This window comes from Schistocerca nitens, chromosome 1 (assembly GCF_023898315.1).
Source record: "Schistocerca nitens isolate TAMUIC-IGC-003100 chromosome 1, iqSchNite1.1, whole genome shotgun sequence".
NCBI lineage: Eukaryota > Metazoa > Arthropoda > Insecta > Orthoptera > Acrididae > Schistocerca > Schistocerca nitens.
In genome coordinates, this window is record NC_064614.1 from 1,234,018,701 (window position 1) to 1,234,162,879 (window position 144,179).

The 144,179-nt window shown below is 46.1% G+C and overlaps 1 protein-coding gene across 2 annotated transcripts; it reads right to left on the reverse strand.

The window, feature by feature from the left end:
• Window positions 1–12,307: 12,307 nt before the first annotated feature.
• LOC126239719 (uncharacterized) lies at window positions 12,308–103,059 on the reverse strand. 2 transcript variants are annotated; one of them, XM_049947879.1, is made up of 5 exons: window positions 102,924–103,059; window positions 68,334–68,459; window positions 18,343–18,623; window positions 14,601–14,783; window positions 12,308–12,736 (listed from the first exon to the last, which is right to left on the reverse strand). In XM_049947879.1, the coding sequence occupies exons 1-5, from the start codon at window positions 102,987–102,989 to the stop codon at window positions 12,691–12,693; spliced, it is 702 nt and encodes a 233-aa protein (XP_049803836.1). In that variant the 5' UTR covers window positions 102,990–103,059; the 3' UTR covers window positions 12,308–12,690. The 2 variants fall into 2 exon arrangements, with proteins under 2 accessions (XP_049803836.1, XP_049803838.1); XM_049947881.1 differs by lacking the exon at window positions 14,601–14,783.
• Between the last annotated feature and the right edge of the window lie 41,120 nt (window positions 103,060–144,179).

Sequence of the window (144,179 nt, forward strand, 5' to 3'; positions counted from 1 at the left end):
TCACGACCGTTCGCCGATCTGCGGGGGAGGAATGTGGTGTCACAGCCAGACACCACACGTGCTAGGTGGTAGCTTAAATCGGCCGCGGTCCCGTAGTACATGTCGGACCCGCGTGTCGCCACTGTGTGATCGCAAACCTAGCGCCACCACAAGGCAGGTCTCGAGAGACTGACTCGAACTCAGCCCAGTTGTACGGACGACAGAGCTAGCGACTAGACGTACGAAGCCTTTCTCTCTCATTAGCCGAGAGACAGTTAGAATAGCCTTCAGCTAAGTTAATGGCTACGACTTAGCAAGGCGCCATTAGCCGTACAGTGATTGTAATTAGAGTATCACTTGTGTTCACCATAGAGATGTACAAGAAGAAATTAAAGATAAGTATATGAGAAACTCCGTTCTTTTCTTCATAGCATTAATTACGTATCCTGTTCCAGTACTTCACGCCCGTCTGCGTTAGTCTAGCGTGCATTAAGCCACCTCTATCTACAAGGTGTTGGCCCAGCTGCCGACACATCAATGTCCACCAACATAGTGGGAAATGATCATCACGATAAAATAAGAGACATCAAAGCCCTTTCGGAACGACTCGAGAGTCCATTTTTCCCGCCGACTGTTAAGAGTGTAGCCGCAATGTAATAGTCTGAAGGTGCTTCGATGAACCCTGTGCCACACACTTAAGTAAGAATTGTAGAGTAGTCATATAGATGTAGATTCAGAGGTGTAACGGTACAAATGTTTCAAAAAAGCCGCTAAACAATATCGAACTGCATGTCTGTTATTATATGACAACTAATAACCTTGTGAAAATTTTAAATCTGAGTGTTTGAAAACGTTTGTTTTTAAAGTTTTGACTTCAGTTTATGGAATGACTCGCTAAATTACGTGCCTTTTTAGGTGTTTAGTTTTCTTTTTGAGATTTTCTTTGAACTCGCTTTTTTCAGTCAGATTGGCTTCTTGCAACATTGCAACAATGGCACATATAAGGTCTTTCTCTTCTGTTTTGTGCCAAAGGTGGAGGATGGGTATCGTTTTTCCAATCGTCCTACAACGACTTCTAGTCGTGGTTCACTACACCCAAAACACGTTGAAGAATACACGAAGTTCAAGGGGTATGTGATACTTTCTGACTCGCTTTTTATCTGTGGTGTCACTAACGAGGTTACAAGCTTCTTCAAAAGGTAAAAATGTTCACCTGACTATTGCATTTGTAGGAATTGTGAAGGACAAAGATATTAAACCCACTTACTCCAGCATGCGGAAAGATAATACCTTTGGCCATCGTTGAAAGGGGATTCAACGAGCAGCTATATTAGTTTCGGCCGAAACCCCTTACTACATATTCAGTCTCCATACTTCTGTATTCATCTCTTTGATCGTTTGTTTAATTCAAAGAATTCATAGGTGGCAAAATAATTTCGCCTTCTTGTACTGTACCATAATCACTTTCAATTTCGTTGTCACTATCTGGTACAACATTATTTCCTAAACTGTCCTCCAACCATTTTCAAACAGTATCCCCGAAATCAGGGTCCGTTAAACATGAACAGTAGACACTGATGTATACCTGGCTACTAAATCCATAACGCAAAGTCCCAGCGGAGGTCTCAGAGACCGCTAGTACGAAAGAAGCAGTTATGTACAGGCCCACGTCATATTTAAGCGGCTACTGACAAATGAAACTACGGTAGATTCGGGAAATAGCAACTACACAACGCTGTAATCTTCCTCACCATTATGCATTAACAGACAGAAAATATGATTTTGCTGATCTATTTAGTTTGTAAGATGTGTCTGTACATTGAAATAAAGTATATACTTATTTTGTTGGTCTATTTAGTTTGTACGATGTGTGGTGTCACTGCCAGACACCACACTTGCTAGGTGGTAGCTTAAATCGGCCGCGGTCCATTAGTACATGTCGGACCCGCGTGTCGCCACTGTGTGATCGCAGACCGAGCGCCACCACACGGCAGATCTCGAGAGACGTACGAGAACTCGCCCCAGTTGTACGACGACGTTGCTAGCGACTATACGGACGAAGCCATTTCTCTCATTTGCCGAGAGACAGAATAGCCTTCAGCTAAGTTAATGGCTACGACTTAGCAAGGCGCCATTAGCCTTAAATAGCTTGTATATAAAGAGTCACTTGTATCGCCACAATCTCCAGATGTCTCATCAAGAACGATGTATACAAGGATGTATTAAAAGTTAAGTATATTCCAAAGATACGTATTTTCTTTATCACATTCATTAAGTCTCCTGTTTCAGACCTCACTCCATCCTTCGTGAGTTAGCGCGTGCATCTTGGCCGCCTCTTTCAATTAGTGTGCGTAGTGTTGGCAAGTCTGCCGACACTACACGATGTTTCCATACATTAAAATAAAGTGTACAGTTTTTATCATGGTAGATTAAAAACTTTTGGCCGACACCGTACATAGTTAGACTCTTGGTGCACACTGAAATACTCCCGCCGTAGTACCGTGGTACGCCTGTAGATGAGCCAAAAGAAAATAGCGCAAACCACTGATAAGTGAAATAATGCTCCTGTCTAGAGCCTGTGTAGCGGGAGAATGACCCATTCGTGCACAGTGACAGATGGTCTGAAGCGGGTTGAGTCGAGTACGTAGTTGTAATCTTCATCTGCTAGAGGGCAGTAGTGCACAGAGACATTCAAGAAACAGGTCAAGAGAATGTTTTTCTGAATTGTTCTGTTCATTTCTTGAAGGATTTTTTGTTTATTTATGTTTGTACAGTTCCGTACATGCTTTTAGTAGTGCGAATGATGCGTGAATGTGACCTAAAGTAAATACAGGGTGTTTCAAAAATGACCGGTATATTTGAAACGGCAATAAAAACTAAACGAGCAGCGATAGAAATACACCGTCTGTTGCAATATGTTTGGGACAACAGTACATTTTCAGGCGGACAAACTTTCGAAATTACAGTAGTTACAATTTTCAACAACAGATGGCGCTGCAAGTGATGTGAAAGATATACACTCCTGGAAATGGAAAAAAGAACACATTGCCACCGGTGTGTCAGACCCACCATACTTGCTCCGGACACTGCGAGAGGGCTGTACAAGCAATGATCACACGCACGGCACAGCGGACACACCAGGACCCGCGGTGTTGGCCGTCGAATGGCGCTAGCTGCGCAGCATTTGAGCACCGCCGCCGTCAGTGTCAGCCAGTTTGCCGTGGCATACGGAGCTCCATCGCAGGCTTTAACACTGGTAGCATGCCGCGACAGCGTGGACGTGAACCGTATGTGCAGTTGACGGACTTTGAGCGAGGGCGTATAGTGGGCATGCGGGAGGCCGGGTGGACGTACCGCCGAATTGCTCAACACGTGGGGCGTGAGGTCTCCACAGTACATCGATGTTGTCGCCAGTGGTCGGCGGAAGGTGCACGTGCCCGTCGACCTGGGACCGGACCGCAGCGACGCACGGATGCACGCCAAGACCGTAGGATCCTACGCAGTGCCGTAGGGGACCGCACCGCCACTTCCCAGCAAATTAGGGACACTGTTGCTCCCGGGGTATCGGCGAGGACCATTCGCAACCGTCTCCATGAAGCTGGGCTACGGTCCCGCACACCGTTAGGCCGTCTTCCGCTCACGCCCCAACATCGTGCAGCCCGCCTCCAGTGGTGTCGCGATAGGCGTGAATGGAGGGACGAATGGAGACGTGTCGTCTTCAGCGATGAGAGTCGCTTCTGCCTTGGTGCCAATGATGGTCGTATGCGTGTTTGGCGCCGTGCAGGTGAGCGCCACAATCAGGACTGCATACGACCGAGGCACACAGGGCCAACACCCGGCATCATGGTGTGGGGAGCGATCTCCTACACTGGCCGTACACCACTGGTGATCGTTGAGGGGACACTGAATAGTGCACGGCACATCCAAACCGTCATCGAACCCATCGTTCTACCATTCCTAGACCGGCAAGGGAACTTGCTGTTCCAACAGGACAATGCACGTCCGCATGTATCCCGTGCCACCCAACGTGCTCTAGAAGGTGTAAGTCAACTACCCTGGCCAGCAAGATCTCCGGATCAGTCCCCCATTGAGCATGTTTGGGACTGGATGAAGCGTCGTCTCACGCGGTCTCCACGTCCAGCACGAACGCTGGTCCAACTGAGGCGCCAGGTGGAAATGGCATGGCAAGCCGTTCCACAGGACTACATCCAGCATCTCTACGATCGTCTCCATGGGAGAATAGCAGCCTGCATTGCTGCGAAAGGTGGATATACACTGTACTAGTGCCGACATTGTGCATGCTCTGTTGCCTGTGTCTATGTGCCTGTGGTTCTGTCAGTGTGATCATGTGATGTATCTGACCCCAGGAATGTGTCAATAAAGTTTCCCCTTCCTGGGACAATGAATTCACGGTGTTCTTATTTCAATTTCCAGGAGTGTAGAAGACAACGCAGTCTGTGGGTGCGCCATTCTGTACGTCGTCTTTCTGCTGTAAGCGTGTGCTGTTCACAACGTGCAAGTGTGCTGTAGACAACATGGTTTATTCCTTAGAACAGAGGATTTTTCTGGTGTTGGAATTCCACCGCCTAGAACACAGTGTTGTTGCAACAAGACGAAGTTTTCAACGGAGGTTTAATGTAACCAAAGGACCGAAAAGCGATACAATAAAGGATCTGTTTGAAAAATTTCAACGGACTGGGAACGTGACGGATGAACGTGCTGGAAAGGTAGGGCGACCGCGTATGGCAACCACAGAGGGCAGTGCGCAGCTAGTGCAGCAGGTGATCCAACAGCGGCCTCGGGTTTCCGTTCGCCGTGTTGCAGCTGCGGTCCAAATGACGCCAACGTCCACGTATCGTCTCATGCGCCAGAGTTTACACCTCTATCCATACAAACATCAAACGCGGCAATCCCTCAGCGCCGCTATCATTGCTGCACGAGAGACATTCGCTAACGATATAGTGCACAGGATTGATGACGGCGATATGCATGTGGGCAGCATTTGGTTTACTGACGAAGCTTATTTTTACCTGGACGGCTTCGTCAATAAACAGAACTGGCGCATATGGGGAACCGAAAAGCCCCATGTTGCAGTCCCATCGTCCCTGCATCCTCAAAAAGTACTGGTCCGGGCCGCCATTTCTTCCAAAGGAATCATTGGCCCATTTTTCAGATCCGAAACGATTACTGCATCACGCTATCTGGACATTCTTCGTGAATTTGTGGCGGTACAAACTGCCTTAGACGACACTGCGAACACCTCGTGGTTTATGCAAGATGGTGCCCGGCCACATCGCGCGGCCGACGTCTTTAATTTCCTGAATGAATATTTCGACGATCGTGTGATTGCTTTGGGCTATCCGAAACATACAGGAGGCGGCGTGGATTGGCCTCCCTATTCGCCAGACATGAACCCCTGTGACTTCTTTCTGTGGGGACACTTGAAAGACCAGGTGTACCGCCAGAATCCAGAAACAATTGAACCGCTGAAGCAGTACATCTCATCTGCATGTGAAGCCATTCCGCCAGACACGTTGTCAAAGGTTTCGGGTAATTTCATTCAGAGACTACGCCATATTATTGCTACGCATGGTGGATATGTGGAAAATATCGTACTATAGAGTTTCCCAGACCACAGCGCCATCTGTTGTTGAAAATTGTAACTACTGTAATTTCGAAAGTTTGTCTGCCTGAAAATGTACTGTTGTCCCAAGCACATTGCAACAAACGGTGTATTTCTATCGCTGCTCGTTTAGTTTTTATTGCCGTTTCAAATATACCGGTCATTTTTGAAACACCCTGTATGTAGATCATTGTTCTACTGATGAACGCTGTACGAACTAGTGTGAGAAAGCTTTAAGACAGTGTGAATGAAGACGAAAGGGAATTTTGTGTCATAATATGTTAAGTAAGTTTATGACCAAAGGGAAAGCTAATTCGAGTGCAAATGAAAATATTTAATTAAGTAAAGTATAAACAAAACATCACAATGTTAAATATTTATTTCGGGAACTATTACGGTTCGAAAGTGTTATTTGTTGATTGGTTAGTCATGAAAAGCGCGGACTAACGCGGGAGACTGTTTTTCTATTGGCCGTAAAGAAAGCAGACCAGTCAGAACGGAGTATTCTTCGCACGTTGTTTCTTTTGGAGATACAGAATGCTTACAGCATTCTTAAGAGTCGGAGCCCAGTTCTTCAATAGTACGGTCATGTTAGTATCAGCTCCGAATGAAGTTATAATTTGCCTGTTTTAGTTATCCTTCATGTTTCAAACGTGTTTTAAAGTGAAGGCATATTTTTTTCCGGTGCATTTATTTAGAAAATACGGACTTTTTAAGTTATTGTGTGTGTTAGAAAAGACGCAACTCCGCGTGGCATCTTGAGCAGATCGGTGACTAAAAACTTGAGTGCACTAGACACCGGTAAACTATATAGTACGGCGAGCATTTTCATTTAAGAACAATCCGTACTTAGTAGCTGTTGCGATTTCGGGAAATACGTTACCATAAACTTGCTAACATGAATCAAATGTTTTGTGCACGACTGTGTTAACATTTGCACTGGCTTGGCAGTGTGCCATTAATTCCATCTTTCATTCAAAATTCATTTCCCGATTCTTGGAACAGTTACGTTGTTTGTAGCCTGGTGCGAGTTGCAGTACGGTAGGTTTCTGCTCGGCTTTCGTAACGGCGATCTGCTGCAACGAGTTCACAGGTAGGAGCAGGTAATCCATGAACGGAACCGCGCCACCCGCAGAATGGTAATTTGTTTTCTGGATTTGAAGGAGAGCAACGCTGCAACAATCCATGCTGAGGCAGTGGAAGTACAAGACAACAGTCCATCAGCGTATGACACAGTGATAACGTGGCACCGAAGTTTACAGCGCTATCAAACAAGTGTGAATGGTGAAGAACAGATGGTCAGATCATTTCTCTTCGAAGAACCGGGAATCTCAAAAGAGTTGTAAAACGAACGGATCACAGTCGAAGAGATAGCAGAAAAAAAAAATCAATCACTGATCAATATTCAGTATCTTGCACGGCATTTTCAGCATGACTGAGGCTGCCCCAGTTGCTGGTTTCCACGACTGTTCACACCAACCAGAAAAAAAAAAGTACGGGCCGAGGTAGGAGCCGCAAAGTTGCAGTTGTGTCGGTCCAGTCCAGGTGACGTCTTCAGCCGCCTAATCACGATGCACGACTGCTAGGTGTATCACTACGACTCTGAGACCACAGAAGTAAGTAGGTCTGTAAACACGTGGATTCGTTATTGGCGGGAAATCCAGTAATTATTGTGACGTAAGTTTTTCATATTTGTGTATGCGTGAATTTGCTGAACCGACGTCGTTGTCGCTTGGCATGCAGTATACCGGCGTTGAATCATCATTCTGAGTGCAATGCTGTTTCATGTGTTGTTCAAAAAACAGATACACCGTACGACAGAATTAGAGGACCACTTTTTCGAAATCCCATAATCTCCACCCACTGCAACGGTTAAATTCGAAATTGGGTTCGATGGTGCGTACAACTTTCAGTTAAAACTTCCGGCCTGAGAGGTCGTGACCGGTACATCAAACTGTTGCCCTACTTTTCATCTCTCGCTCCCGTAAACATTATCGGAGGCGAAGCGGCAGTTGGAACAAGGACTCGAGGAGTCCCCGCATTTATAGCGCTGTATACAAGGTACCTCCATTCTTCACGTGAAAAGACTGCGTCAGTAAATTAAACTAACTTTCAGTTATATTCAACTTACGATGGAGAAGCAGCTGAATTTTTTGTGTATAACTGTTATAAAATGAATATTTTTAACATTTCGTGGCCCTGTCAGCAACTGTATAAATATTAATTTTAATTTTAATAACAAGCAGCCTCATTTGCACCGTTTACGTAGAATTTACCTAGGTTTCAGTCGGGATGATCCACTACGTACAAACGGTAGTTACTTTTATTCTGAAGAAGGTTGTATTATCCCGACTGAAACCTAGGTAAATTCTAGGTAAACGGTGCAACTGACACTGTTGGTTATTAAAATTAAATTAAGTTATAAAATGGGTGGATGCGATTTTGTGGTAGGAGAACAACGGTTCAAGCTCTCCGTGATTCACCAGATCGCTCAAGGCAAATGCCGGGACGCTTCCTTTGAAAAGGCAATATCCATTTGCTAGCCTGTCACTCTTGTTTCATATGAGATTTTGTTCCGTTTCTAGTGACCTCGTCGACGATGGGAGGGTACATCTTAATTTCCCTTCCTTCCTTGTTCTTTTTCCTGTCTTCGCGAGGTAGACGTGTTAATATGGATGTGATAATGTTAGTGGTTGAGGATGAGCGTGTGATAACGGATTCGAAATGTTTGCGGATCCTGTAACTGGAGCGGGACGTGGATACAAGCCCGGTATTCATCTATTCGGATGTGGCAAATCGTCTGAAGTTCACATCCAGGCTGGCTGGTAAACTGATCCTCGTACTAATCCACATGGCCGATCCGGGGCTGGCGCGCCAGAAGCGGCGAATCAACGTGCGAGGCTATGCGGACGGGTCCACACCGATCGATACCCCCATAATGACGCCAATCAACACTCAATACAAAAAATAATGTTATTAAAGCCATGTTAGAGAGAGCTGATAAAACAAAAAACATATTGGAAATTTGCGGTGAGGTCTTATGGGACCAAACTGCTGAGGTCATCGGTCCCTAAGCTTACACACTACTTAATATGGCTGAAGCTAACTTACGCCAAGAACCACCCACACCCATGCCGGAGGGAGGATTCGAACCTCCGACGAGGGAAACCGCACGGACCGTGACAAGACGCCTCAGACCGCTCAGCTACAACCGCGCGGCTCAAGAAACATATATTCGGCTTTTTAGGAACTGCCAACAAAGTACGTGACATGTGGTTCCCTTTCGTGGATGATACGTCTGTGTTGTGGAAGCATCGCGGAAAGGAACTAGGTAGGTTTCATGAACATTTCAATGAGTTTATCCGAAGATTCAGTTCAATATGTAGGAGGGTACTGGTGAAAGTTTACATTTCCTTGCTGTGATAGTCTTCAAGAAAGATTGGGACACACAGTATGCCGAAGTCCCCCGCTCAGAGACCGTTACCTACATCGGTTTCAAATCACCATCCACAACAAAACCACGGTGTTATAAGAACGTTAATGGATAGAGTGAAGAATGTATGCTAACCGGAGCTGCGCGATGCGGAACTGGAACATCTCGCCAGTGTGTTGCTGAAGGATGGATATTCGACCGCTGAGATAAAAAGAACATTAAGGCAGTCACGAAATGGTCATAGCGATGCACAGGGGCTGCGAAATCCAAAATTTTTCGTGCTGTATATTAAAGGCGTTACTGAACGCATAGAAAAGATCTCGACTTGAAATATCGCTGTAATCTATAAACCCAGTCAAAAGATATAGGAAACCCTATATATTCGGTCAAGGATGCTCGCAAACCGCTGGAAAAAGCGTAAGTTTACAGAGTGCCGTATAGTAGTGGGGACGTGTACGTACGTGCTACTAACAACGGAAAATCCACATTGCACTCACCCTCAGATTTAGTAGTGAAATGGTGCCTTGAATAGCCGTCAAAAATTGGAAACAGATCAGGCATGAAAACAGGTTGAAGAATTACTGATCTGGCGAAAAAGAAGCAAAATAAAAATAGTGGAAGGTTCAAATTTCAGATGTGCAACGTCGAGTGAACTTGAATACCCACATCCGCGGCGTCGTGGTTATGTGGTCACTGTATTGGACTGCTAAGGGGGGAGATCTGCGTTTTTTTGTTTTGTTTTCACAAAATTATGAACTGTCCGTCCAGCAACTGCCGTGTTTGTTTGCTGTATTCAAATTTGTTTGTGTCGTGGAGTAACGTCCGGTTGCAACAGGGAGGCGTAAGCGGGGACCTCCAGGCGTACGTACATCGTATTTGTTCTGTACAAATAGGACATGTTATGACTCTTGCATTTCGTTTTGGAAGTTTTGACTCTTGAATTTCTTTGTTGTAAGATAGTGCTCAACCTTTTATTTGTTGGTTTGATTGCTGTGAGAGGTCTCTGCGGCATCTTGCCTGTTCTCACTCTTTTTTACTTTTACTTTCGACGGTAATATATTGTTACCCCCTGACTCATATTTTATAACCAATGTATAGTACGACAATTGCCAAGGAGAACATACACATCAATGATCGGACGGAACGTTCACAATTTTGCGAAAGAAATGGGGCACGAGGGAGATTTGAACGCGTATGTCCTCCCTGTAATCCGGCATCGTTAACACACAGCCATGACTCCGTGGTTCTTGCAGTTCACTCGATGTTACACGTCTTAAGCTTGGACCGTTCACTGTTTCTGTTTTGCTTCTTTTTTAACACTCCAGAACACCTTCCTCATCTTTTCATCCTTGATCTGTGTTCAGTTTTTGATAGGCTGTCCACTGTCCAGTTTTACCACTAAATCTGAGGAGGGTGCGATGGGGAGTTTCCCTTGGAATAACGCTCGGAAAACAATAAGGAGAATTCAAGTGCAGCTGTAGAAGGAGAGAATCAGCAAGATCTACTGTTCAGGAATTTTTTTGCGACCAGCAGATGAACGGGTTTGATTCGATAACGCTCAGCTACTAGCTGCCAGAAGTGGGTCCTAAGAAATTGCTATACAAAAAGTCCGTAGAAATGTCTAAACACCGCAATAATTTTAATTGGTAGGAGGAGGACAAGAAACTGAATGGTATCTGGACTCCAGTGCTGAAGAAGGTGCATTGTCTCCCACAACAGGGTGACAACAACAGCTAACTAACAACGGCCAACTGTGCTTTAGTTTTTAAAACATTTGAAGTCACGCCTCTGCGTGGGAACACATGGTAACAGAATTTAACATCAGTTAGTAGCGAGCCAGTGCGTGCATTTCACATTCGAATAAGTTATCTCTCTTGATGATGTCCTCCACAGACGGCAACGATACGTTGGGTTGCACCAAGACATTCATCTGACCACAGCATAATACGAGGTGCGGCTAGAAAAAAACCGGACTGATGCTGGAAAAAACATTTATTTACAATTATTTACAATTTCATGTTATCTCCTTCAATGTACTCTCCTCCTCGGTCTCTACACCGCTCCATACGAATTTTCCACTGTTCATAGCAATGCTGCAGATCATTTTCGTTAAGTCCGCTAATGTAGTAATGCTGATTCACTGTTTGTCCCTCTGGTACCCAATCAATGTGCACAATCCCTTTGATGTCAAAAAAAAAAAAAAACAATCATCATTGCCTTGAATTTCGATTTTGACATTCGTGCTTTTTTTTGTCGTGGAGAACCAGGAGTTTTCCAATGCATCGATTGGCTTTTAGTTTCGGGATCGTAAGTAAAAAACCACGATTCGTCGCAAGTAATAACATTTTGTAAGAAGGTGGGATCACTTTCAATGTTTTCCAGGATGTCAGAACAAATCATTCTTCGGCCTTCCTTCTGTTCAATTGTGAGACACTTTGCAACCATTTTTGAACACACTTTGTTCATGTTGAAACTTTCATGAAGAATCTGCCTAACACTTTCCTTGTCAACTCCTGTTAACTCAGACACTGCTCTGATTGTTAAACGGCGATCTTGTCGAACAAGTTTACCGATTTTTTCAATGTTTGCATCAGTTTTTGCTGACAATGGTCTGCCAGTGCGAGTGTCATCACTGGTGTCTTCGCGGCCATCTTTAAATCGTTTAAACCACTCAAACACTTGTGTTCGCGATAAACAATCATCGCCGTACACTTGTTGTAACATTACAAACGTTTCACTTGCAGATTTTCCTAGTCTGAAACAAAATTTGATGTTAACACGCTGTTCTTTCTGTACACTCAACATTTTCCGACGCACAGACAAAACGTCAACTACTTAAAACAGACGCCACGGGCAGACTGAATGCAGGAGGCAGATGAAACTCGAGCAGTAGGCGGAGCGAGAGTCACGTGACAGGCCACGCGACTTTCAGCCTTATTGCATTCGTTTTATTGTTTCACCAGTACTAGTCCGGTTTTTTTCTAGCCACACCTCGTAGCCCGGAATATTTTAATGAAACATTACCATATTTATGGAGGAAGCGAGCACCAGTGACGTCACAGCGATCAGCGCGGCTATAAGACGGCGAAGCCACGGCGGCACGGCAGTGATTTACCACTTGACAGTGGACGAGGAGAGCTCAGTCGAAAGATCGTGGTACTTTAACGACCTTACGCGGCTGGAAGCCCGGGAAAAGTTTATTAATTTTATTAAGAACAGCATTGTTTCTAGACTTTTGGGATAGAAGGTGTCTTGTGTATGAAAATTGTAAACAGGTTTTACAGAGCATTTATTAGCGACAACAGTGTTAATTGTGAAGAAGTATACAGGACTTGTGTGGCTATACAATTAACGTGAGTGAAGTGCAAGTTAGCGGGAGGATCTGCTGATGCAGTCTGCACCAGCCGAGGTTGTAGATGGTGTGGAAGTGGAAGGCAAAGGCGCAGGCGACGTGTAGTTGTGCCTGACCCCGCGGTAGTGCGTGCACTCCAGTAAGTCGGCGTGCAGCCACGTGTAGTTGTGGCTGACCCCGAGGTAGTGCGTGCGCTCCAGTGGGTCGCCGACCACCAGCAACCTTCTGACGTGGGGTGGGAGCGTCACTGTGCTGCCGGGACTGCGGTCGTGTCGTGGTCGTTGTCGGGGTCGTGCTCCTTGTCTAGGCCCTCGTAACTGGCGTGGTAGTAGATGTGGAGTCGACGCACCTGAAATGAGATACACACAGTTCTACTAACAGCACTGAGGACCGGCTCGCATAGCTTGACAACCACCGCGATAGCTTGTGTTAACGAGATGAGTGAGCCAGACACGGATCGAAGCCACGGTGTGGGTTAACGACCGCTGGCCTGGTACACCGGTAAGCCAGAGTGTTGTCTTCCAAGCTCGTTTAAGCTACTGCAAGGCTGGTTCGCAATGTACACCACAGGAAATGAAAATATGATCACGCGCGGATAAAATACAGTATCTGATCAAACGGACATTAAAGCTACGTGTGTCCATTCGTCGCCTTTATAACAGCCTGAACTGTGATTGCGTTTTCATTGACATTCCTCGTAATAAAACAACGAGCTAAATACAGTCATACGCTTTAAAAGATAATGCTGAAAAGCTGAATGAACTGCAACACTAGAGATACTTATATTTAACGAACGTTTATGTTCATGCATCTTCTGGAACATGTTGATTAGTTTTTTCCACTATAATTACAGAAATAAATTAGTTCTCTTGGTTTAGTGTTTTCCATATAAAGATAGCTGCCATGTTGGATTACACTTCACCTTTAATTTTCTCGAAAGGTCTTATTTAATTAATTGTTTTTTCGACAACTTTAATGCCACCCGCCATATGGTGGATAATATTTACTTCTCAGCATAGCTCAATAGTCTCCATCATATACATCGAAAAAGTTCAAATAAAGGCAGCACATTTTGTATTATCGCGTAATATGTGAGAGAGTGTCAGAAATGATACAGTATTTGGGCTGGAAACCATTAAAAGAAAGGCGTTTTTCATTGCGACGGAATCTTCTCACGAAGTTACAATCACCAACTTTCTGCTCCGAATGCGAAAATATTTTGTTGACACCGACCAGGAACGATCACCACGACAAAATAAGGGAAATCAGAGCTCGTACGGAAAGATATAGGTGTTCATTCTTTCCACGCGCTATACGAGATTGGAATAATACAGAATTGTGCAGGTGGTTCGATGAACCCTCTGCCAGGCACTTAAATATAATTTGCAGAGTATCCTTGTAGATGTAGATATATTACAATGTATGTCAGCTAGCATTAATTTCCGTACCAAAGCCACATTAATTATATCAGGACGCCCTAGCGTGTTCCACTAACCCGTTCTCTCTCCTGGTAAGGCCTTCCTATAGATTTCTTTCCTTTTCTTTACAGCACCTCTTAACTGCGAATGTAACCTGATAGTTTTCTTCCATACAACTAATTTACCAGTGTCTACCAATATGTACAGTTTTAGGAATTCTACCAGCATTACATCTCCTCATTCATCGTCAGCCGAACGCTTTTGTCGAAAAAAGTTTCCTTAGGTTTAACTAACTTGCTTCTGACGTTATATTCGCTTAGGATATCCCGCTTCCTCGGTAAGAGAACTCTTTACTTTTTCCAGTACTGTATCTCCCCAAGTTTTGGTGATCAACAAACCGATGAACTTTTTCCGATTTTCATCTTAGCTCTATTTATCTTAGATTTTGTGATAATTAGGCTGCTTATTCGAATGAAATGAATGCTAACTGTACATCGTCAGTAATATTGATAATAATAATAATAATAATAATAATGGCGATAGTCTCTGGGATATGTTAGACTCCCTTTGGGGAAAGTCGAAGATGGTAATAACCTTCTAAAGGTGGAGTTTCTACTCAAGTGTGACAAAAATTCAAGACCGAGATAATTTTATACATGAACGCTGCGAAAGAAAACTTCATTGCCAATTTTTCTCCTGACTTGCGTTGCTGAGTAACAACTAAACCGAAATTTCGTCAGCGACATTTTCTCGTCTTCGCATTGGCTCTTGTATGCCGTTCGACTGGTAACTTACGTATTCGTTCCGGGGTCGTATACCAGTCCGTTGTCACACTTGTAGAGATCTGGAACCAGTATGTTATCGTTGTTTGTGCAGACGTAGTAGATGTTGGGATTGGTGGCCACGGCTCCAGACTGGCCCTCACGGATGCAGGGTGGCGTGGGACCGTCCGTGCAGACAGAGTCCGTCGTCCGATAGCTGTAACAGAATGCGCACCAGCTTGTGGAGAATGCCGCCCAGGCGCACTTGTGACGTAGCGATACCTGGTCATTAAGTGGGAGGCTGTGTCGATCGCAGAAAAATACACTAGCGGAAAAAAAATCGCAGCACCAAGAAGGATTTGTGCGACATATACGAAAGTTGGTAATCGTGTTTCTACACTATGTGACATCCCCCCAAAACATACGTATTTCATATTAGGCGCATTGTGCTACCACCTACTGCCAGGTACTCCATATCAGCGACCTCAGTAGTCATTAGAGATCGTGAGAGAGCAGAATGGGGCGCTCCACGGAACTCAGCGACTTCGAACGTGGTCAGGTGATTGGGTGTCACTTGTGTCATACATCTGTACGCGAGATTTCCACACTCCTAAACATCCCTAGGTGCACTGTTTCCTATGTGATAGTGAAGAGGAAACGTGAAGGGACACATACAGTTGACTGACAGAGACCGCCGACAGTTTAAGATGGTCATAATGTGTAATAGGCAGACATCTATCCAGACCATCACACAGGAATTCCAAACTGAATCAGGATCCACTGCAAGTGCTATGACAGTTAGGCGGGAGGTGAGAAAACTTGGATTTCATGGTCGAGCGACTGCTCATAGGCCATACATCACGCCGGTAAGTGCCAAACGACGCCTCACTTGGTGTAAGGAAGATTGGACAACTGAACAGTGGAAAAACGTTGTGTGGAGTGACGAGTCACGGTACACAATGTGGCAATCCGATGGCAGGGCGTGGGTATGGCGAATGCCCGGTGAACGTCATCTGTCAGCGTGTGTAGTGCCAACAGTAAAATTCGGAGGCGGTGGTGCTATGGTGTGGTCGTGTTTCTCGTGGAGGGGGCTTGCACCCATTGTTGTTTTGCGTCGCACTATCACAGCACAGGCCTACTTTGATGTTTTAAGCACCTTCTTGCTTCCCGCTGTTGAAGAGCAATTCGGGGATGACGATTGCATCTTTCAACACGCTCGAGCACCTGTTCATAACGCACGGCCTGTGGTGGAGTGGTTACACGACAGTAACATCCCTGTAATGGACTGGCCTGCACAGAGTCCTGACCTGAATCCTATAGAACACCTTTGGAATGTTTTGGAACGCCGACTTCGTGCCAGGTCTCAGCGACCGACATCGATACCTCTCCTCAGCGCAGCAAACCGCGAAGAATGGGCTGCCACTCCCCAAGAAACGTTCCAGCACCTGATTGAACGCATGCTTGCGAGAGTGAAAGATGTCATCAATGATAAGGGTGGGCCAACACCATGCTGAATTCCGACAATACTGATGGAGGGCGCCACGAAATTGCAAGTCATTTTCATCCAGGTGTTCGGATACTTTTGATCAAATAGAGTACATCTGAAAGATGACGTATGTTCAGATTTCGTACCAGTCGCATACGAGTGGCGTTAGTAGCGTCACTATGAGGATGCAAATCAAGTTTGCTCTAAATACCCGCTGTGACGGTCGTGAGCGTTAGTTACCTTTGAGATTTGACGTTGTGAGTTTACGTTAGTCATGAAAGCCTGAAGGCGACAAAGACGCCATTTAAACACTTCACTGAGTTTGATTGAGGTCGTGTAATAGGGCTACGAAAAGTTGGATGTCCCTTCTAAGATACTGCAGAAAGACTTGGCAGGAATGTAGCCACTGTACATGATTGCTGGTAGCGGTGGTCACGAGACTGTGCGGTTGCAAGAAGACCGGGCTCCAGACGGCCACGTGGTACTAGCGAGAGGGAAGACCACAGTGTTCGGCGTATGGCTGTGGCGCATGGTACTTCATCTGCAGCAGCAGTCTGAGCAGCAGTTGCACCACAGTGACACAACGAACTTTTACAAATAGGTTACCTTAAGGACAGCTCCGAGCCAGACACCATGTAGCGTGCATTCCACTGACCCCAAACAACCACCATTTGCGACTTTGGTGGTATCAAAAGAGAGCTCACTGGATGGCAGAGTGGAGATTTGTTGCGCTTTCTGATGTAACCTTGTTCTGCCTCGGTGCCAGTGATGGCCATGTGTTGGTTAGGAGAAGGCCAGTTGAAAGCCTGTAACCAACCTGTCTGCGTGCTAGACACACTGCACCTACACCTCGAATTATGGTCTGGGCTGCAATTACGTCTGACAGCAGGAGCGCTGCCGTGGTTATCTCACGCACCCTGACTGCAAATTTGTACGTCAGTCTGGTAATTCGACCTCTTATGCTGCCATTCATGAACAGCATTCCGTGGAGTGGGGGAGATGGGAAGATGGAAGGTGTTTTCCAGCAGGATAACGCCCACCTACATACCGCTGTTGTAACCCAGAATGATCTACCAAGTGTCGATATGTTGCCTTGGCCTGATCATTCATCAGGTCTGTCTCCAATCGAGACCACAATATGGGAGATTATTGGACGACAACTCCAGCGTCATCCACAAACAACATTAACAGTCCCTGTATTGACCGACCAAGTGCAACAAGCATGGAACTCCGCCCCACAAACTGACATCCGGCACCTGTAAAATAAATTGTATGCACATTTGCGTACTTGCATTCATCGTTCTGGGCGTTACACCGGTTATTAATATACAAGCGTTTCACATGTTCGATGTCTTACTTCGTGTTTACATTTACCTTTGACCTTGCGATGTTAATCACTTGGATATGTTACGTAGGCAAATGCATTCCGAAAATTCATTACTCTGCATTAACTGATTTTTTTGGTGTTTTAATTTTTTTCCTGTCACTGTGTGCTGCGCGAGGATGTAGACAAAGGGTTATGCCCCCAAGCTATGTGCGCGCCATATGGCATGTGGATGTGCGATCGCTTATAGAGTCGCTAAACGTACCGACTTGTAGATAAAAGACGAAATTTAGTTTACTGTTGTGTATTTTATTACTACTGTGAACTTGTGCTTAGTATTAGCGCTTAAGCATTTCGTTTACTTTTAAGCTTGCTAAAGAGAATTTCATTTTTGAGGGAGGGGTATCTTGTTAATAGTTGGCTGTTTAATCAAGTTAAATCCTGTGTTTGGTCATTAATGTTACATGATTAACCGATTAATCTTTGTTTTAATCATGCAGTCATTGCAGGCTGTGGTGGCCTAGCGGTTCTAGCCGCTGCAGTCATGAACCGCGTGACTGCTACGGCCGCAGGTTCGAATCCTGCCTCGGGCATGGATGTGTGTGATGTGCTTAGTTAGGTTTAAGTAGTTCTATGGGACTGATGACCTCAGATGTTAAGTCGCATAGTGCTCAGTGCCATTTGAACCATTCTCACTTCGGTACACAGCTTGAAACGCTGTGCTGCCTGTTTACTACGCGTAGACGAGGATTATTCGTTGCAGTAAACTGGACGCATGAGACTCGTCTGTGTGAGTACTCTGTCTGTTTATGTATGCGCTGGCAGATCAAGTTTCGTTGGATGGATCGATACTTTCTCCTACCTCATTCACGTCATTATTTCAGAATACCTCAAGGCTAGCTGGTCATGTGCTGTGTTTTCGTTAAACAGTGGATTGTGACTGGTCCAGTAACACCCGAAACTTACCTGCAGTCGCTAGTGAGAGCATTATAGGCGTAGCCGGGGTCGCACACTCCCGGAGTCGAGACGGCGCCCTCCTCGGAACAGTCGTGGTAGACGCTGCAGTTGAGGGGGTCCGGGAAGCGGCCGGCGCTGTGGCAGGCAATACCACTCTCCGTGCTGGCGCCGCAAGCCGTGGGACGGTCCGCGCACCTGTGTAGTTCGGCGCTGCACCGGGTGCCCGCGGAGCACATCTCCAGCGTAACCTCCTCGAAACCTCCCTCGTCGTTCGGCTGGCACATGGCCAGCTATCCACAAAAGGAGGTACAAAAAATCGTCTTAGCTGAAGAAATCTACTGCCGCTGAGCATTGCTCTAGAAGATAACGAAGGAAGGGAGGCAGGCTACCTCCAATCCATGGATTGGTTAAGAAAAAAGGGGCGAGCCCTTATGGTTAATGTTACGTCTGCCACAGACGGCCCCTGCCAGGCAGACTACACTCATGACACTCCTGTGTACCATATAACATACACAAGCACTCGCAGGCGCAACCAAGTGGAAAACAACTCTTCAAAACAAACAGAACTTGCTAGAGACTAATGCGAACCTTTTTCTGCAGAAGTCGCCTCACAGATACAGGGAAAATTGGAGTATTCCGCCGGCTTTATAAGGCCAGCGCAGCAGCAGTACAGCCAGTTCCTCACCGAGCTAGGACCAGCTCCGACGGACCTCACCAACACTCTTGATGAATGATCGTCTATAAATTTGTTTTTGTGTGTATATAGTGACTGTTCGAGAAGTGTAGTTCAGTTTCAATAAACGACATTATACTGAGTGTTCTACAATACTGAGTATTCTTCAGTTACAGCAACTGAGACGCAATTATTATCTATGTGATTATTTACTAATTTCGCATACTGATCTTACAATAATGTCATAAGGGGTCATCAAAAAGTTAACATTTCAGTGCTTGCTGCAGCGTAATGCGACACTGATGCGGGTATACAAGCACCGACATGTAGGCGAGGAATTAGTGTGGCATTCGTGTCTTTCCGATGCGTACGGGGTAAAAACTGAAACATGCATCCAAACGGGATTAATGTGTTGCACTTCTATTGGTTGGCGAAAGACCTACACTGGTAGACATCCAATAGAGAATGAAGAACGTGTATGGGACAGCAGCCGGCTGTTGTGACCGTGCGGTTCTAGGCGCTTCAGTCTGGAACTGCGCGACCGCTACGGTCGCAGGTTCGGATCCTGCCTCGGGCATGGATGTGTCTGATGTCCTTAGGCTAGTTAGGTTTAAGTAGTTCTAAGTTCTAGGGGACTGATGACCACAGATATTCCCTTAGTGCTCAGAACCATTTCAACCATTTTTTTTATGGGGCAGCATGTCCGTCTATAACCACAGGTGTGGGTTGATGCCCCAAGGGATGCTGCCGATTCATGATAACACACGTTGTAACATTTCAGGCTTTGTAGCTAGAAGCTCTTAGAACAGTTGAAAAGGCAGCAGTTGGAAGATGACGTAAGCAGTTGGAAGATGTAATGTAGTGTGAGGTACCGATGACAGATGGTTTGTTCGGTATGGGTATCATGAGAAATACCGTCTAAATTGTGGTCATTCTCCGCTATTGGCTGTTGCGTTTCGAAGTTGCGGGCCCAAATGATAGTCTTCTGTTACTAATATTAGAAAAACTAAACAGTGTATGTACTTGCATCTCTGAATAGCAGGCTGTCACGCCATTATTTCAAAAGTGCTCCTTACTAGCAGAATAGTAAACAGTTGCTAAACTAAACGGCATACAAAGCACTTCGGAGATTTTCGGATCTTCCCTTACTCGGATGGCAGACGAAGTGGTTCGGCTGTAAGATCAGAACTGGTTCGGCAGTCTCGGAAAACAGACATATTGTCTGCTGCGGTCGGTATTGGTTAAGAACTTAATTAGCAATCTCTGGTTATGTGGATATGTAATTGAGAACCATATGATAGTAACTACGCAGATAGACTGTTCATTAACTTATTTTCTGTGGAAATGTGAAGAGTGGAGGTTATTTGTGATTCATAAAGTGGATTATAATTATGCCGTTTCTCGCGTTCTACTAACAAAAAAAGCGAGAGGCGTCTCGTATATACAAACTAATTTATGTAACATCAGTTCCTCGCTAAGAGTTTATTATAGCCTCAAGGTAACGAGTTGACGGCCTGAGTGCTGTTTTCTGCGCAGGGGACAACCGCTATAGGAGACTGCAGGTTGGTGAACATTAATTAGAACTTACGCATTCCACTCACGGCGGTGGAAGCAAATAGTCACCTCACGTATACTGCAATCTTAGTACAAATGACATTAGTGACAGAGGAGGTATGAAGGAGAGAAATGTTGGTGGCTAGAGGTTTATTATACGCACACAAATCTCTCTCATTGTAATTATCTCTTTTTCAGCTTGCAGTGCACTCTCCATGCTATTATCACGCGTTGAGTGCCTTAAAAAAGGCCTTGAAGGGTCGACGATTCCTGTCGGATGAAGAACGGCAGTTCGAACGGAAACTTTCCCATCACCCCTTGTATTTATGATACCTGACATATGAAAATTTTATATATGTGAATATTTTGTTCAAAAATGGTTCAAATGGCTCTGAGTACTATGAGACTTCTGAGGTCATCAGTCCCCTAGAACTTAGAACTACTTAAACCTAACTAACCTAAGGACATCAGGCACATCCATGTCCGAAGCAGGGTTCGAACCTGCGACCGTAGCCATCACGCGGTTCCCGACTATAGCGCCTAGAACCGCTTTGCCACCACGGCCGGCGAATATTTTGTACATGTTATTTTTATGTAATATGAATGCTATGGCCAGTGGAATTCAGAGGAACAAGGAGATGACGACAGGTGAAACGTGGCTGCGTCGAGAGAGTCTCTTATTGCATGGATTGATGGCAGGGTGCACCACAGGCATGAAGAGGTACAGTAGAAGACATTAAGGCTTAATTATGGGTTTGACTGTTGGAGGTTGCAAACCCCGCACTTTTACCAAATCTCCAGAAATATCTCAGTTTAGCCAGTCAATCCATAGAGGATGGTATAAGAGGCGAACCTGTCGCGTTTTTCCATTCGAGTTTTGCAGAGATAAAAAAAATCAGTCCAAGGACTGTCGTGTAAGATTCTTTCTATCTGTGTCGCCGAAAAGCTCTCGAAGTTTGTCACTCGCAGAAGCAGTGTCAGCCCCATCTCTGTAAGGTGGAATTCTGCTTCCTATGATTCTAACTGATGAAGCGGGAAGCTATATTATTCGGAATAACGTTCAGAATGGATTCCATTACAATTATTTACTAAATACCGTAAACTGAGTGTATAGACACAATAATGATTAACTGAAAAGTAGCAATTTCTGAGAGCATGGTCTAACGACAGAACTAGATCAGAAGGCATCCTATCGACGACTGGCGACTAAGGCGAGCAGCCTGTTCCTCGTACTTAAACTCGGTATACTTCTTAGCCATCCGTACATTTTCATTGGTTTAAACATTAATCATTTATTTATTAAGATGATCGATTTCTGACGTTGTATTACTGTTGTAAGAAAGTACCTATGACCCGTAGGCTTCTCCTAGTATCTAAATTGGAAAAAGCGACTTTTTTAGTGAATATGTATTAAACAAGATTACTTGCATCTCTCAAGAATAACTCTGCTTCCTCTGCGTACTTTGCAGCTGAGGTAACGGAGGTTCTCGTGTCTACCCTCTGCGCCTTACAGTACCGTCCACTGGCAACGCCATCTTGTCCACCGGCTCATCTAGCTAGCAAGGGAACTGAAATCTTATTCCGACTGTGTGCGTTCTGCAACACCACTTTACTCAGTGAATGCTACGTGACATCTGCAGATGCGATACAAAATTGTAAATCTTGTAAATTGTGAAATAAATTGTTACTTGAATGGGAGTACATTACAAGATGGGGTGATAATGTTTACAAGCGAACGTTATAACGTGTGTGTGTGTGTGTGTGTGTTATTCACAATTACGATTTGGATGGACTGCTATACAGTTAGTGCTGTCGAAGGAAATATATACCCACTGGTAAGGCATAACATAGTACCACCTCCTGAACTACAACTGCCATTTCACGATCGGATGTAGTAAGATAGTATTTCATTCACAAAACAGGTTTCGCATCCTATCTGCTTTTCAAATGTACTTTATGGAGCTAGTCTTCATGTGACTATGCTGGGGACGACACAGGCCCCATGTATCTTTAATTGCTTTTGTCCTGCGCAAAGTCTTTGTATTCCCGAGAACAAATAATAATAATCACAAGCTTAAATGAAACATCATACCTTTACTTCAAATTGATTCCTTTCAGAAATTTCGTTCAAATTCTTTCAAGATGCCATGAACGCTTACACCAATGCTTCATGCTGAAGTAATTAAATAAATATTCTCATCCTTTAATTCAATCGATAGTTTAGTCAGAACCACTTTTGCTCTTGGTGATTATTCAGATAACTAGCTTGCTCTTTGCGGTAGTAACCTTTTCCTGATTACAGAAGCTAAGTTTGCATGGAGATCTTTAGGAAAGCTAATACTTCACCATTCTGTTACTATACTTTGTAAAAGCGTGCGTTTACCAAGTGACAACAATGAACTATGGTAAGTATGTGAATGAATGTTGTTTCTAGGATTCAAACTAGGGTCCAGTAAAGAGAAAATTAATTAATGACAAATAGTAAAACATTCTTGTTGTCAAAAAGTATTCCGTTTTCGTTTAGGTATGTGTGTCTGTGACGAACCGTACCTCAGAACAACCAGGCTGCACAATATTATGTTCTTTAGGGTTTATTCATTTTGCATAAAATGCATCATTAATGTGGTATTTAGTGACCACTGGGAGTAACAGCGCAAGTAGACATCACAAATATTTTACAGACACCCTCCAGTTATATCTGATTTCCGAAAACTGCTATATTACAGTGACCCATCACTCATCTAGTACTAGTATCATTAATTATTTCGATGACGAGTGCCGTGACATTCTGGAAGGAATCTCCACACTGGACATAGGGCAGTGACAGCAAGATCAGGTCTCTGTACTCCTCGCCACCCATCTACATGATCATGTGGGAGCAGCTTCCACGTGAACATATTTACTCACCAAAATATCGACAGTTAATGAAGTGTTTGACAAAATAAACTGAGTAATGCATCAATTCAGATTGTACCAACCTGTCGAAATTCGAGCCATCATGCAGTATAAAGATTTCTTCGTTTGTAGTTCTTTAGATGCATTTCCGCAGGTGAAATTACGCGAGCATGTGTTAGATTTACGTGGTCGCTTAGGAACATGAGTGTGAGTGAGCATTTATGTGTGACAATCAAAAATCGTTGACAATTATTGAGAAGAAAGAATGGTATTGATCCATAAAATTTCGGGCTTGCAGCCGCATAAATGCGACTTCTTCTTATAATATTTCGGCTGAATACCGTCCAGCCATCTTCAGAGTGAGCCGATTCGACTGGCGTTCCAGCTTGTTTTTTTTTCTTTATTGTTATTTTGAAACCTGTTTACAGGCAGGCATGCAGCAGCATACTACGCCGCTCTTTGGCCGCAGAGAAACACAAAGCTACAAATGAAGACAATTAGAGAAAAAAAGATGGTGGACATATAAACGGAGACAAACACTTTTTGAAAATACAAGGTGCCGTTCACGGGCGTAGAGTCCAAGATAAAATTGTTCAGACACTTGGACACAGACAGAGACGAAAATTGTCACACGTGAACGGAGGTGCACAAAACGAATAACACTGAAGCACTTAAGCACAAAACGACGGCACACACAGAACACGAGGCGTTGATCTCCGGCGCGCGAAAGTTCACTAACCGTGTATGAGTCCGGGGATCTGCCAAGAGAGGAGGAGGGGGGGTGGGAGAGGGAGAGGGGAGAGCAGATGCCATGGACAGGGGAGATAGGGGGAAGGGAGGAAGGGGGAGGGGAAGCCCGAGGGAAGAGGGGTAGAGGGAGTGGCCGGGGAAAAGAGAAGGGAGGGAGTGTGCTTAAAGGAAAGGACACAGGAAGTGGAGGGGGGGAGGATCAAAGTTGATAGGAGGGGTAGATGGAGGGGAGGAGGACATCATCAGGGAGGGGGAGCTGGCGGAAGCCACCTTGGGAGAGGGTATGGAGGGTGGAGAGATGGAGACCGGGTGGGACGTGAGAATACAGGCGCGGCAGCGGGCGGGGGTGGGAGAGGACGGGTGAGATAACCGGATGAGGAGGATCGAGTTTGCGGGAGGTGTACAGGATCCGTATCCTTTCAAGGAAAAGGAGGAGGTGGGGGAAGGGGATGAGATCGTACAGGATCCACGTGGGGGAGGGGAGACGGATGCGATAGGCGAGGCGGAGAGCATGGCGTTCAAGGATTTGGAGGGATTTATAAAAGGTAGGGGGGGCGGAGATCCAGGCCGGATGGGCGTAACAAAGGATAGGGCGGATGAGGGATTTATAGGTGTGGAGGATGGTGGAGGGGTCCAGACCCCACATACGGCCGGAAAGGAGCTTGAGGAGACGGAGTCGGGAGCATGCCTTGGCTTGGATTGTCCGGAGATGGGGAGTCCAGGAGAGGCGACGGTCGAGGGTGACGCCAAGGTACGTAAGGGTGGGAGTGAGGGCGATAGGACGGCCATAAATGGTGAGTTGGGAAGGAAAACATAGGTACAAAGAAGGTAGCTGCGAAGAAACCATGGGTAACAGAAGAAATACTTCAGTTGATTGATGAAAGGAAGAAGTACAAACATGTTCCGGGAAAATCAGGAATACAGAAATACAAGTCGCTGAGGAATGAAATAAATAGGAAGTGCACGGAAGCTAAGACGAAATGGCTGCAGGAAAAATGTGAAGACATCGAAAAAGATATGATTGTCGGAAGGACAGACTCGGCATACAGGAAAGTCAAAACAACGTTTGGTGACATTAAAAGCAACGCTGGTAACATTAAGACTGCAACAGGAATTCCACTTTTAAATGCAGAGGAGAGAGCAGATAGGTGGAAAGAATACATTGAAAGCCTCCATGAGGGTGAAGATTTGTCTGATGTGATAGAAGAAGAAACAGGAGTCGATTTAGAAGAGATAGGCGATCCAGTATTAGAATCGGAATTTAAAAGAGCTTTGGAGGACTTACGGTCAAATAAGGCAGAAGGGATAGATAAAATTCCATCAGAATTTCTAAAATCATTGGGGGAAGTGGCAACAAATCGTTACGGCTAATAATGGAAGCAAGGCTAAAGAAAAATCAAGACACTTTCATAGGATTTGTCGACCTGGAAAAAGCGTTCGACAATATAAAATGGTGGGTAAGCTATAGGGAGAGACGGGTCATATACAATATGTACAACAACCAAGGGGGAATAACAAGAGTGGAATATCAAGAACGAAGTGCTCGTATTAAGAAGGGTGTAAGACAAGGCTGTAGTCTTTCGCCCCTACTCTTCAATCTGTACATCGAGGAAGCAATGATGGAAATAAAAGAAAGGTTCAGGAGTGGAATTAAAATACAAGGTGAAAGGATATCAATGATACGATTCGCTGATGACAGTGCTATCCTGAGTGAAAGTGAAGAAGAATTAAATGATCTGCTGAACGGAATGACCAGTCTAATGAGTACACAGTATGGTTTGAGTGTAAATCGGAGAAAGACGAAGGTAATGAGAAGTAGTAGAAATGAGAACAGCGAGAAACTTAACATCAGGATTGATGGTCACGAAGTCGATGAAGTTAAGGAATTCTGCTACCTAGGCAGTAAAATAACCGATGACGGACGGAGCAAGGAGGACATCAAAAGCAGACTCGCTATGGCAAAAAAGGCATTTCTGGCCAAGAGAAGTCTACTAATATCAAATACCGGCCTTAATTTGAGGAAGAAATTTCTGAGGATGTACGTCTGGAGTACAGCATTGTATGGTAGTGAAACATGGACTGTGGGAAAACCGGAACAGAAGAGAATCGAAGCATTTGAGATGTGGTGCTATAGACGAATGTTGAACATTAGGTGGACTGATAAGGTAAGGAATGAGGAGGTTCTACGCAGAATCGGAGAGGAAAGGAATATGTGGAAAACACTGATAAGGAGAAGGGACAGGATGATAGGACATCTGCTAAGACATGAGGGAATGACTACCATGGTACTAGAGGGAGCTGTAGAGGGCAAAAACTGTAGAGGAAGACAGAGATTGGAATACGTCAAGCAAATATTTGAGGACGTAGGTTGCAAGTGCTACTCTGAGATGAAGAGGTTAGCACAGGAAAGTAATTCGTGGCGGGCCGCATCAAACCAGTGACTGATGAAAAAAAAAAAAAAAATAAAAAAAAAATAAAAAAATGGTGAGATAGAAATCAAGGACGCGGAAGGAAGGGTTGGTTTTGCCTACAATGATCGCCTGGGCGTTCCAGCACTTGCTCCCTTCTTTTAAACCCGTGGACCGCACTACTGCGCATGCGGCCACAGATACACAAGGCGCCAGAGACGTTGACGGCGGCATAGAGGTATGGCATATGCATGGAAATAGATCTATGGCTGCGCAGTCGATACACACGGTGATATCGATGTATCACTGCGAGCTGCACCGTCGCGGTGTCTTTGTGATTTTATTACAGAAATTTGCGGATTCCACGATTTTTCCAAGTTGAAGCCGTTATCTCTATTAGTTAAATACAGAATTTGAACTGCTTCCTTCACTACTGAGTCCCAAAAAGATGAAGTCGAGGCTATAATTTCGACGTTATCGTACACCATAGAGTGCCTAGTATCAATACAGTGCTCTGACACCGCAGATTTATTAGGCTGTAAGAGCCGGGTGTACCTGTGGTGCTCTGTGCACTTCTCCTGGACAGTACGTGCCGTCTGTCCTATGTATGAACGGCCGCATTCACAGGGGGTCTTGTAAACCCCAGACTTCCGAAGCACCAAATCATCTTTAGCGGAACCCAGGAGTGGAGGGCGAGGAATCATTTTCACTTAATGGTTACTGAGGATTCGTCCTATTTTTGACGATAGGCTTCCCATGTATGGCAAAAAAGCCATCGATTTAAAACTTTCCTTGTCTTCTTCTGCTTTTCTTATACCCATAGTTGGTTTCATTTGTAGCGCCTTACGTATCTACTGCGGAGAGTACCCGTTGGCTTCAAAAACTCTTCTCAGGTCTAGAAGCTCGTCCTCAAGACTCTGTCATAAGCAATGTCATGTGATCGGTGTGCTAGAGTTCTCAGTACACTCATCGTCTGTGAAGGATGGTGTCAGCTATTTGCGCGTAAATATAAATCCGTACGGCTCGGTTTTTCATATACTGCGAGTCCCAAAGTGCCATCATCTTTGCGCCGTACCAACACATCCAAAAACGGAATGCATCCATCTTCTCCGATTTCTATCGTGAACTGAATTTGTCTGTGGATGGAATTCAGATGATCTACAAATTCTTTTAGCTTGTCATGACCATGGGGCCACACTAGAAACGTGTTGTCAACATACTTCCAAAACACTGTCTGCCTCAAGCTAGCAGATTCCAGCGCCTTCTGTTCATAATATTCGTTATTGAATAAAAAATATGTCGAGGTCAAAACATGTTCAAACAAAGTTGAAATCTCTGTCTGAAAACTTTTACCAATGAGAAACCATGATTCCAAAAGAGGAACCTTTGTGAACAACGGCACTACAGCGAAACTGACTAACATCAGAATTGATCAGTTTTAGTGATTTCAGTTTGCCGAAGAAGTCCACAGAGTTACGTATATGATAAGCGCATTTTCCAACCAGAGGCCTTAATAACGATGCTAAGTGTTTGACATAGTCATAGGTTGGAGAGCCGATATTACTCCCTATCGGACTCAGAGGAACGCCATTTTTGTGGGTCTTTGGAAGTCCATAAAGCCTTGGACGCACCGGAGCACTTGGTTTCAATCTTCGCACAACTTCCGGTGGAAGGAAAGGGGGAAGGCGTTCAGAAGCGAAGCAGTCTTCTTTATCAACTGATTGGTGGGGTCTTTACTGACCTTCTGGTATGCGCTGTCACTCAGTAATCTGTTCATTTTATCGTGATAATCATCTCTGGCGCCTTGTGTATCTGTGGCCGCATGCGCAGTGGTGCGGTCCACGGGGGTTTATATGGACGGAGCAAGCGCTGGCTGGACGGTATTCAGCCGAAATAGTAGAAGAAGAAGTCGAATTTCTGCGGCTGCACGCCCGAAATTTTATGCATCAGAGTTTGCGCCTCGAAAATATGAAGATGCACATCAAGAATGGTATTAACTGTTTGTGAATACTTACACAGTAAACTTCGTTACTGGGGAACCAAATAACAAACACAATATCAACATGCTACATAATTATTCTGATTAAAAAATAATTATTCTGTGTTATAATACAACTAATTAGCCTTGGCTGTTCCCTACTATGTAAATGCTACATGCATCAGTGGTATATATTTGAATGAATGTCAGAGAGTATGTGAGATGTTACTTCAGATCTGCTACCAAACTGAAAAATAGCAACTGGAAGACAGTAAGAAACGAAGAAAAATACAGTTATGGAACTATCATGCAATTTCAGAATCGGCACCGTATTGTATGTGAGTAGTTTTCCCTTCTTCTGCTTACTATTTCTTTGCAAATGGACTAGCTGGAATGTTTGAGGTCTACATCATAGGTGATATTTTCAGGCAAATCCCACCGACCTGTACAGACGACGAAACACGGCTGCTAGCCTCGTACCGTAACAACAGGACAGTCATTTCGACAGCGCCGCTACTGACGTGTAGCAAGCGCGGAATAGCCGATTCTCGCTTTCCTTGCGCTACGGTTTTTGAGCCGACACACAGACAGGCTATGGTTGTGTTTTCTTTGCGTCCGCTGAGTGTAGCGGGGCCCGTGAATGTAGGAGCTATGTTAGAGCTGGCAGTGCAGTATGTGGAGACGATGCATGCAGACCTCGTCTCCCTGTTTGCAGTTTTCTTAGATCAGATGTAGCCATGTATAGTATGTGAAATCGGTTGTAGGAACTAATTTTACTATTGTTTTTCCAGTGACTTTCCGTATCGTTTTCACGCACGATTCCGAAGTTATATGTCTTAAGGGGCTCCGGAAAGGCTCAAAATCATGAAAAGTTCAATTTTTACTTTTTTGCGTTTTCTGAATCTGCAGACTATTACCTTTTAATAGATATATAATTTATTCAATTCCGAAGACTACAACTATTTTTAAATTTTTTTTGAAATGTGTTCTACATGGGCGTGACCCACTGTGGCGCTGTTAAACTGCTGTCAAATGGTGTTATTATTAACGTCCGTGTTCATCAGGTACATTTTAGTGATGTGAGATAAAGTATGTGTTGTGGCTAACCTGTGATGGTTCAATATATATCGCTGGTGTGATTGTCGATTGTTTCATGTTTATTTACTCTGTCGTTATCTCGAAAATATTCGTAATTAATTCTGTTTCTTGAGTCTCTGTTTTGTTGAAGTATAATAATGAGTAAAAGTAAAGTTATTAGAAATCCTCTGAAGGCTTTTAAGAAAAGGAGAAATGTTGGAAAGCCAAAGGTATTTAGAAATATGGGAATGAAGATAGGTTCTAACATGGTACGAGCGATGCTTGTTTTAGACAAAGAACGCCTTCGGGCTGCAGACAGGGCTGTAAAGAGTCTAGAAATACAAGCAAGAGTAAACAGGAGGAGGAAAAAGAGGAAGCTGGAGGAGGAGTTTGCAGAGGATGAAGATAATCCATCCTATGGACCTGGAATGCACTAAAAAGTTAATCCAATCTTTGTCGCTCGATTCCCAAAACTTTTATTTTCTCATACTAATTACATGTTTTCTAAGGATCTTCCAAACATATTTGTTTCAAACTTTCAGTAAATGTTACACAGTACCTTTTGCCTTTTTCCAAAAAACTGTATATTTTTGAATATATAAATAAAAAATTGCAAAAAAATGTTGTGAATTTTCATTACAATTGAAAAAATCATCTTTAATAAATGAACTAAAATTTTGTAAAATCCCTGTGTTAAGTTGTAGCCCATATTCCAATAAATAATCTGTAAAAAGTTCAACTTCCCACCTCAAATACTTTGTGAGGAAAGATGTAATTTATAAGCGTTATTTTAACATTGCAAGTATAGGGCGTTCCGGAGCCCCTTAAGGATATAAAAATTCTATGAGTGGTTTTTCAGAAGGCATCCACATGAATCACTGTATTCTTTCGGTACTTGTCCATCAGCATTTGTATCTAGTCTGACTAGCCTCGTTCGAATCGGAAAGAGCAACCTCTTGGTTGCAGACGATGTTTTGTTAGGATAATTGTGCGTCTTTCTGTCAGCATGTTCGGCGAAATTCCTTTGTTCAGTACAGTCGGGAACAACCCGTATTCTCGATCTGTTTCATGTTGCATAGCATCCATTATGTTCGCCTAGAAGTGTTAATCGACATACACTGTCCAGATACGTTAATGTGACCATATATGAGAGGTGTCAGTAACCACCTTTTTCAGTGCGAGACGTGCAGGAAGAGAGCCATTGAGGTGTTGGAAGGTACCGACAACGAGATGGAGCTATGGCGACTCCAGTGCCGCGGCTTGCGCGCATTAGGTTTCACGGTTGAGGATGCACGACGCGAACAGATCGATCGAGGTGGTCCCACAGGTTCTAGACTCGGTTTAAATCCAGGCAGTTTGGCGGCCAGGGGCGTACGTTAAACTCATCCTGGTGCTCTCTGAACCACGCACTTACGCTGTAAGTGTGTGACACATTGTATCGTACTGCTGGTAGATGCCATCATGCTGAGGAAAACCAAATACGTGCAGGGATGGACATGGTCCCCGTGGGTAGGCGGATACTTGGGTTGATCCATAGTGCCGTCCAGAATGACGAGATCATCCACGGAAAGCCACGGAAACAACTCAGACTATAGAACTCTCTCGTCCGGCCTGGCCGCTTCCGATGATTGTTGCATGGTGTTTGCTTTCAGACATTTCACGGCATACACGCCAACGGCTACCTGTTATCGAAAAAGGCAGCTGCGGTATTGGCGTGCAAATTCCAGCCTCCGTCGCCAGTGAGCTGCAGTCAGTATGGATGCATTCAAATGGTTCAAATGGCTCTGAGCACTATGGGACTTAACATGGTCATCAGTCCCCTAGAACTTAGAACTACTTAAACTTAACTAACCTAAGGACATTACACACATCCACGCCCGAGGCAGGATTCGAACCTGCGACGTAGCAGTCGCGCGGTTCCGGACTGAGCGCCTAGAACCGCTAGACCACTGCGGCCGGCATGGATGCATTAACCAAGCTCATAGGCAGCAATGTTTGCTAAATAGCCGTTCACGAGAGACTGCTGGTAGCCTCTTGGTTCACGTGACAGTCAGTAACTCAACACCTGTATGTGTATTCTCTTGTACACATCTCCACAGCCATCATTGACCCCTGTCATCTATGGCCCATGCTCCACCACAGTTGCCTCAGCACTGGTTTTGACTAACGCCATGTTGCCATGTATGGTATACCTTAACCGTGACGACACGCGAACTGTTTACAAACTTAGCCGTTACGCAAACAGTTCCACCAAGGCCCGAAAGCCGATGATCAAGCCCTTTTCGACGTCAGATAAACAGCTCCATTTCTGCGTCACGACAATGACTGCATTGTTTTCCGTGCCCCCCCCCCCTCCCCCCGCACAGCTTATACCCTCCACTGCTAGTGGTTCCACCTACCGTCTGTGACCCGTTATTGCATGTTAGCATGGAACACAGATGGTGGTCATATTAGTGTGGCTGGACAGTGTGTATCTTGAAGGGAGATTGTCTCACTGTTTTTCTTTTATAGTTTATGTGAGAGATTAAATTTTTGTAGAATGACTTTTCTTATCAGTGGACTTATGTGTAATTAACGATTACCTTTTCTGTTTGGTGAATGATATCATTGCTTTTATCTGTAGCTACTGATTAAATAAAGAGTTATGTAAAATTTATTTTGGTTACGTGGATGATTTTTCAGGAATCATGGTAATACAGGGTGTTACAAAAAGGTACGGCCAAACTTTCAGGAAACATTCCTCACACACAAATAAAGAAAAGATGTTATGGGACTTGTGTCCAGAAAAGCTTAATTTCCATATTAGAGCTCATTTTAGTTTAGTCAGTATGTACTGTACTTCCTCGATTCACCGCCAGTTCGCTCAAGTGAAGGAAGGTAATGTTGACCTCGGTGCTTGTGTTGACATGCGACTCATTGCTCTACAGTACTAGCATCAAGCACATCAGTACGTAGCATCAGCAGGTTAGTGTTCATCACGAACGTGGTTTTGCAGTCAGTGTAATGTTTACAAATGCGGAGTTGACACTTACCCATTTGATGTATGGATTAGCACGGGGCAATAGCCGTGGCGCGGTACGTTTGCATCGAGACAGATTTCCAGAACGAAGGTGTCCCGACAGGAAGACGTTCGAAGCAATTGATCGGCGTCTTAGGGAGCACGGAACATTCCAGCCTATGACTCGCGACTGGGGAAGACCTAGAACGACGAGGACACCTGCAATTGACGAGGCAATTCTTCGTGCAGTTGACGATAACCCTAATGTCAGGATCAGAGAAGTTGCTGCACTGTATGGAGAGTGCTACGGGAGAACCAGTAGTTTCCGTACCATGTACAGCGTGTGCAGGCAGTATCAGCAGCTGATTGGCCTCCACGGGTACACTTCTGCGAATGGTTCATCCAACAATGTGTCAATCCTCATTTCAGTGCAAATGTTCTCTTTACGGATGAGGCTTCATTCCAACGTGATAAAATTGTAAATTTTCACAATCAATATGTGTGGGCTGACGAGAATCCGCACGCAATTGTGCAATCACGTCATCAACACAGATTTTCTGTGACCGTTTGGGCAGGCATTGTTGGTGATGTCTTGATTGGGCCCCATGTTCTTCCACCTACGCTCAATGGAGCACGTTATCATGATTTCATACGGGATACTCTACCTGCGCTGCTAGAACATGTGCCTTTACAAGTACGACACAACATGTGGTTCATGCACGATGGAGCTCCTGCACATTTCAGTCGAAGTGTTCGTACGCTTCTCAACAACAGATTCGGTGACCGATGGATTGGTAGAGGCGGACCAATTCCATGGCTCTCCTGACCTCAACCCTCTTGACTTTCATTTATGGGGGCATTTGAAAGCTCTTGTCTACGTAACCCCGGTACCAAATGTAGAGACTCTTCGCGCTCGTATTGTGGACGGCTGTGATACAATAGGCCATTCTCCAGGGCTGCATCAGCGCATCAGGGATTCCATGCGACGGAGGGTGGATGCATGTATCCTCGCTAACGGAGGACATTTTGAACATTTCCTGTAACAAAGTGTTTGAAGTCACGCTGGTACGTTGTGTTGCTGTTTGTTTCCATTCCATGATTAATGTGATTTGAAGAGAAGTAATGAAATGAGCTCTAACATGGAAAGTAAGCGTTTCCGGAAACATGTCCACATAACATATTTTCTTTCTTTGTGTGTGAGGAATGTTTCCTGAAAGTTTGGCCGTAACTTTTTGTAACACCCTGTATATCCTCAGGATCCACTGTTAGTAACCATCGTAATCATATGCCATGCATTGATCATTCTTTAATTGATTTATTTAATTTTTAATGGAATCCTCCTTATATTACAACCTTCCACAACAGCAGTAATGTCTGTGATTTTCTGCTTTATCAGAGTAACTTCAGTGAGTTGTGATCACGTGGAGTACACTTACTTTGCGTGAGTCAGATGCGGAACTCAGTTTAGGCCTGTAAAGACAATTACAAGTACACCCACGCTTCTACTTTTCTTTGAGCGTATAGACGAATCAATGGAGACTTTGGTATTGTAGTCAGATGCGTAGAATTTTCCCTTTTACGAAGATTGTAATCATTTCTGTGGGTCTCAAGACTGATCAGTGGAATACCTTTCCATAGTCATGTGCATGTGCATGTATGCTTTGTTAATGATTCCTTTGTGTAGTTATTGATGTAATACTGACAGCGCAAACATATACCTTGCACGGGTTGTCCTCACAAGGAATAAATTATCTGCAATAAAACATAATGTAGCAATGGTTATTTCCAAGACTTAACCTTATTTAATTAATACTTCAACTAGCAAGTTTTTACACATTACTTTCACTTGGCAACAACTGTCAGGATTGTTCAATCAACAACACGATCTGTAAGTGTATACGGATAAGTTTCGTTTGGTAACTCCCGCGAGGATTAATTCAGTTGCCAACTTGTCATATTATTTTATATATATAAGTTTAAATGTTCACTCAATAGTAAATCAACTGCTCAAAGTAACCTTTAATCTACCACCATGATTTGTGTTTTTCATTACTGTAAATCTTTTTCTCCATTCTCTTTTGGTCTCCTAAACTTGCCACGTACAGCAACCTCATAAATATTAATTTAAGCTTATCCATTATGGATGTTCTAGAAGATGTGACTGTGTTGGAAGCAAATACAGAAATCTGCAATCACTGTTTTGCAATACTTGTTTATTCCCATGAACTAGTTTTCGAACTCTTTCAGCGTTATCTTCAGATGAGCCACATGGAAATCACATGCTTAGTTGCACAGCACGATGCTGCTTGCTGGCTGTGTGGTAAGAAGATAGTAAAAAGACTTCACTGTATCGCCATGAGGAGTGGTTATAATGCGAGCTGTACTGAAAAACTAGTTCTATTACTTACACAACATGGACAGCTTTGTGGTTATGCTCACCTGGCAGCTCTCATCGCGACTGTCAATTGACCACAGATAACTCACTTTACACAATAAATATGAATGTGTACTGACTGACACGATAAAGCTGCCAGCGTTTAGCATGTACTGTACACACAGTGCTTGATACAAAGATCTTCACTCAAAGATATCACATATTCCGACCATTATATTGTTTTTGGTGAATATAATATAATCGATGTGTAGGCATAGAGAACTAAATCCGCAGCTGAGCTACTGCTCTACTTCCATTCTTATACGGCAGCTAACATGAGTACTAAGCACATTTTTTTAACAACATAAAGCTTAATTATTTAGCTACATAGCACCAAAATTATTCTGATGCAAATGAAGCCAAGAAGTCAGCGAGGCTGGGGCAAAGGGAAGAGGGATTGGCTGTTTAGCTGTTCCGAGCCAGAGAGTCTGGGAAACTCAGTAGGAAACATTCGTTCCTCAGTTGAGCCGGGCGATGTGGCATTTTCAGGGTAATTTCAGGCGGGTTCGAGGGAAATCAGTTGGGACTTTCACTGTTCTGTGTATGGTCTTAATAATCTCAGACCTACTGCAGATGTTGCAGTTACCTGTAATGAAGTACTGAAACTTCCTGGCAGATTAAAACTGTGTGTCGGACCGAGACTCGAACTCGGGACCTTTCCCTTTCGCGGGCAAGTGCTCCACCAACTGAGCTACCTAAGCACGACTCACGCCCCATCCTCACAGCTATAATTCCGCCAGTACCTCGTCTCCTACCTTCCAAACTTCACAGAAGCTCTCCTGCGAAACCTTGCAGAACTAGCACTCCTGGAAGAAAGGATATTGCGGAGACATGGCTTAGTCACAGCCTGGGGGATGTTTCTAGTAATGAAGTACTGTCTGAAAAATGCTGCACAAATAGTCAATCCGAACTTCATAAGATTACAGACTGATGGAAAAACTGAAACCTTTCTTTAAACGTCCAGAAATATGAACTGTGCACTTCACAGTTCGAAAGTTTATAGCATCCTATGTCTACACTAACATGAGTCGATTAGAAATAGTCATCTGAACAAATTCGGAGGCATAATAGTTAGTGGGCGTATGAAGTGGAATGATCACGTAAGATTAGTCGTAGATAAAGAAGGCGATAGAGTTCAGTTCATTGGTAGGATACTGCGAAACATCAGGTCAGTCTAGAAACGATTGCTGTTATTTTTGCTGCATTCCGTACACAAAAACAACAGTAATAAATCTTAGTAAGTGGTAGAACGGTGCAATGGGAAACAGCCTTTATGACCGCAGGCAGTTACCTGTGAACAGAGAGTGAACATTGTGATATTTTCGGACCTGATTTGCACAAACTAAACTCTGGGTCCTGCTCTTAACCTTCCTAACGCCTCTGTTCCTGTCCATCTAATTGCCCTTCACTCTGATCTCGATATTTTAAAATAACTTTTCCCTAAAAATAGAGTAGACCTTTTAGTAATGACCCATTCACAGTGAGGGACTTGTCAGCCAAATTTCGTACTAGGGAAACATGGCGCTGAAGCTATAAACCCTGGAAAAAATGGTTCAAATGGCTCTAAGCACTATGGGACTTAACATATGAGGTCATCAGTCCCATAGACTTGGAACTACTTAAAACTAACTCACCTAAGGACATCACACACATCCATGCCCGAGGCAGGATTCGAACCTGCAACCGTAGCAACAGTGCCGTTCCAGACTGAAGCGCCTACAACCGCTCGGCCACAGCGGCCGGCTATAAACCCTGGACTATGGAGAAATAAGAGAATGTCATTTAGTGGGATGAGTCTTGTTTCACACTGTTTCCAACATCTGGCCGAGTTTACCTCACAAGACTGATAAACTTGGGCAGGCCTAGCGTGGTATTCCATGGGCCAAATGGTTATTCTGCAAGGTCGCATTTTCGCCTATGATTGTTTGACCATTTTGGTTGCTCCTCTATGGTGGTGGTCTGTTTCAAGGTGACAGGGCCTGTCTTGACACAGTTCACACCATCCAGGACTGGTTTTGTGAGCACGAGGACGAATTTTCTCATCTAACCTGGCCACGACAGTCACCAGATCACAGCATTATTGAGCTTTTGTGGTCTACTTCTAAAAGAAGGCTGATCCCTATCTACCTCTATCATCGTTATCTGAACTTCTCATATTTTCGCGAAAGAGGCATATAAAGTGTTATTGAAAATCATACAGGACCTGTACTTGTCCATTCCGAGCGTACTAGCAGTTGTTTGGAATACCGACGGTTTCCCTAAATCGTACTGGGCAGGATAATATGTTGCAGTTTGGTCTTTCCATATTTTTATCGACCCTGTATATCTGTTGGTAAGACGTGTTGATTTGACACAGTTCTTTCATCTGCGTCATAACTCGGTCCCTGACTGCAAAGCCCGCGTTAAATTGATATTTGTGACTCTGAATAGATCATCCATACAATATTATAGGTCTGTCTCTCCTATTGTCTCAATCACCACTTCTTCTCATCTCCTGTAGAGCAGTGACATGATCTGTGAAAGGTAACTGAAAATGATTGTAAACGTAATTGTAAACGGTAGCACAAGATTGAATGTGTACGCACGTAAAATGTAGGGGCTGGTCACAAAACCGGTCCTGGACGATACGCGTTGCTGGACAGGGGCTCTGTCGTCCTGGAATACAGCATCGCCATTGGGGAACAAACATTGTACCTTCTGCAAAATGATCACGCAATCCTTAGCTGTAATGTGACTTTACAGATTAAACATTTAGCCCGTGGAATACCATGATGCGGCTGCACAAATCGTCACCGAGTGCCCGGGCAGAAGACGGAAACAGTGTGAAAGAACACTGATGCCACCAGGTTTTATGGCTTCGGCACAACGTTTTACTGTTACGGGAATTTGCATCAGTGATGAGTCGTTTTGGAATACCAGCTGGCCATGCAAATTCCTGTTTATGGAGCTCCTCCACCTTTATTGTTTTGGTACTGATAATTCACTTCTGCCGTGTCTTTTGCAGCTGTCGCCCTCTTATTTGTCGTAATTGTTTGTCGCGATGACTCAACACACACTTTCGTCCGTTTTGTGACATGATGTTTTTCCGCTTTCTCTGTACATGGGAAAGATTTTGGATGATGTGCCTTTTGAAAGACCGAACACGAAGAATTTGCCCACGTTCGAATTCACCTGGCTCCGATATAATGCACTCTGAACTACAAAGAACACTGTTCTGCCCACGACTGACAATTGCAACGTATAGAGGACGCTGCACAGATGCTGTTCCGTGGTCAAATACAGCAGCGCAACTTGCAAGCTTGGAGAGTACGAGCATCTGCATTTAAGTTCGAGCATGCGTGTCTCGCGATGTTTCCATGTTTTTGTCCAACACCTGTATAAAGGGGATTCCCGTAAGACCGTGCAAAAAGTTAACAACGTGTAGAGGGTGCTCCAGTGAAAAATTTGAGGTGGGGGACCTGTGGTCGGAGAAGTCAGCTTAAGGAGATATGGAAGTAAACTTGTCTATCGCTTTGTCTAGCATACTGTTTTCCAGCTTATTTACAACTAACATGCGTGCAAGTTTACATGTACTGTTTATTTATATTTACATTATTTATTTCCTGCAGGGAAACAAGGAGGACGAGCCTGATTACTAGGAAGTCATGATGCAGGTTTTGTTTACTTTACTTGTACTCTGTTGCATTTACATTGTACGATGATGCAACATACAGGGTGATTCAAAAAGAATACAACAACTTTAGGAATTTAAAACTCTGCAACGACAAAAGGCAGAGCTAAGCACTATCTGTCGGCGAATTAAGGGAGCTATAAAGTTTCATTTAGTTGTACATTTGTTCGCTTGAGGCGCTGTTGACTAGGCGTCAGCGTCAGTTGATGCTAAGATGGCGACCGCTCAACAGAAAGCTTTTTGTGTTATTGAGTACGGCAGAAGTGAATCGACGACAGTTGTTCAGCGTGCATTTCGAACGAAGTATGGTGTTAAACCTCCTGATAGGTGGTGTATTAAACGTTGGTATAAACAGTTTACAGAGAATGGGTGTTTGTGCAAAGGGAAAAGTTCTGGACGGCCGAGAACGAGAGATGAAAATGTAGCACGATGTTAGAGAATTGGCTGTTCCCTCAGCTCGAACAAGAAGCACAACAATTCATATTTCAGCAGGATGGAGCGCCACCACATTGGCACTTATCTGTCCATAACTACCTGAACGTCAACTACCCGAGGCGATGGATCGGCCGCCAGGCAGCCCGTGACAGAGCACTTCATCACTGGCCTCCAAGAAGCCCTGATCTTACCCCCTGCGATTTTTTCTTATGGCGGTATGTTAAGGATATGGTGTTTCGGCCACCTCTCCCAGCCACCATTGATGATTTGAAACGAGAAATAACAGCAGCTATCCAAACTGTTACACCTGATATGCTACAGAGAGTGTGGAACGAGTTGAGTATCGGGTTGATATTGCTCGTGTGTCTGGAGGGGGCCATATTGAACATCTCTGAACTTGTTTTTGAGTGAAAAAAACCTTTTTACTCTTTGTAATGATGTATAACAGAAGGTTATATTATGTTTCTTTCATTAAATACACATTTTTAATGTTGTGGTATTCTTTTTGAATCACCCTGTACTATGAACCAACGACAGACCCATTCATTACTCGTTGCTATTCAGAGACTTACAGTACAGTATGATGGAGCAGTATCGGTACAGGTTCGTAGAACTCACTGACATGCACCTTATGTATGGAGAAGTACATTGCAATGCTCTCGCTGCTGAAAGAGTTCTACCTGAATTGTTGGAGAATGTACACTTGGCTGTTCGTGACACGATGTCGATAGAACAGAACGGTGCACCGCCTCACTTCAGTGTAGATGTTAGCAACCACCTCAGTGCTGTATTTCCTGATCACTGGATTGGTAGAGGAGGTTCTATTCCATGGCTTGCGAAGTCACCTGAGCTGAATCCCCTTGATTATTTCCTACGGGTGTATCTAAAGTCACGTGTGTGTGAGACCCCAGTAGATACAGAGGTGGAATTAGTTGCTAGAATTGTAGCTACCTTTGATGTGGTTCGAAACACCCCAGGGATATTTGTCAGGGCGAGCCAGAGTCTTCTTCGCCGATTTCATGCTTGCATTCAGGATGATGGCCGTCAATTTCAGGACATTTTGTAAGGTTGAGAGATTGCAGAGCACTCTCACTTCTGATTCGGTGTAGGGAATACGATCTACAGCGATTTGACTTCATACATTGTGATGAAATGGTGGGCAGCAGTTTATGGTCTTGTTTGCGTGCTCTAGGGAAGGAAATACGATAAGCTTTACCTGCGTTCAAAGGTACAGGATGCCGACTTACACGACTCCAGTAAAAGCACGGCGTTGGGGGGGTGACAAAGTGCGTTTTTTATGGAGAACGATGAAGAGACATTTCCAGACGGCCCCGTGCCGCAGTCGTATTGTGCAGAAACACATTAAGCTTGGCGCCTAGGACAGGGGCAGACGTCCAGGTATACGGCCTAGCGCCGAAAAGTCGCTGAAAGAGCATTGTAGGCCTTGTTAGCGAGCAAGCCACCAAAAGAAACGTAAACCTTCTGCAAATGTCCGTGGGACAGGAAAACTGGCGATCAGACGTGCAGACCCTGTTTCAAAACATCTTTTGTCAATGCGAGTTCATGGCCGTTCTTTGCAAAGTTTGAAATGGACGCAACAGGGGAGATAACAAGCTGTTTATGGATGGCTGTGCTTCCACCCTGTATTGTGTTACCAAAAGACACGGCAAACGTGTGGGAAAGAGGCTGCGAAGCTGAATTTTTTTCGTTTTCTGACAATTAACTTTAAAGTCTCTGATTGGTCGAATCAGTTTGCAGTGCAAAGACCATCCTCCGAGCTTAGAATGGTGGGCTCCAGCTCTTGATTCGCTAGTGCGAAATTGGGGGAAGTCAAAAAAGAGAAATGTGCTTTTGAAACCGAGCTGAGGAGAAAACACAGAAAAAGCGAGATCGTCACTCGGGTACAAGTCTCTTGTACTGGCGCTTCGCTAGTAAAGAACTGCAGGTCTCTACCTAAACGGTGGGACTTGTGTCCTTTGCTAGGGCATGACATAGAGCCTGTGCCAGTCACCTTCTGAACCATTAGAGGTACTGCTTGTATCATCATGCTCACAACGAGTGACGCGTGGGTGTACTTATTTGTCTTGAGTCGGCCGTCTAAACATTTGACGTATCCGACACACACAGTCGTGGCACGGAGTCAAATTGGTTTGGCAGACCGGCAAACGGGTCCACCTGCACACTGGAATCCATCGGGGTTTCAGAGGCTCTTAGGGAAGTACCTGCATTCTGAATTAACAGAACGCGAGACCGAGCACTGGCATTTTTCGGGAACGCGCATTTAATAACAGATTTCCGCCGTCGATGACTTCAGTCGCCGAACGAAACGTAATGTGCCGCCTTGACCAGCAGGATGGTAAAGTATTCGCTGCTGCGACGTAGGGCTATAATGTATATTTCTCAGCACCCTGTTCTTTCGAACCATATTTTTCCTTCTTTTTTTTGTATGGTAGAATATAGATGCTTGGTGGTGGCGTAGTTTGATGCCATAACCTGGATTCACGTGTATGAAGTGAGATAGAGCGAGTAGTGTTCTGGTTAGTGACGTGTGTCGATCCCCAGAAGATCGCTTTGTCCACCATAGATCCCATTTTAGTAAGGCTTTTGTTAAATAAATATTTTTTGTATAATGTTTCTTTAATAATTTTGTTGTCTTGTCTTGTTTAAGATCAATAAATCGATTGTGAATTAGACTATAACTTCTCCCTGAGTTCTGATTAACAGTTCCTTCGCATTTTTATGGCAGTCTATATCAGAGACATAAGGAGTAGCTTTTTTCATTTGGTGTCCACTGCTTCATTTGGTGTCCACTGCGTGGATCTTTTACTTCATTAACCGTAATCTTCTTTCTAGGTACCGTACAGATGGTACGTTCATTGTGTCAATGATTCTATTTGCAGTTAACTGTAACTTATGTAAATAAAAAAGTACATCAGTGTGAGTTTATTGCTATTATCTCTTGAAGCTGGCTTCTCCAACGCCAGGTTCCCTGCTTCAAATTGTTCAGAGGAGCATTCTCTACGTCCGGAAAATTTTCACACGCTCTTACGGTACCACCCTGTATATTGTCCGCCCCTGTTAGCTGAGTGGTCAGCGCGACGGAATGTCATGCCTAACGGCACGGGTTCGATTCCCGGCTGTGTCGGAGATTTTTCTCCGCTCAGGGACTGGGTGTTGTGTTGTCCTTATCGTTTGATCCCCATCGACACGCAAGTCGCTGAAGTGGCGTCAACTCGAAAGACTTGCACCATACGAACGGTCTGCCCGACTGGAGGCCATAGACACATGGCATTTCCATTTACCCTGAATATTCTTGTAAAATTTGATGCTTCGTTGGGAAAAGGAACCTGTAAATTTTAAATTACGCACAGGACTGCAAATTTATCTTCATTCACGTAGACATGTAAGCTTGTGAGACAGAATGAATCCTTTTGAATCACCCTGAGATGGACACAGGCTGTCTGTGGACTACTGCAGGAAACTATTCAGGTGACCGTTTGATGCAATCAGTACATGAATGAAGAGGACCACTCACCTCTGTAGCCTCTGTGTGTACTCCTGAGGCAAGCGGAAGCCTAGAAAAGCGAGTTTCGACCTGGAAGCTTGTACTGCAAGCAGCAGTATGATTATATGATAGCGGAACAAACACTGGTAGCAGTTACTTCTGTAAAATATCTGGGAGTATGCGTGCGGAACGATTTGAAGTGGAATGATCATATAAAATTAATTGTTGGTAAGGCGGGTACCAGGTTGAGATTCATTGGGAGAGTGCTTAGAAAATGTAGTCCATCAACAAAGGAGGTGGCTTACAAAACACTCGTTCGACCTATACTTGAGTATTGCTCATCAGTGTGGGATCCGTACCAGATCGGCTTGACGGAGGAGACAGAGAAGATCCAAAGAAGAGCGGCGCGTTTCGTCACAGGGTTATTTGGTAACCGTGATAGCGTTACGGAGATGTTTAATAAACTCAAGTGGCAGACTCTGCAAGAGAGGCGCTCTGCATCGCGGTGTAGCTTGCTCGCCAGGATTCGAGAGGGTGCGTTTCTGGATGAGGTATCGAATATATTGCTTCCCCCTACTCATACCTCCCGAGAAGATCACGAATGTAAAATTAGAGAGATTAGAGCGCGCACGGAGGCTTTCAGACAGTCGTTCTTCCCGCGAACCATACGCGACTGGAACAGGAAAGGGAGGTAATGACAGTGGCACGTAAAGTGCCCTCCGCCACCCACCGTTGGGTGGCTTGCGGAGTATAAATGTAGATGTAGATGTAGCACACGTTGAGCTCACTGGCGCCCTACCTGGTCGCAGGCCCGGTTGCAGACGATCTGGCCCGACTGCGCGCACGCTCGCCAGGTTTCGAGAGGGTGCGTTTCTGGATGAGGTATCGAATATATTGCTTCCCCCTACTCATACCTCCCGAGGAGATCACGAATGTAAAATTAGAGAGATTAGAGCGCGCACGGAGGCTTTCAGACAGTCGTTCTTCCCGCGAACCATACGCGACTGGAACAGGAAAGGGAGGTAATGACAGTGGCACGTAAAGTGCCCTCCGCCACCCACCGTTGGGTGGCTTGCGGAGTATAAATGTAGATGTAGATGTAGCACACGTTGAGCTCACTGGCGCCCTACCTGGTCGCAGGCCCGGTTGCAGACGATCTGGCCCGACTGCGCGCACGCTCGCCAGGTTTCGAGAGGGTGCGTTTCTGGATGAGGTATCGAATATATTGCTTCCCCCTACTCATACCTCCCGAGGAGATCACGAATGTAAAATTAGAGAGATTAGAGCGCGCACGGAGGCTTTCAGACAGTCGTTCTTCCCGCGAACCATACGCGACTGGAACAGGAAAGGGAGGTAATGACAGTGGCACGTAAAGTGCCCTCCGCCACCCACCGTTGGGTGGCTTGCGGAGTATAAATGTAGATGTAGATGTAGCACACGTTGAGCTCACTGGCGCCCTACCTGGTCGCAGGCCCGGTTGCAGACGATCTGGCCCGACTGCGCGCACGCTCGCCAGGTTTCGAGAGGGTGCGTTTCTGGATGAGGTATCGAATATATTGCTTCCCCCTACTCATACCTCCCGAGGAGATCACGAATGTAAAATTAGAGAGATTAGAGCGCGCACGGAGGCTTTCAGACAGTCGTTCTTCCCGCGAACCATACGCGACTGGAACAGGAAAGGGAGGTAATGACAGTGGCACGTAAAGTGCCCTCCGCCACCCACCGTTGGGTGGCTTGCGGAGTATAAATGTAGATGTAGATGTAGCACACGTTGAGCTCACTGGCGCCCTACCTGGTCGCAGGCCCGGTTGCAGACGATCTGGCCCGACTGCGCGCACGCTCGCCAGGTTTCGAGAGGGTGCGTTTCTGGATGAGGTATCGAATATATTGCTTCCCCCTACTCATACCTCCCGAGGAGATCACGAATGTAAAATTAGAGAGATTAGAGCGCGCACGGAGGCTTTCAGACAGTCGTTCTTCCCGCGAACCATACGCGACTGGAACAGGAAAGGGAGGTAATGACAGTGGCACGTAAAGTGCCCTCCGCCACCCACCGTTGGGTGGCTTGCGGAGTATAAATGTAGATGTAGATGTAGCACACGTTGAGCTCACTGGCGCCCTACCTGGTCGCAGGCCCGGTTGCAGACGATCTGGCCCGACTGCGCGCACGCTCGCCAGGTTTCGAGAGGGTGCGTTTCTGGATGAGGTATCGAATATATTGCTTCCCCCTACTCATACCTCCCGAGGAGATCACGAATGTAAAATTAGAGAGATTAGAGCGCGCACGGAGGCTTTCAGACAGTCGTTCTTCCCGCGAACCTTACGCGACTGGAACAGGAAAGGGAGGTAATGACAGTGGCACGTAAAGTGCCCTCCGCCACCCACCGTTGGGTGGCTTGCGGAGTATAAATGTAGATGTAGATGTAGCACACGTTGAGCTCACTGGCGCCCTACCTGGTCGCAGGCCCGGTTGCAGACGATCTGGCCCGACTGCGCGCACGCTCGCCAGGTTTCGAGAGGGTGCGTTTCTGGATGAGGTATCGAATATATTGCTTCCCCCTACTCATACCTCCCGAGGAGATCACGAATGTAAAATTAGAGAGATTAGAGCGCGCACGGAGGCTTTCAGACAGTCGTTCTTCCCGCGAACCATACGCGACTGGAACAGGAAAGGGAGGTAATGACAGTGGCACGTAAAGTGCCCTCCGCCACCCACCGTTGGGTGGCTTGCGGAGTATAAATGTAGATGTAGATGTAGCACACGTTGAGCTCACTGGCGCCCTACCTGGTCGCAGGCCCGGTTGCAGACGATCTGGCCCGACTGCGCGCACGCTCGCCAGGTTTCGAGAGGGTGCGTTTCTGGATGAGGTATCGAATATATTGCTTCCCCCTACTCATACCTCCCGAGGAGATCACGAATGTAAAATTAGAGAGATTAGAGCGCGCACGGAGGCTTTCAGACAGTCGTTCTTCCCGCGAACCATACGCGACTGGAACAGGAAAGGGAGGTAATGACAGTGGCACGTAAAGTGCCCTCCGCCACCCACCGTTGGGTGGCTTGCGGAGTATAAATGTAGATGTAGATGTAGCACACGTTGAGCTCACTGGCGCCCTACCTGGTCGCAGGCCCGGTTGCAGACGATCTGGCCCGACTGCGCGCACGCTCGCCAGGTTTCGAGAGGGTGCGTTTCTGGATGAGGTATCGAATATATTGCTTCCCCCTACTCATACCTCCCGAGGAGATCACGAATGTAAAATTAGAGAGATTAGAGCGCGCACGGAGGCTTTCAGACAGTCGTTCTTCCCGCGAACCATACGCGACTGGAACAGGAAAGGGAGGTAATGACAGTGGCACGTAAAGTGCCCTCCGCCACCCACCGTTGGGTGGCTTGCGGAGTATAAATGTAGATGTAGATGTAGCACACGTTGAGCTCACTGGCGCCCTACCTGGTCGCAGGCCCGGTTGCAGACGATCTGGCCCGACTGCGCGCACGCTCGCCAGGTTTCGAGAGGGTGCGTTTCTGGATGAGGTATCGAATATATTGCTTCCCCCTACTCATACCTCCCGAGGAGATCACGAATGTAAAATTAGAGAGATTAGAGCGCGCACGGAGGCTTTCAGACAGTCGTTCTTCCCGCGAACCATACGCGACTGGAACAGGAAAGGGAGGTAATGACAGTGGCACGTAAAGTGCCCTCCGCCACCCACCGTTGGGTGGCTTGCGGAGTATAAATGTAGATGTAGATGTAGCACACGTTGAGCTCACTGGCGCCCTACCTGGTCGCAGGCCCGGTTGCAGACGATCTGGCCCGACTGCGCGCACGCTCGCCAGGTTTCGAGAGGGTGCGTTTCTGGATGAGGTATCGAATATATTGCTTCCCCCTACTCATACCTCCCGAGGAGATCACGAATGTAAAATTAGAGAGATTAGAGCGCGCACGGAGGCTTTCAGACAGTCGTTCTTCCCGCGAACCATACGCGACTGGAACAGGAAAGGGAGGTAATGACAGTGGCACGTAAAGTGCCCTCCGCCACCCACCGTTGGGTGGCTTGCGGAGTATAAATGTAGATGTAGATGTAGCACACGTTGAGCTCACTGGCGCCCTACCTGGTCGCAGGCCCGGTTGCAGACGATCTGGCCCGACTGCGCGCACGCTCGCCAGGTTTCGAGAGGGTGCGTTTCTGGATGAGGTATCGAATATATTGCTTCCCCCTACTCATACCTCCCGAGGAGATCACGAATGTAAAATTAGAGAGATTAGAGCGCGGACGGAGGCTTTCAGACAGTCGTTCTTCCCGCGAACCATACGCGACTGGAACAGGAAAGGGAGGTAATGACAGTGGCACGTAAAGTGCCCTCCGCCACCCACCGTTGGGTGGCTTGCGGAGTATAAATGTAGATGTAGATGTAGCACACGTTGAGCTCACTGGCGCCCTACCTGGTCGCAGGCCCGGTTGCAGACGATCTGGCCCGACTGCGCGCACGCTCGCCAGGTTTCGAGAGGGTGCGTTTCTGGATGAGGTATCGAATATATTGCTTCCCCCTACTCATACCTCCCGAGGAGATCACGAATGTAAAATTAGAGAGATTAGAGCGCGCACGGAGGCTTTCAGACAGTCGTTCTTCCCGCGAACCATACGCGACTGGAACAGGAAAGGGAGGTAATGACAGTGGCACGTAAAGTGCCCTCCGCCACCCACCGTTGGGTGGCTTGCGGAGTATAAATGTAGATGTAGATGTAGCACACGTTGAGCTCACTGGCGCCCTACCTGGTCGCAGGCCCGGTTGCAGACGATCTGGCCCGACTGCGCGCACGCTCGCCAGGTTTCGAGAGGGTGCGTTTCTGGATGAGGTATCGAATATATTGCTTCCCCCTACTCATACCTCCCGAGGAGATCACGAATGTAAAATTAGAGAGATTAGAGCGCGCACGGAGGCTTTCAGACAGTCGTTCTTCCCGCGAACCATACGCGACTGGAACAGGAAAGGGAGGTAATGACAGTGGCACGTAAAGTGCCCTCCGCCACCCACCGTTGGGTGGCTTGCGGAGTATAAATGTAGATGTAGATGTAGCACACGTTGAGCTCACTGGCGCCCTACCTGGTCGCAGGCCCGGTTGCAGACGATCTGGCCCGACTGCGCGCACGCTCGCCAGGTTTCGAGAGGGTGCGTTTCTGGATGAGGTATCGAATATATTGCTTCCCCCTACTCATACCTCCCGAGGAGATCACGAATGTAAAATTAGAGAGATTAGAGCGCGGACGGAGGCTTTCAGACAGTCGTTCTTCCCGCGAACCATACGCGACTGGAACAGGAAAGGGAGGTAATGACAGTGGCACGTAAAGTGCCCTCCGCCACCCACCGTTGGGTGGCTTGCGGAGTATAAATGTAGATGTAGATGTAGCACACGTTGAGCTCACTGGCGCCCTACCTGGTCGCAGGCCCGGTTGCAGACGATCTGGCCCGACTGCGCGCACGCTCGCCAGGTTTCGAGAGGGTGCGTTTCTGGATGAGGTATCGAATATATTGCTTCCCCCTACTCATACCTCCCGAGGAGATCACGAATGTAAAATTAGAGAGATTAGAGCGCGCACGGAGGCTTTCAGACAGTCGTTCTTCCCGCGAACCATACGCGACTGGAACAGGAAAAGGAGGTAATGACAGTGGCACGTAAAGTGCCCTCCGCCACCCACCGTTGGGTGGCTTGCGGAGTATAAATGTAGATGTAGATGTAGCACACGTTGAGCTCACTGGCGCCCTACCTGGTCGCAGGCCCGGTTGCAGACGATCTGGCCCGACTGCGCGCACGCTCGCCAGGTTTCGAGAGGGTGCGTTTCTGGATGAGGTATCGAATATATTGCTTCCCCCTACTCATACCTCCCGAGGAGATCACGAATGTAAAATTAGAGAGATTAGAGCGCGCACGGAGGCTTTCAGACAGTCGTTCTTCCCGCGAACCATACGCGACTGGAACAGGAAAGGGAGGTAATGACAGTGGCACGTAAAGTGCCCTCCGCCACCCACCGTTGGGTGGCTTGCGGAGTATAAATGTAGATGTAGATGTAGCACACGTTGAGCTCACTGGCGCCCTACCTGGTCGCAGGCCCGGTTGCAGACGATCTGGCCCGACTGCGCGCACGCTCGCCAGGTTTCGAGAGGGTGCGTTTCTGGATGAGGTATCGAATATATTGCTTCCCCCTACTCATACCTCCCGAGGAGATCACGAATGTAAAATTAGAGAGATTAGAGCGCGCACGGAGGCTTTCAGACAGTCGTTCTTCCCGCGAACCATACGCGACTGGAACAGGAAAGGGAGGTAATGACAGTGGCACGTAAAGTGCCCTCCGCCACCCACCGTTGGGTGGCTTGCGGAGTATAAATGTAGATGTAGATGTAGCACACGTTGGGCTCACTGGCGCCCTACTTGGTCGCAGGCCCGGTTGCAGACGATCTGGCCCGACTGCGCGCACGCTCGCCAGGTTTCGAGAGGGTGCGTTTCTGGATGAGGTATCGAATATATTGCTTCCCCCTACTCATACCTCCCGAAGAGATCACGAATGTAAAATTAGAGAGATTAGAGCGCGCACGGAGGCTTTCAGACAGTCGTTCTTCCCGCGAACCATACGCGACTGGAACAGGAAAGGGAGGTAATGACAGTGGCACGTAAAGTGCCCTCCGCCACCCACCGTTGAGTGGCTTGCGGAGTATAAATGTAGATGTAGATGTAGCACACGTTGAGCTCACTGGCGCCCTACCTGGTCGCAGGCCCGGTTGCAGACGATCTGGCCCGACTGCGCGCACGCTCGCCAGGTTTCGAGAGGGTGCGTTTCTGGATGAGGTATCGAATATATTGCTTCCCCCTACTCATACCTCCCGAGGAGATCACGAATGTAAAATTAGAGAGATTAGAGCGCGCACGGAGGCTTTCAGACAGACGTTCTTCCCGCGAACCATACGCGACTGGAACAGGAAAGGGAGGTAATGACAGTGGCACGTAAAGTGCCCTCCGCCACCCACCGTTGGGTGGCTTGCGGAGTATAAATGTAGATGTAGATGTAGCACACGTTGGGCTCACTGGCGCCCTACCTGGTCGCAGGCCCGGTTGCAGACGATCTGGCCCGACTGCGCGCACGCTCGCCAGGTTTCGAGAGGGTGCGTTTCTGGATGAGGTATCGAATATATTGCTTCCCCCTACTCATACCTCCCGAGGAGATCACGAATGTAAAATTAGAGAGATTAGAGCGCGCACGGAGGCTTTCAGACAGTCGTTCTTCCCGCGAACCATACGCGACTGGAACAGGAAAGGGAGGTAATGACAGTGGCACGTAAAGTGCCCTCCGCCACCCACCGTTGGGTGGCTTGCGGAGTATAAATGTAGATGTAGATGTAGCACACGTTGAGCTCACTGGCGCCCTACCTGGTCGCAGGCCCGGTTGCAGACGATCTGGCCCGACTGCGCGCACGCTCGCCAGGTTTCGAGAGGGTGCGTTTCTGGATGAGGTATCGAATATATTGCTTCCCCCTACTCATACCTCCCGAGGAGATCACGAATGTAAAATTAGAGAGATTAGAGCGCGCACGGAGGCTTTCAGACAGTCGTTCTTCCCGCGAACCATACGCGACTGGAACAGGAAAGGGAGGTAATGACAGTGGCACGTAAAGTGCCCTCCGCCACCCACCGTTGGGTGGCTTGCGGAGTATAAATGTGGATGTAGATGTAGCACACGTTGAGCTCACTGGCGCCCTACCTGGTCGCAGGCCCGGTTGCAGACGATCTGGCCCGACTGCGCGCACGCTCGCCAGGTTTCGAGAGGGTGCGTTTCTGGATGAGGTATCGAATATATTGCTTCCCCCTACTCATACCTCCCGAGGAGATCACGAATGTAAAATTAGAGAGATTAGAGCGCGCACGGAGGCTTTCAGACAGTCGTTCTTCCCGCGAACCATACGCGACTGGAACAGGAAAGGGAGGTAATGACAGTGGCATGTAAAGTGCCCTCCGCCACCCACCGTTGGGTGGCTTGCGGAGTATAAATGTAGATGTAGATGTAGCACACGTTGAGCTCACTGGCGCCCTACCTGGTCGCAGGCCCGGTTGCAGACAATCTGGCCCGACTGCGCGCACGCTCGCCAGGTTTCGAGAGGGTGCGTTTCTGGATGAGGTATCGAATATATTGCTTCCCCCTACTCATACCTCCCGAGGAGATCACGAATGTAAAATTAGAGAGATTAGAGCGCGCACGGAGGCTTTCAGACAGTCGTTCTTCCCGCGAACCATACGCGACTGGAACAGGAAAGGGAGGTAATGACAGTGGCACGTAAAGTGCCCTCCGCCACCCACCGTTGGGTGGCTTGCGGAGTATAAATGTAGATGTAGATGTAGCACACGTTGAGCACACTGGCGCCCTACCTGGTCGCAGGCCCGGTTGCAGACGATCTGGCCCGACTGCGCGCACGCTCGCCAGGTTTCGAGAGGGTGCGTTTCTGGATGAGGTATCGAATATATTGCTTCCCCCTACTCATACCTCCCGAGGAGATCACGAATGTAAAATTAGAGAGATTAGAGCGCGCACGGAGGCTTTCAGACAGTCGTTCTTCCCGCGAACCATACGCGACTGGAACAGGAAAGGGAGGTAATGACAGTGGCACGTAAAGTGCCCTCCGCCACCCACCGTTGGGTGGCTTGCGGAGTATAAATGTAGATGTAGATGTAGCACACGTTGAGCTCACTGGCGCCCTACCTGGTCGCAGGCCCGGTTGCAGACGATCTGGCCCGACTGCGCGCACGCTCGCCAGGTTTCGAGAGGGTGCGTTTCTGGATGAGGTATCGAATATATTGCTTCCCCCTACTCATACCTCCCGAGGAGATCACGAATGTAAAATTAGAGAGATTAGAGCGCGCACGGAGGCTTTCAGACAGTCGTTCTTCCCGCGAACCATACGCGACTGGAACAGGAAAGGGAGGTAATGACAGTGGCACGTAAAGTGCCCTCCGCCACCCACCGTTGGGTGGCTTGCGGAGTATAAATGTAGATGTAGATGTAGCACACGTTGAGCTCACTGGCGCCCTACCTGGTCGCAGGCCTGGTTGCAGACGATCTGGCCCGACTGCGTGCACGCTCGCCAGGTTTCGAGAGGGTGCGTTTCTGGATGAGGTATCGAGTATATTGCTTCCCCCTACTTATACCTCCCGAGGAGATCACGAATGTAAAATTAGAGAGATTAGAGCGCGCACGGAGGCTTTCAGACAGTCGTTCTTCCCGCGAACCATACGCGACTGGAACAGGAAAGGGAGGTAATGACAGTGGCACGTAAAGTGCCCTCCGCCACCCACCGTTGGGTGGCTTGCGGAGTATAAATGTAGATGTAGATGTAGCACACGTTGAGCTCACTGGCGCCCTACCTGGTCGCAGGCCCGGTTGCAGACGATCTGGCCCGACTGCGCGCACGCTCGCCAGGTTTCGAGAGGGTGCGTTTCTGGATGAGGTATCGAATATATTGCTTGCCCCTACTCATACCTCCCGAGGAGATCACGAATGTAAAATTAGAGAGATTAGAGCGCGCACGGAGGCTTTCAGACAGTCGTTCTTCCCGCGAACCATACGCGACTGGAACAGGAAAGGGAGGTAATGACAGTGGCACGTAAAGTGCCCTCCGCCACCCACCGTTGGGTGGCTTGCGGAGTATAAATGTAGATGTAGATGTAGCACACGTTGAGCTCACTGGCGCCCTACCTGGTCGCAGGCCCGGTTGCAGACGATCTGGCCCGACTGCGCGCACGCTCGCCAGGTTTCGAGAGGGTGCGTTTCTGGATGAGGTATCGAGTATATTGCTTCCCCCTACTTATACCTCCCGAGGAGATCACGAATGTAAAATTAGAGAGATTAGAGCGCGCACGGAGGCTTTCAGACAGTCGTTCTTCCCGCGAACCATACGCAAATGGAACAGGAAAGGGAGGTAATGACAGTGGCACGTAAAGTGCCCTCCGCCACCCACCGTTGGGTGGCTTGCGGAGTATAAATGTAGATGTAGATGTAGCACACGTTGAGCTAACTGGCGCCCTACCTGGTCGCAGGCCCGGTTGCAGACGATCTGGCCCGACTGCGCGCACGCTCGCCAGGTTTCGAGAGGGTGCGTTTCTGGATGAGGTATCGAGTATATTGCTTCCCCCTACTTATACCTCCCGAGGAGATCACGAATGTAAAATTAGAGAGATTAGAGCGCGCACGGAGGCTTTCAGACAGTCGTTCTTCCCGCGAACCATACGCGACTGGAACAGGAAAGGGAGGTAATGACAGTGGCACGTAAAGTGCCCTCCGCCACCCACCGTTGGGTGGCTTGCGGAGTATAAATGTAGATGTAGATGTAGCACACGTTGAGCTCACTGGCGCCCTACCTGGTCGCAGGCCCGGTTGCAGACGATCTGGCCCGACTGCGCGCACGCTCGCCAGGTTTCGAGAGGGTGCGTTTCTGGATGAGGTATCGAGTATATTGCTTCCCCCAACTTATACCTCCCGAGGAGATCACGAATGTAAAATTAGAGAGATTAGAGCGCGCACGGAGGCTTTCAGACAGTCGTTCTTCCCGCGAACCATACGCGACTGGAACAGGAAAGGGAGGTAATGACAGTGGCACGTAAAGTGCCCTCCGCCACCCACCGTTGGGTGGCTTGCGGAGTATAAATGTAGATGTAGATGTAGCACACGTTGAGCTCACTGGCGCCCTACCTGGTCGCAGGCCCGGTTGCAGACGATCTGGCCCGACTGCGCGCACGCTCGCCAGGTTTCGAGAGGGTGCGTTTCTGGATGAGGTATCGAATATATTGCTTCCCCCTACTCATACCTCCCGAGGAGATCACGAATGTAAAATTAGAGAGATTAGAGCGCGCACGGAGGCTTTCAGACAGTCGTTCTTCCCGCGAACCATACGCGACTGGAACAGGAAAGGGAGGTAATGACAGTGGCACGTAAAGTGCCCTCCGCCACCCACCGTTGGGTGGCTTGCGGAGTATAAATGTGGATGTAGATGTAGCACACGTTGAGCTCACTGGCGCCCTACCTGGTCGCAGGCCCGGTTGCAGACGATCTGGCCCGACTGCGCGCACGCTCGCCAGGTTTCGAGAGGGTGCGTTTCTGGATGAGGTATCGAATATATTGCTTCCCCCTACTCATACCTCCCGAGGAGATCACGAATGTAAAATTAGAGAGATTAGAGCGCGCACGGAGGCTTTCAGACAGTCGTTCTTCCCGCGAACCATACGCGACTGGAACAGGAAAGGTAGGTAATGACAGTGGCATGTAAAGTGCCCTCCGCCACCCACCGTTGGGTGGCTTGCGGAGTATAAATGTAGATGTAGATGTAGCACACGTTGAGCTCACTGGCGCCCTACCTGGTCGCAGGCCCGGTTGCAGACAATCTGGCCCGACTGCGCGCACGCTCGCCAGGTTTCGAGAGGGTGCGTTTCTGGATGAGGTATCGAATATATTGCTTCCCCCTACTCATACCTCCCGAGGAGATCACGAATGTAAAATTAGAGAGATTAGAGCGCGCACGGAGGCTTTCAGACAGTCGTTCTTCCCGCGAACCATACGCGACTGGAACAGGAAAGGGAGGTAATGACAGTGGCACGTAAAGTGCCCTCCGCCACCCACCGTTGGGTGGCTTGCGGAGTATAAATGTAGATGTAGATGTAGCACACGTTGAGCACACTGGCGCCCTACCTGGTCGCAGGCCCGGTTGCAGACGATCTGGCCCGACTGCGCGCACGCTCGCCAGGTTTCGAGAGGGTGCGTTTCTGGATGAGGTATCGAATATATTGCTTCCCCCTACTCATACCTCCCGAGGAGATCACGAATGTAAAATTAGAGAGATTAGAGCGCGCACGGAGGCTTTCAGACAGTCGTTCTTCCCGCGAACCATACGCGACTGGAACAGGAAAGGGAGGTAATGACAGTGGCACGTAAAGTGCCCTCCGCCACCCACCGTTGGGTGGCTTGCGGAGTATAAATGTAGATGTAGATGTAGCACACGTTGAGCTCACTGGCGCCCTACCTGGTCGCAGGCCCGGTTGCAGACGATCTGGCCCGACTGCGTGCACGCTCGCCAGGTTTCGAGAGGGTGCGTTTCTGGATGAGGTATCGAGTATATTGCTTCCCCCTACTTATACCTCCCGAGGAGATCACGAATGTAAAATTAGAGAGATTAGAGCGCGCACGGAGGCTTTCAGACAGTCGTTCTTCCCGCGAACCATACGCGACTGGAACAGGAAAGGGAGGTAATGACAGTGGCACGTAAAGTGCCCTCCGCCACCCACCGTTGGGTGGCTTGCGGAGTATAAATGTAGATGTAGATGTAGCACACGTTGAGCTCACTGGCGCCCTACCTGGTCGCAGGCCCGGTTGCAGACGATCTGGCCCGACTGCGCGCACGCTCGCCAGGTTTCGAGAGGGTGCGTTTCTGGATGAGGTATCGAATATATTGCTTCCCCCTACTCATACCTCCCGAGGAGATCACGAATGTAAAATTAGAGAGATTAGAGCGCGCACGGAGGCTTTCAGACAGTCGTTCTTCCCGCGAACCATACGCGACTGGAACAGGAAAGGGAGGTAATGACAGTGGCACGTAAAGTGCCCTCCGCCACCCACCGTTGGGTGGCTTGCGGAGTATAAATGTAGATGTAGATGTAGCACACGTTGAGCTCACTGGCGCCCTACCTGGTCGCAGGCCCGGTTGCAGACGATCTGGCCCGACTGCGCGCACGCTCGCCAGGTTTCGAGAGGGTGCGTTTCTGGATGAGGTATCGAGTATATTGCTTCCCCCTACTTATACCTCCCGAGGAGATCACGAATGTAAAATTAGAGAGATTAGAGCGCGCACGGAGGCTTTCAGACAGTCGTTCTTCCCGCGAACCATACGCAAATGGAACAGGAAAGGGAGGTAATGACAGTGGCACGTAAAGTGCCCTCCGCCACCCACCGTTGGGTGGCTTGCGGAGTATAAATGTAGATGTAGATGTAGCACACGTTGAGCTCACTGGCGCCCTACCTGGTCGCAGGCCCGGTTGCAGACGATCTGGCCCGACTGCGCGCACGCTCGCCAGGTTTCGAGAGGGTGCGTTTCTGGATGAGGTATCGAGTATATTGCTTCCCCCTACTAATACCTCCCGAGGAGATCACGAATGTAAAATTAGAGAGATTAGAGCGCGCACGGAGGCTTTCAGACAGTCGTTCTTCCCGCGAACCATACGCGACTGGAACAGGAAAGGGAGGTAATGACAGTGGCACGTAAAGTGCCCTCCGCCACCCACCGTTGGGTGGCTTGCGGAGTATAAATGTAGATGTAGATGTAGCACACGTTGAGCTCACTGGCGCCCTACCTGGTCGCAGGCCCGGTTGCAGACGATCTGGCCCGACTGCGCGCACGCTCGCCAGGTTTCGAGAGGGTGCGTTTCTGGATGAGGTATCGAGTATATTGCTTCCCCCAACTTATACCTCCCGAGGAGATCACGAATGTAAAATTAGAGAGATTAGAGCGCGCACGGAGGCTTTCAGACAGTCGTTCTTCCCGCGAACCATACGCGACTGGAACAGGAAAGGGAGGAAATGACAGTGGCACGTAAAGTGCCCTCCGCCACCCACCGTTGGGTGGCTTGCGGAGTATAAATGTAGATGTAGATGTAGCACACGTTGAGCTCACTGGCGCCCTACCTGGTCGCAGGCCCGGTTGCAGACGATCTGGCCCGACTGCGCGCACGCTCGCCAGGTTTCGAGAGGGTGCGTTTCTGGATGAGATATCGAGTATATTGCTTCCCCCTACTTATACCTCCCGAGGAGATCACGAATGTAAAATTAGAGAGATTAGAGCGCGCACGGAGGCTTTCAGACAGTCGTTCTTCCCGCGAACCATACGCGACTGGAACAGGAAAGGGAGGTAATGACAGTGGCACGTAAAGTGCCCTCCGCCACCCACCGTTGGGTGGCTTGCGGAGTATAAATGTAGATGTAGATGTAGCACACGTTGAGCTCACTGGCGCCCTACCTGGTCGCAGGCCCGGTTGCAGACGATCTGGCCCGACTGCGCGCACGCTCGCCAGGTTTCGAGAGGGTGCGTTTCTGGATGAGGTATCGAGTATATTGCTTCCCCCTACTTATACCTCCCGAGGAGATCACGAATGTAAAATTAGAGAGATTAGAGCGCGCACGGAGGCTTTCAGACAGTCGTTCTTCCCGCGAACCATACGCGACTGGAACAGGAAAGGGAGGTAATGACAGTGGCACGTAAAGTGCCCTCCGCCACCCACCGTTGGGTGGCTTGCGGAGTATAAATGTAGATGTAGATGTAGCACACGTTGTGCTCACTGGCGCCCTACCTGGTCGCAGGCCCGGTTGCAGACGATCTGGCCCGACTGCGTGCACGCTCGCCAGGTTTCGAGAGGGTGCGTTTCTGGATGAGGTATCGAGTATATTGCTTCCCCCTACTTATACCTCCCGAGGAGATCACGAATGTAAAATTAGAGAGATTAGAGCGCGCACGGAGGCTTTCAGACAGTCGTTCTTCCCGCGAACCATACGCGACTGGAACAGGAAAGGGAGGTAATGACAGTGGCACGTAAAGTGCCCTCCGCCACCCACCGTTGGGTGGCTTGCGGAGTATAAATGTAGATGTAGATGTAGCACACGTTGAGCTCACTGGCGCCCTACCTGGTCGCAGGCCCGGTTGCAGACGATCTGGCCCGACTGCGCGCACGCTCGCCAGGTTTCGAGAGGGTGCGTTTCTGGATGAGGTATCGAATATATTGCTTCCCCCTACTCATACCTCCCGAGGAGATCACGAATGTAAAATTAGAGAGATTAGAGCGCGCACGGAGGCTTTCAGACAGTCGTTCTTCCCGCGAACCATACGCGACTGGAACAGGAAAGGGAGGTAATGACAGTGGCACGTAAAGTGCCCTCCGCCACCCACCGTTGGGTGGCTTGCGGAGTATAAATGTAGATGTAGATGTAGCACACGTTGAGCTCACTGGCGCCCTACCTGGTCGCAGGCCCGGTTGCAGACGATCTGGCCCGACTGCGCGCACGCTCGCCAGGTTTCGAGAGGGTGCGTTTCTGGATGAGGTATCGAGTATATTGCTTCCCCCTACTTATACCTCCCGAGGAGATCACGAATGTAAAATTAGAGAGATTAGAGCGCGCACGGAGGCTTTCAGACAGTCGTTCTTCCCGCGAACCATACGCGACTGGAACAGGAAAGGGAGGTAATGACAGTGGCACGTAAAGTGCCCTCCGCCACCCACCGTTGGGTGGCTTGCGGAGTATAAATGTAGATGTAGATGTAGCACACGTTGTGCTCACTGGCGCCCTACCTGGTCGCAGGCCCGGTTGCAGACGATCTGGCCCGACTGCGTGCACGCTCGCCAGGTTTCGAGAGGGTGCGTTTCTGGATGAGGTATCGAGTATATTGCTTCCCCCTACTTATACCTCCCGAGGAGATCACGAATGTAAAATTAGAGAGATTAGAGCGCGCACGGAGGCTTTCAGACAGTCGTTCTTCCCGCGAACCATACGCGACTGGAACAGGAAAGGGAGGTAATGACAGTGGCACGTAAAGTGCCCTCCGCCACCCACCGTTGGGTGGCTTGCGGAGTATAAATGTAGATGTAGATGTAGCACACGTTGAGCTCACTGGCGCCCTACCTGGTCGCAGGCCCGGTTGCAGACGATCTGGCCCGACTGCGCGCACGCTCGCCAGGTTTCGAGAGGGTGCGTTTCTGGATGAGGTATCGAATATATTGCTTCCCCCTACTCATACCTCCCGAGGAGATCACGAATGTAAAATTAGAGAGATTAGAGCGCGCACGGAGGCTTTCAGACAGTCGTTCTTCCCGCGAACCATACGCGACTGGAACAGGAAAGGGAGGTAATGACAGTGGCACGTAAAGTGCCCTCCGCCACCCACCGTTGGGTGGCTTGCGGAGTATAAATGTAGATGTAGATGTAGCACACGTTGAGCTCACTGGCGCCCTACCTGGTCGCAGGCCCGGTTGCAGACGATCTGGCCCGACTGCGCGCACGCTCGCCAGGTTTCGAGAGGGTGCGTTTCTGGATGAGGTATCGAGTATATTGCTTCCCCCTACTTATACCTCCCGAGGAGATCACGAATGTAAAATTAGAGAGATTAGAGCGCGCACGGAGGCTTTCAGACAGTCGTTCTTCCCGCGAACCATACGCGACTGGAACAGGAAAGGGAGGAAATGACAGTGGCACGTAAAGTGCCCTCCGCCACCCACCGTTGGGTGGCTTGCGGAGTATAAATGTAGATGTAGATGTAGCACACGTTGAGCTCACTGGCGCCCTACCTGGTCGCAGGCCCGGTTGCAGACGATCTGGCCCGACTGCGCGCACGCTCGCCAGGTTTCGAGAGGGTGCGTTTCTGGATGAGATATCGAGTATATTGCTTCCCCCTACTTATACCTCCCGAGGAGATCACGAATGTAAAATTAGAGAGATTAGAGCGCGCACGGAGGCTTTCAGACAGTCGTTCTTCCCGCGAACCATACGCGACTGGAACAGGAAAGGGAGGTAATGACAGTGGCACGTAAAGTGCCCTCCGCCACCCACCGTTGGGTGGCTTGCGGAGTATAAATGTAGATGTAGATGTAGCACACGTTGAGCTCACTGGCGCCCTACCTGGTCGCAGGCCCGGTTGCAGACGATCTGGCCCGACTGCGCGCACGCTCGCCAGGTTTCGAGAGGGTGCGTTTCTGGATGAGGTATCGAGTATATTGCTTCCCCCTACTTATACCTCCCGAGGAGATCACGAATGTAAAATTAGAGAGATTAGAGCGCGCACGGAGGCTTTCAGACAGTCGTTCTTCCCGCGAACCATACGCGACTGGAACAGGAAAGGGAGGTAATGACAGTGGCACGTAAAGTGCCCTCCGCCACCCACCGTTGGGTGGCTTGCGGAGTATAAATGTAGATGTAGATGTAGCACACGTTGTGCTCACTGGCGCCCTACCTGGTCGCAGGCCCGGTTGCAGACGATCTGGCCCGACTGCGTGCACGCTCGCCAGGTTTCGAGAGGGTGCGTTTCTGGATGAGGTATCGAGTATATTGCTTCCCCCTACTTATACCTCCCGAGGAGATCACGAATGTAAAATTAGAGAGATTAGAGCGCGCACGGAGGCTTTCAGACAGTCGTTCTTCCCGCGAACCATACGCGACTGGAACAGGAAAGGGAGGTAATGACAGTGGCACGTAAAGTGCCCTCCGCCACCCACCGTTGGGTGGCTTGCGGAGTATAAATGTAGATGTAGATGTAGCACACGTTGAGCTCACTGGCGCCCTACCTGGTCGCAGGCCCGGTTGCAGACGATCTGGCCCGACTGCGCGCACGCTCGCCAGGTTTCGAGAGGGTGCGTTTCTGGATGAGGTATCGAATATATTGCTTCCCCCTACTCATACCTCCCGAGGAGATCACGAATGTAAAATTAGAGAGATTAGAGCGCGCACGGAGGCTTTCAGACAGTCGTTCTTCCCGCGAACCATACGCGACTGGAACAGGAAAGGGAGGTAATGACAGTGGCACGTAAAGTGCCCTCCGCCACCCACCGTTGGGTGGCTTGCGGAGTATAAATGTAGATGTAGATGTAGCACACGTTGAGCTCACTGGCGCCCTACCTGGTCGCAGGCCCGGTTGCAGACGATCTGGCCCGACTGCGCGCACGCTCGCCAGGTTTCGAGAGGGTGCGTTTCTGGATGAGGTATCGAGTATATTGCTTCCCCCTACTTATACCTCCCGAGGAGATCACGAATGTAAAATTAGAGAGATTAGAGCGCGCACGGAGGCTTTCAGACAGTCGTTCTTCCCGCGAACCATACGCAAATGGAACAGGAAAGGGAGGTAATGACAGTGGCACGTAAAGTGCCCTCCGCCACCCACCGTTGGGTGGCTTGCGGAGTATAAATGTAGATGTAGATGTAGCACACGTTGAGCTCACTGGCGCCCTACCTGGTCGCAGGCCCGGTTGCAGACGATCTGGCCCGACTGCGCGCACGCTCGCCAGGTTTCGAGAGGGTGCGTTTCTGGATGAGGTATCGAGTATATTGCTTCCCCCTACTAATACCTCCCGAGGAGATCACGAATGTAAAATTAGAGAGATTAGAGCGCGCACGGAGGCTTTCAGACAGTCGTTCTTCCCGCGAACCATACGCGACTGGAACAGGAAAGGGAGGTAATGACAGTGGCACGTAAAGTGCCCTCCGCCACCCACCGTTGGGTGGCTTGCGGAGTATAAATGTAGATGTAGATGTAGCACACGTTGAGCTCACTGGCGCCCTACCTGGTCGCAGGCCCGGTTGCAGACGATCTGGCCCGACTGCGCGCACGCTCGCCAGGTTTCGAGAGGGTGCGTTTCTGGATGAGGTATCGAGTATATTGCTTCCCCCAACTTATACCTCCCGAGGAGATCACGAATGTAAAATTAGAGAGATTAGAGCGCGCACGGAGGCTTTCAGACAGTCGTTCTTCCCGCGAACCATACGCGACTGGAACAGGAAAGGGAGGTAATGACAGTGGCACGTAAAGTGCCCTCCGCCACCCACCGTTGGGTGGCTTGCGGAGTATAAATGTAGATGTAGATGTAGCACACGTTGAGCTCACTGGCGCCCTACCTGGTCGCAGGCCCGGTTGCAGACGATCTGGCCCGACTGCGCGCACGCTCGCCAGGTTTCGAGAGGGTGCGTTTCTGGATGAGATATCGAGTATATTGCTTCCCCCTACTTATACCTCCCGAGGAGATCACGAATGTAAAATTAGAGAGATTAGAGCGCGCACGGAGGCTTTCAGACAGTCGTTCTTCCCGCGAACCATACGCGACTGGAACAGGAAAGGGAGGTAATGACAGTGGCACGTAAAGTGCCCTCCGCCACCCACCGTTGGGTGGCTTGCGGAGTATAAATGTAGATGTAGATGTAGCACACGTTGAGCTCACTGGCGCCCTACCTGGTCGCAGGCCCGGTTGCAGACGATCTGGCCCGACTGCGCGCACGCTCGCCAGGTTTCGAGAGGGTGCGTTTCTGGATGAGGTATCGAGTATATTGCTTCCCCCTACTTATACCTCCCGAGGAGATCACGAATGTAAAATTAGAGAGATTAGAGCGCGCACGGAGGCTTTCAGACAGTCGTTCTTCCCGCGAACCATACGCGACTGGAACAGGAAAGGGAGGTAATGACAGTGGCACGTAAAGTGCCCTCCGCCACCCACCGTTGGGTGGCTTGCGGAGTATAAATGTAGATGTAGATGTAGCACACGTTGAGCTCACTGGCGCCCTACCTGGTCGCAGGCCCGGTTGCAGACGATCTGGCCCGACTGCGCGCACGCTCGCCAGGTTTCGAGAGGGTGCGTTTCTGGATGAGGTATCGAGTATATTGCTTCCCCCTACTTATACCTCCCGAGGAGATCACGAATGTAAAATTAGAGAGATTAGAGCGCGCACGGAGGCTTTCAGACAGTCGTTCTTCCCGCGAACCATACGCGACTGGAACAGGAAAGGGAGGTAATGACAGTGGCACGTAAAGTGCCCTCCGCCACCCACCGTTGGGTGGCTTGCGGAGTATAAATGTAGATGTAGATGTAGCACACGTTGAGCTCACTGGCGCCCTACCTGGTCGCAGGCCCGGTTGCAGACGATCTGGCCCGACTGCGCGCACGCTCGCCAGGTTTCGAGAGGGTGCGTTTCTGGATGAGTTATCGAGTATATTGCTTCCCCCTACTTATACCTCCCGAGGAGATCACGAATGTAAAATTAGAGAGATTAGAGCGCGCACGGAGGCTTTCAGACAGTCGTTCTTCCCGCGAACCATACGCGACTGGAACAGGAAAGGGAGGTAATGACAGTGGCACGTAAAGTGCCCTCCGCCACCCACCGTTGGGTGGCTTGCGGAGTATAAATGTAGATGTAGATGTAGCACACGTTGAGCTCACTGGCGCCCTACCTGGTCGCAGGCCCGGTTGCAGACGATCTGGCCCTACTGCGCGCACGCTCGCCAGGTTTCGAGAGGGTGCGTTTCTGGATGAGGTATCGAATATATTGCTTCCCCCTACTCATACCTCCAGAGGAGATCACGAATGTAAAATTAGAGAGATTAGAGCGCGCACGGAGGCTTTCAGACAGTCGTTCTTCCCGCGAACCATACGCGACTGGAACAGGAAAGGGAGGTAATGACAGTGGCACGTAAAGTGCCCTCCGCCACCCACCGTTGGGTGGCTTGCGGAGTATAAATGTAGATGTAGATGTAGCACACGTTGAGCTCACTGGCGCCCTACCTGGTCGCAGGCCCGGTTGCAGACGATCTGGCCCGACTGCGCGCACGCTCGCCAGGTTTCGAGAGGGTGCGTTTCTGGATGAGGTATCGAGTATATTGCTTCCCCCTACTTATACCTCCCGAGGAGATCACGAATGTAAAATTAGAGAGATTAGAGCGCGCACGGAGGCTTTCAGACAGTCGTTCTTCCCGCGAACCATACGCGACTGGAACAGGAAAGGGAGGTAATGACAGTGGCACGTAAAGTGCCCTCCGCCACCCACCGTTGGGTGGCTTGCGGAGTATAAATGTAGATGTAGATGTAGCACACGTTGAGCTCACTGGCGCCCTACCTGGTCGCAGGCCCGGTTGCAGACGATCTGGCCCGACTGCGCGCACGCTCGCCAGGTTTCGAGAGGGTGCGTTTCTGGATGAGGTATCGAGTATATTGCTTCCCCCAACTTATACCTCCCGAGGAGATCACGAATGTAAAATTAGAGAGATTAGAGCGCGCACGGAGGCTTTCAGACAGTCGTTCTTCCCGCGAACCATACGCGACTGGAACAGGAAAGGGAGGTAATGACAGTGGCACGTAAAGTGCCCTCCGCCACCCACCGTTGGGTGGCTTGCGGAGTATAAATGTAGATGTAGATGTAGCACACGTTGAGCTCACTGGCGCCCTACCTGGTCGCAGGCCCGGTTGCAGACGATCTGGCCCGACTGCGCGCACGCTCGCCAGGTTTCGAGAGGGTGCGTTTCTGGATGAGATATCGAGTATATTGCTCCCCCCTACTTATACCTCCCGAGGAGATCACGAATGTAAAATTAGAGAGATTAGAGCGCGCACGGAGGCTTTCAGACAGTCGTTCTTCCCGCGAACCATACGCGACTGGAACAGGAAAGGGAGGTAATGACAGTGGCACGTAAAGTGCCCTCCGCCACCCACCGTTGGGTGGCTTGCGGAGTATAAATGTAGATGTAGATGTAGCACACGTTGAGCTCACTGGCGCCCTACCTGGTCGCAGGCCCGGTTGCAGACGATCTGGCCCGACTGCGCGCACGCTCGCCAGGTTTCGAGAGGGTGCGTTTCTGGATGAGGTATCGAGTATATTGCTTCCCCCTACTTATACCTCCCGAGGAGATCACGAATGTAAAATTAGAGAGATTAGAGCGCGCACGGAGGCTTTCAGACAGTCGTTCTTCCCGCGAACCATACGCGACTGGAACAGGAAAGGGAGGTAATGACAGTGGCACGTAAAGTGCCCTCCGCCACCCACCGTTGGGTGGCTTGCGGAGTATAAATGTAGATGTAGATGTAGCACACGTTGAGCTCACTGGCGCCCTACCTGGTCGCAGGCCCGGTTGCAGACGATCTGGCCCGACTGCGCGCACGCTCGCCAGGTTTCGAGAGGGTGCGTTTCTGGATGAGGTATCGAGTATATTGCTTCCCCCTACTTATACCTCCCGAGGAGATCACGAATGTAAAATTAGAGAGATTAGAGCGCGCACGGAGGCTTTCAGACAGTCGTTCTTCCCGCGAACCATACGCGACTGGAACAGGAAAGGGAGGTAATGACAGTGGCACGTAAAGTGCCCTCCGCCACCCACCGTTGGGTGGCTTGCGGAGTATAAATGTAGATGTAGATGTAGCACACGTTGAGCTCACTGGCGCCCTACCTGGTCGCAGGCCCGGTTGCAGACGATCTGGCCCGACTGCGCGCACGCTCGCCAGGTTTCGAGAGGGTGCGTTTCTGGATGAGGTATCGAGTATATTGCTTCCCCCTACTTATACCTCCCGAGGAGATCACGAATGTAAAATTAGAGAGATTAGAGCGCGCACGGAGGCTTTCAGACAGTCGTTCTTCCCGCGAACCATACGCGACTGGAACAGGAAAGGGAGGTAATGACAGTGGCACGTAAAGTGCCCTCCGCCACCCACCGTTGGGTGGCTTGCGGAGTATAAATGTAGATGTAGATGTAGCACACGTTGAGCTCACTGGCGCCCTACCTGGTCGCAGGCCCGGTTGCAGACGATCTGGCCCGACTGCGCGCACGCTCGCCAGGTTTCGAGAGGGTGCGTTTCTGGATGAGTTATCGAGTATATTGCTTCCCCCTACTTATACCTCCCGAGGAGATCACGAATGTAAAATTAGAGAGATTAGAGCGCGCACGGAGGCTTTCAGACAGTCGTTCTTCCCGCGAACCATACGCGACTGGAACAGGAAAGGGAGGTAATGACAGTGGCACGTAAAGTGCCCTCCGCCACCCACCGTTGGGTGGCTTGCGGAGTATAAATGTAGATGTAGATGTAGCACACGTTGAGCTCACTGGCGCCCTACCTGGTCGCAGGCCCGGTTGCAGACGATCTGGCCCGACTGCGCGCACGCTCGCCAGGTTTCGAGAGGGTGCGTTTCTGGATGAGGTATCGAATATATTGCTTCCCCCTACTCATACCTCCAGAGGAGATCACGAATGTAAAATTAGAGAGATTAGAGCGCGCACGGAGGCTTTCAGACAGTCGTTCTTCCCGCGAACCATACGCGACTGGAACAGGAAAGGGAGGTAATGACAGTGGCACGTAAAGTGCCCTCCGCCACCCACCGTTGGGTGGCTTGCGGAGTATAAATGTAGATGTAGATGTAGCACACGTTGAGCTCACTGGCGCCCTACCTGGTCGCAGGCCCGGTTGCAGACGATCTGGCCCGACTGCGCGCACGCTCGCCAGGTTTCGAGAGGGTGCGTTTCTGGATGAGGTATCGAGTATATTGCTTCCCCCTACTTATACCTCCCGAGGAGATCACGAATGTAAAATTAGAGAGATTAGAGCGCGCACGGAGGCTTTCAGACAGTCGTTCTTCCCGCGAACCATACGCGACTGGAACAGGAAAGGGAGGTAATGACAGTGGCACGTAAAGTGCCCTCCGCCACCCACCGTTGGGTGGCTTGCGGAGTATAAATGTAGATGTAGATGTAGCACACGTTGAGCTCACTGGCGCCCTACCTGGTCGCAGGCCCGGTTGCAGACGATCTGGCCCGACTGCGCGCACGCTCGCCAGGTTTCGAGAGGGTGCGTTTCTGGATGAGGTATCGAGTATATTGCTTCCCCCTACTTATACCTCCCGAGGAGTCACGAATGTAAAATTAGAGAGATTAGAGCGCGCACGGAGGCTTTCAGACAGTCGTTCTTCCCGCGAACCATACGCGACTGGAACAGGAAAGGGAGGTAATGACAGTGGCACGTAAAGTGCCCTCCGCCACCCACCGTTGGGTGGCTTGCGGAGTATAAATGTAGATGTAGATGTAGCACACGTTGAGCTCACTGGCGCCCTACCTGGTCGCAGGCCCGGTTGCAGACGATCTGGCCCGACTGCGCGCACGCTCGCCAGGTTTCGAGAGGGTGCGTTTCTGGATGAGGTATCGAATATATTGCTTCCCCCTACTCATACCTCCAGAGGAGATCACGAATGTAAAATTAGAGAGATTAGAGCGCGCACGGAGGCTTTCAGACAGTCGTTCCTCCCGCGAACCATACGCGACTGGAACAGGAAAGGGAGGTAATGACAGTGGCACGTAAAGTGCCCTCCGCCACCCACCGTTGGGTGGCTTGCGGAGTATAAATGTAGATGTAGATGTAGCACACGTTGAGCTCACTGGCGCCCTACCTGGTCGCAGGCCCGGTTGCAGACGATCTGGCCCGACTGCGCGCACGCTCGCCAGGTTTCGAGAGGGTGCGTTTCTGGATGAGGTATCGAGTATATTGCTTCCCCCTACTTATACCTCCCGAGGAGATCACGAATGTAAAATTAGAGAGATTAGAGCGCGCACGGAGGCTTTCAGACAGTCGTTCTTCCCGCGAACCATACGCGACTGGAACAGGAAAGGGAGGTAATGACAGTGGCACGTAAAGTGCCCTCCGCCACCCACCGTTGGGTGGCTTGCGGAGTATAAATGTAGATGTAGATGTAGCACACGTTGAGCTCACTGGCGCCCTACCTGGTCGCAGGCCCGGTTGCAGACGATCTGGCCCGACTGCGCGCACGCTCGCCAGGTTTCGAGAGGGTGCGTTTCTGGATGAGGTATCGAGTATATTGCTTCCCCCTACTTATACCTCCCGAGGAGATCACGAATGTAAAATTAGAGAGATTAGAGCGCGCACGGAGGCTTTCAGACAGTCGTTCTTCCCGCGAACCATACGCGACTGGAACAGGAAAGGGAGGTAATGACAGTGGCACGTAAAGTGCCCTCCGCCACCCACCGTTGGGTGGCTTGCGGAGTATAAATGTAGATGTAGATGTAGCACACGTTGAGCTCACTGGCGCCCTACCTGGTCGCAGGCCCGGTTGCAGACGATCTGGCCCGACTGCGCGCACGCTCGCCAGGTTTCGAGAGGGTGCGTTTCTGGATGAGGTATCGAGTATATTGCTTCCCCCTACTTATACCTCCCGAGGAGATCACGAATGTAAAATTAGAGAGATTAGAGCGCGCACGGAGGCTTTCAGACAGTCGTTCTTCCCGCGAACCATACGCGACTGGAACAGGAAAGGGAGGTAATGACAGTGGCACGTAAAGTGCCCTCCGCCACCCACCGTTGGGTGGCTTGCGGAGTATAAATGTAGATGTAGATGTAGCACACGTTGAGCTCACTGGCGCCCTACCTGGTCGCAGGCCCGGTTGCAGACGATCTGGCCCGACTGCGCGCACGCTCGCCAGGTTTCGAGAGGGTGCGTTTCTGGATGAGGTATCGAGTATATTGCTTCCCCCTACTTATACCTCCCGAGGAGATCACGAATGTAAAATTAGAGAGATTAGAGCGCGCACGGAGGCTTTCAGACAGTCGTTCTTCCCGCGAACCATACGCGACTGGAACAGGAAAGGGAGGTAATGACAGTGGCACGTAAAGTGCCCTCCGCCACCCACCGTTGGGTGGCTTGCGGAGTATAAATGTAGATGTAGATGTAGCACACGTTGAGCTCACTGGCGCCCTACCTGGTCGCAGGCCCGGTTGCAGACGATCTGGCCCGACTGCGCGCACGCTCGCCAGGTTTCGAGAGGGTGCGTTTCTGGATGAGGTATCGAGTATATTGCTTCCCCCTACTTATACCTCCCGAGGAGATCACGAATGTAAAATTAGAGAGATTAGAGCGCGCACGGAGGCTTTCAGACAGTCGTTCTTCCCGCGAACCATACGCGACTGGAACAGGAAAGGGAGGTAATGACAGTGGCACGTAAAGTGCCCTCCGCCACCCACCGTTGGGTGGCTTGCGGAGTATAAATGTAGATGTAGATGTAGCACACGTTGAGCTCACTGGCGCCCTACCTGGTCGCAGGCCCGGTTGCAGACGATCTGGCCCGACTGCGCGCACGAGGAGGACGCTGCCAGCTGCAGCAGGTGGTCCAGCGCGGCGCTCTCAGCAGGCGAGCCGCCGCCCTGAGCTACCGTCGCCTGAAACACACAACCAGTAGGCGGTCCCTCACACTGCACTGTGTCGTTTGCCAGAGCTGTTCAGAATGTATCTGTCTCCTGCAGCGAATGCAAACGAACAAGTGATTTAAAAGAACATTAAGAGATCCCGTCGTAGAGAGAAGGTTGTAATGTTTTCAGCTTTATAGCCATCATACTGTACAAGTAGCTGTTCTGAGAGCAACTGAGAAGGCAGCAGTGGTAAGATGACGTAATGCAGCTCGAGTTAGCGATGTAGGATGGTTTGTTCTCTACGAGTACCGTGAGAAAGACAGCTTAAATTGTGGTCACTCTTCGCGATTGGCTGCTGCCTTCGGAAGTTGCGCACCAAAATGGTAATCTTCTGATATTGGTATTAGAGAAACTAAACAGCGTATTTGTGATATCGATAGTTCCGATAGCACAGCGTACGTGCACGCTCTCGTAAGTTGTCTCTACGCAAGCGGACGAACTACGCCGATCACAGCGCCTTCTGGCCGACGCTGTGGAGCTCAACGAGGGCCGCTCTGTTTTCGGCCCAGCTGATCAAGAGCAGACGACCTAGCAACTTAGATTCGACTTGTAGGGAGGGGCGGTGGGGATTGCCATTATAGACTTTGCCTTTGTAACTTCTAGTAACTTAGCTCTGATACATGAACGGCTTCGCACCTACAGGGTGTTTCAAAAATGACCGGTATATTTGAAACGGCAATAAAAACTAAACGAGCAGCGATAGAAATACACCGTTTGTTGCAATATGCTTGGGACAACAGTACATTTTCAGGCGGACAAACTTTCGAAATTACAATAGTTACAATTTTCAACAACAGATGGCGCTGCAAGTGATGTGAAAGATATAGAAGACAACGCAGTCTGTGGGTGCGCCATTCTGTACATCGTCTTTCTGCTGTAAGCGTGTGCTGTTCTCAACGTGCAAGTGTGCTGTAGACAACATGGTTTATTCCTTAGAACAGACGATTTTTCTGGTGTTGGAATTCCACCGCCTAGAACACAGTGTTGTTGCAACAAGACGAAGTTTTCAACGGAGGTTTAATGTAACCAAAGGACCGAAAAGCGATACAATAAAGTATCTGTTTGAAAAATTTCAACGGACTGGGAACGTGACGGATGAACGTGCTGGAAAGGTAGGGCGACCTCGTACGGCAACCACAGAGGGCAACGCGCAGCTAGTGCAGCAGGTGATCCAACAGCGGCCTCGGGTTTCCGTTCGCCGTGTTGCAGCTGCGGTCCAAATGACGCCAACGTCCACGTATCGTCTCATGCGCCAGAGTTTACACCTCTATCCGTACAAAATTCAAACGCGGCAACCCCTCAGCGCCGCTACCATTGCTGCACGAGAGACATTCGCTAACGATATAGTGCACAGGATTGATGACGGCGATATGCATGTGGGCAGCATTTGGTTTACTGACGAAGCTTATTTTTACCTGGACGGCTTCGTCAATAAACAGAACTGGCGCATATGGGGAACCGAAAAGCCCCATGTTGCAGTCCCATCGTCCCTGCATCCTCAAAAAGTACTGGTCTGGGGCGCCATTTCTTCCAAAGGAATCATTGGCCCATTTTTCAGATCCGAAACGATTACTGCATCACGCTATCTGGACATTCTTCGTGAATTTGTGGCGGTACAAACTGCCTTAGACGACACTGCGAACACCTCGTGGTTTATGCAAGATGGTGCCCGGCCACATCGCACGGCCGACGTCTTTAATTTCCTGAATGAATATTTCGATGATCGTGTGATTGCTTTGGGCTATCCGAAACATACAGGAGGCGGCGTGGATTGGCCTCCCTATTCGCCAGACATGAACCCCTGTGACTTCTTTCTGTGGGGACACTTGAAAGACCAGGTGTACCGCCAGAATCCAGAAACAATTGAACAGCTGAAGCAGTACATCTCATCTGCATGTGAAGCCATTCCGCCAGACAGTTGTCAAAGGTTTCGGGTAATTTCAATCAGAGACTACGCCATATTATTGCTACGCATGGTGGATATGTGGAAAATATCGTACTATAGAGTTTCCCAGACCGCAGCGCCATCTGTTGTTGAAAATTGTAACTACTGTAATTTCGAAAGTTTGTCTGCCTGAAAATGTACTGTTGTCCCAAGCATATTGCAACATACGGTGTATTTCTATCGCTGCTCGTTTAGATTTTATTGCCGTTTCAAATATACCGGTGATTTTTGAAACACCCTGTACGTTCTCATCTGTACCAAAAGTAAAGTAATGTGTTTGTATATGTTAATACACCAGTAAAGGTGCTTTAACTTTACTTGTAGTACCGAAGTGCTTTACCTCACCTGCTCCTACTCGCTTCCTTCACTCGGCCTATTTTGCAGATCTCACCGCTTTCCAGGCGGGATACAAAAGTATTTACTTGCATTTCATGTAAAAGTGCCTCTCAACAGCAGGCTATCATTTCATTATTTCAAAAATGTTAATTACCAGCAGAATAGTAAACAGTTGCCAAACAAAAGGCAGGCACGGTATCACACAAGAGGCTTGTAGTGAAATTGTGTGTTTGTGGAATATCGTCTCAGTTATCTGACTGGATTCGTGATTTGCTGTCAGAGAGGTCACAGTTCGTAGTAATTGACGGAAAGTCATCGAGTAAAACAGAAGTGATTCCTGGCGTTCCCCAAGGTAGTGATATAGACCCCTTGCTGTTCCTTACCTATATAAACGATTTGGGAGACAATCTGAGCAGCCGTTTTAGATTGTTTGCAGATGCCGTTGTCATTTATCGACTAGTAAAGTCATCAGAAGATCAAAACAAATTGCGAAACGATTTAGAAAGGACATCTGTATGGTGCGAAAATTGGCATTTGACCCTAAATAACGAAAAGTGTGAGGTTTTCCATATGAATGCTAAAAGAAACCCGTTAAACTTCAGTTACACGATAAATCAGTCACATATAAACGCCGTAAATTCAACTAAATACCTAGGAATTACGATTACGAACAACTTAAATTGGAAGGAACACATACAAAATGTTGTGGGGAAGGCTAACCAAAGACTGTGTTTTATTGACAGGACACTCAGCAAATGTAAGAAATCTACTAAGGAGAACATCTACACTATGCTTGTCTGTTCTCTTTTAGAAAACGCTGCCCGGTGTGGGATCCTTACCAGGTAAGATTGACGGAAAATATAGAAAAAGATCAAAGGTATTATCGCGAAATATGGGAGAGAGTGTCACTGAAATGATACAGGATTTGGGATGGACATCAATAAAACAAAGGCGTTTTTTGTTGCGAGGGATCTTCTCACGAAATTCCAATTACCAACTTTCTCATCGGAATGCGCAGATATTTTGTTGAAGCCGGCCTACGTAGGGAGGAACAATCACCATGATAAAATAAGGGAAATGAGATCTTGTACGGAAGGATATAAGTACTGGCTCTTTCCGCGCGGTATACGAGATTGGGATAATGGAGAATTGTGAAGGTGCTTCGATGAACCTTCTGCCAGGCACTTAAATGTGATTTTAAGGATATCCATGTGGATGTAGATGTAGACGTAGACGAAGCACTTCGGAGATCTTCGGATCGCGCCTAACTTGGATGGCGGGCGAAGCGGATGGCCTGTAAGATGTGAGCTCGTTCTGTAGTCTCGGAAGACGGACATGTTGCCTGCCTTAGTCGGTATCAGTTAACGACTTATTAGCAATATCTGGTAATTCTGACTTGTAAATCAGAACAATTCCATGGTAACTAAGCAAATACGGAGTTCATTGATTCGTTTATTTTTATTAATATGTGAAGAATGGAAATTATTTGTGATTCATAAAGTGGAACAAAGTTGTGCAGTTTCTCGTATTCTGCTAGTAAAAATCGAGTGGCACCCCGCATAAACAAAGTAATTGAAAATTTTATTATTTTTACAATATCACTGCATCGCTAAGAGTTTATTACAGACTCAAGACAACGGATTCACGACCTATGTCCTGTTTTTTGCGCAGGGGGCAACAGCTACAGAAGACTGCAGATTGGTGAAGATTAATTACAACTTATGCATTCTACTCAGGGCGGTGGAAACAAATATGCACCTCGCATGTACTGCAATCTTAGTACAAATGAGATCAGTGACACGTCATCTGTTATAACACAGATGAGGAATAAAGGGCCGGCCGGTGTGGCCGTGCGGTTCTAGGCGCTTCAGTCTGGAACCGCGTGACCGCTACGGTCGCAGGTTCGAATCCTGCCTCGGGCATGGATGTGTGTGATGTCCTGAGGTTAGTTAGGTTTAATTAGTTCTAAGTTCTAGGCGACTGATGACCTCAGAAGTTAAGTCGCATAGTGCTCAGAGCCATTTGAACCAAGGAATGAAGGAGAGAAATTGTCGTGGGAACGGGTTTATCATAAGCCCGTATATATCACCCTCTAACCATCTCTCTTTTTGAACCTGCCGTGATGTCACTGCCCATTGGTTACTTGTTAGATCCTACTGTAAATAAACTGCTCTCCTTTGCTGGTAACAGACTTTATTTTCAAATTTAACTCATAACTCTGTAGCTATAGTTACTGTTATCTTCAGTTCGACTGTGTAGCTATTACTGTAACGATAAATGGCAATTCAAAATTAATATAGTGATCACAGACAGCTGTAACTAGAATGAAAGTCTCACTGGAGCTGAGTGTAATCTGATGTGAAACTTCTGAGGCAATTAAAACTGGGTGCGAGAGAAGGAGTCTTCACAGAAGTACTTCTGCAATACCTTTGTAGAAGTTCTTGTGCGAACTTGCAGACTAGAACTCCTAGAAGAAAGGATATTGTGGCGACTTCTGTCTGGAAATCGCAAAAGACTCATGGCTAGTTGATAGAGTGAGAGAGCAGAGAATCTAGATATAAGTCTACTATTTCAGTCAATGTTTGTTCACTCCCCATTCTCTCGTAGCTCTCTCTAGAAGGTTTTTAGTTTACCACGGCATGGCATTCTAGTAGATCTGATGGCCTGAGCCCAACTAATGTTCTTGGAGAGCCTCAGTAAATCTTTTCAGTATAGTGCTGTAATGATTTATCAGCTTAAGATGAAGCGTTAAGTCCAGTGCTGATACATATTTTCAATAAAATCTTTTTTAATGTAAGCGCACACGGAGCCATCACTAAGGTAGACTTTTGCCTTTCCAGAACTGGGTGTTCACAAATGGTTCAAATGGCTCTGAGCACCATGGGACTTAACTGCTGTGGTCATCAGTCCCCTAGAACTTAGAACTACTTAAACCTAACCAACCTAAGGACATCACACACATCCATGCCCGAGGCAGGATTCGAACCTGCGACCGTAGCGGTCGCGCGGTTCCACACTGTAGCGCCTAGAACCGCTCGGCCACTCCGGCCGGCGGTGTTCACAAGGTTTTAATTTCGGATAAATATGAGGGTGCATGAAATTCATAGCGTCTGCTGTATAACTGTTATGCTTATAAACACATTTACAATTGTCAATAATAATAATAGTAATAGTAATAATAATACGCGTAACTTGTCTGAAAAAAAAGAAAGAATCGTTTTGTGGAATTTTGTTGTTTTATAGAGAATTCAATACAATTTATGGGAACAACGAAATAATGTTTAAGCTTTCACTGCTGTTCGTTTCGCACTTTTGTGTAGGTGGGAGTTTTCGTGCTAATTTTTTTGGACTATTGCACAAGATTCCTAATGCATGTATTACTTAACTATTAACTTCCAGGTTGAAAATCAGACATTCTTCCGTTGCACCCACACAACAGCTTACTCTTATTATACAATTCTTTGTTAAATGATCGCTTATAGTCACGCTTATTTAATTTCGTCACTTTCTCAGGCAGCGGGTCTGGTGTGGGAGGTCCTAGTTCCTTTGCGGCTAACTTTTCTGTTAGCGCTTAACAGAGTTCATGTTGAGACTGTACAGCAAAGCCGACTCTTTCACAGTAAATAACCAACTCCAATCATAGACTGCCGTTTGCGGAAATGATTAAATTCAGGTAGTACTATGTAGCAACAACGTCACTTGACTGGAATGCAAATGAGGCTCTGAGAGTCATAAGGGTCAAAAGTAAACCGTCTGCGACCCCACATTTAAATAAGTTAAGTGAATGTCAGAGAAAGCTTTTCGTGAATGTTCATGTGTACGTGCAATGTGGGCCTACAATACAGATGAATCTGTCCCACCTTAAGATCAACATACGAGGTGCGACAGTAAAGTAATGAGACTGATTTTCTTAGCAAGATGTGCAAAGGCACAATATCTTTGACCTTGGTCTATAAGCTGCTTCTAGTCCAAGCAGCACATCGATGCAGCTGCTCAGTCGTGAGTTGTGCTGTAATAAGTTAACAAGTGGTTGAGTCTCTCGTCACGGAAATGGAGCCGCATAATATTGCGCAACGGTATGTCATTTCTTTCTGCGCTAAATTGGGTGAAAATGCGACGATAACTTACAGTAAGCTTCAGAAGACTTTTCGAGAGGAGGTTATGACAAGAGCTGAAGTTTTTCGTTGGCATAAAATATTTAGTGAAGGCCGAACGAATGTTGAAGATGAAGACCATAGTGGACGACCATCAACCTCAAGGAGAGATGTCAACTTGGCCGTGGTGGGTGAACTTGTACGATGTGATCGAAGATTATCCGTGAAAATGATTGCAGGAGAACTGAACATCAATCGAGAAACGGTTCGTCTAATAATAACTGAAGATCTTGGTATGAGAAAGGTTTGTGTAAAAATGGTCCCCAAAAATCTCGCACCGCAAGAGCGAGAAACTCAGAAAAATGTGGCAGCCGATCTGTTAGAGCAAACGGAAATCAATCCAGAATTGTTGAGCCATGTCATCACTGGTGATAAAGTTGGTTTTTTCAGTACGATCCAGAGACAAAACGTCAAAGTTCGCAATATTGCTCAAAGGGATCACCCAGACCAAAAAACGCTCGCATGTCAAAGTCAAAAGTGAAATGCATGCTTGTGTGCTTCTTTGATTCCAAGGGAATTGTTGATAAAGAGTGGATGCCTCCTGGACAAACAGTTAAACAGTATTACTACAAAGAAATTTTAGAAAGACTTCGTAAAAGAATTCTTCTTGTCCGTGCCAACATTGCTGATAATTGGATTCTGTATCAAGATAATGCGCCATCCCATCCTGCTCTGTCAGTACAGCAATTTTTAACCTCAAAACAAATTTCAGTACAACTACAGCCACCTTATTCACCAGATATCGCTCCGTGCGACTTTATCCTATTTCCAAGTGTGGTGTCACCGCCAGACACCACACTTGCTAGGTGGTAGCCTTTAAATCGGCCGCGGTCCATTAGTATACGTCGGACCCGCGTGTCGCCACTGTCAGTAATTGCAGACCGAGCGCCACCACACGGCAGGTCTAGAGAGACGTCCTGGCACTCGCCCCAGTTGTACAGCCGACTTTGCAAGGACAGGTTCACTGACAAATACGCTCTTATTTGCCGAGACGATAGTTAGCATAGCCTTCAGCTACATTTGCTACGACCTAGCAAGGCGCCGTATTCAATTGATATTGAGATTCTATTAATGTATCATCAAGAGCGATGTTCTACAAATGTGGATTAAAGTTAAGTATTCCAGAAGCTACGTACTTTTCTTTATAGCATTCATTACGTATCCTGTTTCAGACCTCACGCCAGCCTGCGTGAGTTTAAGCGCGTGCCTTTCGGCTTCCTCTCATTGTGTCTAGGCTGTCTTGTCTAGACACAACACCAAGAGTTAAAACGGCTGTCAAGGGACAACATTTTCAAACAACACAAGATGTCCAAAAAGCTGTGACGAGGGTCTTGGAGGATATTACAGAAGATGAGTTCCAGAAATGTTACCATCAATGGCAGAAGCGCTGGAAAAAGTGTGCGCAATCAGAAGGGACCTACTTTGAAGGAGACAACACTAATCTTGACTAAACCGGTAAGCAACTTTTTTTTTTCCACATCAGTCTCATTACTTTATTGTCGCACCTCGTATGTCAAAAGTATGAATAAATGCTACCTACAGTCTCACAATTAACGATGATGTGCTTAATGGTTCTCAGCGCCTCAAATCGATTAATGTATGATAAAAATCCAAAACTTAATTTATTGTACCTCATTCATAACCTCACAAAATAGGTTTTCATATCAGTATAACCACACATATATTGATTTCCTATCTAATTTTACTATATAGTGAATGACTTGGCATATCTGAGGAACTTGGTATCGTCCAGCGGGATTTATGCCAAGCGAATGGTTATAAAAGTCTGCTTCATCGTGCCACCACCTGCAGTCATTGACGTAAATTTGTGCTGGAGTAGTAAGGGTTAGCTGTGCACACCGTGAACTGTGCACGTTTTTTTTATGAAGTCCGTGTGCATTTGGCCTATAAGGCAATTACGTCACGCCAGTTGCACATGCGCAAAAGCTCCTTAAAACGTGCACAACAGAAGGTGTGCTCGCGACCCCGATGCCCAGTTTCATCGAGTCTAGAGGACCAATGTAGCCTAGCGCAGTAGATTTAGTGCCGTGTATTTCAGATTACTGCATTTACATTACGTTTAACAGCATTCAAGGAAAAATAACTAACAAATCCGCAAGGTGTCAAAATTAGGGTGTTATCATGATCATGCGCTCTTACACAACAGCCGCCAGTGATCACAACTCTCCTTATGAGCGAGGAAGGGAACAGATGGTCCGCTGGACGGCATTGGGCAACAGCAGACCTGTGTAGTTATTGGAGTTAGTCCGCGATCGCTGAGTCATGAGGGCAGTCCTGAGCTCTGCGCATGGAGTGCGGGCTGTTTATTTGTCCGCCAGTTCAGGCTCTCGGCGTGTCTGTACCTTGGTGCCGTGCACAAAATATGATGGCCAGATTGACGGTGTGGAGCCAACAGCAATGAGTATACGGTGTCCACTTCTCTTTTACCCACTGTTGTGTGTGGAATAAGGCACCCGAGTATGTACTACTATGCGTGCCACATACAGATTTGTGTGGATGCGAAAGTGACGGAATCACATTAGCACGGTGCTCAGATGAGGCTGCAAGAGGTCGATCATATGTGTGAGCGGCGTTGTTTGGTTTGTCATTTTGGTCCTTACAGCGTTATCGATTTTGTTTTGTGGTTTTCGTTATTTCAGGTTTGTGTCGTTCCTTCAGTTGTATTAATGTTTCCTCTGTATGCGAGGCAGTGTCCTTGTTAAATTTTGTACGTGAGTTCTTTCTTGTCTGGTAGAAGTGAGGTGTCTATTTCACTTAGGCTTCATTTTCGTTCGAACCAGTTTTTAGAAATTACTGTTTACCCTTTCGCAGGCGCATTTTTTGTAGCAACTCAGTGAAGATAATTTTTTGCTGTTCTATTAGAAATGTGATATTTATTTTTGATAATTTTATTTTTGTTATTTAGTACCAAGAATTTTGATGGTACATATATCACCATGGCACTTTTGTGAGGTATTAAATCTGGTTTTAAATGGATTTCCCACTTCCTTCTTCTCTGCTGTTATGTGTTGCCATTACACGTAAAAAAATAATGTACAGTGTTTGCTGTTTTTATTTTAGGTTGTGATCTGAAACAGATTGCAATAATATATATCGCAGAAGCTAAGCAATGTATTCCGACAACAGTAATGATCCCATGACAAACAAGAACAGATTGTTCAGCAGTTTTCAATACACCTGGTGCAGTGTACTACCACAAGACGCTAGGCATAGACAGAGGTGGTAAAATGTCTTCCCAAAAGCTTTGGGATACGCCTACGTTGGTGGTAAGTATGCTTTCCAAGGACCACAAATGACAGATTAATTTTGTGTTAAGTATACTTCCCCAGCCCCTTTCAGAAACTACATTGCTGGTAACCATACGTCCCAATAATCATTAAAACGACATTGTTTGGTGGGATATATACTTCCCACAGTCCTGAAGGCTATATTTCACAACAAACTGAAACTACAGCTAGGCAGCGGACTCCCACTAGATGCCAGGAGCGTACAGAAGTGGTAACACAAATTCCATTAAATACTGTAAAGGAATAGATTTTGTGATAAATATATCCCCCACAGCCTGCGAAAGGGTTACGTTTGTCTCGTCGTTTGTTTACTTATGTCAGTAGCCACGTATTTTAAGTGGTGCAAGGAATGACATGTTTTACTGAAATGTTAAACTCGGAAGCTTACCACCATTCCAGTGCGATTAAAATGTATTTGTTGTTCTGGTAACACTGAGGTCGATGATTCGATGTGTGTTATTGACCTCGGGGGGCCACCGAGAGCACCATTTGTGCCTACTTTGCATAAACTGATATGTGTCAAGCTATCTGATGCACATGTCGTATATGTTCTTTTGTGCAGAGTTTTTGCCTTAACATTTATTTTAAAGAATTTGCCGATTGTCTTCCATGAGTCACAAGGAAGAAGTATTACTGGTTGCGAAGTTGCTGTTGTTATAAATCTAAATAATTGGCGTAACGTTGTTTGTTTAAATATTGTCATTATGCATTAATAGTATATGTATGCATGCGTCTTGTTATATGTACTTCTTATATAATGAGCTTGAAAAATTACAGCCATGTATTTTGCTACCAGTTCTAAGGTCTAAGATTTATTGTCCTACGGCCAAATGCGATCAAATGTATTTCGAGATCAAAATGTTGTGATGTGCTCTTACAATGAAGTGTAATGTTCAAATTTTGTTAGTGTTAATAAATGAGGAATTGACATTTGTCCAGTAAAACCATGAGCACCTTCCACTGACCAACTCCCTGGCTTCCTGCCATTTCAGTCACCCAGAAAATATAAAATTACGTACCTAATCATTTATTTTTATTTTTTTGGAAGTACATGCCTGCAGTCTTGGGGTGCATTAAAATCCCCTCTGGACAGTACCGCAGCACGCCACCAGAGAAATCCAAGAAACTGGCTTGGCTCCTTGAGAAAATAAGAGCATTGTGCTGTAATTCGCTTTCAGTATTTGAAGGAGAAAAAGGCTGAGTTGGTACACGTGTACGGTAACAATGGACCTTCATGTGACACAGTGATTAAGTGTCGCAGACGCTCCCATCGTTGTCAAACAAGTTTGAATGAGGAAGAGCGAAGTGTCAGACCATCTCACTGTGAGGAACCGGCAATCGCAAGAGAAGCGGAGGTCCTGGTGAAGGAAGACTGACGTATCACAATCAAGGCGACAGAATGAAAAGACAGAAGATTACATTGATTAGAATGTCTCACATCACCAAAAGTCAAGAGAAGTTCTATTATTCCTAGTTTAGCCTATTAGGCTCCGCCTACAAGTTCATCACGTATTGTTTCTCCCCTACATGGGTTAGGAAAACCCTACGTAACAGCTGCACTCCTCAGAGCGAGCGCCTCTAGCTGACGCAGTTCGGAGAAACTACGTCAGTCGCCGGATATAGAGGTGCTAATAACCAGGATCAGTTTGTCCTGGGTAGTACATACAAAGCAAATAAAATCTCCGATCAAATTACAATCCGAATCACATAATTGCACCTCGAACCCTTCTCTCAGGATGGCCGGGAGTGATACAGTGCAATCGCCCGAATGCTGGTTCATTCGAGCCATTCGCAGGCTGCAGGAGCCCTTGATGCAGTCGCCGTTTCGTCTTCGAAGGTACCTACCGCAATCAGAGACGAAACGTCAGCTTTATATATCGACCACGGCCTCCCATGGCGGAAGTTTTCAGTGAAATGAAGCATTTTTCAATATTTTGTAGTTTTCGTTAACTTTGGCGTGGGAGCAAATGGGCGCTTGGAGTTCGGACTTCCTAGCAGAAAGAATTCAACACCGTATTCTTAACGGGACGAACTCGCAGGATGAAGAAAATAATTTCGTAAGTGCCTGAAACTGGTGTTAAAGTACAGTCTATACAAACGCGGTAGAGGACGACGTCTGGTACTGCCCAAGTTGAACGATGGTGAGGTGGCTGAAGTGGAAGGTCAAGGCGCAACGACATCTCATCCAGTATCAGGCAAACCTCGTGCACTTGCGTACACAGAACGTTGAGCATTGCGAAGGGTGATCATAAGAAATCACCTGACATCAGCAGAAGGAACCACTCGTGAGTTCTAAAATGATGCGAGCAGTCCAGATAGCATTGGACATGAAGAGTTAAAGGAATGGGGTTCGCTGGTTGAGCAGCTCCTCGTACGTCACACATTTCTGTAGTCGAGGCCAAAGGACGCTTGATGTGGTGTAAAGAGCGATGTCCCTGGGCAATGGATGGCTGGAAACGAGTGATCTGAGATGAAAAATCACACTCTACCTTATGGCAATCCGATGGAAGGACTGCCTCCATGTGTAGTGCGTACAGTGAAGTATGGAAGCCGCCTTAACGGGACGCTTACTATCTTTTGGTTCAAAAAATCGATTTTTTTAAAATTGAATTTTTGGATCCATGGAAGTGTATAGAATCCACCCCTTAAACGGTTTTTTCGAATACGGAACGGAAATATTTGTTATTCGCGGGTGAAAATGCACCTGCCTGAAATCGGCCTTTTTCACGCACCAGTTTTTTTCTTTCGGAGGACCAGTTATTGTACCGGTGCTTGGGAGGAAACACAAAATTCAAATGAAAATTTGAACGCGTGTGTTTGGAAGTTAGCTCCCAAGCATTTGCATTCTTCTGCGACGACTGTGGAGATTGCGACTTTCCTGGCAGTGAGCAGCTTCAACGAAGGGTGTTCAGCAACTCTGAAGACCATGATAACGATGGACGTCACACGATGGACGTCACCCTGGGACTCTATTCGACGCAGTTTGCCAAGCATTCAGACGACCAGCGGATTCAAGCGGCCGAAAGTAGCTTGTCACCGGCCGTACGAGCGGCTCTGGAGCAGCGCAGGATGGCCGAGATCGAGCAGAACGCCCTCTATGAGGAAGAGGAACGACTAGTTTATGGACCCGGAATAGCAGATTGAACGTAAGTTGCATAATATTGCATTTATATGCAGTCAAAACTTCAAACGGGTTTTTCTTGAAATGACTTTTTTTTATCGCGCGGTATGGTAATATCAGATCTACTGAACCGATTGGTATGATTCGTCGTTTCCGGCGAAGCTAACTAAATTGTCTAGGGGTTGTACCACTTTTATTCCGATCCATCAACTATAAATATTTTTACTAGTTCGACGAAGTCGAAAACTCGATGACAAAAACCATATTTTTTTCAAATGGCCGCCATTTTGTTTCCTATTGTCCACATAACATAAGCGAGGTACAACTCCTAAAGAATCTTATATACTTCGCTAACGTCAACTCAATTTTGATTTCAGACGAGCTGGCTGACCTATGACATACCGCGCGTGGAGGTCTACATCTAAATATTATTTTGTTCCGACGGCACTTCAGCCTTTACTGTTCGAAAAAATTCCAGTTTGTAGTGGAAATATCAATAAACACTTTGACTAAATTTGATATTGATACCTATAACACATCCCGAGAAAAAATTTTCAAAGTACATGTTTTCTTCGGGCTAAAGATAGTAAACCTCCCCTTAAGTTCTGGGCGTTTTTTTTTGGCGTTAGAAAACGCGAAATTGCGCAGGACATGAACACGTTATACAGTAGTGTACTGCGTACATTAAAGGAATAGTTCGGAGACGATATCTACTTGTATCAGCATGACAATGTAACCTGTCATAAAGCAGCGTTTGTGAGCCAGTGGTTTGTCAACAACAATATTCCTCAAATGGACTGGCCTGCTCACATTCCCCGACCTGAACCAAATCTCCGGATGAGCTGCAACGAAAACATCGCTCCAGGCTCAGGCATCCAACGTCTTTACCTTCTCTGGTTTCAGCTCTTGAGAAAAGAAAAAGGGGTTGCAGTTTCTCCAAAAGACATCCAGACACTTTATTGAAAGTATCCGTACCAGAAATCAAACCGTCGTAAAGACGAGAGGCGGGTTTGTTCCACTTTAGTATTGACTAATAGGTATTTGGAGATTTTTGATCTGATCATGTAACTTCGTCATGTTTATGACAGCCACATCATGATACAATTTCGATTCTGCAGTTACAAGCTCGAGATTACTGCTCTCAATAGAGTCTGACAACTGTTCGATGACATTAACAATTTGCGGGCAGCGAACTTGAGTGAAGCATGCTCGTTGCTATCGGCCTGGTGATCCGAGAGAAAACGCGATGTGTGACATCAAGGTCGGCATCCATGAGCCCTTTCTGTATGCGGTACACAGGTTTTCAGTTGCATGATATGTAGGCCTACGAGGACTTCTACGTCACTTAGAACAATCCCTTGTTTCTTAAGCCGGGTTTCGGTCTTTGATAGAAACATTCTCAGTCGGAATGCTTCGCCGATTAGGATATTGTAGCGAGCCATGTATGAAGAGAAGGTAAATATACAGGGTGATTTTTTTCCATCATGTACGAACTCTACGGACTGATTAATGAGAGGATACGGAACAAAAGAGCCCTATAGAACTTATGTGCGGAAACACATGGTTCAAATGGCTCTGAGCAGTATGGGACTTAACTTCTTAGGTCATCAGTCCCGTAGAACTTAGAACTACTTAAACCTAACTAACCTAAGGACATTACATACATCCATGCCCGAGACAGGATTCGAACCTGCGACCGTACCGGTCGCGTGGTTCCAGACTGTAGCGCCTAGAACCGCACGGCCACCTCGGCCGGCGGAAACACATGGTTTCTATGTTAGAGACCATTTATTCATTTACACTTCGTTACAGATACTGCGGTCTAATAAGCGCTGTACCATGCTGCCACATTTATAGTATGCATGGTTTCCTCGCAGAAGGTGGTACTGTTCCTCATACGTGATTCCCTAGTAATTGGTAATGGTGTCACCGATTCATTTCTCTTGCTGACGCACCTTGTAGTCATAAAGCGTTGTACGCAATGGTTCCATGGAGAGCTTGCCGACATGGTGTCTTCTTACAGAAAGGCAAATGGCAACGGGCGCTGGGCAGCAAGGTTGTGTCAGGAGTTCCGTCCCCGCCGGCAACGATCACAGCATTCAATGTTTGCAACAGTGTTTCGCCTTTTGTCTGAGACAGGGTCGTTTCAGGAAGCAGGAAATCATGAGGGATGTACCCGAAATCTTCGAACATCAGACTTGGAGGAAAATGTGAAGAACACTGTGGACGGCGACCGCCGTGTCAGCACCAGGCAGTTGACTCGCCAGTACAGGCAAGCCAGACGACCGTGTGGAACATTCTCCGTGACAACTGTTACTGTCCTTATCACTTACAGCGTGTTCAGACCTTACTAGAGAGAGAGGCTTTCCTCATCGGGAGCAGTTTTGTCACTGGTTCCTTCACTAGGCAACCACAATTCGAGTGAAACAGAAGTAATAACCGACGTTCCCCGAGGAAGTGTTATATGCCCTCTATTGTTCCTGATCTACACTCCTGGAAATTGAAATAAGAACACCGTGAATTCATTGTCCCAGGAAGGGGAAACTTTATTGACACATTCCTGGGGTCAGATACATCACATGATCACACTGACAGAACCACAGGCACATAGACACAGGCAACAGAGCATGCACAATGTCGGCACTAGTACAGTGTATATCCACCTTTCGCAGCAATGCAGGCTGCTATTCTCCCATTGAGACGATCGTAGAGATGCTGGATGTAGTCCTGTGGAACGGCTTGCCATGCCATTTCCACCTGGCGCCTCAGTTGGACCAGCGTTCGTGCTGGACGTGCAGACCGCGTGAGACGACGCTTCATCCAGTCCCAAACATGCTCAATGGGGGACAGATCCGGAGATCTTGCTGGCCAGGGTAGTTGACTTACACCTTCTAGAGCACGTTGGGTGGCACGGGATACATGCGGACGTGCATTGTCCTGTTGGAACAGCAAGTTCCCTTGCCGGTATAGGAATGGTAGAACGATGTGTTCGATGACTGTTTGGATGTACCGTGCACTATTCAGTGTCCCCTCGACGATCACCAGTGGTGTACGGCCAGTGTAGGAGATCGCTCCCCACACCATGATGCCGGGTGTTGGCCCTGTGTGCCTCGGTCGTATGCAGTCCTGATTGTGGCGCTCACCTGCACGGCGCCAAACACGCATACGACCATCATTGGCACCAAGGCAGAAGCGACTCTCATCGCTGAAGACGACACGTCTCCATTCGTCCCTCCATTCACGCCTGTCGCGACACCACTGGAGACGGGCTGCACGATGTTGGGGCGTGAGCGGAAGACGGCCTAACGGTGTGCGGGACCGTAGCCCAGCTTCATGGAGACGGTTGCGAATGGTCCTCGCCGATACCCCAGGAGCAGCAGTGTCCCTAATTTGCTGGGAAGTGGCGGTGCGGTCCCCTACGGCACTGCGTAGGATCCTACGGTCTTGGCGTGCATCCGTGCGTCGCTGCGATCCGGTCCCAGGTCGACGGGCACGTGCACCTTCCGCCGACCACTGGCGACAACATCGATGTACTGTGGAGACCTCACGCCCCACGTGTTGAGCAATTCGGCGGTACGTCCACCCGGCCTCCCGCATGCCCACTATACGCCCTCGCTCAAAGTCCGTCAACTGCACATACGGTTCACGTCCACGCTGTCGCGGCATGCTACCAGTGTTAAAGACTGCGATGGAGCTCCGTATGTCACGGCAAACTGGCTGACACTGACGGCGGCGGTGCACAAATGCTGCGCAGCTAGCGCCATTCGACGGCCAACACCGCGGTTCCTGGTGTGTCCGCTGTGCCGTGCGTGTGATCATTGCTTGTACAGCCCTCTCGCAGTGTCCGGAGCAAGTATGGTGGGTCTGACACACCGGTGTCAATGTGTTCTTTTTTCCATTTCCAGGAGTGTATATTAACGGCATAGGAGACCATCTGAGTAGCCGTCTTAGATTGTTTGCAGATGGGCTGACATTTACCGTCTTGTAAAGTCATCAGATGATCAAAACGACTTGTAAAATGATTTAGATAAGATATCTGTATGGTGCGAAAAGAGGCAATTGACCCTGAATAAAGAAAAGTGCGAAGTTATTCACATGAGTACTAAACGAAATCAGCTTAATTTCGATTACGCGATAAGTCACACAAATCTGAGGGCTGTAAATTCAACTAAATACTTAGAGATTACAATTACAAATGACCTAAATTGGAACGATCACATAGATAATATTGTGGGTAGAGCAAACCAAAGACTGCGATTCATTGGTAGAACACTTACAAGGGAACCTCCCCATCGCACCCCCCTCATATTTAGTTATAAATTGACACAGTGGATAGGCCTTGAAAAACTGAACACAGATCAATCGAGAAAACAGGAAGAAGTTGTGTGGAACTATGAAAAAATAAGCAAAATATACAAACTGAGTAGTCCATGTGGAAGATAGGCAACATAAAGGACGATGTACGCTGATGAGCGCCGTGGTCTCGTGGTTAGAGTGAACATCTGGTGGTCGAAAGGTCCTTGGTTCGAGTCCTCCCTCGAGTGAAAAGTTTACTTTCTTTATTTTCGCAAAGTTACGATCTGTCCGTTCATTCATTGACGTCTCTGTTCACTGTAATAAGTAGTGTCTGTGTTTTGCGACCGCACCGCAAAACCGTGCGATTAGTAGACGAAAGGACGTGCCTCTCCATTAGGAACCGAAAACATTTGATCGCAAGGTCATAGGTGAACCGATTCCTCCACAGGAAAACACGTCTGATATATTCTTTACGACACTGGTGACGGCATGTGCGTCACATGACAGGAATATGTTGACCCACCTAACTTGCACACTTGGCGAATTGGTAAAAAGATTCTTCTACCTTACCCGATTTAGGTTTTCTTGTGGATGTGATAATCACTCCCAAAAAAGTGATGAAAACATAAGAGTTTGTCATATAAACTGCATCAAATGAATGCAACAGTTTCACAGTCGCACAGTTTTCCCTGTGCTCTGTCAAAACATATGTTTTTTACGTTTTCAAATGTTTCCGTGCGTAGACCGTCAAATCCTGTATATGTTCAAGCAAATCTGAACATGTCCTGGAATTTTGGAGAGCGAAGTTGATTATGTGTGAGTGCCTGAACTTTGATAATTCTCTGAAAATAAAAAATTAAACTTTTCGCTCGAAGGAGGACTTGAACCAAGGAACTCACATTCCACAGTTGCTCACGCTAACCACGGGACCACGGCGCTCGTAAGCTAACACGCTCCTTGATGTTGCCTACCTTGCGCATGGACTACTCAGTTTGTATATTTTGCTTATTTTTTTCATAGTTCCACACAACTTCTTCCTGTTTTCTCGATTTATCTGTGTACAGTTTTTCAAGGCCTATCCCTGTGCCAACTTATAACTAAATCTGAGGGGGGTGCGATGGGGAGGTTCCCTTGTTAGAAGGTGTAACAGGTCTACCAAAGAGACTGCTTACACTACGCTTGTCCGCCCTATTCTGGGGTACTGCTGTGCGGTGTGGGATCCGCATCACGTGGGACTGACGGATGACATCGAAAAAGTACATAGAAGGGCAGCTCGTTTTGTATTATCGCGAAATAGGGGAGATAGTGGCACAGAAGACATGATACGTGAATTGGAGTGGCAGTCATTAAAACAAAGGCGTTTTTCGTTGCGACGGGATCTTCTCATGAAATTTCAATCACGTTTTCTCCTCCGATTGCGAAAATATTCTGTTGGCACCCACCTACATAGGGAAAAATGATCATCACGATAAAATAAGAGAAATCAGGGCTCGCACGGAAAAATTGAAGTGCTTGTTTTTCCCGCGTGCCGCTCGAGAGTGGAACGGTAGAGAGACAGCATGAAGGTAGTTCTGCCAGGCTCTTTATTGTGAATAGCAATCACGTAGATGTAGATTCCGCGATTTCTGTCATCCATCCTACTGACAGATGAGGCCACCTTTACGCAGAGTGGTATCTTCAGCTTTCATAACAATCATCTGTGGGACAGTGGTATGGTGACTGCGCATCCTCAGCGTCGGTGCAGCTGGAATGTGTGGGCCGGAATAATTGGCGACCGTATTTTTGGACCACTCTTCCTTCAACGTCGTGCAAAGTTCGGAACTAATGGCGTTTATTGCGGGTGACTTTGTCTCCCCTTGCTGAAAAAAGAGCCACTGATGGTTCGAATGGCTATGTGGCTGCTACATGATGGTGCTGCAGACCACTTCGCCATTAACGTCCGGACGCGTCTCAGTCGTGTCTTCCCCGGTCAATGGATCGGACGAGGCGGGGCACAGTTGTACGGTCTGTTCGTTCACCGGATGTTGTGCGATTTCTGGTTATGGGGCAATTTCAGAAGTATCGTGTATGCAGAGCGCATTCCATGTGGAGACACTTGAGCAGTATTCGTGCTGCCTTTGATACTGTTAGGGTGCAGCCTGGCCTATGTGAAAGTGGGAGACAGAACATACTACGGCGCGTACACGCAAGCGTTGAGGCACAAGGAAACACATGCTGTAAGTGTGGCTGCATACCACAACGCGTATTCGACCGCAGTCTCAAGCATGGAAGCCATGCATTTCCGGACATCAGTTCATTAGAACTTTCTTGTTCTGCATCCTCTCATCAGTCAATTCCTAGAGTTTGTGCACGGTGGAATACATCACCTTGTTCAATTAAATGAAAAAGTAGCTATCTTAGCTTGACTGCTAATACTTCGATTTTATGATCTGTGTAGAAAACTTCGTGTAAAAACTAACTGTAGGTCCTCTCGTACATTACCGTTATAGCTACCTTTGCTGAGATGCGTATTTTCTTAACAGATGTCGCACTCGCCTCAGTATTAGTACACTGTGCTAAATAACATACTTAGAAGAATATTACACAATAATTGAACATGAGTTAGTGCTTATATAATGAACAGGGCTCCTACGAATATGAACACGCTGACGCAGAAAGTACTCATTTTTACCGCCTGATTATTATTTCTTCTCAAAATAACAATTTACATCCGCCTGTGCCACCTGTCCTGATAATATGTTGTTATATTCAGTATGACAATAATACTAAATGAGCTAGTCGAGCAATGGCTCTACTTGCATCCGGTTTGCTCAATGGTTGACGAGACAAGAAGTGCAGATGGACGAGAAAAAGGACGAAATTTGCCCAAAACATATGAATTGCATCAGAGTGTCTTTTTGTAAGCGTTTACTGTCTCTGGTAACACATAGAGTACTAGAAGTAAATATTGGGTGTATTTAATCAAAACACTACAGTATGTCAGTTGTCTTGGGGAACTGCACTTAAGATAATCATAATATCCACGGGTGTACTGCTGGTCTACAGTGTCCAACGGGCACAATATTTCGGCGATCATACATGTCGCCATCATCAGGTGAACTGACGGACTGAGCTCCTGTGAACGTGCCGGCACGGAGATCCGTACACTATGGCTGCTCAGGGGGAACTGGGTTCGGTCGCGGCGGCGGCCGATTTAAATACCCTCCGCCCGCGGCGCGCTCACTCCACCGTCCGCGCCCCGCGCCACGGTCGCGCGGTGGAACAGATTATCAAATACACCGGGAGAAACTCAAGAATCACATCATGCACTTAAGATATCTTCTGTTGAATTTCCAGTGCGTGCATTCTTGTAAAATTTCACATTTCCTGCATTTCAGCACTGGCCCAAATGCCTCATAAGTTCTAAATATGGGGTTTTGCGCCTGAAATTGTTCTAGATTCACGAAAATATAGAAGAATCGGCAGTTTTTGTTATTTGGAGATTGATACGGCGCCTCATTACTTTTACCTATCGAGATCTCTTCCCAGATCGCGGGTTTGAACCCCACTGCCGGTCCAATAATTCAAGAGAGCATCCGAAGGATACCATAAAACTGTAGGTCCGCGTAGCACTTCTCTCATCGACATGTCTTCGGTTACGTTTTATCAAAGCCTACAAGAAATTTTGCTGTTATTTATTACAATCTCTTGTTCGGTTAGACAGTTTTTGCTTATGATAAATACTAATTCAGACAGATACATCTGCAGTGATTAGAATGTATCAGTTATCGCTTTTGTTGAAGAGCCCTCCACGAAAAACAAAGTCGAGAAATCTCCTCAAGATTGGTGTAATCAACGTTTTTCTCATGAGAGATAACGGGAGACTTCAACTCATCCGACTATTGCATCAGGTACAGAGGCAGTAATTTCTCTGGAGTGACAATCAAACTGGAACTAAGTCTACAGAGCAATTCATGACCTCGCCGAAAACTCATAAGGTTCTATAGGTCACACACAGTGGGCCATATTTTCGTCAAGATACATATCCTTGTTCTACCTGTCTTTGAATAGGACACGTCGACCATGGTAGGCATTGCTCCGAATCCAAGTGGTTGTTAGTTGTTGTCCTGTTTCGAAATCACCAGTATGCCTCACTATCTGTTGTCGTTTTTTAGTGAGGTTTTGGGTGCAAAAGGGATTTGGCAATGGAATACAAGCAGGGTATTCTTTAGTATTGTTAGGGCTACAGCCGTTAATGATGGTATGACGTAGTCAATCGTACTCCCAAGCGTCGCTGGTACTCTGGAACATTCGGAGGTGGGCGCGCCTTTTGCGTCAGGAGATTTCCAGTCGCTGTTCAGGGTTCGCGTCGAAAGGTCTTACGCAATAGCATCACCAACTGAATACTGATAGTTTTCGGATATGGATAAAATAAGGGGTTCGAAGTTTTTCGTCGAATTGTTGGGCGACAAAGAGTAATTAATCGGTGTATTCGCGGAGGGGGCATGTAATCATACAGGAAATTAGTGGAAAAATCAGTACTGTCATTTTTAGCCAATAGCATCTGTTACTTGAAAATCATTTAATATCCTAAAACAACACAACAAAGGCAAACTTAAGTATGAAAGTGAATTCAGCTATTATTACGAGCATGGCTGGGTCTCACCTTTGTTGGGAAGTACGATTCTCACGATCTCAATAAATGAAGCCAACGGTATTAAATATTATCGTTTCACAGCAACATTTTCATTTCAATAGAAAACTGAAAAAGAGGTCCGTTTTCGTTAGAATGGTTAGTCTCATGCTGAGAAATAACACGGCGTGATTGTTTTACTTGTTAAAACTTTCTAAAACCAAGATCTTTTCTACAAAAGACCAGTTTCAACAGACTTTGCTGTCATCTTCAGGTCTTCAAAAATTTATGTTATAACATGTGTTCATTATGAGTTGGACTTCACTCCAAGTTGTCATGTAAATAAAATGCAGCACGTAATATAAAGATTTGTCATAAATTAAAAAAAAAAAATCTGAAGATGACAGCACAATCTGTCGCAACCGGTTGTTTGTAAATAAAGAAATGTTTATGCAATCTCTGGTTTAGATAGTTTTTACGTTTTCGTTTGTACGAACTATTCCACACATACGTCCAATCGGTCGGCCGGTGTGGCAGAGCAGTTCTAGGCGCTTCAGTCAGGAACCGTTCGACCGCTACGGTCGCAGGTTCGAATCCTGCCTCGAGCATGGATATGTGTGATGTCCTTGGATTAGTTAGGTTTAAGTAGTTCTAAGTTCAAGGGGCTGATGACCTCAGATGTTAAGTCCCATAGTGCTCAGAGCCATTTTTTTGTCCACTCGACAAAAAAAAAAGAACGTTGTTGCAAATAAGAATCACCAAATATGAGGGGTGAGGGGGGGGGGGGGGGTGTGTGTGGAGGTTATAGTATTCCATGATTGTCAGGACGCCATCAGCCTTCTACGTTTTCTTTCCACGATGTTTAGATGGTGATCACTCACTCGTATAGTGTACCGCTCAGCGCGCAAGGTAGCGATACAAGGATACGAGTCTGACACGATTCGAATCCATGTGGCGATTAACGACCTTCCTCTGGAACACCGGCCAGCTCGAGTGTGGTTTCTAGGTGGTTTCCACGCTCGTTTAGGTAAATGCTGGACTGGTCTCCCAATACCGCTTCGGAGAATATGATACAAAAATAAAAATGGCTCTGAGCACTATGGGACTTAACATCTGAGGTCATATGTCCCCTAGAACTTAGAACTACTTAAACCTAACTAACCTAAGGACATCACACACATCCATGCCCGAGGCAGGATTCGAACCTGCAACCGTAGCAGTCGCGCGGTTCCGGACTGAAGCGCCTAGAACCGCTCGGCCACCGCGGCCGGCGATACACAAACAATTAACATACCAACGAGGTCTACACGAGTCAGAGACAGAGGGCGCATGCGGCTCCCCTCCCTTGGGCTACCTTGACGACTGTAAGATCAGAAAGGGCATCCGGCCGCAAAGTTAAATAACTGGGTAAAATTTTCCAAATCCTGAAAAAGGAGATCCCCTACTAGTGGGGATAAACGCTGGAGAAAAAAAAAAGAAGTGCTCAACTGGTGCTATGCATGCATTACTTTTGTTGTTCTATTTTGTGATTCCTTTTACTTCTTTCACCACATTCTAACTATCTCCTCAGCATATCTGCCATGTGGTATTGCCACCACGACGAATTTTGTGCACAGGGGACTGGATGTGGTTCTTCTGGGACAACTGTGACTTCCCACGAGGAAATAAAGAAGGAGAGGGCATACCTTACCAGACGTCGCGGCTACATTGCGGAATGACGCGTCAAGAAACTTATATGCCGCGACGACTTCATTTGCATGAATCACATTGTTTTACGTGTATTCACGTGAAGGACTGTGCCTTTCATAGCATACAGTAGTTGTAAGAGGAGCAGGAAGATAGTTTTTAGAACGTATACATGTCGATCTCTCCAAGAGCAATCTTCAGCGCGATCACTGTGCGAGGCAACCCAGTGCTAGTAACTAAGGTGATGAGGGGCTAGAGTGGCGTTCGGAAGGAACAGATTTAAACTCGCGCCCGGCTATCCAAACTGATGTTTCTAATCTATGCAAACCAAGGTAAAGTGTATGATAGAGGGTACCTGCTCTGTACGAGTTACTAAGGCTTTTCCCTGTTCCATTCGTAGTTGGAGTGCTGGAAGAATGACTGTTTAAATGCCCATGTGCGTGCTGTAATTAATCTAAAGTTGTCATCGTCATCATTTAAAGCCGATTCTTGAAACGTTTTAAGTAGGTTCTCTCGAGAAACTGTTTGCAGTGTTCGTTTTTTTCTGTGTACTACGCAATGCACACGTATCTGACAAGGCACCCCTTGAGTGCGACATCTTTAGTAAGACTCATTTGTAAGTGTTGTGTTAACGGTTATGACAGGAAAAATATTAGTTCTCGAATGAATCACTAAGTGCATCAGGAGGGCGGCAGAAAATGAGTGTCCGGCAGGTGCAGAGATCAAAATTCGATGGCAGTGGTTCCCAATCTTTCTTAAAACATTTACCTTGAGTGCAGTTATACATTAGTTGGTATCCCTCATATCTCCCATCCCCCCTGCCTTCTGTTACCCCCTTCCCCCCTCCTATCCCATATTATGACCAACTTCAGCACCTAACTAAACTGTAGAATGAAAGACTTTTCTTGGAACACTTTTATTTTTAACACGATGAAAGATGAATGATATTTAGTTTGTGTATGTACGTGTATGTGTGTGTGTGCGTGCACGTGTGTGTTTATGTTAGAATGAATGACGAAGGGATTCGTGGTGCATCACAAGTGCTACCCACAACTCCTTCTCAGATGAGAAAGCTAACCATCCACAGTGAAGGTAGACACTTGTTACAAAACATAATTCCCCTGTGTTACTCCTGTCCAATGCGACACTTGTTAGACCTACACACTGCTACCCCTTTTGAAATGTGTGCACTGTTTTTACTGTTCGTGAATCACTTGATTGCTGCAATACTTACTTCTGAACTGACAGAAACCTTTAGGCTGGTGTCTGACCACGGCCACTAATAGTAATAATAATAGTCATAATAATGATAACTGTGGATGGCACTATAGTAGTTATTATGCAGTTACCACAATGTCGTGCTGTCAATTAAGTTATTTATCTGTTTCGAAGCGAGTAATGAAGCAGTTTCTGGACTACTGGAGCTGCTATCTGTAGCTTTAAGAAGACATTTTATTGAGATATTTAGCATATCCTATGTATAAGTCCCACTTTTATCATTAGCAACATAAGGAACAAAGCACAACATACAGGGTGTTTCAAAAATGACCGGTATATTTGAAACGGCAATAAAAACTAAACGAGCAGCGATAGAAATACACCGTTTGTTGCAATATGCTTGGGACAACAGTACATTTTCAGGCGGACAAACTTTCGAAATTACAGTAGTTACAATTTTCAACAACAGATGGCGCTGCGGTCTGGGAAACTCTATAGTACGATATTTTCCACATATCCACCATGCGTAGCAAACATATGGCGTATTCTCTGAATGAAATTACCCGAAACCTTTGACAACGTGTCTGGCGGAATGGCTTCACATGCAGATGAGATGTACTGCTTCAGCTGTTCAATTGTTTCTGGATTCTGGCGGTACACCTGGTCTTTCAGGTGTCCCCACAGAAAGACGTCACAGGGGTTCATGTCTGGCAAATAGGGAGGCCAATCCACGCCACCTCCTGTATGTTTCGGATAGCCAAAGCAATCACACGATCATCGAAATATTCATTCAGGAAATTAAAGACGTCGGCCGTGTGATGTGGCCGGGCACCATCTTGCATAAACCACGAGGTGTTCGCAGTGTCGTCTAAGGCAGTTTGTACCGCCACAAATTCACGAAGAATGTCCAGATAGCGTGATGCAGTAATCGTTTCGGATCTGAAAAATGGGCCAATGATTCCTTTGGAAGAAATGGCGCCCCAGACCAGTACTTTTTGAGGATGCAGGGACGATGGGACTGCAACATGGGGCTTTTCGGTTCCCCATATGCGCCAGTTCTGTTTATTGACGAAGCCGTCCAGGTAAAAATAAGCTTCGTCAGTAAACCAAATGCTGCCCACATGCATATCGCCGTCATCAATCCTGTGCACTATAACGTTAGCGAATGTCTCTCGTGCAGCAATGGTAGCGGCGCTGAGGGGTTGCCGCGTTTGAATTTTGTATGGATAGAGGTGTAAACTCTGGCGCATGAGACGATACGTGGACGTTGGCGTCATTTGGACCGCAGCTGCAACACGGCGAACGGAAACCCGAGGCCGCTGTTGGATCACCTGCTGCACTAGCTGCGCGTTGCCCTCTGTGGTTGCCGTACGCGGTCGCCCTACCTTTCCAGCACGTTCATCCGTCACGTTCCCAGTCCGTTGAAATTTTTCAAACAGATCCTTTATTGTATCGCTTTTCGGTCCTTTGGTTACATTAAACCTCCGTTGAAAACTTCGTCTTGTTGCAACAACACTGTGTTCTAGGCGGTGGAATTCCAACACCAGAAAAATCCTCTAAGGAATAAACCATGTTGTCTACAGCACACTTGCACGTTGTGAACAGCACATGCTTACAGCAGAAAGACGACGTACAGAATGGCGCACCCACAGACTGCGTTGTCTTCTATATCTTTCACATTACTTGCAGCGCCATCTGTTGTTGGAAATTGTAACTACTGTAATCTCGAAAGTTTGTCCGCCTGAAAATGTACCGTTGTCCCAAGCATATTGCAACAAACGGTGTATTTCTATCGCTGCTCGTTTAGTTTTTATTGCCGTTTCAAATATACCGGTCATTTTTGAAACACCCTGTATGTATGTAGTGAGTGGACTCTGTGAGGAACCTGTAACCTCTACTGCGTTAACGCTACTAATTCAGTTAGAACGTTGTCGCATCGTTTCTTTAGTCAGAATTGCAATATCAGTCGTAAGAGCATGCGGAAACGTCATCTGTTTCTCACAACGGAGGGCGTAAGACCGTCCGAAAGCAAATGCGGCCCCTCCCGCCGGAGGTTCGAGTCCTCCCTCGGGCATATGTGTGTGTGTGTGTGTGTGTGTGTGTGTGTGTGTGTGTTGTTCTTAGGGTAACCTAGTTTAAGTAGTGTGTAAATCTAGGGACCGATGACCTCAGTAGATTGGTCCCTTATGAATTTACGAACATTTGAAAGCAAAAGCAAGAACAGGACATTTTAAATTTTTCATTTGTCACATGAGATTAATATCAAGGCGGCTACCTCAGTAAGTAACCACTCTCGTGTAAGACGTTTATTTCAGGTATCACATGTACACTAATCTGACCAAAAGTATCCGAAAACCTGTTTGTGAACATCAGTACGGCGTGTATCAACACTTCGCCTTAATGAGGGTTTTATCTCTGCCGGGGACGCTTTCAATAATGTTTATGAATGCCGCTGCAGGACTGACAGCCCATTCTTCCCGAAGAGCCAAAATTATAGCAAGCAGTGGAGTTGGACGCTGAGGTGTGGAGCGCAGTCGATGCTCCAACTCATTCCACAGGTGTCCTATTGCGTTCAGGTCGTGACTCTCTTTCGTGAGTGTTACTGGCCACGAATCATTGCCTCACGGGTGCTGCTTTATGGAAGGGTACAATCTCATACTGATACAAACATGTGAGTGAGACTGTTACATTTTATATGTAACCAAGTATTGCATTCTTTTCTCCCATTAGCTATGGGCGCAGGTGACGCTGCTGTCGAGCGTCCCATACATACTAGGACTGCTGACAACATATCAGTGTACCGATATTTTTTCCAAACAACGTCAATACATACCGGCGATATGTTTATCCCCGGTATATCGACATATAGATATTACGAGGGCAGCTCAATAAGTAATGCAACACATTTTTTTTCTCGGCCAATTTTGGTTGAAAAAACCGGAAATTTCTTGTGGAATATTTTCAAACATTCCCGCTTCGTCTCGTATAGTTTCATTGACTTCCGACAGGTGGCAGCGCTGTACGGAGCTGTTAAAATGGCGTCTGTAACGGATGTGCGTTGCAAACAACGGGCAGTGATCGAGTTTCTTTTGGCGGAAAACCAGGGCATCTCAGATATTCATAGGCGGTTGCAGAATGTCTACGGTGATCTGGCACTGGACAAAAGCACGGTGAGTCGTTGGGCAAAGCGTGTGTCATCATCGCCGCAAGGTCAAGCAAGACTGTCTGATCTCCCGCGTGCGGGCCGGCCGTGCACGGCTGTGACTCCTGCAATGACGGAGCGTGCGAACACACTCGTTCGAAATGATCGACGGATCACCATCAAACAACTCAGTGCTCAACTTGACATCTCTGTTGGTAGTGCTGTGACAATTGTTCACCAGTTGGGATATTCAAAGGTTTGTTCCCGCTGGGTCCCTCGTTGTCTAACCGAACACCATAAAGAGCAAAGGAGAACCATCTGTGCGGAATTGCTTGCTCGTCATGTGGCTGAGGGTGACAATTTCTTGTCAAAGATTGTTACAGGCGATGAAACATGGGTTCATCACTTCGAACCTGAAACAAAACGGCAATCAATGGAGTGGCGCCACACCCACACCCCTACCAAGAAAAAGTTTAAAGCCATACCCTCAGCCGGTAAAGTCATGTTTACAGTCTTCTGGGACGCTGAAGGGGTTATTCTGTTCCATGTCCTTCCCCATGGTCAAACGATCAACTCTGAACTGTATTGTGCTACTCTTCAGAAATTGAAGAAACGACTTCAGCTTGTTCCTAGGCACAAAAATCAGAACGAACTTCTGCTTCTTCATGACAACGCAAGACCTCACACAAGTCTTCGCACCCGAGAGGAGCTCACAAAACTTCAGTGGACTGTTCTTCCTCATGCACCCTACAGCCCCGATCTCGCACCGTCGGATTTCCATATGTTTGGCCGAATGAAGGACGCAATCCGTGGGAGGCACTACGCGGATGATGAAGAAGTTATTGATGCAGTACGACGTTGGCTCCGACATCGACCAGTGGAATGGTACCGTGCAGGCATACAGGCCCTCATTTCAAGGTGGCGTAAGGCCGTAGCATTGAATGGAGATTACGTTGAAAAATAGTGTTGTGTAGCTAAAAGATTGGGGAATAACCTGGTGTATTTCAATGCTGAATAAAACAACCCCTGTTTCAGAAAAGAAATGTGTTGCGTTACTTATTGAACTGCCCTCGTAAAATGGCACCATAGAGAGGCGAAATTATTTTTGCACTACTTTTTTCTCAATTTTCTGTAAATACACATATCAAAAAAGTTTTGCATCACTCCAGTTCCCAGAACTCCTGAAGATAGACGTTGACTGTGGATATTGTTTCACAGACACAGTCCCTTTTTACTGTTCAGAGACGTCACTAAACCTGCCCAAAGATATAAACAACCATGCAGGGAGGAGGTACACCGCTAGTGTTGTCTGTAGTTCAGCCATGCCTAGACGCTCAATACCGCGGTTCGATCGCGTCCACATTGTTAATTGGTGCCAGGAAGGGTTCTCAACAAGGGAAGTGTCCAGGCGTCTCGGAGTGAACCAAAGCGATTTTGTTCGGACATGGAGGAAATACGGGGAGACAGGAACTGTCGATGACATGCCTTGCTCGGGACGCCCAAGGGCTACTACTGCAGTGGATGACCGCTACCTGCGGACTATGGATCGGAGAAATTGTAACAGCAACGCCACCATGTTGAATAAAGCTTTTCGTGCAGCCACAGGACGTCGTGTTACGACACAAACTGTGCACAATAGGCTGCATGATGCGCAACTTCACTCCCGACGTCCATGGCGAGGTCCATCTTTGCAATCACGAGACCATGCAGCGCCGTACAGATGGGCCCAACAACATGCCGAATGGACCGCTCAAGACTGGCATCGCCTTCTCTTCACCGATGAGCATCGCGTATGCCTTCAACCAGACAATCGTCGGAGACGTGTTTGGAGCCAACACGGTCAGGCAGAACGTCTTAGATACACTGTCCAACGAGTGCAGCATAGTGCAGCGTCCCTGCTGTTTTGGGGTGGCATTATGTGGGGCCGACGTACGCCGCTGGTGGTCATGGAAGGCGCCGTAACGGCTGTACGATACATGAATGCCACGTCCGACCGATAGTGCAATCATATCGACAGCATATTGGCGAGGCATTCGTCTTCATGGACCACAATTCGCGCCTCTATCGTGCACGTCTTGTGATTGACTTGTCGTGATATCGACATCGCTCGAGTAGAGTGGCCAGCATGTTCTCCAGACATGAACCCTATCGAACATGCCTAGCCTAGATTGAAAAGGGCTGTTTATGCACGACGTGACCCACCAAACACTCTGAGGTATCTACGCCTGATTGTCGCTGAGGAGTGGGACAATCTGGACCAAAATGCTTTGATTAACTAGTTGACAGTATGCCACTACGAATACAGGCACGTATCAATGCAAGAGGACGTGCTACTGGATATTATAGGTACCGCTGTTTACAGCAAACTGGACCACCACCTCTAAAGGTCTCGTTGTGTGGTGGTACAACATGCAATATGTGTTTTAATGAGCAATAAAAAGTGCGGAAATGATGGTTATGGTGATCTACGAGGGCAGTTCAATAAGTAATGCAACACATTTTTTTTCTGAAACAGGGGTTGTTTTATTCAGCATTGAAATACACCAGGTTATTCCCCAATCTTATAGCTACACAACACTATTTTTCTACGTAATCTCCATTCAATGCTACGACCTTACGCCACCTTGAAATGAGGGCCTGTATGCCTGCACGGTACCATTCCACTGGTCGATGTCGGAGCCAACGTCGTACTGCATCAATAACTTCTTCATCTTCGTAGTGCGTCCCACGGATTGCGTCCTTCATTCGGCCAAACATATGGAAATCCGACGGTGCGAGATCGGGGCTGTAGGGTGCATGAGGAAGAACAGTCCACTGAAGTTTTGTGAGCTCCTCTTGGGTGCGAAGACTTGTGTGAGGTCTTGCGTTGTCATGAAGAAGGAGAAGTTCGTTCTGATTTTTGTGCCTACGAACACGCTGAAGTCGTTTCTTCAATTTCTGAAGAGTAGCACAATACACTTCAGAGTTGATCGTTTGACCATGGGGAAGGACATGGAACAGAATAACCCCTTCAGCATCCCAGAAGACTGTAAACATGACTTTACCGGCTGAGGGTATGGCTTTAAACTTTTTCTTGGTAGGGGAGTGGGTGTGGCGCCACTCCATTGATTGCCGTTTTGTTTCAGGTTCGAAGTGATGAACCCATGTTTCATCGCCTGTAACAATCTTTGACAAGAAATTGTCACCCTCAGCCACATGACGAGCAAGCAATTCCGCACAGATGGTTCTCCTTTGCTCTTTATGGTGTTCGGTTAGACAACGAGGGACCCAGCGGGAACAAACCTTTGAATATCCCAACTGGTGAACAATTGTGACAGCACTACCAACAGAGATGTCAAGTTGAGCACTGAGTTGTTTGATGGTGATCCGTCGATCATCTCGAACGAGTGTGTTCGCACGCTCCGCCATTGCAGGAGTCACAGCTGTGCACGGCCGGCCCGCACGCGGGATATCAGTCTTGCTTGACATTGCGGCGATGATGACACACGCTTTGCCCAACGACTCACCGTGCTTTTGTCCACTGCCCGATCACCGTAGACATTCTGCAAGCGCCTATGAATATCTGAGATGCCATGGTTTTCCGCCAAAAGAAACTCGATCACTGCCCGTTGTTTGCAACGCACATCCGTTACAGACGCCATTTTAACCTCCGTACAGCGCTGCCACCTGTCGGAAGTCAATGAAACTATACGAGACGAAGCGGGAATGTTTGAAAATATTCCACAAGAAATTTCCGGTTTTTTCAACCAAAATTGGCCGAGAAAAAAAATGTGTTGCATTACTTATTGAACTTCCCATCGTATATTACAGTTTTTTGTACAGGTTCCGGAACTTTCGGAACCGAGGTGTTGCAAAATTTTTTTTGATGTGTGCATATGAAATAGTTTTTGTGAAGGTGTAGTAGAAGATAATTTACTTTCACTGTGTGAAGAAATCTTAATACTTTTTGGGCTGCCATCACGTCCAGGTATAGGTGGCAGCACCGGCACAAAGAAGAAGTCCGATTGCGCTGCGGGGGAGAATGGGGACGATGTGAAACGAATATCACGATTTATGATATGGAGAAATAGCAATAGGAAAACAGTTTTTAACGCAGCAACTGTACTATTTCTTCACATCAACTTGCTTCAGAAACAGTTGCTGAAACAGATGACCATAATCTAAATGGCAAGAATTTGTTTTGAGATGAACGGAAACGTGTGGGGGGGAAATGCTGACGTACTCGGTGCTCGGCGCTACCAGCAGAAACTGCAACCGTTTACTTCACCACGCAATTTTGACACGACAACCGCTAGGTCGCTGGCGTTCGCAGAAATGAAAAAAAAAAAAATAAATAAATAAATAAACAGTGAATGAAGTGTTCCAGACAAATCTGATATGTGGCGAATCCGAACGATGGATTCATCGGATACTTTCTATTATGCCACTTACATGCCGTTACCATTATCAGCGGAGTTGTTATCGCCAAGAGTGGGCGTGCATCCTTTTCCTTTCTATTGTTGCTCTAAGGGGGATAAGTGCGCAGCTAGCTTGTTGATGTACAGAGTATTTAATAACAAATCAGTACTTAAAATACACATCTAAAACCGGCACTACATTTACAATGTGCAGCCTATATTTTTAAAGGCCGGTACGTCGATAATCTTTCGTCAATGTATCGACACATAGGTAATCTTATTCGATATATTGACTGCCGATTATATTTTTTATAATATCGATATATCGGTCCCGATATTTTTAATAGTATCAACAGTCCTAATACATACCACCACCTCCACCACCATACTAGCGGCTGCGCGTATCTAGTGGACAATTCCGCATTACTTAGGGATGTCCGGACGCTTTTGATCAGATAGTGTACAATGTGATCCACAACTCCCCAAACGAAACTTGGAAGATTATTTATTGGCGTTTTTTGAGTGTTTAGGTAGAAGGGACCCGTCGTCCACGTCGCCCCGTTACAGAGTCACGGCATTTCACTTGATTTCTTACCCTCCCCTATGTTTGCATCTGTACTGCACTGAAAATAACTGGACAGTACTGCGAATGTGGACGGTATGCTCTATGAATCTTGTTTGGCAACCGTCTCATTGCATTCACTCTAGGTAATTGCTGTTGATGACAGTAACGCCGACTTTGTTCTTCGACCTCTAGCTTTTTTACAGTACTTTTCTGTCTGTCTAGTGTTTGCTTTTCCCACTGTGTTAGTTGTACATTCATAGTGGTACGACGTATGGATTCACTGAGTGCAGCGGAAGAGCGTGGAAACGAAACTTACAAGGGGAGTCCACGACGGTGAACTCACAGATTTACTTCAAACACTGTATACGTTTAGTAGGCCATTAAAACAACATGATGTGCAAGTAATAAAGCGCACTACTCTGAGAATTCCGAGAAAATCGCAAAAGAAGTTTTAAGCGTTTGTTATGTAACTTATGTACTTGTACGGAGGTATTGGACGTTAGAGTTCGTGGTGGTTAAGTGGACGGTACAGTAGCTCAGTCTTCTGTAATAAAATAACTGAGTAAATGAATCAACGATCAACTTGAATGGCTGCCATGTGAAGTCCGCCCAGACCAAACACAACGAACAATATCGAGCAAAAAAAATTGCCATTCGTCCTCCATGCCATTCTAGGTAGGGTTTCCAATCAAAAAGACATATCCTATAGCCCAGAATGACTCGTAAACTAGCTTCCATTTATTGCCTCTCTCTGGTGAACAGATTAACAGTTTAGGATACAGAATATGAGGGAGTCTGCCCTTTAGAACGTGTGGGAGCTGAATTCTTTATGAAGACAAGAATCGCTCATCTGACACCCAAGCTGATAACATGAGAACTTTCTTGCGTCTGAATTTAAACCCATATCAAGAGCAGTGATAGCCTACAAAAATTATTTGCTGCTTACATTGAATATTTTGAAAACATTCCGTTTATATATATCTTCCGTTTTCTTTGTCACTCTCTGCATATGTTGATCGTAAAAATATTGATCACAAGATACTAAAATGAGGGAAAAGTTTGTTTCCAGGCAGCTGACAGTAGCATGTACGATATACGAGGTACTAAATTATTATGAACTTTGCTGATGAAATATGCTTTGACTGGATTTTATGTCACTTCCGATTATCTGTTAGTCGAGGAATAAGAACCTCAAGACAGGAAATAAGATTTTACGAGCCCGGTAAGCTCACCTGCTTATGTTAATGAAACACTAGGATTAAGTGTATAATTACAATGTGACTATTTCTCCAGATACTCAGACTTAACAGAAGTGTGCAGAAATGTCTCAGAATGATCGACGTGAACTTGACGTAACGCATATGGTGAAGTTTATTAACAAATTTGTATTTTTAACTTTAATATATCAATGGCTTTGGGCCCCACTGGCAAATTGGATGCAGCAGTCAGCAACTCATAGAACTATGGAACTCATTCAAGCTTATTGACTTACAATAAAATACGTAGATTGTACACTGAACAATTTTAGGCATAAAAAGGACCAGTTTGATATGCACAGAAACAGAGAATTCTTACTTAGCGTTCTCAAGAAAGAGACCTTAACCCAAGTGCTAAAAATATAGACACTTAATGAAATCACAAAGATATTACTTACCAGAAGTAGAGAGAATGAAAGCAACAAACTGTGCATTCTGCTGCAGCGTCTGCGAGCTACACGCATGTGACGGTATGTATGTGATGGTACGTTAGTGATGAGAGAGAATGATATCTAATCACTCGGTGGAAAAATTTGCCTGTTTTCTTTTAAAGTAACTGACGAATCAAACAACTACGCACTTTATCACTTTTGCACAACACTTCTCCTGAACGATGGTCATCTTTCTGATAAAACAATATCAGATTATCGAACTTTTATTTCAGTACGAATACGATGTAATTAAAGATATCGTTCCATAATTAGCATGAAGTGTGAAGTCTTCATTGTGACGGCCACTTATGAGACTTACAGAATTGTGCATTCTCAGAATTTTTTTTCTTTTGGCCGGAAATGACCTCTTTGCGTGTTCTAGTTTGCACGACAGCCTGATTGTATCTTCGCCATCAGTTTTACAAATATTCGTAGACACCTGCCACGAATATGGGTTTTTGGAACTTTCTATGCGGATTCTTCGAACCCCAGTTCAGATTTTGCCCTACAGGGATTATACTGCAAAAAGTCAGTTACATGAAGTAAATAAACATATCTTTCTCAGTAAGCAATCAGGTCCCCTGTCAATTCCCCCAAATATGGATACCAGTCATTTCATCAGTTTTGCTGTGTAAACAGGGTAAGTGTTTTGTAGACATGTACTTTCGTACGCGACTGGTGATTACTCAGTGTCCTTTAAACGAGTCGAAACATCTCATTCTCTGTACCTACAAGTGAGAAACGTGACACCGCGTGTGGTGTCACAGCCAGACACCACACGTGCTAGGTGGTAGCTTAAATCGGCCGCGGTCCGGTAGTACATGTCGGACCCGCGTGTCGCCACTGTGTGATCGCAAACCTAGCGCCACCACAAGGCAGGTCTCGAGAGACTGACTTGAACTCACCCCAGTTGTACGGACGACAGAGCTAGCGACAAGACGTACGAAGCCTTTCTCTCTCATTAGCCGAGAGACAGAATAGCCTTCAGCTAAGTTAATGGCTACGAACTAGCAAGGCGCCATTAGCCTTACAGTGATTGTAATTAGAGTCTCACTTGTGTTCACCATAGAGATGTACAAGAAGACATTAAAGATAAGTATATGAGAAGCTCCGTTCTTTTCTTCATAGCATTAATTACGTATCCTGTTCCAGTACTTCACGCCCGTCTGCGTTAGTCTCGCGTGCCCTTTAAGCCACCTCTATTTACAAGGTGTTGGCCCAGCTGCCGACACATCACCGCGCATCCTCACCTATCATTAGCTGAAGGTATTGTAAGACATGAGTAGCTGCAACCATGAATGTTTAGTAGTGTAATCAAAAAATAGTAAATGTTTGTTTTTTCCTTGTAGTCTCAATGCTGCAGCTGTTGATGTATACAGTTGGTCTTGCTATAAGAAAGATTACTACAATATTGTCCGAAAGCGAAGCAATATGAGAAAAGAGGATAAAGCAAAGAGAAAATGTGAATAATTACTGTAAGCATAGTCAACATTTCTACACAAACTGGGATAGTGCTATGTGTATAGAAAATAAATACTCCGTGCATGGAATAGGAACGAAAGTCAGACACAATGGAAAATATGTATGAGACGCATATTATTTTAAACTGCGTGAGAGGCTTACGCATACTGCACAGCACTACAGGGATAAACCGAATAAGGTTGCGCTGCTTTTAACCCTTCCTTAATTAATGGGACATATATTTCCCTCTAAAGTAATATGCAGTTTTGAGAATTGGGGTATCTACGAGGGTTGGAACTTTAATAGTGGCAACTATTTATTCACAGCTCGTACAAAATAGATGCGTGTTCCGGTTTTACTGACCTTCAAAGTAGTTACCAGCATTGTGTATAACCAGTTACCAGCGATGTGGAAGTCGCAGGATACTCTTGGCAGTGCCAGTTGTGTTGACAGTTCGAGCGGCGCGGTCTATTGCCCGACGAATTTGTAGCAGTTCTGAAGCGAATGTCGTGAAGTGTTTCCTTCAGTTTAGAAACCGAGTTGAACTCACGAGGGCTTAAGTCAGTGGAGTGCAGCCCCATCAATCAAACAAATCAGTAACAGCTTGCACTGTTCGTGCTTGAGCATTGTCCTGCAAAATGATGGTCGGGCCCTGCAGAAAGTGTCATCACTTCTGTGAGACCTTAACTTTTCCCGGCGAATCGAATGTTCAAATAACTTACGGGTTTGCTGCCGGGTGACGTCGTCGGACACCGCCGATATTTCGACTGGAGCACACCCTGCCATTCTCAAGGCACAAATGCACTTCTGTCTCTATGCCGTTCATTTTTGGAACAAAACCTACGACCAGCTTAGAGACAGAAGTGATGACACTTTCTGCAGGACCTGACCATCATTTTGCAGGACAGTGCTTAAGCACGTACAGTGCAAGCTGTTACTGATTTCTTTGACTGATGGGGCTGCTAAGTGCTATACCACCTACTGTACTCCACTGATTTAAGCCCTCGTGAGATCAACTCGATTTCTAAAGCGAAGGAAACACTTCACGGCGTTTCCTTCAGAACTGCTACAAATTCATCGGGCAATAGACCGTGCCGCTCGAACTGTCAACACAACTGGCACTTATGAGTAAACTCTTCCGGGCTAAGTTGCCGTGGTCGATATGTAGAAATTCTTCTCCCTGACGTTTCGTTCTCAACTACGGAGAACATCTTCCGAGGTGAGTCGACGACTCACCTCGGAAGATGTTCTCCGTAGTTGAGAACGAAACGTCAGGGAGAAGAATTTCTACATATCGACCACGGCAACTTAGCCCGGAAGAGTTTACTGATAAAGACGCCGGCCGTGAAAGCCTACATGGAATGATTACAACTGGCACTGCTAAGAATATCCTACGACTTCCACATCCCTGGCAACGGGTTATACACAATAATGCTGGTGACTACTTTGAAGGTCAGTAAAACTTTGAAACAAGTATTTGTTTTGTACGAGCTGTAAATAAATAGTTATCACTATTAAAGTTCCAACCCTCGAATACCCTATGTGCAACCATTTAGCGCTAATCCTTTTTGAACTTGGGAAAAATGCTACGGATCATGGATATATAGAAGGCTATGAGCGATCAAATGGGCAGGGGTGTTTGTGGCTTGCACAGTATATTTGTTTCATGAAAATTAGATCAGTTCACCTTCTTCTGCGTTCTAAGTATGTCTGAAGTATCAGTTTATTTCTTATGCAATACAGACATTGTTTTAAACACCCTACAGTACTCAGTAACAGCTGGTTTGTGCGTAATTTGTATTTAGTGGGACGCTGTGGAGAGCCGGCAAAGTTACAATGGTTGGCAGACTGGCTCTTGGGGTCCAGGGCGCTACAAGGTGCTGGCATCGCGTGGGAAATGCCTCAATGTATTCCCCCTAGAAGGTCGAGTCACCCCATCAAGTCTAACATGCTGTGCCACTCCTCGGAGTTACGATAGTTTTTATGGATTTTAGTTGTGCTGTTGTAAGGTAAGATATCAATTTGCATGTTTCTCATGGAGAGGAAATGTGACTTACATCTTTTTAATGAAATTGCGTTGAAAGTGTTATATCCTGACTGCATAATCTTACTTTAGTCATTGAAATTTAGTTCATGCTGTTAGGGTGTTTACAGCTTCTATGTAAAGGCGTCAATGCCGACATAGTGGACATCTCGGCGATGGCTTCTGGCCACTTTGTTTGGCTGGAAAACGTAAAAGAGTGGCCGAAAGAAGGGCACCACGGCCATACTTACAGCAAGTCTTTATATCAGTGACCTAGAAGTGGCAAATAAAGAAAGAGAAGAAAAAGAATGTACTGTAAAATCGAAGATAAAAGGAAAGCAGCTGAAGAGTAGAAAGGCAGTTAAAAGAAGAGTATGAAGAGCAGGAAACCCAACCTTACAAGAACTCTTTTTGACGACAACAATGAATATACTGAGTGCACGTATAGCTAAGAAAACATTTCAAATTCAGGTCAGAAGAGCAGTGGTTTAAGTACCAAATGTGTTCCCTGTCGACTCACAAACTCTGCACAAGAGTTGAGAAAAAAAAAAAAAAGGTTCAAATGGCTCTGAGCACTATGGGACTCAACTGCTGAGGTCATTAGTCCCCTAGAACTTAGAACTAGTTAAACCTAACTAACCTAAGGACATCACAAACATCCATGCCCGAGGCAGGATTCGAACCTGCGACCGTAGCGGTCTTGCGGTTCCAGACTGCAGCGCCTTTAACCGCACGGCCACTTCGGCCGGTTGAGAAACAAAGTTTGATTTTTAGTAGTGAAAAGTATAATTCAAATCATGTTTAACAATAAACTATAATTAGTTCTTTATTAAAACAGTTTTTATCCATCATTTTGAGTTTAAAACTTAGTGGCCACTTCGCCTGCTCATGTCGGCCAAAGTTGCCATTTTGCCACTTCGTGAAAATTGAATTATTTCAAGTACTAAACAACGTTCTGTTTTGAAGTAGAGTTCCACGTCCTGCTAGGAGGGGAAACGTTGTCTCTGTTAATCAAATTGTGTGCCAACCTAATTTCCATTGTCCCTATATAAACACTGTTCCAAAAACCGGAAGTACTGGCAAATATCACAGTCTCGTCAAATTTCATCCTGTGTTTCTCCTTTAAGCAACTTTCTGCTACCGCCGATTTTGCCAGCTGTTGTAGTCTCATCTGACGGGGATGTTCATGCAGCTGTCCTCAACCGTGTGAATCTAGCGGACGATGTAAACCGTAGCACGCTGACAAGGAATTTTGTATGTGCCAGCCTTTCTAAACCCCAAATCGTCTCTCTTACAGCAGAGTAGTGTCCTAATCTTGGAAGTTAGACGGAATACACTCTTAATGTTGAAACGCCTTAAGAATCCTACAGTCTTTAACAATATGCCTCCAGCGTAAGGAAGAAAGGCCATAGATCTAGGCTCCTCTTTGTGCACCTCCGGGGTAGTCCATACACTATAGCCCGACGAATCTGCTTCTCACAGTGTCTATTTTCCTTAAAAACAGTCATCAAATGTGCAGGTTCTTGGGTTAAATTGTCCGCTTCGGAAATAGCATATGCTGCGCTTACCAGAATCCTAAGGACGCCATTAAAGTTGGTATGGTGGATGGTAACTCTTAGCATGCAGATACCGATCGTTGTGCTTCGGCTTTCAGTGAACACTATGTCCCAATGTACTATTTTGTATTTTGTAAACCATGGCGTCCAAAAATGAGAGCCTCCATCACTTTCAATCTCCATGGTAACTTTAATGCTGTGATGAAGATGATTGAAGTGGTCCAAAAACCTGTTGGGAGCATTACATACATGAGGCCAGACGAAAAAGGTATCGTATAAGGATCGCCAGAAGGACGTTGGTTGCAAAACTGGAGTCCTCAGTACCTTATCCTCGAAGTCCTTAGAAAATAAATTGACAACAATGGGCGATAAAAGACTGCCCATAACCACTCCGCCACTCCGTCAAAAATGTCGCCGTTAATGAAAAATAAGTGGATTTCAGCACAAGGCGACAAAGCTTCGCCAAGTCTTCATCCAATTTTTCACTAATCAAACTCGAGGACTCTTGTAGAGGGACCCGTCTAAATAGATACCACGTCAAAACTCACTAGTAAATCCGAAGGACTAAGACTCAAAGATTTCAACCGTCAAATAAAATCCAACCTAAATGGAGATATGGTGTTCACACTTGTCAATATGTTGACTGAGAACAGATCTTAAATACCAGGTGAGCAAAAAGTCTGTATGAAAACTGAATAAATCACGGAATAATGTAGATAGAGAGGTAAAAATTGACACACATGCTTGGAATGACATGGGGTTTTATTAGAACCAAAAAAAAAAAAAAAATACAAAAGTGCAATAAATGTCCGACAGATGGCGCCTCATCTGATCAGAATAGCAATAATTAGCATAACAAAGTAAGACAAAGCAAAGATGATGTTCTTTACAGGAAATGCTCAATATGTCCACCATCATTCCTCAACAAGTGCTGTAGTCGAGGAATAATGTTGTGAACAGCACTGTAAAGCATGTCCGGAGTTATGGTGAGGCATTGGCATCGAATGTTGTCTTTCAGCATCCCTAGAGATGTCGATCGATCACGATACACTTGCGACTTCAGGTAACCCCAAAGCCAATAATCGCACGGACTGGGGTCTGGGGACCTGGGAGGCCAAGCATGACGAAAGTGGCGGCTGAGCACACGATCATCACCAAACGACGCGCGCAAGAGACCTTTCACGCGTCTAGCAATATGGGGTGGAGCGCCATCCTGCATAAACATCGTACGTTCCAGCAGGTGTTTATCAGCCAGGCTGGGGATGATGCGATTCTGTAACATATCGGCGTACCTCTCACCCGTCACGGTAGCAGTTAAAAAATCAGAATCACGCATTCCCTCGAAGAAAAAAGGCCTGATAACGGTAGACGTGGTAAATCCAACCCATACCATGACTTTCTCGTTGTGCAATGGAGTTTCCACGAAGGTTCAAGGATTTTCGGTAGCCCAAATTCTGCAGTTTTGGGCGTTGACAGATCCTCGGAGCGTGAAATGAGCTTCGTCGGTACACAACACGTTACTCAACCATTCGTCATCTTCCGCCATCTTTTGAAACGCCCACACCACAAATGACCACCGCTTCACTAAATCGCCAGGTAACAGTTCATGATGCCGATGGATTTTGTACGGATAGCATCGGAGGGTACGCCTCAGTGCCAACCAAACAGTAGTGTATGGAATGCCAGTGCGACGTGCGACTGCACGAGCGCTAACTTCCCCGTGCATAGACGAACCCGCTGCAGTCTCCATTTCTTCCTGAACTGTCTCAGCAGCATTACGCCTTGTGCTTGGTCGGCCACTACGGGGTCTATCGTCTAAACAACCCGTGGCTTCGGACTTCGAAATCATTCTCGCCACAGCTGCATTTGTCAACGGACCTTTACCCGTTCGAATCCCCTTCCTATGGCGATAGGATCGTAACGCTGAACTAGCACATTCCACATTCTGATAATAGAGCTTCACTAAAAGCGCCTTTTCAGGTAACGTCAACATGCTGCACTATTGGCGCATCTGATTCTCTCTCTCATTTCAGCTCTTTTTATACACGATTGTCATGCGCAGTCACTGACGCTTTGCTGTCCAGCGCCATCTGTCGGACATTTTGTGAACTTTGTTTTTTTTTTTTTTTTTGTTCTAATAAAACCCCATGTCATTCCAAGTATGTGTGCCAATTTTTACCTCTCTATCTACATTATTCCGTGGTTTATTAAGTTTTCAAATTTATACTGACCTTTTGATCACCCGGTACTTCGCCAGTTATAAGTGGGTGCACCTAAATTACAAACAGTAGGGCGTAGAGGTGTCCTACAATCTAGGCGGAACGGCAGCTCCAGAGTGAAGTTTCTTGCGCAAATCATCAGACAAAGAGCGCTTTTTCAAAAGTGAAAGTGTGTTGCCCTTAATACTTTCTTTGGGGTCACTAGATAGTTTTCTGTAAGCTGGGTCGTTTATAGTAAATCCATTTTAATGACGTAATCATCAATTGTCAGTACAGGCGTGGAATTTCTACTGCATCATCATTTCTAAGGGAACGAATAGCTGCTCTCTCTGCAAAATTAGATGTTATCCCTCGGTGGCCGAGCCAGACGCAAGTGTACAAAGTTATATCGTAGATATTCAGAGATACTATCATTATTCTACAGAAAGTAAGTACCTGAACTGTGTTAAGAAAGCAGTACACAAAACAAGTTACGTTACAAGATGATTTACGAACGTCACTCCACCTAGATGAAGCGATAATAACCATTCTCACAGTACTATTACGAAGACGTAGTATAAAATGGTATACATAAATGTAATCTCAACAGAAACATTTGATAATGGCACATATGCCGAAACAAGCTTCTCGTGAACTTACGGAATCAAGAAGAAATAAACAATTTGCAGCTAATTTGGTCGAAAATATAAAGAAGACTTCATACTATGACATTTGACATTTGTTGACATGACATTTGTTGAAGAGGTTCGGACATCTGTAAAAAGGGCTGTGACAGAATTTGGAAAGAGAAGCATATGTGGAAAGCACGTAACAGGAAGAAACCATGAAAATACTTAAGTTGATCGACGAAAGAAAGAAGTACGAAAATGTTACAGGAAATTCAGGTACACGGAAATACAAGTCACTTAGGAATGAAAGAAGCAGGAAATGCAGGGAAGCTAAGGCGAAATGACTACATGAAAAATGTCAAGATACCGAAAGAGAATTGCTTGTCGGAAGGACTGACTCAGCATACAGAACTGTCAAAGTAAATTAACAGCAAGGGTGGTAACGTTAAGAGTGCAAAGGAATTCGACTGTTTAAATTCGGAGGAGAGAGCGGATAGGTGGAAACATTACATTGGAGGCGTCTATGAAGGCGAAGACCTGTCTAGTAAAGTGGCAGAAGAAGAAACAGGAGTCGATTAGAAGAGATAGGGGATCCGGTATTAGAATCAGAATTTAAGTTTTACGATAGAATGAGGCAGTAGGGATAGATAACATTCCGTCAGAATATCTAAAATCTTTGGGGGAAGCGACAATAAAACGACTAATCACATCATTTAGTCTAAATCCATTTTTATGCGGGTAGTTGTGTGTCAATACAGTTGTGTGTCAATACAGAATTTCGAATAAAAACTCTTTCAGCCATACAAATTTCCAGTGTTATAACATTTGAGCAACCAAAATATCCACGGGTGTACTGCCAGTCTACAGTGTCCAACGGGCACAATATTTCGGCGATCATACATGTCGCCATCATCAGGTGAACTGACGGACTGAGCTCCTGTGAACGTGCCGGCACGGAGATCCGTACACTATGGCTGCTCAGGTGGAACTGGGTTCGGTCGCGGCGGCGGCGGATTTAAATACCCTCCGCCCGCGGCGCGCTCACTCCGCCGTCCGCGCCCCGCGCCACGGTCGCGCGGTGGAACAGATTGCGACGGCGTCTGAGATGACGTCGGTGTGATGGCTCCGTCCGCCGTGGTCGTCACAACTATACATTTGCTCGATTTACTCTTGATTAACCCAATCGCTGGTTCCCAAGCCTTGCTAAGATTATAGCCACAGTCACGATTTATGAGATCGTCATTGGTGCGAATTTCGATGGCCTCTCTAACAACGCTGTCCCAGTATCTCGACGTCTGTACCAGAATCCTCGTGCGTTCATACGCCATAGCGTGATTTTCCGACAAACAATGTTCAGCGACCGCCGACTTGCTCGGATAAATCAGTCGAGTGTGCCTCTGGTGTTCACGGCATCGATCCTCGACGGTACGCATCGTCTGACCAATATACGACTTGCCACATTGACAGGGAATCTGGTACACGCCGGCCTTCCTCAAACCGAGGTCATCTTTGGCGCTCCCCACCAGTGCCGCGACCGAACCCAGTTCCACCTGAGCAGCCATAGTGTACGGATCTCCGTGCCGGCACGTTCACAGGAGCTCAGTCCGTCAGTTCACCTGATGATGGCGACATGTATGATCGCCGAAATATTGTGCCCGTTGGACACTGTAGACCGGCAGTACACCCGTGGATATTTTGATTATCAAATACGCCGGGAGAAACTCAAGAATCACATTTGAGCAACCAGTTTCAGCGCTACGTTACGCAATCCTCATGTCGCCTGACCGACGTGTAAGGGAAATACCACCTATGGTCCAGGCAAAATAGGGCCTAGCATTGTATAATGGTGAAACAGAAGAGAATTGGAGTATTTGACAATCGGTGCTACAGAAGGATGTTGAAAATTATGCGGACTGATGAGGATGTTCTGTGGAGGATCGGCGGGGAAAGGAATGTATGGGAAACACTAACAAGAAGGTACAGGATGGTAGGACATCTGTTAAGACATCACGGAATAACTTCCATGGTGCTAGAGGGAGCTTTAGAAGGCAAACATCGTAGAGGAAAACAGACTACTCTGAGATGAAGAGACTGGCAGAGGATTGGAATTTGTGGCGGGCCGCATCAAACCAGTCACAGGACTGGTCTCAAAAAACAGGAAGAAACCCTGTCACAAGCCCTCTTCAAGTCTATAAATATTATACGCATATGTTTTCCATATGGTGTTACTTTTCCGTTAGCTGTTGGTGGCATAATGTATTGTCTCGCGTGATATACCAGCCTTAACCCAATTTACTCTTCCATATTTTCTGCTTGCTGTTCCAATTTTTCATTTATGATTCGGCCATACAGCATTTGCATAGAAGTCTTAACACTTAGTCGGCTGCCATATGTTGACTTTGTGAAGCCACTGCTCGCTTGGGACAACTGTTCTCCATACCAATACCCATAAGAACATATGAACTGTGAGGTAAGTGTATCGCAAACTAAAACCCCTCCTTATTAAATAGCGGACTACGTGAGGCAAGACTGATTGTATAAACAGATGGGCGACATAATCTGCGATATGCGTACGCTCACCAAAGTGCGGAGGTGTTGAAACCAGTATTACGTTGACGTGTGATTATTATTCTACCTTTCAAATCGACGAACACGAGCCCTGCACGCGTTTAGTTCTGAGGCACGCCTCCCCTTTACTGTCGAAGAGTGTTTGGACAGACGGGCGGAAAAACAGATCTCGCCCACCACGCACTCGTGAAGCCAGCTTATCGGCGGGTGCGTAGGTTTGTCGTGGGCGTTTCGAAAAGCCGTTAACACGCTTTCCGAGTTCAGTGAACCCAGGCGACGGAATAAACTGTCGTTTTGTCGATATTCTGCACCATTGCTTTCCTCGCCTCGTTACTTTCATTAGCATCTGTGCCTGGCGACAGGTCTTCCGAAGTGTAGAACGTAAAAGCTGTCAACTGCATCACAGCGGCTACCCAGACGATAAAACAAGACCCAGTTTTCTCGACGCGGCTCTGATTAAATTTTCATGCTTAGCATTAGGAATATCGGCCATGGTTGCTAAACCCAGCTGACAGGTAGGCGCTCAGTTCGGTGACATGCAGTTCATATTCCATTGCTGGGGAAATAGTTTACACCACAGTTTAGCTGAGAATGTGAAGGTGTGCAGTTCTTGGTCACCTAAACTTGTGGAAATGTGTTTTGGCGGTAGTAAGATCGCTCTGTAGTGTGTCACAATAGCCTGTTCTTTAAACTGTCTCAGTAGCGTATCGTGAAAAGAATGACTTCCTACCTCCGACAACTTCCATCTGAATTTGTGATGCATTGATGTAATATAGGCGTGTTGATCGAACGTACAGGTAGGAAATCTAGCAGAATGCCTCTCAGTTGCTTCGATGTCTTCCTTTAATAACACCTGGCGGGATTCACTACAACAGCGGAGAAGTACTCAAGAACGGGCCGCATAACTATTCTGTAGGCGCTCTCGTTTAAAGATGAGCTACACTTTTCTAGAAGCATCCGATCAACTGAAGTCTGCCATTCTTGTTCCCTACAACCGACATTACGTGCTCGTTCCAGTTCATGTCACTTTATAATGTTAAGCCTAGATATTTAATTAACGTGACTGGCAAGCAGCGCATCGCTGAATTCCAACATTACGGAATTGTTTTCCCTCATCATCTACATCAGCAAAACTCTTCGCATTGCCTTGTATACTTGTACACCCAGTACACCGAAGTTCGAAGAATGTGACACGTTTGGCGTACCCTGCGGCAGTGATCACTCCTTAGGTCTCCATGATGCGTCTCTAGAACAGCCATAAATATTGCAAAACGCCGACCATGTTTCGCGGCCAGATTGGAAAGTTTTCCGTGACACTTAACGATACCGTATGTTAAATATTTTCAACAATTCGCGGCCCTGTCAGCAACTGTATAAATATTAATTTTAAAAACACACAGCCTCAGTCTTTTCCTGGTTTGTAGGTCGTTTGACATCGTCTAGCGCCAAACTCAAGGGAACGAATTTATCGACACTTTGTAATTGCAACATCGAAGTCTTAATTCTCATCATCGAGCGCTAGTACACAATTATTTGTTTGTCATTGTCTAGGCAGTCTAAGAACTGAAAGAAATGATTATCAGTCCACATTGAAGCTAGTCAAACAATTACCTGATGGAGGAAGACAGCTGGATAAGTCATGTAAAATTACAACGAAACTAGATTTAAAATTCAGACTGTTTTGGGACTACGTACGAGAATACAATAGAGACAAAATATTTTCAAGTGTAACTTTGGGTTTTATATTTCTTTAGAAGTCAAGGGGAAGAGCAAAATCATATGCATTGGTATGCAAAACTTGAGGTTGAATGTAGCTTTCGCACGATGAGTCATTGACAAGTATGCTCGATGAAACTTGGATCATATATACGTAGGTTGGAACTTAAATAGTGGAAACACTGCTGTGGCGACAAATTCAAATGGCTCTGAGCACTATGGGACTTAACATCTGAGGCCATCAGTCCCCTAGAACTTAGAACTACTTAAACATAACTAAGGACATCACACACATCCATGGCCGAGGCAGGAGTCGAACCTACGACAGTAGCGGTCGCGCGGTTCCAGACTGAAGCGCCTAGAACCGCTCGGTCACAACGGCCGGCTGCTGTGGAGCTGACAGCACACATTGTTGACATACTTACCTTACCTCCGAGCAAATGGACTCGTCCGTCCCACGTCACCGGCGTGCACACACTCGAGGGAAACACAGTCACTTGTGAGCGAGCGATCTAACTGTGGTGTCACCGCCAGACACCACACTTGCTAGGTGGTAGCTTTAAATCTGCCGCGGTCCATTAGTACATGTCGGACCCGCGTGTCGCCACTGGCAGTGATCGCAGACCGAGCGCCACCACAAGGCAGGTCTCGAGAGACGTACTAGCACTCGCCCCAGTTGTACGGACGACATTGCTAGCGACTACACGTACGAAGCCTTTCTCTCATTTGCCGAGAGACCGTTAGAGTAGCCTTCAGCTAAGTCCATGGCTACGACCTAGCAAGGCGCCATTAACCATATCTGGAGAGAGTCTCACTTGTATTATCAAGAGCGATGTACCGCAGAAGTGAATAAAAGTTAATTATACGAGAAACTCCGTTCTTTTCTTTATTGCTTTCATCACGTATCCTGTTTCAGACTTAACGCAAGACGGCTTGAGTTGACGCGTGCCCTTTTGGCTACCTCCCTTGTGTCTAGACTGTCTTGTCTAGACACAGCATAAGTGGCGACGAGTGTAAACGTGCTCTTTCTACTTACTTAAATTAATTGTCATGGCTTCGCCACATTCTCCAGATGTACTGTCCGAATTTTATCGCTTGCAGAATCAGCAGACGCAGGCGTTATTGGATGTCCTTGGACAGCTCGTCCAAGGTCAACGTGCACTGCAACCCGATGCGGCCGCCGCCGCTTCTCCGCTACCGCAGCCACAACATGCAGTTGCACCCCCGTTTCGTAGTTTTGATGCAGACAACGAATCCTGGACGGAATGGTCAGGACAATTTGGATTTCATCTCGCCGCCTACAGAATTCAAGGTAATGAGCGGCAGCCGTTTTTGCTTTCGTGTGTAGGTGTGTCCACCTACCGTGTGATAGTGAAATTGTTTCCCCGACGCGACGTAGCGACTCTGTCCTACGAAGAAATTTTGTCAGCGTTAGATGCCTATTTCAAAGAAACAGTTAATGTCGTTGCAAAAAGGTATACGTTCTTTCGTACCAAACGTACGACCGGTCAGACTAATCGGGAGTGGGTTGCAAATTTGCAAGGACTTACTAGGGATTGTGCATTTGAATGTGACTGTGGACTCCCTTATTCAGGTACTATGGTGCGTGATGCAATAGCACAGAACGTTTTTGATGTTCGCATACGGGAACAGATTTTGAAACTCGTCAATCCCTCCCTTCAACAAGTGATAGACATATTGGATAGGCAAGACACACTTGACTTTGCTCAGGAATCATTTGCAACTTCGCCAGCCGTGTGTCACATAAACCGGCCCGCCGGGCGCGGAGCACGGGACGCTCAGCGGCCCTCGCGCACGTCCGCGCAGCTGCAGCCTAGCTCGCAAACGCGTGTGCCGCGTAAGCATGCAAATGCAGTGAAATCATGCCCGCGGTGTGCAACTAGACATTCGCGTGACAATTGCCCGTCACGCCAAGCTATTTGGTTTTACTGTCATAAGAAAGGACATGTTCAAAGTGTTTGCCAGAAAAAGCTTAGATCCGACAATCACAACCATTCCAGGCCCTTTGCTTCGCGCCGGAATCGAAACCAGAACAATCAGGCTCGTGAACCTTCGCCAATGGACATTCATGTAGTTAATTCCACCCCGTCCAGTGCCACTTTATCTAACAGTGACTGTGTTCGTCCCACAAAACGTGTGCGTCGACGTCGCCGGAAATCCAGTCAAGTAGCAAGTGCTTCTGTACCTGTATCAGTTCAAGTTGCACAAAACAGTCGCTCTTGTCGTCAGCAGGACAATAAACTTTTTGTAGATTTGGACTTTGCCGGACTAGTGATACCGTTCCAGCTCGATACCGGAGCTGCAGTTTCCTTGATCAATCACGACACGTACAAACAACTGGGCAAACCTCCGTTGCGTGCCGCACATGTTCAGCTCAATAGTTATTCAGGACAGCCTATCCCCGTGTTAGGACAGTGCACTCTTCTTGCCACATACAAGGGACAAACAAAACTTGTGTCATTTTACGTAATTCGTTCTTCTACTGCAGTGAACTTGTTGTTTAACATGTCTATAGTAAATCAGGTCCTATCAGTGAACGAGACTGTGCCTTCAGACAATGTTTCTCGTCTATGTGAGGAATTTGCAGACATTTTTGCACCGGGCCTTGGTTGCGCTAGGAACTATGAAGCACATTTGGAACTGAAAGTTAACGCGCAACCGAAATTTTTCCGAGCGCGCCATGTTCCCCACGCACTGCGTTATGAGGTCGCCAACCGCTAAGATATCTTGTATCGGTCCACTGCTAAGCACGGAAACGCCGATGCGTTGTCCCGTTTGCCTGTTGCTGAGGATCGAGCTTTAGATTCTTCCGAACTTGCTTGCATGTTCATTGATGCGGAAACCGATAACGTGGTCGAATCGTTTCCAATTGATTTTCGTCGTGTCGCTACAGCCACAGCTGCTGACCCTGTCCTTGCTACTGTTTTGCGTTTTGTTGCTACGCAATGGCCCTTGTCAAAGTCGCGGATCGAGGATCCGCTGGTTCGCCGATTTTTTGCTCACAAGGAGAGACTTTTTGTACGACGTGGTGTTTTGCTGTTGCGTTCTGATAATGATCAGTCCAGAGTCGTGGTCCCCCGTTCGTTACAGTCCTCTGTCTTACGGCTTCTTCACCAGGGACATTGGGGTATAGTGCGGACGAAACAATTTGCTCATCAGCACTGTACTTGGTTCGGAATCGATGCTGCGATTACGACTATGTGCTCTTCTTGCATGGCGTGTGCCGAACAACAATCCGCGCCGCCGCGGAAATTCTTTGCATGGCCGCAAGCCACTTCCCCTTGGCAACGCTTGCACATCGATTTTGCTGGCCCATTCTGGAATGCTCGATGGTTGGTTGTGGTCGGTTCTTTCAGTAATTTTCCTTTCGTTGTCCGGATGTCTTCCACGACGTCATCTGCCACCATCCCAGCGTTATCTGCTATTTTTTGCATTGAAGGTCTCCCGCAGACTATTGTTTCCGACAATGGCCCACAATTCATGTCCGCAGAATTTCAGTCATTCTGCACGGCCAATGCTATTCAACATCTGACATCCGCGCCGTTTTCGCCTCAGTCAAACGGTGCCGCTGAACGATTGGTCCGGACTTTCAAGTCACAGATGTTGAAGTTGAAAGAGTAACATTCACGGGAGGACGCGTTGTTGCTCTTTTTGTCTTCGTATCGCTCTCAGCCCTGCGATGGTCGCTCGCCGGCTGAGTTGCTCCACGGTCGTCCTCATCGAACCTTGATGTCTTTGCTGCATCCGCCGCATGAGGTTCCTGTGCAGCGGCAGACTCCTGCTTTTGCTCCTGGCGACGTTGTCTTCTATCGCAACTATCGAGGTTCACGGCGTTGGCTCGCAGGGCGCTTTATTCGCTGCCTCGGCCGCGCGATGTATTTGGTTTTGGGGGCCTCTGGTGAGGTGCGTCGGCATCTCAATCAGCTGCGCCTCTGCCGTCGCCTGGGTTCTGCCGCTCCCCGTCTGCTTTCAGCGACGGTGCCGTCCGGTCAGCGCCCTGGGGACCCATCTACTGGCTCGCCTCAACCCCAGGTGTTACCGACGCTGCCTTCCATTTTGCCCCATGGCGACGCGCCGCTGCCGCCGCCGCCGCCTGTTCTCCCGCCGGCGCCGCCGCAGTGGACGCTTCGCTGCAGCCGCCCAGCACCTCCCTGGCTCACGCACCGCCGATCGCTTCCCGTGACCAGATGTCCTCCGCCATGGAACTCTTGCCCGCTCCGGACCAGATGTCGCCTTCGCCCGTCGGGTGCCCCGACCACGTGGAGGTCGACCCTTCGGCCCCTCCTGTCTCATTACGGGCGCATCCGCCGCATGTTGACGTGCACCCTGGACTAGGTTTTCAGGCGTTTCCTAGCTCCCCTCGGTCCGAATGGCAGGGTGCGGGTGGCACAGCCTCGCCTGTTGTTAGGCTCCCCACCTCATCGCATACGTCAACATGGGGTCCTCCCCACGGCGGGCGGAAGCCTTATCACCCGACCGTCCGCCGATTTGCGGGGGAGGAATGTGGTGTCACCGCCAGACACCACACTTGCTAGGTGGTAGCTTTAAATCTGCCGCGGTCCATTAGTACATGTCGGACCCGCGTGTCGCCACTGGCAGTGATCGCAGACCGAGCGCCACCACAAGGCAGGTCTCGAGAGACGTACTAGCACTCGCCCCAGTTGTACGGACGACATTGCTAGCGACTACACGTACGAAGCCTTTCTCTCATTTGCCGAGAGACCGTTAGAGTAGCCTTCAGCTAAGTCCATGGCTACGACCTAGCAAGGCGCCATTAACCATATCTGGAGAGAGTCTCACTTGTATTATCAAGAGCGATGTACCGCAGAAGTGAATAAAAGTTAAGTATACGAGAAACTCCGTTCTTTTCTTTATAGCTTTCATCACGTATCCTGTTTCAGACTTAACGCAAGACGGCTTGAGTTGACGCGTGCCCTTTCGGCTACCTCCCTTGTGTCTAGACTGTCTTTTCTAGACACAGCACTAACATTACAGTGTCACTATGTTTTCGAAACAGGAACAACGGAGCTGGATCAAGATTAAATGTGCCAACGGCCGTACAGCACGACATCAAAGTCTTCAAGAGACGTGCGGGCAGTAGGAATTGCCTTACAGAACATTGGCACTTTGGGTAAAAGCCTTCAACGAAGGTCTGCAAACTGTGGCAGACATGCGTCGGTCAGGTAGTTCTAGCGTCTCTGAAGAGGTAGTGCTTGCTGTAGCCGCGTTGGTGGACAGTGATCGACGACATGCGATTCGTGAACTCTCCCACGAAACCAGATTAGCGCATACGACTGTGCTTCGCATCCTGAAGGAACGGCTGGGCATCACGATGGGCTCCGCATGACTCGATTGAAATACAGAAATGGATGCGTTACGACACTGCTCAGACGCACTTGGAGCGCTATGAGCGCGAAGGAGAGGCTTTCTTACGCCGTATCGTAGCACTGGATGAGACATGGGGCACATCGTACGAGCCAAAATTGAAACGTCAGTCCAACGAATGGCGACATTATGGGTCGCTGCGAAAGTCGAAAGTGCGTCAGAGCCCCAGTACGGTGAAAGTTGTGGTGATTCTCGTGTACGACTGTAATGGTGTTTTCCTAACGTATTCCTCCAATGCACAGTATTACTGCTCGGTTTTGGAGCATCACCTGCGACCAACTTTGCGAAAGAAGCGGCGACCCTTTCTGCGCAACCCACCTATCATTTTGCACGACAATGCGCGGGCGCATACAGCGCAAGCTGTGGCTGCTCTATTTGGTCCATGAGACTGGGATGTACTGTACCATCCACCATACTCTCCGGACTTAAGTCCTTGTGACTTTGATTTGATTCGGAAGTTAGAGGAACCACTTCGTGGCATTCGCTTCAGAACTGTTCCAGAGATTCGACAGGCAGTAGACCGCTCCATTCGCACCATCAACAGAACAGGCTCTGCTAACGGTACACTACTCATTCCACATCGCTGGCAATGGGTTCAACACAACGCTGGTGACTACTTTGAAGGACAGTACCATGTGCAAACATGTAACTCTTTTGTATCGGTTGTGAATAAATAATTGACACTATTTAATTTCCAACCCAGCGTATAACCAACTGCTATAGTATGGTAAAGAAGGTAATCGAAGATAAGCAAAAGAAACATGCAAGGGGACGAATAGAAATGACACTTTTACTCAAAGGAAATAATTACACCGACGTTACCGCGATTTATCATGGTCACCTGGACATTACAAAAGGAAGCACATGGGTCTTAATAATGTGTGTGATCACCACTGCCGTCAATTCATGCTCTGCACACAAGATTGGCAATGAGTTCTTTTCTTCCAGCAGCGCGGTTGAAAACTGCTGGAAAGTCAATGGTGCACGTCTCCGTAACGCAACCCACACGTGCTTGATGGGGTTTAAGATGGGGAAACGAGCAGGCCAGTCCATTCGCCAAATATCCTCTCTTTCCAAGGGCTTCTCCACTTGCGCTGTTCGATTCGGTTACGCATTGTTATCCATAAAAGTGATGTCATGGCCGAATGCATTCCTCAAAAGACGCAGGTGAGGAAGGAGTGCATTGCCAGAAATCGTTGACCTGTCAGTGTACCATGTTCAAAAAGTTGGAGGTCAGTACGCCGGTGCAACATTATCCCTCCCCACACCGTTACACCAGTACCACCAAAGCGACCGCGTCGATCGTGAGGTCTTCTAGCGGGATTACCGCAAGTTTTCCTCTGAAAACTGTGGCATATTTGTTTCAAGAGAAACTAGAAAGTTTCAGGTGGCTCTTTTTACATGTTGACATTTTCTAATTTTAATGAAAACTTACTAAACACAAAAATTGTTTTTATTGATTCTATTTCTTAAACTTATGACGCGTCATACGATGTAGAGGGCGCTCAGGTTATGCGCTAAGTGCTTTTTATTATGGCTCTGCAGTGAACCAGTCTGACTTCAAGTTTGGGTTTCGACTGATCTGCGTCACCCGAGCCCGCTGCCAAAAGGTTGGCAGCATCAAAGTCCGGACGCCGTCCGCATAAGCAGCGCCAGCGAGACAGGAAATCGCCGCAAGTCTGCGCGCGCCACCGCTGGCTTCTGGTTTCTTAAGCGCTGGAGTCGCGAGCGCTAGGACAGTTCTGTATTCGCCGCTCAGTTGTATACTCGCCACCGAATTGTGTACTTGCTAGTCAGTTGTGTGTTCATCGCAGCAGTTGTTGTTGTCGTCAGCCGACGCTGACCTAGCCGCTCCGACTCGAACTAGACAGATCTCTGTAGACACGGAGTTCACTACTGTGTTTCTGTATCTTCGTTAATAAAGATAAGTACCGACTTTTATTTAATCAGAGTGTTTGGGTTTTCATATTTCTGTTCACTGTTCCAGCGGACCGGTCGGCCCGCTATTAAAAGTGTGGCGGTGACTTCGTAAGCCGTTTCTACAGCGAATTGTTTGTCCCTACGAACGCCGCCACTAAACTTTCTCTACCCGTTTTAAACAAGCTGAAATGCTTTGTCATTGTATGTACTGTTACATCTTTTGTTTTTTTGTATTTTTTGCTAGGCGCTCTGATAATGGGCTTTGTCCGAAACGGTTTAGCACAATAAAGGGTTCACTACCATCTAGATCTCCGTCATTTCATCAGCCTGTCAGCATTTTTAGAGTCATATTTATATTGATTGTGATTTCGGATGCATACCTGATGATGGTTGAAGTAGAGAGGGTATAAAATGTCGACTGGCAATGGCAAGGAAAGCTTTTCTGAAGAAGAGAAATTTGTTAGCATCGAGTATAGATTTAAGTGTCAGGAAGTCGTTTCTCAAAGTATTTGTATGGAGTGTGGCCATGTATGGAAGTGAAACGTGGACGATAAATAGTTTGGACAAGAAGAGAATAGAAGCTTCCGAAATGTGATGCTACAGAAGAATGCCGAAGATTAGATGGGTAGATGACATAACTAATGAGGAAGTATTGAATAGAATTAGGGATAAAAGAAATTTGTGGCACAACTTGACTAGAAGAAGGGATCGGTTGGTAGGGCATACTCTGAGGCATCAAGGGATCACCAATCTAGTTCAAATGGTTCAAATGGCTCTGAGCACTATGGGACTCAACTGCTGAGGTCATTAGTCCCCTAGAACTTAGAACTAGTTAAACCTAACTAACCTAAGGACATCACAAACATCCATGCCCGAGGCAGGATTCGAACCTGCGACCGTAGCGGTCGTGCGGTTCCAGACTGCAGCGCCTTTAACCGCACGGCCACTTCGGCCGGCTACCAATCTAGTGTTGGAGGGCAGCGTGGAGGGTAAAAATCGTAGAGGGAGACCAAGAGATGAAGACACTAAGCAGATTCAGAAGGATGTTGGTTGCAGTGAGTACTGGTAGATGAAGAAGCTTGCACAGGATAGAGTAGCATGGAGAGCTGCATCAAACCAATCTCTGGGCTGAAGACCACAACAACAACATCAAGACTAAGTCAGATCTACAAATAAGTCTTGTCAAATACCTCTTCATCACCCAGCTCATATGCTTCCTCATTGTTAATCTTTACTACCACTTTTCGACTTGTGAGTTCCATGTATATGTCTTCCGTCCTTTCTGTCTACATCATCTTCCGAAGTCTTCAGAAGGATACACCAGTCAACTCTGACCAACGCTCTTTCCCAATCAACTCGAAAGCTGTGTACACATGCCTACTAAAAATTACAAGCACAAAGACAATTAGCCTCATATACTACAACTGTGCGATGCGGCGGGTACTTGCCACCTCTGTGAAAATATCAGTTACCAGTGTGAAATTCGTCTACCAAATCATGTATGTAAGAGTGTTCTGCAACAGCACGAGGAGCTTTGAACGTTGACCTGGAAGGCCCTAAAGGTTCTGATAGTAAAGCCAGGTCAACGTCTTCCAATAAATTTTGAATACAGTCTGAAACTTCTGAAGCTGTTTTACACATGAGCGTTGGGTTCATTATGGAATGGGAGCTCATTGGAGGGGACGGTGGACGTCTGTTGCTTTCCTGATGAAAGCTGGCCCCGCATCGGTGCCAGTGATGGCCTGTTGAGGGCCTACAACCAACTTGTCTGTGTGCTATGCTGACTGGACCTACAAATGGAGTTATTGTCACTAGTGCGATTCTGTATGGCAGCAGGGGCACTCTCGTGATTGTCCCATGCACCCTGACTACAAATTTGCACATCAGTCTGGTGACCCGACCTGTTGTGCTGCCATTTATGAACAGCATTCCAGGGAGTGTTCCCGAACAGGGTAATGCTCGCCCACATACAACTGTTGTAACCCAGCATGCGCTACAGAGAATCCACATGTTTGCCTTGGCCTTCTTGATCACCAGATCTGTCTCCAATGGAGCATATATGGGACATTATTGGACGATAATTCCACTGTCATCCGCAAACGGCATTAACCGTCTGTACATTGACCGACCAAGTGCAACGGGAATGGAACACCATGTTTCGAGCGTCCAAGGTCGTTTACCCACCGGGGCCCCCGGGGTCAGCATGGCGGCGGTCCCTGTCCCGCTGAGATAATTTGTCCTTTTGGGACAATTATCTGAGCAAGCACCCACGCCAGCAAAAGGTTGGCACGTGTAAAAGTTTTCGTTTTCTAGCGTCATGCAGTGCCCCCTTTTTGTTCAATATGTGTATAAATGCAGAATCTTCTACATTTTATTCAGTCAGCACAATGTCATGGTTAAATCAGTATTTAAGCACAGAATCACATAGTTCAATTCGGTACGACAGAGGAACTTTATATCCAGGACCAGTGGACGATATTGTAATGGCGGAACATGGAAACACCTTTAATGTTAATAGACATAATAGTATACGGGCAATGTTTCGACAAGATGCCGCAGATGAAATTAGGTACGGAGAAAATCCAGCATATGATGATTTAGACGAAGAAGTCGTCGAATTTGAGTTGGAGCCAATGCCATCAGAAGAAGTTAATACTGGACTGCGCCAGCGTCATCCATATCAGTACGGCGAAGAAGGTCACACTGCAATGGATATAGATACAGACGAAAATACACCGCTTTTATCTGGAACGGCTGAAACAGCAGTGGACGGCGCAACCTTGAGCACAGTTTTATCTGGAACTGGTACCGCAACTGCCGCGACGCTATCAACAGCGCAAATTGCTGGAGCTGCTGGTGTTACTGCTTTGGCCGGTGCTGGAGTAGCGTATGGTGCAAAAAAATTAGTTGATCGAATAAATGACAAAGGATTGACGTTGCCAGGTAGCGATTATGTTGAGCCTGGAAACCCTATAAATATAGACGCACCGCGAAGTGCAGCAGATGCAATTGCCAAGGAACACGAGGTCAGGTACGATCGCCTGTTAAAAGAAGCCAGAGGACGTGCATTTACCGAAAAAGAATTCCGAGAAAGAGTTCAAAAGTTGGATGCTAAAGCTATTATAGACTTTGCCATAGATTGGAGCCATACACGCAATTGTAATTCGTTTGCCGGCCGCGGTGGTCTAGCGGTTCTAGTCGCTCAGTCCGGAACCGCGCGACTGCTACGGTCGCAGGTTCGAATCCTGCCTCGGGCATGGATGTGTGTGATGTTCTTAGGTTAGTTAGGTTTAAGTAGTTCTAAGTTCTAGGGGACTGATGACCACAGATGTTAAGTCCCATAGTGCTCAGACCCATTTGAACAATTTTTTTGGCATTCGTTTGCAGGAAAATACGGACTGAAACCAGAAGGTATGTATATTTACGTGCATATAAATATTGAATAATTGATTATAAATTATATGTCGATGTTAATAATAACGTTTCTCGCCTTCAGCAGAAGTACGATTGGCCACCTTGGGAACGCCCAAATTGGAATGAAATGCATGAAGGCCAGAAACGTTATGCATATGAACAGTGGCTAATGTCACGTGTACGTCGTGGTTTGCCTATAGATCACGAACGTCCATCAACATCTGGCAGTATATCATTAACACCGAGCTCAGAAAGTGTTCCTGAAATCGAATCGCAAGAGGACGTAGAAGATTCTGACGACAACGCAGAGGATCCAAACCCCGTTCGACCATTAGTTCCTTATTCTGACTCTGACACAGAAAATAGTGCTATGAACGAAGAAACAGCTAAACGTACAGCATCGGCCCAATAAGCAAAGGGTGCAAAGAAAGCTAGAAAAACACTTCCTGGCACAGCAGCTCCCTCAGCTAATGGAATGGGTGATTCCGCCAACACACGTGATGTGCCATTACCTGCACCGTCAATATTAGATACGGGTAACATTACCAGGTATAGAAAAGTACACAGATTTTTTTATGTATGATCTAGCATATAAAGTCCTCACGCATAAAAGTGCTGTATTTATGATTATCCCTTTGGCAGAAATTCCTATTGATCGACCATTTTTGTACATGACCCACTCTGAATTTGATTTATTACCACATGGTAGTAGAATTGTTCATTGCTCTGCACAAGTGATTGCACGTAATCCCAGGATTGCTTTCCCAACAAATTCAAGTGACTCTGAACTTGCAACTTTAAATCAAAATAAGAATATGATTACTTCTGTGGGTATTAATTTAAAAATACCTGGTGTTAATGTTACGCCTACTGCATTTGGCTCATCAGCTCTTATGGAAACAAGTAGTATAGATCATAAACGTAATTTTAATCCAATTTGGAAATCGTGGTATGGGTATAAGAATAATTAAGAATCGTTTTTAACTACAGTACCTGCCCATCAATTCGGACAACCCATTAATTTGAAATATTATTATGCCTGTGTGTCTAGTACAAAGGCAAAAGTCTTGCATAATTGGGGATGGAAATGTATTCGATCGTGTGTTTCTGAAGTAGATGCAGATTCTTGTACTGGCAGTGTTATTGTTAACTATGACTATAAACCAACATCAGGTTTTGTCAAAATACCAGAAGTTGCAAATGTTGATATATTTCCCATTACAACTACTGAACAAGGAGTACCTCAACGGTATACAATTACTGGTGATAGGCACTGTAATCCGTTCATGGCATGTGACAATTTTTCAAAAACACCTTTGGAACCAGCTCAAATTCAGGAACAATTAGTACAAGCTATTACTCCGGTAACAAATGATGATTTCTCTGGATATGATGATTTAATAGAAAAGGCAGATATTGCTTCTGCTGGGTACAATATTAAACTCCTTGATACAAACGTCCAACCTAGTCTTCATGTAGGCGTAAACCCTACATATGCTTTAAGCACTGGCAGTTTCAATAATGATATTGTTAAATATACTGATACTCAAATGTTGTTTGAAGTTATTGCTGAATGTTCTGTTTATTCAGATGGTTTGGAAACTCATTATCCCAGAGTAAATGTACCAAATGTTCAGGTATCTGATACAGGGTGTTTCAAAAATGACCGGTATATTTGAAACGGCAATAAAAACTAAACGAGCAGCGATAGAAATACACCGTTTGTTGCAATATGCTTGGGACAACAGTACATTTTCAGGCGGACAAACTTTCGAAATTACAGTAGTTACAATTTTCAACAACAGATGGCGCTGCAAGTGATGTGAAAGATATAGACGACAACGCAGTCTGTGGGTGCGCCATTCTGTACGTCGTCTTTCTGCTGTAAGCGTGTGCTGTTCACAACGTGCAAGTGTGCTGTAGACAACATGGTTTATTCCTTAGAACAGAGGATTTTTCTGGTGTTGGAATTCCACCGCCTAGAACACAGTGTTGTTGCAACAAGACGAAGTTTTCAACGGAGGTTTAATGTAACCAAAGGACCCAAAAGCGATACAATAAAGGATCTGTTTGAAAAATTTCAACGGACTGGGAACGTGACGGATGAACGTGCTGGAAAGGTAGGGCGACCACGTACGGCAACCACAGAGGGCAACGCGCAGCTAGTGCAGCAGGTGATCCAACAGCGGCCTCGGGTTTCCGTTCGCCGTGTTGCAGCTGCGGTCCAAATGACGCCAACGTCCACGTATCGTCTCATGCACCAGAGTTTACACCTCTATCCATACAAAATTCAAACGCGGCAACCCCTCAGCGCCGCTACCATTGCTGCACGAGAGACATTCGCTAACGATATAGTGCACAGGATTGATGACGGCGATATGCATGTGGGCAGCATTTGGTTTACTGACGAAGCTTATTTTTACCTGGACGGCTTCGTCAATAAACAGAACTAGCGCATATGGGGAACCGAAAAGCCCCATGTTGCAGTCCCATCGTCCCTGCATCCTCAAAAAGTACTGGTCTGGGCCGCCATTTCTTCCAAAGGAATCATTGGCCCATTTTTCAGATCCGAAACGATTACTGCATCACGCTATCTGGACATTCTTCGTGAATTTGTGGCGGTACAAACTGCCTTAGACGACACTGCGAACACCTCGTGGTTTATGCAAGATGGTGCCCGGCCACATCGCACGGCCGACGTCTTTAACTTCCTGAATGAATATTTCGATGATCGTGTGATTGCTTTGGGCTATCCGAAACATACAGGAGGCGGCGTGCATTGGCCTCCCTATTCGCCAGACATGAACCCCTGTGACTTCTTTCTGTGGGGACACTTGAAAGACCAGGTGTACCGCCAGAATCCAGAAACAATTGAACAGCTGAAGCAGTACATCTCATCTGCATGTGAAGCCATTCCGCCAGACACGTTGTCAAAGGTTTCGGGTAATTTCATTCAGAGACTACGCCATATTATTGCTACGCATGGTGGATATGTGGAAAATATCGTACTATAGAGTTTCCCAGACCGCAGCGCCATCTGTTGTTAAAAATTGTAACTACCGTAATTTCGAAAGTTTGTCTGCCTGAAAATGTACTGTTGTCCCAAGCATATTGCAACAAACGGTGTATTTCTATCGCTGCTCGTTTAGTTTTTATTGCCGTTTCAAATATACCGGTCATTTTTGAAACACCCTGTAAGATTTATATGTCAAATGTAAAAAGGAATCAGGAATCATCAGTGTACAAGGGACAATATGAAATTAAACAAGCTTGAATATAATATCTTGTATTTATTGTAAAAAACATTTGTGTTGTACAAAATTGTAAATAAATGAATTATTACATTGGAACAGTGTTTCATTTCAATAATCAATATTATACGTTTGAAGTAATTGAAAGAAAGGCAAACGATACGCCTTTTTACAAGCATTTTTTAATTCATCAAACTTTCTCCACCTAATTGTACATACACGAATATCTTTAAAATCTGGGTGAGAACAAATAACTGGTTGTGAATTTGAAATTAACAATAATGGAGTACGTCTTAATATAGCGTCTCCTTTGTACTTCACTCTGATGTTACATGCAATTCCTTCACACACTTTTTTAAAATCCTCAATTGCACCCTCCTCTAAAGAAATTTCATTTCCAACAATCATACGTCTGTTGACAGCATCTTGCAATGCAAACTGATTCGATCTATTATTACAACGCCCAATGTGCCCAACATTTAAAACAAGTGAAATTATACAATCAAAAAACCAATTTTTGCCACTATTTGGTGGACCAATAATACATAGTGTGTTTAACTTTTTATTTGGTACATATATGTTTTTACCTTCAAATTCTTGCCATTGATACAATCCTTTCTTATTAATCCAAGATACAAGATTTGTTAAAAATTTCGTAGCCTCGTCAGTATCATCTTCACATTTAAATAATAAAATTTTATTTAGCCAAGAAAGAGAATCTTGGAGAGTATAATAATATTCCCAAACATTTGTCGAATGAGAATAAAAAATATTATCTTCAGAACCAGAGCACAATAAATTTTCTATACCATGTAAATCCAATTCATTTATAGATTTTTTATACAATTCTAAGCCCATATCAAAAAATCGTTTGAATTTAGGGTCAATCAAATTAATAAAATATGGATGAGCAGATGGTATTACATTGACTATATTTTCCGGAGGGATACAATTAGAACTTAATAAAAGGGATAGTACCTTTTTCGCTGTTTTTTCAGCATTGCACCCTTTCCCTGTAACGATTGGCTGGCCCTTGCTATGAGGCCATTTACATGCTGCATCACTGGCGAGTCCGCTTCCACATTGATTAACATTTCCAGTGTCTTGCCTCTCCAATACTGTGAGGGATTGCTCGACGAAACTATTCCATTGTATAATTTCAAGCTCACCAGGCAATCGCTTATCGGTTCCTCTAAGCCGAACTTGTCCCCTACTTGGTCATTTTTGCAAGTAGAGATATAAAAGAACATTGAGCCAGTCGATGTCTGACATGGCTGCGATTGCTCTAGTGTTTTCTTAATTCGACTGGCAATAAATCCGTCAGTTCGAAACCTACAGCGGCACCGTCTTGATGAGTAGATACAGTCGTGTATGAGGTGGATGTGGTCCCCATCATGTTTCCACATGATAATCTGGCCAGGGTAGGTTTGTGCAATGATATTAATTCGTCTACAGAATTCATCAACTTCGTCCTCTCCCCTGAGGACAATAACGTCAGTGTAATACCATCTTTCAGAGATCTCAGATATTCGGAGAAGCTCTGGAAACCAAAGGACGAGACTAATGAAGAACTTTCGAAATAGTTCAAAATGGTAAAGATGTATTCACCTAAGAGTCCATCTCCCTGTGCCAGCTTGCAATTCAATCTCGTCATTAAGTATATCATTGTCTTCAAGGACGGTGTTGGTATTTCTGCTTCCAGGAGAGTGAAGATCGTCTGGACGGCTTCCAACAGATTCTGCATTACAAATCTGCAAACAACAAATCAGCTATATCAGCGTCGTCTTCCTCTGAATCCGATACACTGCTTAACGAGCCACCACAACGTGCACTTCTGAACAATGGAGTAGTTGCACAAAACATGCACCAAAGACTATATTGTTTAACATGTGGTGGACAAGTTACCCCATATGAAAATGATGGTGTCTTAGTTACCATATTAATTTTCATTTCAATAAGAAGTGGTTGCAGTAGCATGTTTTGCCATCAATCGGATAATTTACATAAACAGTTTTCACAAACGGTGAAAGGGTACAGTACCGCCCAACATTGAAAATAGGTACGAAATTCTTGTCAGAACAACACATTTTTTGTGTAAAAGTAACTCAATTTCAATTAATACAGCGAAGCCGGATACCAGTGTGGGAAAGAATGACAATTTATTTATTTAATTGATCACATGTGCACTCCCTCAAAATAAATCCCTACATCCAGTTTGGTGAGATCTGTGAAATGAATGAATGTATGGTCGTCTGCTAACCACAGATAGTGAATCGGAATATATGATCATCTTTGAGTCGATCCTTTGGCTACCTTTGGTGAGACCAAAGAGATGGAAGTTACCAGAGCTTTGAGTGTCTGAAATGTGGCTGACCAATAAGGTAGCAAGGTGCTTCTCCCACTTCGACAGAGGTGCGAGAGAACCGGAATACGGCCATGTTTCGGCACTCTGGCGCTGAACCTTCTGCTGTAAAGACCTGTTTTTTTATTGTGCTCCGTAATGAAAGTGTGGAGGCATGGTATGGATGTGGAATATTTAAGAGTAGTTAGAACTAATCATTTCTCTTTCCCAGGAACTTTTGTGGGGAAAATTACAAAGTGAGGCAGGTAATTTTAAGGGGATTGTAGTAAACCAACGGTCACAATGAGCCCACGTGTAGTTATAAGTTGAGATACTAGCGTGTGTACAATAAGCTGAAATATTTAAGAATTAATAGCGTGTGTACAATAAGCTGAAATATTTAAGAAATAGCGTGTGTATCATAAGTTGAAGTATTTAAGAAATATCATTCCGTGTGACGCTAAATTTAAACTCTGAGAGAGAATCAAGGTGAGTCGGCCGTTTTTCCAGCAACGCCACTTGGCTTGCATTGCACAGGAAGACGTGCGTTTATCTCCAGAGTTCACAGTAGGAAAGTAGAATTACAAAGTGGGGCAGTGTCGTGTGAAACTGGGATAGATATTGATTGAAGTGGGAAAGCGGAAAGTGATGATGTTGTAACAGTTCTTCGTGTTGTATTTCATATTGTTGTGTTGTATATGTCATGTAATTTGGGTATGTGTGTTTTGAATGGGGGTAGCAAGGTAGTTTCGAAAGATTTGTGGGTATGCCTGTTCCTTCTGTATCGCTCGATCTGGAGGAAAGTTTCGTGAGGATGATTGTGAGAGGCGAAGTGTGAGGTATAATAAAAGATCCACCATCCGATCCAGGGAGTGCACTGTTGCGGTAAATAGATTACGAGACCATAGTATAGAGATTCACTAACGTAAAGCCATGCCCACTGGGCGGAATTTCTCATGTGATTTTGTTGTAGGTTGTAGAATTTGTGTGTTTAGGAATAAATCAGATAGTGAATAGAAAGAGATTGGTGGCCTTTTTCATTAAATTGTATGTTGTCATAATGTCCCGAATTTATATAAAAGCCGTTAAATCAAAGACAAAAAGTAAATGTGGTATTGCCAGTGCGTAGTGTGCAGTCAGAGTTCTATAAATCACTGATAGTCAGATGCGTGTTTCCGTTGCGTATTATTCATGCAGGAGGATAATTTGTAACTAAATAGTAAGATACGAGAATTCATGTTGCTCGATAAATTAAGGAAGAATCCACTCGCTTGGCAAACCACTCATCTTGCAGGCCTGACTGCTTGATGCCACAGTATGAGAAAGGCAAGTGGGTGCCTCTCATAATTTCGACCCTGCCAGGATTATTGCTGTTAAGATTTTTTTTATTTTTTGATGGAATATATTGTGATAGCGCTAAGAAGTAAAATTTTTTTTGTTTGCAATTTCTTTCTGGATTGGTGAGGATCTTTTATTTTTTTTAATTGCTATATCGTACAAGGCTGGAAGATCGTGGTATAATTTTTTTGCGTAAAGTCCGTAGTAACTAGGTCGCAGTCTAAAAGTGTAGTCACCATGGAGAATAGGGATTCTGGCGTGAACGTAGCAGTGCAGCAGGAAGTAGCTGTTGACCATGTGTTAACGAGCGAGAAAGACAAACACTCGGAAGGGGTTGAATTGTTCACTGGACCGCTCCTGGGTGATCCTTTATGCGGCGGGCTTTGTCCACAAACGCGGGCCTTTCCCGACGACGCGGGCGAGCCGAGATTAGGACAGGTATGCAGTGAAAGTGCAGCTACTCTTAGCGAGGCTACGGTTTCACAGGCGAACGAGGTGAGCGCGTCGAAAGTTGCAAATGACGATATGATGCTACAGTTGTTACAGAGTTTGGTGAGAGATAATAAGGAGAGAGATAGGAAGAATGAGGAGAGAGATAGGGAGAATAAGGAAAGATTAGAAGCAATGAATAGAGATATTAACGAAAGATTAGATAGAGATAATAAGGAGAGAGATAGGGAGAATAAGGAACGATTTGAAGCAAATAAGAAAGGATTGGAAGCAAATAACGAAAGATTAGAAGCAATCAATAGAGATAGGAGAGAGATAGGGAGACTAAGGAGAGATTGGAAACAATGGATAGGGGAAATAAAGATGCAATGAGGAAGCTACACACAGTTATCGATGAGCGTCTGTCCGCAGTTAATAATCGGTTAGATGAGGGGGAGAAGAATCTGGATGCGGTGCAGCAAGAATGTGATGCTGTGAAAGGAAAAGTCAATAATTTGGAGGTACGAATAAGTGCAATAGAGAGCGATATTACAGAACATAGGGGCGTGTGGCCGGATGAGCGAATCAAAGAGATAGTGGAGGACTTACTTGCAGATAAACAAGGGGCATTAGACAGCGTGGAAGCTCAAGTCACACGGCAGGAAATGGCGCTAAATAAACACAGGGATGAAGTTGCGGAGGTAGTGGTCAGAATGAATACGATAAGCGCAGATGTAGAAAAGATCAGTATAAGAGGCGAAATGGGCTCTGACAGTACGCAGCGAGAGGTTTATGCCGACCAGGAGGAGATACAATCACTATTACAGTTTAAAGAGGCACAATTAGAAACAAATAGGAAACATAGGGAAGAACTAGCACAGTTGCAATTAGCGTGCAGAAGCGAAGGTAAAACACCACCAGGTAGACTGCGGAGGGAGAGTGAGATAAATTCAAAAGACGAAAATAGGCAGAAAGAGGAAGACGAACTCAGAGAGCTAGAAGAACGATTGTGTCGGATAAAACAGGTGGCAAACCCAACTGGGTATAGTCCAAGGTCGGAAAACATAAGTGCGGAAGAAGAATGTAGGAGGCACTTCGTGTCGGTACAAACGTACACTTGTTTTCCGGATCCTGATAATTACCAACATCCATGCCTGTGGCTGTCTCAATTTCAAGATTCATTACCTTCATCGTGGGGACCGCTCCTCAAAATGAAGTTTGTGTGTAACCATTTGAGGGACGAGGCTAGAGCGAAAATGCAGGAAGTTATTAAAGACTGTAGTAGCTACAAGATGTTTTGTGACAAATTATTAAATGAATTCTGGTCGAAAAGTAAGCAGGACCAGGTTAAGCAAAGCATATTGATGATGCCAAATTGTAACGAAGGTGGTATAAGAGATCCAGTGTCGTGCTATCAGGAAATGCTGAGACGAAACAGGTATTTGGATGTGCCATACGAAACTGGGGAGCTCATTAGGATCTGTATAACGAAGTTGCCAGTGAGATTGCGCAGAGATATAGTGATAGCAGGCAGAGGCTTGAACGATTCTGCGTCATTTCAGCACTTCTTACAGGAACTGGGTAATGAGAGCAACATTGTGAACGGCGACATGACTCATAGGTCAGACAGAGTTGAGGATAGGAACAGTAGAAACTATCAGAATGACAGGAGAGCATGGAATCAGAGGAATGACGGAAATGGAAAATGGCGAGGAAATAGGGGGCAGAATTCATGGGGATATCGACCGGCAAACCGGGAAAATAGAAGATGGGACAGAGATGGAAGAAGAAGGGAAAATGAAAATGATGGGCGAAGAGAGGATAGGCAGTTATTGGGTTCACGACAGGACAATCATTGTCACAATGACGGAGGGACAAGAAGGTGACTACTTGATAGACGGGTACAAACCAGGACTATTAATGATGTAAATATTAGGTATATCGATTACGGAAAACTAAGGGAGAATCTGTTAGAGGAGGTAGGAGATGTGGGGAGTGAAGTCCACCCAATAATTAGCGTAGAAATAAATAATATAATCGTACCTTGTGTCATCGACACAGGCAGTGTAATGAGTGTTTTGAGGGAAGATGTGTTCAAGTGTTGTAGTCTTACAAAACCATGGCCAACGTTGCCATTGCAAAGGACAACAGTGAGAGGGGCAATTACAGGAAAGGGAATTGAGGTGAAGTTACAAGCGCAGGTAGACTTCGTGTGCCAGGCGAAGAGGTTTAGTACAGTGTTCATGATTGTGTCATCTCTAACTGTTGAAGGGATATTAGGCGTTAATTTTTTGAACCAATATAAAGCAGTCGTTAACATGAGAAATGGTTCGATGGAGTTGAAACGAGATTCGGAGGAAATTACATTAAGATTCGACGATTGCTTACATGGTAAAGATAACGCACACTTAGCATTATGTCTGGCGGTAAAGTCCGGTAAACAGGCACAGAATACGGGGTTCGAACAAGAGAAGAAGGAAATTCATAAATGTTTGGAGGAGGAGATCAGGGAGAAAATCTGGCATTTACGAGGGACCACGGTCTACGGGGAATTGCAGAAAATTTTATACGAGAATAGAAAGGTATTTAAACATGCTGCGGGTACAATAAGAAATTTTGTGTATAGATTCAAGGTCAAGCCACATAAACAGTTTAGGGCCCAAGTGTACCCGATACCTGTTGTGTACAAAGAAAGAGTGGAAGCTGAGATCGAAAGCATGCTACAACAAGGGATTATCGAACCAGCATCCAGTCCGTACAACACTCCTTTAGTTTGTGTTGAAAAAAAGGATGGGTCAATTAGATTAGTTTTGGACGCAAGAAGGATTAATAAGATAATAGAGCCAGAGACAGATCGGCCGCTGACACTTGACGAATTGCTACAAAAGTTCCACGGGATCAGAGTTCTCAGCTCAGTTGATTTGAGAATGAGTTTCTGGCAGGTGGAGTTAGACAGGGGGTGTAGAAAATACACTGCTTTCTTGTGCTACGGGAAATCGTATCAGTTCCGGAAACTACCATTTGGGTTAAATGTATCATCCGCGGCATTTATCAGAGCGCTAAATACTGTCATTCCTAATGAAATAAAAGACAAGGTAACACAGTACGTGGATGATGTCCTGATAGCCGAAAGAAACTGTGAAGACCACAATAGAACGTTAGGCATATTGCTCGGTGCACTGGAGAGACATGGGGTGACCGTGAATTTGGGAAAGTCAGAATTTGGACGAAAAGAAATCGAGTTTCTAGGTCACATTGTGACACCAGAGGGAATAAGACCAAATCCAGACAAACTCGAAGCAATCAGAGATTTTCCGGTGCCAAGAACAAAACGTCAGCTACGGGGTTATTTAGGATTAATCAATTTTTACAGGAGGTTCATTAAGATTGGGGGTGCAGCGACACCCAGACTATGTCAGCTGACTGGAAAGAAAACGGTGTGGAATTGGGACCCTGTCGCGCAGGAAGAGTATGAGGCGTTAAAGAAGGCACTGCTATCGGCACCTCTTCTCGGGCATCCAGACCTAGGGAAAGAGTTTTGTATGGCCACGGACAGTTCCCGTAGTGGACTTGGGGTAACATTGTTCCAAGAGCAAGAGCAAGGAGGAGAAGTAATACAACAACCTATTGCATTTGCGAGCCGAGTGCTTAGCAAAGCTGAGAGAAATTACACGGTAACTGAGCTTGAAGCTTTGGCAATAGTATGGGGTTTTAGTAAGTTTAGATACTATTTGTATGGAAGGCATACTAAAATCTATACTGACCACAAGTCACTACAGTTTCTGATGTCGGCCAAACTTAACCATAGACGACTCGCTAGGTGGGCACTCTATTTACAGGAGTTTCAGTTTTCGGTCATGTATATTCCTGGGCCACAGAATATAGTGGCAGATGCGTTGTCAAGGAATCCAGTAGGTCACGGTCAATGCTTTGATGAGGAGGTAAACGAAAACAGATATGATATATTGTATATGCAGGGCGTGCCGTTCGAGAAATACATAGGGGCGGTACTCACAAATATCGCGAAAGAGCAGGATAAAGACGCGTCATGGAGAATGGTGAAGGACAGAGTTAGAGCGAACTTAGATGCCAATATAGCGCGCTTTTATACAATTCAAAACGGGGTCCTTTTCTACCGTAGAAATCCGAACACACAAGACTGGGTGTTGTGTATACCAAATGAAATAGTCAACAAGTTGATCTGGTACACGCACCTAAGTTACGGGCATTACGGGGCAAGGAAATGCTGTAAGAAGTTAAGGGAATCAGTTTATTTCATTAGTATGGAGAGGAGGATCAAGAATGTGCTTGGTAGTTGCAAATTGTGCCAGAAGGCAAAATCGTTAACTATCTCATGCAAAGCACCGCTTTTTCCGATAGTGCCAGGTAGATTGAGGGAATTCGGAGCAACAGATTTGTTTGGCCCGCTACCTAGGTCAGTGCAGGGATATAGATATGTTTTAGTAGCAGTGGAATTGGTGTCAAAGTATGTGACTTTTACCGCATTGAAACGTGCGACGGGAAGGACAGTAGCAGTAGCGATCGTTAAAAACTTTTTGCGAGAAGTAGGGACTGTAGAAAAGTTCATTGCTGACAATGGACCGCAATATAGATTCAGACAATGGCTAACCACACTGAAGAGAAGAAGGATAAAACCGGTGTTCATATCCCGATACCATGCTGCAAGTAACCCCAGTGAAAGAGTGGTAAAAGAACTGGGAAAGTTGTGTAAGATCTATTGCCATAGGCAACACAGAAGTTGGAGTATTTTTCTCAAAGATTTTCAGGACATCCTCAATGAGCTACCACATGGAGCAACTGGTTTATCACCAATTACGGTACTAAAGAATGAACCACCACCAGATCGAGTCAGGGAGCTGGTAGATTTTCCGCGATCAGGAAAGCAGAGGCACACAGAAATTGTCAAGGTTGCGATAGAGCGTATTAAGAAAGCAGCTAAGAATAGGCAGGAGAAGCAGAAAGGAAAGATCCGTAAGATCGAATTGGCAGTAGGAGACAAGGTTCTAATTAAAACTCATCGATTATCAAAGAAGCACAGATTCCTAACTAGCAAGTTCTTTACTGTGTATAGTGGACCATTCAGAGTGAGGCGGATTGTACATGAAAATGCTGTACTGATTGAGACGATCAAGGGAAAACAATCTCGTGGGCTTCATCACATTTCTAACATCAAATTATGGAAAAGTTAAGGATAGATCTAAGGTAGGCAATTTATGGTAGATAGTCAGTGTATTTAATTGTGATGTGTAACGTTGTGCAGGGTCAAATCGAACATAAGAATTTTCAGGCGGGATGTCAGGAAGTGTGACGGAATAGACTGGTCGAATGAGTCATGAACAGGAGTCGACAGAGTGGTGTATGTACGTATTTTTTGTCGTATGAATAAGGATCAAGCAGAAACGACGTGATGATTAATGAGTGAATAAAGATGGTAGATAGAGAAGCGACGTGATAAATAGTAGTGGATAAAGGTGGTATATGAGGAGAAGCGACGTGAAGCAAGGTGATTAATAAAGAGAGATTCGACGTGATGATACAGTGGTAAATAAAGGTGAGTAGAATTAATAATGTGGAGATGTCTTAGATGTATGTTACAGAGAGGCCTGTGTATGCTGCAATAGAGATTGATGCCAATGGCGAAGGAAGACCAGGAAATGATGGAGTAATGGACGGACAGAGAGCCGAAATACGAATGAAGAGATGAGGACAACTGCACAATGTGAAAGGACGTAAAGGGAGTATGAGACCCAGATGGTGAACGTTGTGGAACACTGACGTAAGATGTAATATAAGTGTAGATCTAATTCTTACCATAAAATATGCTATTTTGCAAAAATAATATTTTTTGTTGTTGTTGAAGCCTGGTACCAGTATAACTAATTAAAACGGTACCAAGAATGTGTACAGTTATTTTTTGCAGGTTGATTCATTTGTGTATTTTTTGTTCTTAGATGAAATGTCGCAATTCTAAGTTGGTGTTTAGCAGAATGATTAATGGGTAAAGCGAATGCGGAGGTAAGCCGATGGAGAGAGGTGCCAGAGTGAAAGGACGAATTCGGAGACTAGAAAGCTATCTCCGAAGCAGCTTCATGTATTATGTGGTTGAGTATAAGGGAGCAAAGGTATGGTATGTTGTAGTGAGTGTGGTGGTGTTAAGGTTAGCTGACTTCTAGACCTATTCTGTTAGCGTATTAATGGATTGAATGAGAGGGAAAATGTGATGTCTGGTGAGTGAGAGTCGTAGAGTAGTGTGATCAATGCGCACACTCCTGTAAAGGGGATGCTACCGATCTGTAACTAAAACATTATTATGTATTGTTTGATTGGGATGAACCTCGATGGCAGGTCAGGATCTGACATCATGTGGATGGTTCATACATGTCCTAGAAATGTTGTTATATATAATAAAAAAAGGTAAAATATATAGAAAGATACTAATTTCAGTCAGCCACAAGCACAAAGGTGCATTGTATGTTGTAGATTTAGAGTCATCAGTTTCTAAAATGTTTGTTGTGTTAGGATGTTAAAGTAGTTTACTATTTAATAACATGTGGTAGGTAATTGTGAGCCTTGTGGATTATTCTTATTTTTTGTTAGAGCACTTTCAAGGGGTATTAATTTCAGTCTGTCACAAGCACAAAAGTTCATTGTATATTGTAGTTTTAGAATAAACAGTTTCGAACACTTTCACTGTGATAGGATGATAGAGTAGCCTACTATTTGATATTGTAATTATGAGCAGTATAGATTGTTTATTATTCCTTTTTTTTTTTTACACTTTCATGTTTTGTATGAGGGACGACAGGTACAATGAATAGCACGAGTGTGGGCTGTCTATAGAAAAGAGATAAATGTTGATGTTGTATGTGTAGAAAACTAGGGTGTATAATTTTAATGTAAGAATTTCCTTTTGTCTGTAATGTTGCGAGATGCACGGAAGATCTGGCTAATTGGGTGTCGTAACGCCCATACCGCTAACGGGCCGAGCTGACGTCGCCATGGCGACAGGCGACACAGCCGCGGCACTCCCCACTCCACTGTCGGACGAGGTACACTCCACGCGCCCGCTACAGCAGGTCAACGGCCTGGGGCGACACGCACGTATCACTGGCCATTCATGAGTTCCGCCACCCTTACGACTGGGGAAGGTATCCCGCGGAGGCAACAGCGGGTGGTTTCTTCTGCTCAACGGCGCGCGCAGCGGCGCTACTGCAGAATGGACGAGGCGCGGCAGAGCCCGGCGAGCATTTTTTTTACCAGCAGCTAATAACTAGTACTGGACTGTGGAGCCGTGAAACAAGATGACTGCGACTTTCCATAATGTGGAAAGTGAAGGACTGGTGTTTCCACGTTGTGAGTGGGGGAAAAGATTTTGTCTGTAGCAGACAGGACGATTGTTTTGTTTTGTCTTGACCACTGAATGGTGGGATCCATAAACTTTTGGCAGTGACTTGTTAAGTGTGCTTTGTGAATTGCATGTGGGACACTTGGTATACTTAGAGGACAGTTGTCGTTTGGTGAACAATTATTGTATGAAGGCAAGAAACTAGAGTGGGACATTGACATTTGCGTCTGTAGTAGGAGACATTTCTGGAATTGGCGCGGGAATAAGTGCTGTTTGTTGAAACTTACGACTTTTAATTACACCATGAACTGAAAGGACAGAACCGTGGGTAATAGTAGTTGTAGGGCCATTTTTTGGACGAACAGATTCGTGTGGATGGTACTCTGAGAGTGACTATGACATTTGTGTTTAATGAGAGATACAGTTTACTGTTCAGTGCGTGTTCAAAATGCCGAATTGAGTGACTCAAAGACTTTCGTCCGGGTAACCATGGGAGAGCTTTGACACCGAGACAGTGGTTCTAGGAAAACTATCAGCAACTTTTTGACCCCAAGAAAATCACAGAATGAAATGTTTCCGTGTGACTCGCAAGATAGGGAATAATGTATTTGTAATTGTGTAAATGTTTTTTTTTATATGTTTCATTCCTGAAGGGACAGCAAGCGTAATTGTATTTTATTAATATTTGTGTTTAGAATAGTTAGTGTTTGTTTTTTGTCTGTTCTGGGTTATCAAGTTCACGTAGCATGTTTATTAGAATATTTGGTACAATGATGCTCTAATTATAAGCCAGTGGCGTAATACTAATGTAGCGGTTCATGTAGCATTGATCAGTAAGATTGTCACAGGGGACAAGAGTTTGCATTGCACAACAAATATCGGAATTAACTGATGTATTTTGATGTCGTGCATAGTAATAATCTTGTTGGTGTTTTGACTGAAGCCACTTATTTTTATTATCACAGTGGTGATATTTCACATTAAAGTGGCTCTGAGCACTATGGGACTCAACTGCTGAGGTCATTAGTCCCCTAGAACTTAGAACTAGTTAAACCCAACTAACCTAAGGACATCACAAACATCCATGCCCGAGGCAGGATTCGAACCTGCGACCGTAGCGGTCTTGCGGTTCCAGACTGCAGCGCCTTTAACCGCACGGCCACTTCGGCCGGCTCACATTAAAGTGTAACGAAGGCTAGTCGAAATGCAAGTTCTTGTCGTCTATATGTGTGACAACAGAGAAATGAACAGTAGAGTAAGATAAGAGAGCTACTGGTAGATTCAAGCACTTATTGCTAACTATTTATTGCGAGTATTGATCAAAATTGATGGACTGACTAGCTCAGCAGCAGGTATTTGTACTGATGGATATAGGATAAGGTTAAACTCACTGTCGAGTAGCTGTGGCAATTGTTTAGGTGATGATAGTTAATGAGGTATGACATGATGCCTTAGACGAACTATATTACGTAACCGGTATGTAACTTGTGGTATATTTCATTGTTTTTCTTCTCAGTTTTTATTTCTCTGTAGGTTTGAGGTATATTTTAGAGTAATGGTATGGAGCCTGACATTCTACGTGTAACTAGTGTACGAATTTTTTTTTTCTTTTGTTGATTTGGTTTTGTATTTAGACTTTGCTGTGTAAGGGTTTTTACAGCGCAATTTATGAATGTCAGATTACTTGCTCTGTGTTTGGACGGTGAGCTATTTAAAATTTCATGAGTACAATTAGTATTTTTTTTATTTGTTTTAGAATTATTGAAATTTGGATTACTCATAAAAATAACGAAGATCCCAGTAACTAAAGCAAATTTTTATCTCAATATTATTTTTTCATTTCTATGATGTGATGTTTTATTTGTCATGTGGATTGTTCTATATTTGTATGTGTACATTACTCCGGATTGTGGAGAGTACAATAATGCAACAACTGTCAATAATTTGGTCGTCTATTTGAGGTCACCAGGGGCTAAGGTCTCCTCCTGGTTATTTTGATGAATTGCTACGTTTGTTTTAATACAGTTTTCTTAAAAAAATGTTCGGAACTACCCTCGCATTGCAAGGATAGTACCGTGCCATTTTTTTCTGCATGAGTAGCCGGTGGTGAAAGGGTACAGTACCGCCCAACATTGAAAATAGGTACGAAATTCTTGTCAGAACAACACATTTTTTGTGTAAAAGTAACTCAATTTCAATTAATACAGCGAAGCCGGATACCAGTGTGGGAAAGAATGACAATTTATTTATTTAATTGATCACATGTGCACTCCCTCAAAATAAATCCCTACATCCAGTTTGGTGAGATCTGTGAAATGAATGAATGTATGGTCGTCTGCTAACCACAGATAGTGAATCGGAATATATGATCATCTTTGAGTCGATCCTTTGGCTACCTTTGGTGAGACCAAAGAGATGGAAGTTACCAGAGCTTTGAGCGTCTGAAATGTGGCTGACCAATAAGGTAGCAAGGTGCTTCTCCCACTTCGACAGAGGTGCGAGAGAACCGGAATACGGCCATGTTTCGGCACTCTGGCTCTGAACCTTCTGCTGTAAAGACCTGTTTTTTTGTTGTGCTCCGTAATGAAAGTGTGGAGGCATGGTATGGATGTGGAATATTTAAGAGTAATTAGAACTAATCATTTCTCTTTCCCAGGAACTTTTGTGGGGAAAATTACAAAGTGAGGCAGGTAATTTTAAGGGGATTGTAGTAAACCAACGGTCACAATGAGCCCACGTGTAGTTATAAGTTGAGATACTAGCGTGTGTACAATAAGCTGAAATATTTAAGAATTAATAGCGTGTGTACAATAAGCTGAAATATTTAAGAAATAGCGTGTGTATCATAAGTTGAAGTATTTAAGAAATATCATTCCGTGTGACGCTAAATTTAAACTCTGAGAGAGAATCAAGGTGAGTCGGCCGTTTTTCCAGCAACGCCACTTGGCTTGCATTGCACAGGAAGACGTGCGTTTATCTCCAGAGTTCACAGTAGGAAAGTAGAATTACAAAGTGGGGCAGTGTCGTGTGAAACTGGGATAGATATTGATAGAAGTGGGAAAGCGGAAAGTGATGATGTTGTAACAGTTCTTCGTGTTGTATTTCATATTGTTGTGTTGTATATGTCATGTAATTTGGGTATGTGTGTTTTGCATGGGGGTAGCAAGGTAGTTTCGAAAGATTTGTGGGTATGCCTGTTCCTTCTGTATCGCTCGATCTGGAGGAAAGTTTCGTGAGGATGATTGTGAGAGGCGAAGTGTGAGGTATAATAAAAGATCCACCATCCGATCCAGGGAGTGCACTGTTGCGGTAAATAGATTACGAGACCATAGTATAGAGATTCACTAACGTAAAGCCATGCCCACTGGGCGGAATTTCTCATGTGATTTTGTTGTAGGTTGTAGAATTTGTGTGTTTAGGAATAAATCAGATAGTGAATAGAAAGAGATTGGTGGCCTTTTTCATTAAATTGTATGTTGTCATAATGTCCCGAATTTATATAAAAGCCGTTAAATCAAAGACAAAAAGTAAATGTGGTATTGCCAGTGCGTAGTGTGCAGTCAGAGTTCTATAAATCACTGATAGTCGGATGCGTGTTTCCGTTGCG

Bases quoted from the DNA above. Each gene is read 5' to 3' on its own strand.
- LOC126239719 (XM_049947879.1), bottom strand. From the start codon at position 102,989: ATGCGTGTAGCTCGCAGACGCTGCAGCAGAATGCACAGTTTGTTGCTT. The intron at 18,624-68,333 runs GTAGGGCGCCAG...TTTTGTGGATAG, and splicing joins GCAACCGGGCCTGCGACCAG to CTGGCCATGTGCCAGCCGAA. The intron at 12,737-14,600 runs GTAAGTTACCAG...ATCTCATTTCAG, and splicing joins TACGACCCCGGAACGAATAC to GTGCGTCGACTCCACATCTA.